This window comes from Acomys russatus, chromosome 20 (assembly GCF_903995435.1).
Source record: "Acomys russatus chromosome 20, mAcoRus1.1, whole genome shotgun sequence".
Lineage (NCBI taxonomy): Eukaryota > Metazoa > Chordata > Mammalia > Rodentia > Muridae > Acomys > Acomys russatus.
The window spans coordinates 73,997,669-74,125,698 of NC_067156.1; the positions used below are offsets into that span (position 1 = coordinate 73,997,669).

General features: G+C 38.1%; 1 protein-coding gene across 1 annotated transcript; it reads left to right on the top strand.

Moving 5' to 3' along the window:
* Positions 1-13,939: 13,939 nt before the first annotated feature.
* On the top strand, positions 13,940-102,225 carry Cd226 (CD226 molecule). Its single transcript, XM_051163893.1, has 7 exons — positions 13,940-14,113; positions 24,921-24,992; positions 25,242-25,580; positions 76,793-77,137; positions 95,239-95,335; positions 99,036-99,093; positions 101,395-102,225. Exons 2-7 carry the CDS (start codon positions 24,947-24,949, stop codon positions 101,506-101,508), a joined length of 999 nt encoding a protein of 332 aa, XP_051019850.1. The 5' UTR covers positions 13,940-14,113; positions 24,921-24,946; the 3' UTR covers positions 101,509-102,225.
* The last annotated feature ends 25,805 nt before the right edge of the window (positions 102,226-128,030 follow it).

A 128,030-nucleotide genomic window follows, 5' to 3' on the forward strand; every position in this document is an offset into this window, starting at 1 on the left:
TACAAGTTTATATGGCATTTTCTTTTTCTTCCTCTAGCCAAGCATTACATAACTTTGTGGAAGGTGTTTGAAGAAGTCTGCTTTCCCAAAAAGTTGTGGAGGGCACTGTGAGGTTTAGTAATGCCCATGCTGTTTTATATAAATCTGAGTCAGAGTCAATTTTAGGCAAGAGAGAGCAAAACACAAGTCCCTTCAGACCAAGTTAATGTCCTCTGGTCTTGCTGAAGAGGCAACTGAATCTCCACCCCAGCTCTTGGCAGGAGCCATCTGGCAAAGGCCCCGGGGCAGCACCAAAGGACCATTAAAGTTATGATATTCCTTTCTCTTTTTGTAGTTGAGATACTTGCAGTTCACTTGTAGATGTAATAAATAAGCCAGAGACATTCCACAAACCATTTAGCAAGCGTCCCTCAGATGTTGACAACTTACAAGACATATAACAATGTCACACTAGGACACTCACATTAATACAATAGGCTTAACCTAGATTTTCCAACTTTTGCTTGTGCTCATTTGGGTGTGAATGCCTTTGAAACAGGAGGACACCCCAGAGGGAATGTTACCATAGAAAATCATTTATTTTCTCAATTTACATTGCTGACCTGGGGAGTATTATAGAGGAAAGGAACAACCTCTTAGGTTGCTTACCAAAAACCTCCAGAGGTTTTCTGATTTCTGTGATGCCCATTTATCTACAGAGTGGGCAAAAAGGTCTACACTGCTGTAGGTGGACAATGGACATTAAGGTTAAAAGTGTGGACTATGGAGGTAAGTATCTGGATTTGAATCCTGGCTTGGGTAAGTAGAAGATGTCAGGAAGGAGGAAAGATGTCAGGGGAAAAGGTAAACATTTCTTAGTAATATACTTCTAAGATTTAAAGAATGATTAAATGGATTTGCCTGGGACTCCACTGAAACTGGTGTGGACCTAGTTCTGCTTATTCACGTGGACACACTCCCATCCCTCCTTTTTATCCCGTTCCTACTCCTCTGTGACAGCTGAAAATGCCAAGTAACATTTTCTACCTGGGACCCCAGCTGAGACACTGTGCTGGGACCCATGTAGGTGGTTCACATTATCCCTTCCTGTTCTTTTTGATGAACTCTCCATTCTCATTCTTAGCCTTGTTGCAATCCGTTTGCAGGTAACCCTCCTCTGACTTCCACTCTATTCATTAGAGACACCAATTCCTGATACAAAACCAGGTCTCCCCACCCCTCCCGTCTCTGCCTCTCCACATGTGTTCTTTGTTCTGCTGCGACTTGCAGAAAACCCGCATCCCACCACCCCTTCAAGTCCTTGGGGACATTGCCTCTTGTGGATGGGATCCCATTGGCTCTTTCCCACAGCCTTCTCACATTTCTCTTAGGCCACTTCTATTTCTGTTTGTTCCTCACCAACTTATAGAAGCACTCTCTACCAGAGAAATATAGTCGCCACACTTTCCTAAGACCCAGAGAAGACAAATAAAGCAAGGAACCAATAGAGACAAGACAAGAGATCAACTTGTAGGGTCACCTTAGTCATCTTAACTCCAGGTGCCTGGACACCAGCACAAACACAAACGGTAATAGCCAATATAATAGGACTCAACTAAAACCCAGCAACACTTCTACAGTAGGCCCCATAAAAGGAAATTTAGCAGAAACATAAGAAGTTAGGGAATATGAATAAATTCCATAATGAAATGTGTGAAAGCACAAACAGTGGCATGAAATAATGCAAACCCTATAAGATATGAATGTAGAAATAGAATGGTGAAAGAAAACTCAATCTGAAATAAAACTGGAAACAAATATTTAAAAAATCAAACATAGTCTCAGAGATAAGACTCACCAACAGAATACAAGACATGGAAGAAATAATCTCAGGATCTGAAAACAAGGTAATTGAATACCTTAGTCAAAGAGAATGTTAAATAAAAAAAGAAATTCAGCCATAAACCACTCAGGAAATCAGCCACATTATGAAAATGCCAAATCTACACATAGTAGGAAAAGAAGAAGGAGAAGAAACTCAGGCCAAAGGCTCAGAAAAATATATTTGATCAATTCATTAAAGAAAATTACCCAAACTCAAAGAAGGAGATACCATCAAGCTACAAGAAGCATTCAGAATACCAATCCTACACATTTTTCTACCAAACACAACCACAGCCAATTTCATAAAGAAAACACTGCTGTAGCTAAAATCACATATCACAGTGTGACAAGGGTTGCAAGCTAACTACAATGACTCCATTTTGGTACCTCATGTGAACTTTGTCTTGCTGAGTAAAGAGCCAGTAATGGAAAGGGGAACTTAAAGGAAACAGTTCTGGGAAGAAAAGGAGCTCTCTGCAAAAGTTCGTGTGCCCTCTCTAGTTTTGCTAACCTCATATTTTTTCTTTTATAATATTTGCTTAGCTTACAGCTTTGGGAAGGAAAACTTGTGGACTTCCTGGGCAGAATGTGGTTTTCTTGCCTAAATATGGATCATGAAAAGTGTTTGGGGTTGTACTTGGGTCCCAGCTATACAGGTGTAGACAACAGCTGCCTAAAGGTTCCTGAGTCATCTTCTCTGGTGGGAGCCTCACAACACAGTAATAGTGTGCCACTACTACACCCTGTACTTGCTAATAGACAGGCCATCTAGACAAAAACTAAACAGACATATTATAGTTAAATAGACCTAGCAAATATTTTCAGAGCATTTCAACCAAACACAAAAGAATGAAACTTCTCATCACCTCATGGAACTTCCTCAAAAATTGAAAGCATAGTTGTACACAAAGCAAGTCTCAACAGATACAAGAGAGTTAAAATAACACCCTATGTTCTATCTGACCACCATAAATGAAAGCTGAACATCAACAACAACAGAAACAAAATAAAGTTTGCAAACTAACTGAACCTGAACAACTTACTACTGAGTGAAAAATGGGTCAAGAAAGAAATTAAGCAAGAATTTAATGAAAATGAAAACACAACATATCCAAATACCAATATGGGACTAAGAAGCAAGGCCATAGTATGGCCTACACACACACACACACACACACACACACAGAGAGAGAGAGAGAGAGAGAGAGAGTAGAGAGAGAGATAGAGATAGAGATAGAAAGAAAGAGAGAGAGAGAGAGAGAGAGAGAGAGAGAGAGAGAGAGAGATATCTCATCATATTAACAACTTGGTGGTACACCTGAAAGCTCTAGAACAAAATGAAGAAATAATGCTCAAAAGTAGATGTGTAAAAATAATCAAACACAGGGCTAATATCAATAAAATGGAAACAAACAGAAATTACAAAGAATCAATGAAATGAAAAATCAGTCTTTTGAGAAAAACCAATAAAATTGATGCAGTCCTAACTAGATTAACTAAATAATGGAAAGAGAAGATCCAAATTAATAAAGTTAGAGATGAAAAGAGGAACATGAGAACAGACACCGAGGAAATCCAGATGACCATAAGGGCATACTTTACAAATCTCAACATCACTGAACTAGAATACATAGAAATAAATAGATCATTTTTTGAAATATATAGCATACCAAAGTTAAATCAGGATCAGATAACCATTTAAGTAGACTCATAACCTGTTGTGAAATAGAACCAGTAATTAGAGGACTGCCAACAGCAACAACACAACAAAAATAAATGCTCAGACCAGAAGGTGGATTCAGGTTCATCACAGAATTCTATCAGACTTTCCAAGAAGAATCAATGCCAACACATCTCAAGTTATTAAAGTTATTACACAAAGTAGAAACAGAGGGTATATTTCAATGCTTAATTTTTTTATGAGGCCACAATTACCCTGATACCTAGACTACAAAACACCAATTAAGAAAGAAAATTACAAACCAATATCCTTATAAACATAGATGTAAAAATTCTCGATAAAGTGGTTGTACAGGTTTGCACTCCCACCAACAATGGCAGAGTGTTCCCCTTTCTCCACCTCCTCGCCAGCATGTGCTGTCACTTGAATAGTGCACAATGAGGGGCTGGAAGCCCCCTTTATAGTACTCACACAATTCACATATTAAGGGGATTATAAGGACAGCAAAGGTAGCAAACAGAGCTATGCTTCGTAACAGCATGAAGTCCTCAGGACACGCAGTTTTTGGGGTTATGCCTCGCTGAGACACACCCATCATGGGCATGTTAACTGGTGGGCCTTGAGTTCTAGGGCTGTTTTGCTGTTCCCCCTGCACAACCGCCAACAGGCAAATCTATAAAGAAAAAGATTAATGAAGACTGGGGAGCAGCCTAATGGGCATAGCTGTCTTTGGGGGTCAGTGAAATATTTGGGACTAGATAGTAGCGATAGTTGCACAGCTCTTTGATTGTGCTAAATGCCACTGGATTTTCACACTTTTTGGATGTGTGATTTTATGCTCTGCAAATCTTACCACAATGAAAAATTAAAATTTAAAATGTCTTTAAAAATCTTTTTAATGACCAGTAACTTTAGAAATTATTTTCTAGCTGAAGAGATCATGAGAAGAACATTGCGGTTTGAGCAACTTTCACCCATTCCTCTTGGACTCTAGTCACCGGAATGTAAGGGTTTGTTTTACCTGAGTTGGCTGTATTTAAATCATGTCCAACATTTAACATAATGAATACCCCTGTGATGTATTCACATGGCTGATGACATTGGGGAAATAATCAAGTTTTAAATAAAAGGGTTAGAAAAGAAAAAAATTTTCAATAAAGTACTCAACAAAAAGAATATCTACCATGATTAAGTAGGCTTTACCCATGAGATGTAGGGATGGATTAACATAAACATTTTGATGAGTACAATTTACAAAATAAACCAATTGAAATGCTGGAAAGGCCTTTGATAAACTCCAACATCTCTTCATGATAAAAGCTCTGGACCGACAAGGGAAACAAGGAATATGCCTCAACATAATAAAGGATTTACAGTAAGCCCATAGCTAACATCAACCTGAATGGAGAGAAACTCAAAGAATTCACACTAAAATCAGGAACAACAGAATGGTGTCTACTCTATCCATAACTATTCAATATAGTACTTGAAGTTTTAGGTAGACCAGTAAGACAACTGAAGGAGATCAAGGGGATAAGGACAGGAAAGGAAGAAGTCAAGGTGTCTTTATTTGCATATGATAAAATTTTATGCTTAAAAGACCCTAAAGCCTCCACCAGGAAACTTCTATAGCTGATCAACACTTTCAGCAAGGTAATAGGATACAAAACAGACACACAAAATCGATAGCCCTTCTATATACAAATAACAAACAGACTGAGAAAAAAAATAAGGGAAAAACACCATTTACAATTGCTTCAAATGAAAAGAAACTATTTTGGGATATCTCTAACCAGATGAGTGAAAGACTTGTATAATAAAAATGTTAAGATATCAGAGAAAGAAACTGAAGAAGACATCAGGAGGTGGAAAGATCTCCCATGCTCATTACTACAGTAAAAATGGTCATCCAACTAAAAGCAACCTACAAATTCAACACAGTCCTCACCAAAATTTTAACACAGTCTTTCACAGAAATTGAAAAGGCAGTTTTCAGTTTCATGTAGAAATGTGCACGTGTGCACATGTGCGTGTGCACATGTGCGTGTGTACAGGCACGCACATACATACACACACACCACACAAGAAAACATGGTAAGTAAAACAATCCTGAATAATAATAATAAAAAAACTGCAGGAGGTAGCACCACCCCCAATTTCAAGATGAACTACAGATCTACGCTAATAAAATGTATAAAAACATGGTATTGCCATAAAAACAAACACATTGATCAGTGGAATAATATTGAAGAACAAGACATAAGTTCACACACCTATGGACACCTGATATTTGACAAAGAAACAGAACATACATGCTGGGAAAATAGTGCGTCTTTAACCAATGATGCTGGTCCAGCTGGATGACTGCATGTACAAGAACGCAAATAGATCAGTTCTTACTTCCCCCTATAACACTCAACTCCAAATAGATCAAGCATCTTAACATAAAGTAAGTTACTTTGAGTCTAATAGAAGAGAAAGTGGAGAATAGTCTTGAGCTCAATGGCACAGGAAGACATTCTAAACAGGATACTAATAGCACAAGCACCAACACCATCGCCTGAAACTGAAAAGTGTCTGCACGGCAAAGGACACCATCATTTCAGACAAAGCTGCAAGCCACAGAATGGGAAAAGATCTTTACCGATCACACATACGATAGAGGGTTAATATCTAAAGTATTTAATGAACTAAAAAACTGGACATCAAGAGAAACATAACCCAATTAAAATATTTGGTACAGATCTAAACAGATAGCTCTCAAGACATGAAACACAAGTGGCTGAGAAAAATTAAGAAATGTTCCACATCCTGAGATTTCATCTTATACTAGTCAGAACGGGTAAGACCAATAAAGCAATTATCAGCTCATGCTCACTGGGATGTGGGGAAAGGGGAATGCTTATTCATTGCTGGTGGAAGTGCAAACTTGTGCAGCCTCTGTTGAAACCAGTGTGGCATTTCTGAGAAAAGATAGAAAGAGATCTATATCATAATCCACATCTGTATCACTGCATCACACTACAAAGGTACTTGTTCATCTATTTGTTCATTGCTGTTTTACTCATAAGAGCCAGGGATTTGGAACAGCCTAGATGTTCATCAACAAATGAGTGGATAATGAAACTGTGATGCATCTGCACAATGTATTAGATGCTAAAAAATAAAATTATAAACTTCACAGATAAATAGATGGAGCTAGAAAAAAATTGTCCCGTGTAAGGTAAACCCAAACAAGTATTGTATGTTTTCTCTTGTATGTGGATATTAGCTTTTAAACCTTCAACAAGTGTGCTACAATCTGTATATCTGTGGAGGATAGACACAGAGTAAGGGACTAGGGAGAGGGAAGGATCTTCCAAGGAATATATAGAATATATAGTTATGGAAAGACAGGAGGGAAACTGGAGTGGGAGGATTAAATGGGAAGACAGCTAGAAAGAGAGATAAAAGGAAATATAGGAAGGAACACAACACTAAAGGTCACTTGAGGGGTTATATGGAAACCTACTACTACAGAACATATGCATATACCAATAACATTTAAATGGAGTCCGCCTGGCAGTGGTGGCACACTCCTTTAATCCCAACACTTGGGAGGCAGAGGCAGGCAGATCCCTGTGAGTTCGAGGCCAGCCTGGTCTACAAAGTGAGTCCAGGACAGCCAAGGCTACACAGAGAGACCCTGTCTCAAAAAACAAAACAAAACAAAACATTTAAATGGAGTCACCAGATAATGGAGGAGGCAACACCTCAACTAGATATCTCTTGCCATAAGTGAAACTTCCTGTGTCAGGAATGTGTTACATCTAGTTGAGCTGTTGGGCAAATGGGGGTCTATTTAAATCCCCAAATAACTCATACTATTGCCAAGGCTATTTCTTGCTCTTCATAGATGGATGGTAAGGCCTATTCCTAAAGACAATGTTACATATCACCCTGACTATGAGATGTTGAGCTGGTGAATAACTCGAACCTTCATCCCTAATGACTAGTGCTCATGGTTCTGGAAGGTTCTCTGCATATTACCATAGGAGAAATGTAAAATCAGCCCAGGCACAAATGCTCTGATCTATGATGGCCTGCCTGCAAGATGTGCTGGCACAGTGGTGGCACAAGTACAAGACAGATGGGGTCTCAGTGCTTAGAGCAGGAAAAGGACATGGGCTCCATATGTGATTAAGAAGCCATATTGAATTGGCATTTTCTTGTAAAGGAAAATTAGTTTTGTGATGGAGTCTCACTGGTATGTTAACAACACTTTAGGGTAGGCCCAGGCCCAGCAGTAGTTGGCCGACACAAAACAAACTCAAGGGTAATTTTGTAGACTTGTCTCATATTGCTTGTTTGGGTATGTTTTTTTCTTATTGGTCTTTTGACTGTGTATTATTTTGTATTTTTATATGTTTTGTGTGTGTTTGTTCTGTGTCAGTATTTATTATTTATTTATTTATTCCTTCATTTTTTTCTTATTTCTTTCTAAAAAAACAAACAAACAAACAAACAAACTCTGGCTTCTTTGTTTTATGAAGAGAAAGAGAAAGAAAGGCATGAAGTTGGGTGCCAGGGAAGGTATAGATCTGGGAGGAGTTCGGGGAGGAGAAATTGTGGTCATGGTCTAAAAGAAATATTTTTCAATAATAGAATGTAAAAGGATTATGAGTAAGGTATATAATCAAGAAATAGAAGTGTTAGGGGCCATAAGGAGGGATCAGCAGGTAAAGAAAGGCGCATGCCAATAAATGTAATGACCTGACTTTGATCTAGGAACCACAAGTTGGAAGGATAAACAGCCTCCTGCTGGTTTTCTCTGACCTCAGTATAGATGCTGTGCTACAAGTGTGCCTCCAAAACACACACACGAACACACACACACACACACACACACACACACACATGCAAACACACAGACACATACATACACACTGTATGCACACACATATACACACATACAATGCACGTATACAGTGCACACACACACATGCACACATGCAAACACACAGACACATACATACACATTGTATGCACACACATATACACACATACAATGCATGTATACAGTGCACACACACACTTGCACACATGCAAACACACAGACACATACATACACATTGTATGCACACACATATACACACATATACAATGCATGCATACAATGCACACACACACTCATAAACAAACAAATAAATGTAATAAAAAAGAGAGAATGTTGGGCACATAACAATGATCCAATTACCACCAGCTGGCGTGTCTACAGTTTGACAACTAGGTGGGAGGGATAGCAAACCTCATGGTGATCCTGGGGGTGTAGACCAGAGGACCATGCACAATGCCTTGCTAATCATAGCTGCTGCTTTGAATCCTAGGATGGTGATGGTGGAAGTAGAAAGGACGAGGACAGATTAAAAGTATTTTTATGGACATGCTCTAGTATTTGGTGATGTAATAAAACATATTAACAGCAACAACTCAAAGATGGCACTGACGTTGGGGCTTGGCACCAGGACGGTGTGTTTGTAACTGTGATGACTGTGGTGTGTCCTAGACATCATTATATAACCCTGTAGGAACCCAACAGTCTAGGATAAAGGGTAAATGTTTCAAGTTTTGTCTTTATTGAAGGAATATGAAGTCATTTAGGCTCTTTATACAAAAGTCTGATGCTTGATCAATGTTGGTAATGAAATAGTTTTAGTACACAGTTGTACTACAAGGACAATTATGCCTGAGAGGCAACTTTGAACTTTGAGGACATCTCTGCTTTTTATTGAGGGCACTGAAGTGGGAGAATAGGTCCTCTGGGAGGGAATTAAAAGACAGAAAGGCATGCTGGTACTCACATTCTAGAGAAGAAACCATACAAGTGGGAAGAATTAAAATGGTCTCTAGTGAAACAAATATGCATAAATTAAAGCCAGAAAAGAAAGTGGAGTTAACAATAGCACAGGTTTGAGTAAATGGGAAACTTGGTAAAATGACTTGCTGTGCAAGATACATAAAATTCAACACCCTTTGCATATAGAGTAGTGGATTTTTACCTTGTGTTAGAATTTACCTGGATTTTTATCTTCATATTATTCTTTCACTTCCTTGTTTGTACTGTAGGATCCAAGCTATTAGGAACCACGAAACCTTCTAACACTGTTATCACAAAATAATGTATCTTGAGTTAGTGGGTAAAGACACTTGCCACCAAGCCTGACAACATGAGCTCAGTCCCTGGATCAATGTAGAGGAAAGGGAGAGCTGACTTGAGCTGTATGTTGCACATCATGCACTCACCACTGTGGCATACAGGTGTCCCTTCACTCCCTCACCCAAATACATAAATACATGTTTAAAAATTACATAAAATTACACACAGACAATGGTTTGAACAAGGAATCGTCAGTTACATGTGTGCATGGCTTACTACTTATTTGCATATATTTCTTCTCTCACCAACAACTTTATGATGTTTCCTTCCAGTTAGTTGTCTTCTCTTGAAACCTCCAGAAACTGACGCACAGAGATGAGGCCACTGCCTAGTGAACTCTTCAGGATTCTCCTTATCTCTGTACCAAGCACTGAGTCTTCGAATAAGCTAAAATCCATGCTTTGCAAAAAAAGAAAAAAATTAATTTGTATTTTATTTATAGGGAAGACATAATAATGACACCCTTTATATATATTTTATATATTAATTATATATTAAGATAATATATATGTGATATATATATATATATAATATATATATCTTAATATCTGGAATCTGTGAGAATAAGTTTTCTTGAAGGAAAAGAACTTCTCACAAGACAATGATCAAAGACCTTGAGGCAGGAATGTTATCTGGGATTTTGTGAATGGCTTAATGTTATTATAAGTGTCCTTAAAAGTGGAGGCAGAGTGACAGACTGGGGCATGTGATTGGACAGATGCCACAATGCTGACCTGGAAGACTGAGAAAGAACCTTCAGGAAGCCTCTGCCTCTAGGAGCTGGCATGCCTTTGCCTTGAGCCTGTGCTTCCAGAGGAGGGAGCACAGTTCTGTGCATACCTGGGGTTCTGTTCAGACTTGTGTTTCATTTTACACTACTAAATTTATGAATTTGTTAAGGTTGCAAGTGGAGAAAAATGAAGAGGTTAGGAAGACACAAATTATTTCCTTTGTGGAGAGATGATGATCAAGAGAAAGAGGGAGGGAGAGGGAGACAGAGGACACAGAGAGAACCCCCAAACCACCAGGTAAGGTGACTAGACATGAGACACTAGAGCAGTAACCTCCACATGTAGTTAATCCACAAAATTGTGAGAACTTTCCACAGAGAGCTAAGCTTTGGGACTAGTTGTGATTTCATAATACATAAGATGATAGATGAGTCCTGATTCTGCTCAGTGTGAGAAGAGGACTCTGCTGTGCAAGATTTCCTCTCTCGGGAAGGAGATGCTGTGCTCCAAAACTGTGTCTTCTACACAGTTTCCTAAGGATGCTGTACCAGCATTATGGCCTCTGTCCCAGAGAAGTGTGAAGATAAACATCTGAGGGCTGGGACCCTAGAGCAACATTTACAGTTATGAAGTTTCCCTTTTACCAGGCATCTAACATTTCTGCTGCTTGAGATGATGTCTTAATTTACTAGATCTAAATTATTAGGGAGGGGCCAAGCAGAACAAGGGAAGTAAATATGTTCATCTGAGAAGGAAGAGATTGAAGATGGAATATTAGAGAGCTGCATCAAGTCCTAAGACACCAGCTTGATGGAGTCATATGAGCTTTGGTAGCAGCCAAGTATTCAAGAATTAGAAGTTTTGGCTCTCTAAGAGCACACTGCTCCATCACCAGCTGCCAGCGCCACAGGTGCAAGGAATTTCCAGGAAGTTTTGGAAGGACAATACTTCAAGCCTCATCTGTGCAAAACCCTGAACCTGCCCACCAAAGTTAAAGATAGCAGCAGTACAAATTTCCCATTTGAAAGCATGCAATGTTTATATACAGTTGAACTTAAATCCGGACTTCCAGGTCACATGCAAATGCCTTTTGCTCCAAGGATTTAACTTGAAATCTTGCTTCCAGGAATATTGGGGCACACACTTTCCAAGATTTCACCTTCTGAAATGCAAGGAAGAATACATAGAGAATTGGGCTGCTTGGCAGGGAGCATGCTGCTACACAGGCCACCACTGCCTTTTATCTTCTCCTAGGATGGAAAGTCCTGAAGCAGTGAACTTAGATTCTCTGCAGAGCTCATATTTATATTTGAAGCTCCCACTAGGCATTCTGATGCAGCTCCTCCTTTATTGATTTCAAGAACACACCTGTGGAATAAGAGTTAAGCTCATAGGATACAACTGCTTATAAATACCTGCAAGATATTGGATGACGCTCCTGGCATTGGGGCACAAGCTTGGCAATCAACACCTAGATTGTCCTGAGACTATCCTGAACTGAAGCCTATGTGCTTCCAGGTCAACCTAGACAATGGACGGTATTTGATACAGCAGTGAAGATGGCAGGTTTCGCACACTTGAAGTGTTCATCCTTAAGTTGATGGCTCAGAGACAGAACACACACAGACACACAGACACACAGACACACACACACACACACACACACACACACACACACACACCAGCAATGGTCAGTTTTACATACATAGCAAACAATAAAAAATAAATTAAAACATGTATGCTGGCTCATACCTTTATTTTGTAATGGAAGCTGGCTCCTTCTGTGTGTAGAATGAAGGAGATAGTCCTCTAAAGAGATAGCTGTGTTTTCTGAAGGGCTCCTGCTTTCTTCCTGAATGGATACATGTAAAGAAAGTCTGATCTCACTGTCTACAGTTACTGTGGGCTTGTTTAATCTGACTTCATTCCATACCCTGGTATCCCATGTCCTTGGGACATGTAACTCACTTTTTTACTTGAGTATCAAGAAGAAACCCTCTGGTCCAACTTCTATAGCTGGCAGTAGTAGCAGATTTTATCTCTAAAGCCAGAACCATCTTGACTGAGGGATGAGTAGAGGACCATCATCTCCCATGTGAGCTGACAAAGAGAAAGGCTGGCTATCTCCAAGTAGTCTTGGTCACTGTGATAGCCAGAGTTACTACCTGCCTAGTCTGTACAAGATCATGAGTTTCCTGGGATATTGCTCTTTGGCTCTAAAGTCCTCTAAGTAGCTTTTTGGTGACTGTAAACTTTTTTATCCAAATAAAGACATTTTTAAGATTGAAAGGCAATATAGAATTGATAAGGAAGGAAGGAAGGAGGGAGGGAGGGAGGGAGGGAGGCAAAGAAGGACATATCTTTTTTTTTTTTAAGTGATTTTTTTTATTAATTTATTCTTGTTACATCTCAATGTTTATCCCATCCCTTGTATCCTCCCATTCCTCCCCCCCCCCATTTTCCCATTATTCCCCTCCCCTATGACTGTTCCTGAGGGGGATTACCTCCCCCTATATATTCTCATAGGGTATCAAGTCTCTTCTTGGCTACTTGCTGTCCATCCTCTGAGTGCCACCAGGTCTCCCCCTCCAGGGGACATGGTCAAATGTGAGGCACCAGAGTACGTGAGAAAGTCGTATCACACTCTCCACTCAACTGTGGAGAATATTCTGACCATTGGCTAGATCTGGGAAGGGGTTTAAAGTTTACCTCCTGTATTGTCCTTGGCTGGTGCCTTAGTTTGAGCGGGACCCCTGGGCCCAAATCTGCCTATCATATTGTTCTACTTGTAGATTTCTAGGACCCTCTGGATCCTTTTATTTTGCTGTTCTCCCATGCATCTCTCATTTAGAGTCCCAATAGGATGCCTTCTCCTCTGTCCCAGTTAGAAGGACATATCTTAAGTACATAGTTTTTTGGCATTGTAGGCAGCAAATATTTCTTCCAACAACCTAGGTACAGTAGTATTGAAAGTATAGGAGGCAAAGTAACTTTTGCAGCATTTAAGATGTTAAAAGGTCCCCACTGGATTCTGCCAAGGGTAGAAAACATCTGCTCTAAAGTTTAAGTATGGGGTCTGCCTTCCTGGAAGCTTCCGTCTCCCTGGAAGAGAGTGCCATTGTAGTTGGCCAAGGATCTAGTCCTTCTCAGTGGGTGTAAGACTGAAGTGCCATGGCTGGTTACATAGGGATGAAGGTTTGAACCCAAGTCACTGTACAGCACATAGTCTTGTTTCTAGGATGACACTTGACTTTCTCTTTCTTGTAACCACAATGGAGACACAACATTATCAAATGGTGGCAGCACAGAGCGATGTGGAATAGAGGATGACAGAGAAAAGTGCCAGCAGACGGCACTGAGGGGAAGAGATACCAGGTATCAGAAAGCTCCCATCTGTCAGTACAGCTGAGTGAGCGGATTACTGCTTCCTGTTTCTCAGGAAAGTATTCTCCCAAACCCCAGAATGCGCCTAGGTCTCACACTTACAGTCTTCATTCCCTTTAATGTACTGGCAAGAATACATTTCCTGAAAACCTTAAGACCACCAGGAAAACAAAGGTGAAAGTCAGAAGAGGAAGAAAAGACCAGTGGCTAGGGCAGTGTGGTTGCAGAGACCTAGGCCCTCGGGGACGTGGAAGGCAGGTGAGCAGGAAGGCATGGATTCTCAGCTGCTTTTTATGGTGGTCTGTGTCTTGTCTGTGGGACTATATGAGCTGCACAAAACTCTTCACTCAGCATTTTGCAGCAGCCTTATGCATCTAAATATAGATTTGTGTAATCATTGTAGAACAAAACAGTCTCCTGTATGCATTTATCCAGTCCACTGGAGATGGGCACACAGTTATTTCCAGTTCTTATTACCAGAACCCACTGTAATAAATATTACACATTTTAAATAAATATCTGTGCTAACTTTGCTAAGCTTACCTGTTTTAGGATATACATTTTGAGTTGGTTTTGCTGGGTCTGAAGGTTTCTGTTACAAGTCTGTTTTTCATAAAGCCTGTTTAACTCTATAAACACAGAAAATTTAGGGTGTTTATCACTCAACTCTACCATAGAAATGTTTGCTCTTGTCAGTAGAGATGATAGCCATTGTTTTGTGTCTGTTTACACACTTTTTAAAAAAAAGTTAGATCATTATTGTTTTAATTTTATTGTTTACAGCTGATGAGAGTAAGATCTTGGATGTTCTGCATCCTTTTCATGTTTGCTTTAATTGGGAGTATTTATGTAATTTTGTAACCTATAGTTAAAATGTTATTCTTCCCTCTCATAAATTGTATTTATCTCTCTCCGGATTTTCTTGTTGTGTACTTGACATGCTAGGGTTCTAAGTTATTAGATAGGAAAAGGAGCTGTTACATTTCCTCTAACTTTTGAGCTTTGGTGATGTATGTTGACAGCAGTTTAGACAAGATGCAAGTTACAGTCTGGAGAGATTAATGTACGGCCATACATACATACATTCATGTATGGCCATGTGTGTGTGTGTGTGGGGGGGGAGAGAGTGAGGAGAGAGAGAGAGAGAGAGAGAGAGAGAGAGAGAGAGAGAGAGAGAGAGAGAGAGAGAGAGAGAACCAGAAGTATGTTTAGATAAAGCCTGAGATAACAAAGCTTCCTGAATTATAGATACTACTGAAGCTACCTTTCTTTGATTGGTAGGGAGAAATGGAAAGAGAGAAATGAACATCAAGTTTTAAAAATTGCATTAGTTTCAGTTTGGAGTTAGAATGGCGTATGAAAAGTACATAGAGGCTCGGAACTCTCGGAGTTTGCAATGAGTGTGAGTAAATGAAACAGTAAAATTGCTTCTAGATGCAGAAGACTTCTTGACTTCAGGAGATCCTGCTTCATGAAGCAGTGCTTGGTATCAGTGGCTACTTGAAGAAGCTGTGGTGGAAAGAAAAACTCAACTGCTAGGAAGCGTCGGGTCCCAGAAAGAGGGAAGCTCCCTGTGCTGGCCGGTGTCTAGGGAGCTCTGACAACACCATCTCTCTGCAACAAAAATTACACCCAAGGAGCATTGCTTGCACCAAGGTAAGTAGTTGTTTTAAAGAAAGAAAACTGGACCCTGGAGTTTATGTAGAGCTATAAATTTATGTCTGTATGTGTGACATGAAATTAGAACCAATACTTTCTAGGAGGAAGCTAAAGTGTTTAGTGGAAGCAGAGGTAAGAGAAAGTGCTGGAAGGGTGAGAAGTGAGGGAACACAGTGAAAATGCACAGCATACTTGTATAGAAAAAGTTCTATGAATCCCAGCATTGTAATTATATATATATATTTATATATATATATATATATATATATGCCAGTAAAACACTGGGTGTGGCTGAGCTGACTCTTGACACAATTAGAGTGTGGTACAAGTATATAACGCAGTGCAGGAGAAACATAGGAAACTGCTGTCACTGCTTGACTGTCATGTAAGTTGTGATTTAAGTGATGGTTATAGTTTTGGTAAATGGTGTCATTTAAATACTTTTCTGTATCTTCATAGAAATTTTTTTTAACCATAATGCAATTCCTAAGATAAGAAAATTGACATGACCATAAGTATCTGAGCTATCACACTTAGTCTTCCATGTCTTAAGAAAGGTTGGATGAGGTGAACGTAACAAGTGTCTGCCATTCAAAGACTTTTCTAGAGTGAAAAGGTTGGCAAACTTTTCCTGTGGAAGGCTATAGCACAAAAAATATCCACAGGCAAAAATTCAGCAGAGAAGAAGGGCTGTGATCCAGCTAGCGTTTATAGAAATCAAACAGTGGGCTGGATACAGCTTCTGGCCACTGGGTATAATTTTGTTCCAGAAAATTGCCTCTGAGTGCAAACAACGAATTCTGACTTGAGTGGAACATAAGTTGCTGAGATTCTCAGGGAGCCTTGGTGCAGAGGAGACCCCAACCTCCCCAGTTGATAAAGATTCCCTAGAGGTGACTCATTGGGGCTTGAGTAGAAAGCACAACTATGGTCTACTTAGAGTTCTAAGCACCCCCAAAAGCTATTATGGTATCCCAGCACACAGACATCCTCTGCATTTGAGAACAAGAACTGAAACAAAGATCTGATACCTGTGATCTTCCCAACAGCGGTCACCAGTTTTCAGAGAAGCAATGCCCTCTTCTCGGCCATTCTCTGTTCTCTTAAGGTTAGGATGAAAAAAGAGGGGCATCACAGGGTTTGCCAACATGAATTTGCGAGGAAAAGGTGCCATGAGAATAGTCAAGCGATGTGAGAATCCTCCCAGTGTTCAGACGCAGCAGAAACACCTAGGAATCAGCATGTATCACAGATTCTAGAAGGAATGAAATCAAAGGGACGGAGAGGGGCCTGTCCGTGTGGCCAGAACGAATGTGTCTAAAGATGCTCACCAGAGCCACCTGAGAAAGCTCTGCAGACAGACCCCTGCACATGTGCACTGCTGTGATGTTTTAAATGGTGGGAAAAAGAATCCAGAATGTGTTGATTAATGGCTTTCTTGAGGACAAAGCTCCTCTGTACAGACAACTCTATTAGAAAAAAGCCAAACCCCTCCATAAATCACGTGAAAAAAATGATTTTCGTCATCACATAAATAGTTCAGTTGCAATCTCCATCTGTTTTTAGTTAGATGTTGATAAATAAGGCTTGTCCCCAGCAAAGTGGCCAAACTTCTATCTTCAATTGCAACTCCACCCATAGCATTCCAAATGCATGTGTGACCTCTAGGTACTTTGATTTCTGAATGTGAGTGCACCTGAGCTCTATTCTCTGATGAACTGGCATTGGATGACTTGGGAATGAGCCACACATTATTATTGATACATTAATATCATGGTTACTCTCACAAACCTAGTCTCTTACTTCTAGAGAGAGGAAATTTCTTTCGATTCAGCAAGTCACTCAGAGTGGAGGAAATCACATCACACCCAATTTCATTTAGGTCTGTAGGAATACACGGTCACACTATCTGTTTGTTTTTCTATATTTTACCACATTACAGAATCCTGAGCCCATTCTTTTCCTGAGCATGCATGTGCACGTGCACACACACACACACACACACACACACACACACACACACACACACACACTCACACACTCACACACGTGAACACATTCATTTAGCAAGCATTTGAGTTTTAATCTCTCAGATCCTTAATTGACAACCTGGACTATCTTTTATATTATTCATTTCTAACTCTTATCACAAATGTGATGCAAAATTACAATGTTCTAGGAAGCATAATATATACTTATAAAACAGGTTAGTTGAGGAAGCAAATAATAATAAATGATCAACAGCAAACTGTACTGGCCTCTGCAGTGGGAAGTACAAAGATGTACTTGTAATCTTTATCAATACAGCAGTATTTGTTTTATTGCAGTGAAATTTGTATTACATAAAAGTAACCATTTTTAAGTGTCTGCTTAAGTTGTGTCTAGTAGATTCATAGGGCTCTATATTCACTGCTTCATTTTTTGGATATTTTACTTATTTTTATTTTATAAGTCTGAGTATTTAAATCTGTGTTTGTGCACCATGTATACAAGGCCTACAGAGTCCAGAAAATGCTGCCAGATCTCTTGGGATTAGAGTTGCAAATGGTTGTGGGCTTCCATATTGGTGCTGGGAATTGAACCTTGGTCCTCCAGAAGAACAACCATTGCTCTTAGTCACTGATCTATTTATGCTCCCCAATTGCCACTTCTTATCCACCCCAAAAACATCTTTATCATCCCGGAAGAAAACTTATTAGTTAAGTAGTCACTCCCCATCCCATTACTCTACCAGCCTTTGCAAACACCAGTGTGTTTTGTAGGTTTTACAGATTTGCCCATTTGGTGGACCATTTGTGCCTTACACCGTTTTATTTATTCTCTATATCCATTTATATCATGGCATGAATCAATGTTTATATCTTAATGTGGCAGAATCATATCTTCTGCTATGGTTACACTGAACTGTTTACCCCATGAATATGATGGATATTCATGTTATTTTCACCTTATAGTTCTTGTGAGCAATGCTGCTATGAACGATGATGTGTGAATGAGTATTTAGCATCTGTTTTAGTACCATGGGGTATACTTCTAGGAGTGAAATTGTTACAACCTGTGATCCTATTTGAGGAACTGAAAACTATTTTCCACAGAAGCGTCAACCTTTAATATCTCTGTTAGTGATCCGCAAAAGTTTCAATTTATTCACAGCATGTGTGCATCATCTCTTTTTATTATAGCCACTTAACAGTCTATAAACTGATTTTTCAATGTGTTTTTATCTGCATTTACCTCATAAATAATGATGTTGAGCACCTTTTAATGTGTTTGTTGGCCATTTATGGCTCTTCTTTGGAAAAAAAATGCCTCTTGAAGTACTTTGCCAATCTTTAAGCTGAGTAATATATTTAGTAACTTGCCAGTCAGATATTTGATTCACAAGTGTTTCGTCCATTCTATTGGCTGGCTTTTCATTTTCTTGACATTGATTTTGATATACACTTATTAATATTAATGAGCCCAAATTTACTCATGCTTTCGGTATCACATCTAATAATCCACAGTCAACTTCAAGCTCCTGTAGCTCTCATATTAAGGTCAATTCATTTAATATAATTCTTGTGTGATGAGAAGTATGAATTTAACTTCATGTAGCCATCCAATTGTTGCATCACCACTTTTTCAAAACTGTAACGCCTCCCACTGATTTGTATTGATTCATTTATGAACACCAGTTGACTCTAGATGTATTGTTTTAGTTGTTTCAAAGTTCTCAATTTTAATTTTTTTTTATTAAATATTTTTTACATATACATTTACATGATTACACATATATACAATAAACTACCTACAGCAAGAAAAACCACAAAACAATCAGGAATTATATAAATGTTACATTCCTAGTGTTTTGGCTATTTGTATTAGGCAGCCTTGAAGAAAACATCTTTCCTATCTTGGTGAGTCTAAAATTCTGCATGTAGATCATTATCCTATCTTATAATTACCAATTTAAAACATCTATCTAGACCTAAAAGCATTTTAACCCCCAAACAACTAAGTTTAATTGTAAAACTAAACTATTTGGTCTTCAAAGCCATCAGAGACTTGAGGAGGAATAAAATTAATTACTTGACTGAATACTGCCTAAAAATAGGCAAGCTTGGCAGTAGGCAGTGTCGACGACCAAACTCTGCCAAGAAAGGGTAAGCAAGTCCTCAGTTGTTCCTGGCTCACAAATATGTCTTTCAGATATATTGGGAATAAGGCTGAAGATGATGATCCAAGGTTATAGTGAGTATTGGGTGACTGTTCAGGCAGCAAACTGTCTCTGTCGTCTTCTCATTTTGGAAGCTGCTAACCTGCACTTCCTGTATACTCAGTTCTCAATTTTTATAACAAAATAAAATAGGATAGGATACAAAAGAGTCTGAGATCCACTTGTTTATATACTCAGGGCTCTCATGAAAATGTTAAACTGAAATAGATAATATATACACTGAGGACTTGGTATAGACCCATGTTGGTCCTGTGCTTAATGCTTCAGTCTCTGTGAGTTCATTTGAGCTTTGTTCAGTTAGAAGGCTTTGTTCTCTTGGTGTCCTTTGGTCCCTATAGTTCTTGCACTCTCTCTCCACAGGGTTCCTGTAGCTCTGAGGGGAGAGATTTCAAGAAGACATCCCAATTTAGATAAGTGTTTCCGCGTCTCTTGTCTCTTGTCCTCCAACTCTCTGTCTCTCTGTCTCTGTGTGTGTCTCTGTCTCTCTGTTCCTGTCTCTGTCTCTGTCTGTCTGTCTGTCTGTCTGTCTGTCTGTCTGTCTGTCTCTCTGTGTGTGTGTGTGATCTGCAGAAGGAAGTTTCTCTGAATAAGGCACTGATCTATGAGTATTGCAGAATATCACTAGGAATCATTTTATTGTTACTTTAAAAATGATAGTATTTGGTTTTACCGTAGGTCTCTGGGCTATCTGGTCTCTGGTTCTTGGTCATTAAAGCAGTGTTGGGCATTGGTTCAATCTCATCAAGTAGGTCATAAGTCAAATCAGACATTGATTGGTTACTACACCAAGCTACGAAACAATCGTTATCCTATCACACTTTGCATGCAGGGCAGATTGTAGTGCAAAGTCTTTGGGACTGATTTGGTGTTTATGTTTCTTTACTTTTCTTAGTCTGCAGAGAACCTTTCCACACCAAAGACACTAGCAGTATGGGTGTGGATGTTCTTTGTAGGCTCCAGCTCAACAGCTTCATATTCAAGGGTTGTGCGGGTGTGGTCGTCAGCAATGGGGCACTTGTTTGTGCAGAGAGACTGATTATCTTGGCAGCTGACTGAGTTGTTTAGGAAACCCCATTGCACTCCTTTGGCCATTAACTCGATTGGATATAACTCAGTCCGAGTACTGGAAGTTTCAATTGGTGACAAGACATGGCCAATTGGGACTCCATATCCGTCATTATTTTGAGATTCATTAAGATTGCCTTCATATGAAGTTTCTAGTGCACTATATTTCCATATATCCTTCAAATGTTCATTTTTGGATTATCACTTGTATGCCATTTGTTTGTGTATTATCCCAATATCAAGGTTTTGACTAACTTTGTGCTAAGTTTTAAAATGGGATGCAGGAATTTTCTTTTCAAGTGTTGGCTATTCAGGGCTCCTTACAATGCTTTGTGAATTTCAGAATAGATTTTTCCATTTTTTAAAGTAAAAAGCCACTTAAAATTTACCAGGGTTACTTGGGCTACAGATTTAATTGAGAAATGTTCTCTTTGTAACATTATTAAAACTTCTATTTTTTGAACATTGATATAATATAGATACATTTCTTAAACATCCCTTTTCATTTTTAGTCCTTTTTAAAACTAGCAATATTTTTCATTTTCAATATAAAGTATTGATTCATATATTTGGTTAAATTTATCAGATGTGTCTTATTTTCTGGATTATAAATGTAATTGTTTTTAATTTTTTCTTTTAAAATGATTTATAGTTAATATGTGGAGATACACCATATTTTCATATGTTAATTTGCTATCATGCAATATTTCTTTGTTATCTAGATAGTTTTGGGTAGACATGTCATCTGCTAACAGACAAAATCATGCCATCATTGTTCAGGGCCAGGGTTACTTTTTTCTTGGCAGTGTAGGCGTCTTTTATTTCCTCTTTCTCATTTTCCCTGGGTGAAGCCTGGAGAGCAATAGGAAAAGCAGTGGTGGAAGCCAACATCTTTGTCTTGCTCCTAACCCTGAGGGACTTCCCCCTCCGAGTACGGAGCTACATGTGGGCGTCTCCTAAGCATCTTTCACTAGTGGCAGTTTAAATTCTCAGAGCAGGAGTTTCCTTATCTGTACTTCACGTTTTTCCCCTGATTGACTCATTCCTTGGCCTTTTCCGATATCTCTAGATGAGCTGCCGCTCCTTCAATGTCCCAGCTTTAACCAGAAACCTCCATAGTGGGCAGTCCTCTTCCTTGGACCCTTTAATGCTCATCACAGGAATGGACCCTTCTATTGAATCTTTAGGTATATTTTCCTGACTGGATGGAGCCTAGATCACATGGAGTTAAGGATGCCTGTTACTGCCGTATATCTGAGATAACAGGGCATATCTTGGCAGCCAGCTAATTTATCTCATCTTCAGGGAAATAATCCAGATCCAAGCCAGCATTTTATCTTGTTTAGATGATAGTGAGGATGTTATAAAAGTTGAATGTCTGTGTTTGTTTATTCACAGTCTTATCTCTACAACACAGCCAGAAAACAGTGCACCACTTTAGATATACGTGCGCAGAAGTAACAAGGACTTATAAGAAGATGTAATGTGTCTCACCGTATGCTCTGATGTCACAGTTGGCAGATTCAGTGGTTCAGTGATTCTTGATGCAAGTTTGTTCCCATATTCTGACAATTTTCCTCAGACTGATCTTCAAGATAATTATCTAGGGTAGTGTAGTAACCACATGGCATTCTTCCTTGCTCACATTAAGTGAGAGAGAGGAGGAAAGAGAAGACCTTTCTTCTAGTATAGAATATAAATAATCTTGTGCGCTCCAATTGGGCCATCTCAGGCTTTAGATCTCTTTTTCAAACCCTCAGATCAACCAAGTAGAATAGTTTAGATTCATCATGTTGTGGTTTAGAGAAAGGAGTGGATACTCAAAGAAATCCAGTTTCCAAAAGAATCATGAAAAGAGAAGTGGGTGACAGTTACTTAGCCGTCTATTAACTTAGAGCAGCCATCCAAAGTCTACAAGAGCAAACATAACCTTACTCAACTCTCTATAAAGTGTCACCTCCCATTATTTCCTGTGTCTGTTTCCCCTTTACTATCCATAGCTACAACAACACTGAAAATCATCAGCTGCTGGCTTGGTGCACCTGCTTTCCTGTCTGCCTGGATTGCTCATTCCTGCTCCTGGCCTCGGTGCTCACCTAGCTGGTGCTCCTGGCCTCAGTGCTCACCTAGCTGGTGCTCCTGGCCACAATGCTCACCTAGCTGGCGCTCCTGGCCACATTCCTGCTCCTGGCCACAATGCTCACCTAGCTGGTGCTGCTTCTGGCTTCAGTGCTCACCTGGCTGGTGCTCCTGGCCTCAGTGCTCACCTGGCTGGTGCTCCTGGCCTCGGTGCTCACCTAGCTGGTGCTCCTGGCCTCAGTGCTCACCTAGTTGGTGCTCCTGGTTCTACAGGTTTCCTCTCACAGGTGGGCGGATCTTTTCTCAGGACCCGCCCCACAGGAGGCCTCTGCTGGGCTGCTAGTCCTGGATATGTGATCTTCTGAACATGCCCATGAACTTCTTTCTTTTTAATATTGAAGGCATTTTGCAAATAAGTATTTGTTTGTATGTTTGTTCAGTGTATTTCTACATGGATCAGAGATACCTTAGAATATAAATACTGCTTTATTATAGTCACATACACTTCCTGGTCACATGATCACCCCATCTATTTCCTGAACATGCCCCATGTGGGTACATCTTTATTTCTTCCCATTTATATAAAATATTCTCCAAATCTATTAGAATGAACTGCTTGCTCTCTTTATTGTCACAAACTCAAATAGAATAATTCACATTGTTGAAATAAATGGTGAAAGGCAACTTTGCCTTTTCAACTTTATATGTAATTCAATATAAAATATTATCAGTGTGTATCAACTACTAAACATGAGTGTCTAATGGGGAGATGTTTTCAGAGAACATGAAGTTCACATGGAGAATGAGAACCGACCTCATTTATAATGTTCACATTGTGTCCTGGCTCTGCTAATGGGGCCAAGTGTAATATAATTCTTCGTTTTTATAAAGGTGTAATTTAGATTTTTGATGTTATCATGTTGAAATGCTCCTCACAAAATTTTAAGAATTAGAATTACTGCTTTATTTTAATTGTATTAGTTATTCATATTATAGTACGTGTGTGTGTGTGTGTGTGTGTATGTCTGTGTGTGATATGTGTGTAGATTCATGTGCCATGGTACACCCGTGTTGGTCCAAGCATAACCCTGGGGAGTTAGTTCTACACTCACACCTTTATGTGGCTTCTGGGGAATCTAACTGAAGTCATCAGGCTTGTGTAGCTAGCACCTTTGTTGGATAACTCATCTTGCCATACCCCTGAATTGCTGTTTTTATAAGATAAGAAACAGAAATGACGATTCTTAGAAATCAATTCCATTTTAATAGTGTACCATAGTTATATAAGGTGTAGCCTCCAAAATGATTTGGCTGGGATATCTAATATCTCAGTACTTTATACCTATTTTAAAATAAAGAGTGGGAAAAATCATCATATATAATGGTTTATTTGTATGTGTCCTGGGCAGCCATTCTTTTGTAGCTGGAGGTCCAATCCTTTTTATGTTTATACTTAAATCTAGCCAGAAGGTGCTGCTGGAAGGCCACATCCGAGTGAGTGGCTGTCTGCTCTGTAGCCTCCTCCCATCAACTCCAGTCTCCATCCCCATTTTGCTCTCTCAGTGAGGAGTTCCTGGACCTGCCCATACCAAAAGAGCTTGACTCTCCTGCTTTGCTTCACATCTCCTCAGATATTTACCACCCTCAACTCTCTATACCTAGTACAACTTTAGCCTTGCACCAGTCTCTTCCTAATAAAAGGGTACATACAGGATTTTATTTTTAAGATGCATTTTTGTATATTCTTGTTGCACAGAGCTGAGTCAGGCACAGAGGACACACTCAATAAACATTTTTTTCAAATGAAAGAATTTTTCTTGAAAATTAGTTCTTGAAAGTAAACTGATTGTCTGACAGAGAAATAACTGCAGTTTATCCATTCCTGTATGAGAGCAAAGCTGCCTTTGAAGCTGAAACTTCTTTCCTGTGCGTATACTTCAGAGAAAAAGATGCAGCTGATAACATCTGAGAGGAAGGAAGCTGTGCTTCATGCTGAGTTGTGAATATAACATCACTCTTTTTTTTTTTTTTTTTTAAATACAGACCAGCCTCCTGAATTGCTTCCAGAGATGGCTTATCTTACTTTGCTTTTGGCTATTCTGCATGTGCACAAAGGTAAAGAGAACCCTATGTCTTCATCTGTAAGTTTTGCTTTGGTTTTGGTGTTTGAGTGTAACATGTACAGGATCTCTTAGGTAATTTCTTAGATGTTCAGAAATACTAAAATTACAAAAGCCAATTTTGTAGTTGAAACTGTCAGTCTTCACCACGAACTTACCATACTACTTGTTAAGTCTTATAAAATTTACATGTTTGTTTTTGTTGCCATTGGATCTGACTCAATTCATGTTATGTATATTTCAGCACTGTGTGAAGAGACATTTTGGGACACAACTGTTTGGCTTTCTGGGACTATGACTCTGGAATGTGTGTATCCATTGATGGATAACTTAACCCAGGTGGAGTGGACCAAGATCAGTGGCAAAGAAGCTGTGACCATAGCTGTTTACAACCCTAACCATAGTATGTATGTAGAGACTAACTACCTCGGCAGAGTGCACTTTCCAAACTCAACGCAGGGGTTCCACAACATGAGTCTTTCCTTTTACGATGCCTCTGAAGCAGATGTTGGCACCTACTCCTGCTTGTTTCATTCTTTCCCGGGTGGACGTTGGGAAAAGAAGATAAAGGTGGTCCAGTCAGGTAAGGAAAAAAACTTTATTTTCCTTTTGTCTACATAAAATGTTTAATTATAAGAAACCCAACTAATGTTTGGAGAAAGTAGTCGAAAAGAAAGAAGTGGAAAAAAGAAAAGAAAGAAGGGGGAATATAGAAATGTATAGGGAAGATAGAACAGAAAGTAGATTAGTGAATCTACTCCTCAACTTAATGCCTCAATTGTCACTCACAAGATAGTTGTAATTCACTGATATAGAATTTTGTATATAGACACAAACAAGTTATAGATACCGTGGTATAGAATTCAAATGTTAGATTATTCTTCACACACACACTATATATATATACATATATATATTTCTACTCTAATATGAGTTATGGTACCCATATAACTCAATTATAATACAAGACTTACTTCCAATGCTTTGAAAGTGCTATCAAGCTGCGTAAGAGAAATAAATTATATAAATTAAATGTTAGTAGATTAAATCATGGTCATGTCAGTTGCTAGTCTACTTTTATCGCAAGAATGTATATCTTAGGTACAGCAGATAGATATGACTCTATAGAAAGACAAGGTCTTCAAAAAACCCCAGAGATATGCAGGATATGGCATTTAAAAATGTTTTTATTACTTTAAAGAGTCATTAACAATGAGACAGGTTAACTTCTGGCAACCCCCAGCCTACCTCAAAGAAGATGATGAGCATCAAAGAACCTCCTTATGGAGATGGCTTCAAATGTAGCAAATGAGCTGTGGGGCAAAAGGTCCTCATTTCTACCACAGACAGAATTCTGCCTAAAAAAGGGGCAAGTTGGATTCAGGCAGAGTCAATGGTCAAACTCTGTCAAGACAGGGTAAGCAAGTGCTCAATAGTTCCTGCCTCACAAATATGTCTGTCAGATATATTGGACCAGAAGGCTGAAGATGATGCTCCAACATTATAGAGAGTTTTGGGTGACTGTTCAGGTAGAAAACTGTCTCTGTCATCTTTTCATTTGGAAAGCTACTAACCTGCACTCCTGGTGCAGTAATCAAGTTTACTCCTTCTCGAGTCTCTGAGAGAATTGAAGACCAGGTAGCTTAGTTTTACAATGAAGCTTAATTGTTTAAGGGCTAAGGTGTTTTTAGGTCTAGATAGGTGTTCTAAGTTGATAATGACAATATGTGATGGAGATTGATTTACATTCAGAAATCCAGATGCACCAAGATAGGAAAGATGTCTTCTTCAAGGCTGTCAAGTACAAATAGCCCAAACACTAAGAATGTTTTACAGAAAACATTCTGATTGTGCCATGGTTCTTCTTGCCATAAGTAATCTATTGTATATATGTGTAATAATATAAATGTATATGTACAAAATAAAATAATTTTAAAAATTAAAAAAAAAGAAACCCAACTAAGAGTTTAAAACACTACTCTGTTCTTTTTTCAATTCCATTTCAAGATTATTTGATGTTATTTTTCCTTGAAGAGTAATGTTGTAAACCAATTCCACTTTTCTTAATTGCTGCCATTTCTGAGTGGAAGTGTCTTGTGGGTTTCAGTGATGTAGGAGGAAACGCAGATTTACATAGTCTTTATGATGACATGAGGCTAGATCCACACAAGTTGTCAATATGTAGTTTCAGAGCCAGTCCCTTCTGTCAAAACTTATCTCAGCAATGATTGATACCATGTCCTCTTGAGGAACATTTTATCACCAGTTTAGATCTGCATATGTAGGAATCTCTTCTACATAACTTAATCTGAATTTATTAGCAAATTGTGAGTAAAGTTTAGACAGAGTTCATCTTCAGTCCATCTACTTCCTTTGAAAATTATATATGTTGTGTTGGCAAGAGAAAAATGGTTTATGTTAAGTGTACCAGTGTATCCTTCAGTTCTTCTCATATGGTCATATGGACTAGGAATATTTCATAAAAATACGGGTTTTACAGCCATTGTTTTCTGTAAAACATTGTGTTGCTGGCTCACTCCCACTTACTGAAGTAATGTAACAACACACCAAGTTATAAAAAATAATTTTCTTGTTGAATTGTTTAGAGAAAATAAATTTACAGAGCTTGGCCCATGATCGTTGGAGAATTGGATAGCATATTATCAGCATTGAATTTTTAGATATCAGTAAAAAGGAAAGGGTTTGGAATTGTAGTTTCTTGTCCCTTGGCCCTCAAGTCATGTCCCATGAACACATAAAGGAGAGTATTCTGTGCCATCTAATGTAGAGCCTTCTCTTAAAGGGATACATATTCTGAAAGAACAGTGACCATGGTACAAAAGGAATATGAAATAGTTAGGATGAAATGAGACTTTGCACGTGCAGGTTTTCCTTTCTATTGGGAATAGCTAAACTTGACAAATTGTGTTATGTTGTGTTGTTAGCTAAATATCTATGAACACTTATTTGTTAAACAATTCCTCACTAGTAGCTTCGCTAAAGAACTGGCTTTTTTAATCATGCCACAGACACCTATTAGTGCTTTCTGCTGGTTTTAAGTGTGAAGCTGACTTTGACCCATATTTTCAGAAAAGCATAGAAGTGATATGTGCTTTGAAATAGGGCAACATATTTCACATGTGGCCCAAGCCTTTATGGCTGGAAGGAAAGGGGTGCCCCTTTTCGGCTTATGGTGTCAGGTGTCATTTGTAGCTTTTCATCACAAATCACGTATTTTGATGTGTGTCACAGAAAAGAAGATATGTGCTATATTCATAAAAGTCATCTCTGAATGCTTAACGTGGAGCTAAACTGTCAAGCATTGTTGCACCAGTGGAGGATTTTAGCATCAGTTTTGGAAGAGTTTGGGGAGTTTCCCTCATTATGCCTCTCAGATTTGCTACCCCCTTTAATTTCCTAGGCCAATAAAGGAGAGCCTCTTGTGACTTTGAAAACTGAATGGTGAGACTATTGATTTCCAGAGGAAGGGCTACTGAGTGCTTCGTCCTCATATAGAGAGACCATGGTGGAATCCTGAAACATGTTTTGTTGATTTAAGAAATAATGATTTTTGTCTTAGAAGAACATATTAATATAATTGCTTAGAGCATATGATCTATAAGGTAAATTTTAAAATACAACAAATATGTTTAATTTTACCATTATCATTAAAAAGAAACTACCACTCCAAAGATTTTGAGATTTGGAAGGGTAGATTTTTTTAAAAGAATAATTGTGAAATTAAACATACTTTTTACATTTGAATTTTATTTTTATGCTTTATTCAGAACTTAACAAGATATATAATTACTTTATTTTATATAATATAAAGATGGAGTTAATCTATTTAATACTAAAAATCAATGTTAAAATGCAGAAGTCCTAATGTGCATAATATATTGTCATAATTATAATATAAACTAAGAGTTGATCCGTTTATTATTAAAAGAAAAACAAACTTAAAAATCAGAAATCCTAATGTGTCTAACATTGTCAGAATTTCGCAGGAAGTTATAAAACCACATGCTTGTCATGCACACTGACTTCTGTTCTTCACCAGTGACTATGGCTGAGGAATTTTCCTTGGAAGGATTTCCTCTGAATACTTGGACATGAGCATTATCTCCACAATATCCCCATATGGGAATGCTGTGTCTAGTGATGCCTTCTGGCCTTGCCAAGCTCTATATACGTCCCATGCGGTAACAGCATAGTTGGAAGTTAAGTAATATCTGTGGAGACATGAGCCTCTCGGCCTTACAAGGATGAGGCATGACCATGTCATATGTAGCTATAGAGCTCCTCCGTGTTTTATTTCTTCTTTCTTCCCTTAGTCTTTCAATAGAGAATTAAACTAGTTAGAGATCTTATTCTGCGTGAATGATATTATTAGTGGAAAGAACTTTAAAATGTTGTTATCTTTAAAACATGGATTCTTAATTATTAATAAAATTAAATAGGTAAACTGGCTGCATTATTTTTCCAATTCATGGTAAAATATACTGAGGTGACTTAGGTGATAACATTTTAAAGCAGTTTTTTGATAGCAGAGTCTGTGGTAGAAGTCTTGGGGAAACACATTGCTCACCTTGTACCTATGGCCTCAGTAGTCAGTGAAATAAAATATATTTCTAGGTAAATAGCCCCTACCTGCCAGAGAATAACTCACTCCAAATCCTACCCAACTTTTACTAGATTCCCCCTTTGTATTAAGTGATCAAATGTCTCTTGTAGTATGTTTGAATACTCAACTACAGAGGGAAAAAAAGCATTTTCTTGTGCCCAACAGAAGAGGAGTTGGGGGAAGAAGAGATAGAGAAACCATCACCAACAGAGATGATTCTTACAACTATTTTGGAATATGATACATTAGCTGGCTAAAGAATTACATTCTATGCTATAATTCTTCTTTGTTTGATATTTTAGAGATTGTTCACATGCATTAGAAAACCCCAACCATGTGTAAGCATGCAAGACTGAGCAAAACATAATTGACTGACATATAAACAACAAAAATAATAACAAAATAAGGCTACAAGGATCAAGGAGTTATAAAGCCTGACCATGAACACATAATCAGAAGCAGCCACTAGAGTCTTTCATGTTCACTGTCATGGTCATACATAGATGCTTCATTTACTATTTGTCAAAAATCACATTATAACATCTACCGGAAACTTGGTGAAATGGTGAAAATACTTCTTGCAATTTCTTGAGCAATCCAAAGACACCTACTTAAGTTAAGCGTTAAATTTCCACTTTTATTTGGCCTGAAGGCTAGAGAGGAGGAAGCTTCAAGAATGCACCCACATTTTTATGATCTAACAACTGGAAGATATTAGCTGTAGTTTAAAATGATAAAATAATTAGGAGACCAGATTGGGTTTATAAGAAAGGAAGTGTTTCCGGTGCCCTGAGTCATAACATAGCACCAGAGCACCTATCACTCAGTGTTATGGAACAGTGAAGCAGACGAGCATTTCAGGATTGAGTATAGGAGCTCTGGAGTTATTTTATCTCCCAGAATATGTAGAAAAAGATAGTTAACAAAATATCAACGAGTAGAAGCAAATACTAAGGCCATAGTTTGGAGAAGGATCATATTGAAGTGTGTGAGGACATTTATATAAAAACATGGAAGTCATAGGGAAAGGAAGGAAAGAGGCAGCTATAGAGAGAAGGATGAAGAAGAAAAGATGTATCACTGGTGTGAGAGCAGTGGACAGTGTGACCCACAGTTACAGCGTTATGTTCCTTGCTCCTGAGTAGAAGCAGTGGACAGTGTGACCCACAGTTATAGCGTTATGTTCCTTGCTCCTGAGTAGAAGCAGTGGACAGTGTGACCCACAGTTATAGCGTTATCTTCATTTTGGTGTGTGTGTGTGTGTGTGTGTGTGTGTGTGTGTGTGTGTGTGTGTTTTGTTTGGTTGTGTCATGCGGCTGTGATGCTCATACTCTAGTGTGTACTTATCTCAGGTGGAACTTTGAGTTGCTTCTCACTGTGTCCCTTTGAAATGTTTCATTCTTAGGTTGGACAAGGATATCCACGCCGTCTGCACTTCTTCCCCTGGTCTCTTATTCCTACTCCCTGCAAGTCTAGCACTCTTTGCTCTGGTGCCAGCAGTTGACACATCAGCTAAATTGCGCATGGATGCTTACTGCTGTTAGCAATGCTCAGAGACTCTTTTAATACTGGGGGCTCCAGAGTTGGTAGCAGTTCCAAGGAATTCCATGGTAGAATATCTTCTAATGTTGACCTCAATATCAAGTGGAGGTAGCATGGTTTTCTCCCCCTTAGTGTTAGTGTGATGTCAGGATTCAAGGGTGGGAAGAGAAGCATGTCCTAGATCCAGTTTCTACAAATAGGTTTGCTGATATGGGAAAGTGAAGTTATCCATTAACTCATCCACCTAATCTTTATTAAGAATCTAAAATATTCTAGGTAATGTTCAATGATTTAGAGGCTAGAAAGCCATGAACTTTAACTCTCCATGTAGTTTATCCTGGTTTACAATTCTCAGCATGGCTTATTTCAATAGGTGGGCTTTTAGCTGTCTTTTTAATCTATCTTAATTTATCAGCACACTTTTATTTCATTTTTTTTTTGTTTATCCAGAATTAACAAAGAAGGAAAATGCCTAAGATTATTCTACCTTGTATAGTACTGATAGATACAAAGTGTTAAAGGTGAGGATTGGTCTGAAAGGCCAAGGCATTCTGAATGTCAAAGGACATTCTAAAGCTGGTTAGAGAGCCACTAAGAAAAAATCTCCCACAGACTCTTGCTACAAATGTTACTGGAAATTGTTCAGACCAGATCTTTATCTGTATTCTTTTAACTCTCAAAGGTCGAGTAAATCCACAGTTCTTCCACTAGTCCTTACTACAGCTACTCTTTACCCAGTTTGAAAGAAGCAGCCAACCACAAAATCTGAAACACATTTCCTCTACACAGCAGGTGTTCGGGTGTTGGGTTGTGTGGGTGCTGATATGTGGTGGGAGAAAAGACCTCATGCATGAGTATGGGTGCCAACTGTTCAGCCTTTGGTACCCATCAGCATCATCACGGAACACATAAAGGGCTACATAAGACTGTCTAGGCTTTATTGTTGTTTAAAGCTTTTCTCATCAAAGGTCAAAAGATACAGAAAGCAAGCATTGATCTCTGTAGGATTAGTGCATAGATTATAAATGACCCTTACAGGAATTTACCCATAGACTAGTCACAGTGCTGACTGAAAGCAAAATTGTATTTTGCATTATGTAGTTGCACATTGAATTTTTAATGTGCAAACAAGAAAATAAGTAATTGAAGGAAGTGAGGGAAAAACAAGACTCTTGGCTCCAGGGCTAGCTTGAGAGAGTCCTCTGTGAACTTTCCCTGAGCTAATTCTACCCATCGGGGATAAGATTTAGAACTGTTAAGAAACAACTTGATTTGTAAACTGTATTTTTGGTGTTGGCCTTTGTTTTTGTTTAGCTTTATAGGAAGTGGTGGTTAGATATAGAACGGCTTTTCCCTTCCTTCATGAAAATGGTGGGAGACTTTCTGAAGACAGTAACGGTTTTGAGGCTGCTAACATTCAAGACCATCAAGTCAGTTCTTCTGGGATGAATGAGAAGTGACTCCCTGGAGCAGCAGCTCCTGAACTTACTTTAGAATAGTTTTAATTAAATGGCTTAGCGGATGGAGCTGCTGCTACTTCTCTAGAAAGACCTATTCAAAATTCAATAAATCTTAATGTGAGAATTTTCCCGATTTCAGCAATTTAGCCAACTTACATACTTAAAGTCATAGGCTTTTTCATAATCTTCCCAGAGAGAAATGTTCATGTTCCACAGGATGAGAGCATAGGACAGTGTGTAGAGCAAGGCCTATCACCCATAGGATAAAGGTATAGAAAGATCATGTCCTGTAAGAGAGCGTCAAGGGAAAGGCCCATGTTCAATAGAAGAGGGATATAGAAAGGCATCTAGGCAAAGAACAATAACATTCCATTTTATATTTACTAACACTTTAAATATATCTGAGTGACATGCCTGTGGAACACATCAGGGGCGAGGATGGTGGTTAGCAAGAATAAAATATTGGCATGAGCTCTGTGTTCAAATGTTCACCTTAACTATAAGACCGTGTTCAGAAGTTCACTTTCTCGTTTAGCTGACTGCTTCCCAATGCAAACTTGTGCTATTTCTTGGGTGCAGAATGAAATTCATTCTGCTACCAAAATTAGTATCTCAGACTACCTTAGTGAAGGCGTGTGTATGCGTGTGTGTCTTATATGAATATGGTGTAATTTTCTTTTTTTTAAATTGAAACTAGGTTCTTCTCTCAGATACTACATTCCAAACACAATTTTCTTTTTCCCCACTCCTCCCAGCTTCTCCCCACTTCACCTATAGCTCAGATTCATCCTTCCTCCATTTCCCACCAGAAGGAGCAGGACTCCAAGAGACAACAATCAAAGATAATAAAACAAGACCAATGTCTGCATATATATATATGTATATATATGTATACACACACACACACACACACACACACACACACACACATACACACACACACATACATCAGAAGAGTCCCAAGAGCATGAAAACGTGGTGTCAGAGACATACCAGTTCCTGCTGTTAGGAATCCCACAAAACCATCAAATTTATAGCTGTAACATTTACGCAGAGGACCTGGTGCAGACCCAGGCAAGCCTGGTGGTTACTGCTTCAGTCTCTTGTGAGCCCACATGAGGCCTGCTAAGTGGGCTGTGTTCTCCTGGTGTCCTCCATGCCCTCTGACTCATACAATCTTTCTTTTCCCTCTTCTGTGGGGTTCCCTAAGCTCCCGGGGAAGGGACCCAGTGAATACCTATTTAGATTTTCCACATGATGTCTGCCTGTGGGTCTCTGAACTCACTCCATTGCCACCTGCCACCAGAGGAAACCTCTCTGATGATAACTGGACAAAGCCCTGATGCATTAGTATAGTAGAATATCATTAGGAATCATTTCATTGAGGTTTTGAGGGGTGGGGGAAGTCATATTTGGTCCTACCTACGTCTCTGGGCCACCGAGTCTCTGTCTTGTGGCCATCCAGGCATTATAGGGCATGTGCTTTCTCTCATGGTATGGGCCTCAAGTTAAACCAGACATTAGCTGGCCATCCCCACATGCTCTGAAACACCACTGCCTCAGCACATTTTGCAAGCAGGACAGGTGTTTTTGTTTGTTTGTTTGTTTGATTTTGGCTGGGTTGGTGTCCAAGTTTCTATTCAATTAAATAAGCTATGTGGATACTGTCCTCAGCAATAGGACTCCACTGTCAGTTTCTAGAGTGTCCCTCTGTCCTAGCATCAGTCTGTATTGTTTGGGAATCTCCATCAAACCCTCTCGGCCAGCTACTCAACTGAATATAAACCCATTCCACCACTGGAAGACTTCCTGGTTATGGAAGATGGCCAGTTCAGACTCTGTATCCTCCATTACTAGGAGTCCTCACTAGGGTCACCCTCAGAGGTTCCAGGAAGGCTCCACTACACTGTTTTTCCACACTGCCTCAGAACCCCAGATTATAGAATATTAAATCATTTCCAATTAATATCATGAGTGGGTAGAGTAAATTTACTTTTCTTTACAAAGTATATGCTATAACTGAACATACCATTTTTTCACACAAGAAACATCCAAGGAATTCCATTATTATTTCTGATGTAGGGCTTGATAATGTTAGCATATTTACCATGAGACAGTTTGTCTGTTCCACTAGCTCATAACATCAGATTTCTCAGTGAAATTATTCATTATTTATTTCAATGTATGTGGTGCTGGAGATCAACATCAGGGCTCTTCTGTACTATCTTTTGAAATACATAGCTATGGATAGTTAAAGAAATAATTTTTATAAATAGAACCTCTATTTCTCATATGTTAGAACTGTTTTGTAAAATAAGAATTTAATAGATAGTACTATGTCCAACCACTAGTACTGCATTTTTTTGAACTGACCTAATAGTTGTATTCTCATTTTTAATGTAGTCTGTCTATTACATTTTTAGTAAAAATAGAAGAATTAAAAGAATTAAACCAGTTAGACCAGCACCATTTGTTGAAGATGCTATCTTTTTTCCATTGTATGGTTTTGGCTTCTTTGTCAAAAATCAGGTGTCTGTAGGTGTGTGAGTTTATTTCTAGGTCTTTTATTTGTTTCTATTAATCTACTTATCTGTTTTTATGCCAATACCATGTAGTTTTTAAAAATTACTATTGCTCTGCAGAAGCACTTAAAGAAATGCTCAATATCCTCAGTCATCATGGAAGTGTAAATCAATACAATGCTGAGATTCCATTTTATACCCATTGGAATGGCAAAGGTAAAAACCTCAAGTGACAAGGCATGCTGGTGCAGATATGGAACAAGGGAAACACTCTTACATTGCTGGTGAGAGTCCACACTTGTAGAACTACTTGGAAATCAAGTTAGAGGTTTCTTAGAAAATTGGGAATAGATATACCCCATGATCCAGCTATACTACTCCTGAGTATATGCCCAAAAGGCGCTCTATCTTAACACAAGGACACTTGCTCAACTATGTTCATTGTAGCCCTTTTTTGTAATAGCCAGAAACTGGAAAAAATCTGGATGTCCCTCAACTGAAGAATGGATTAAGAAACTGTGGGACATTTATATGATGGAATACTACTTAGTTAATAAAAGCAAGGAATTCATGAAATTTGCAGGCAAATGGATGGAACTAAAAGAGGTCATCTTGAGTGAGGTAACCCAGACACAGAAAGACACACTTGGTATGTACTTGCTTATAAGTGGATGTTAGTCATATAGTACAGGATAAACAAACTACAATCCATAGACCTAAGGAAGCCAAGGAGTGTCCAAGAGAAGATGCTTGAATCTCACTCAGAACAGGAAATACAATAGACATCCAAAGTAGATGGAGGGGGGGAACTGGATGGGAGAGGATAAAAGGGGTGGGGATCATGTGGGAGGAGACAGGAGAAGTGGGTGTGAGGGGAAGAACTGGAAGAGAGTATAGAAATTGGTGGGGGCATCTCTGGTGCAGGAGAGATTTCTGGGAGTCTATGGTAGGGACCCTAGTTGAGACTCCAAGCAAGGGGTGTTAAGGAGCATGAAGTTGGCACCTCCTATAGGCAGGAGGGACTCCCAGCAGAGAGAGGGGGATACCAACACACAAATAAAACTTTTGGCCCACAAATGTGTCTGTCTTTAAGAAGTGTGGAGTCAAAAATGGAACAGAGATTGAGGCAATGGCAAACCAGTGACTGGACCAGCCTAAGACCCACCCCTCTTGAGAAGGCTGACCATTATCACTATTAATGACACTCTGCTATGCTTGCAGATAGGAATCTAGCATAACTGTCTTCTGAGAAGCTTCAGCCAGCAACTGGTGGAGACAAATGCAGAGACCCAACGCCAAGCAATGGGCCAAAGTCAGGGAGTGCTGTGGAAGAGTAAGAGAAAGGCTAGAGGGAGTCAGAAGGGTCAAGGACACCACAAGAAGGCCTACAGGGTAAACTAACCTGGACACATGGGGGCTCACAGAGACTGAACCACCAACCAAACAGCATGCATGGACCAAACCTAGACCCCCTACACATAGGTAGCAGATGTGCATCTTAGTCACCATGTGGATTCCTTAACAATAGGAGTAGGGCCTGTCTCTGAATCTGTTACTTGTAGCTGGGTCACATTCCTGTAGCTCAGCTGCCTTGTCATTCCCCAGTTGGCGAGGATGTTCTTAGTCCTTCTGTTATTTGAGATGCCAGGGTGGCTTGGTTCCAATTGAGGGCCTTTCCTTCTCTTGGAGGAAAGAGAGAAGGGAGTGGAAGACAGGGATGTGGGGTGGGACTGGAAGGAGACTAGAGAGGAGCTGGAATTGGGATGTAAATTGATTAAATAAAAATAAATAAATAAATAAAAATAAGTTGAGAGGAAAAAGAATTAAACAATAAGGAAAATTATAACCTTGTTGCCACATGACATAGAACTATAACTTATTGAATGTATAGAATGAATGATGGTAACAATGATTACTTATATAAATCCATTCTAAGCATATTGAAATTTGTGTGTGTGTGTGTGTGTGTGTGTGTGTAGAAAAAATTAAATGCCTCTATTGTGAATTATAAAATCAGGAAAGACCTATGTCTATGCAATTTGAAAGCAGAGCAGCTGGGTAAACATATTACAGAGGGGATTGTGCTAAGTAGCATTCAGCATGGTTTGGAGAAATAGGAGCCAACTAAGACTTCTTCTGGATTGGTGGGAAATGTTTGAGTTGTGCATGATGCACAGAACAGTTAAGGCTGGTTCTCTACTCTTTGTATGATCAGAAGGAAGACATTTGTAAATCTTCATTTATGCCATATGAAGAATGGCATCTAACAATAAATCACAAGGAATCTGTACCTAACAAGAAGCATTGTCTATGCATAGACATTCGTATCTCAGCCAGTCTCAGAACTACTCCCCTGTAGTGAGATTAGCAATATAAGTTACGTGCTTGTTCTGCAGTTTGAATTCTTCACATCCCAATTATAGCCCCCTCACAAATCACCTCCCAATCCCTCAACCCTCCCTCATCTCCTCTCTCTCCCTCCACTAATAATCAGGAATGGGGGAAGCCCTCCTCTCCTAAAATCTGACCTCAGCCTATCAAGTCTCATCTGTACTACCTGTACCTCTTCTCTGTGGCCTGGCAAGGCAACCATGGCAGGGGGAAATGATCAAAGTTGGGAGGCCAGAGTCCATGTAAGAAGTAGTCCCTACTCCTCAAATTGTGGGACCCACAACAAGACTGTTCTGCCTATCTACATATGAGCAGAGGGTCTAGGTCCACATCATACATGATCCTTGGTTGGTACATCAGTCTCTGTATTGTAGTGTAGTTATCCTGTATTATGTGGCTAATACCTGTTTATGAGTGAGTATATACCATGCATGTCTTTCTGGGTCTGAGCTACCTCACTCAGAATGATCTTTACTAGTTCCATCCATTTGTCTGCAAATGTCAAGGTTTCCTTGTTTTTAATAGCTAAGTAGTATTCCATTGTGTAAATGTACCACAGTTTCTTTATCCATTCTTTGGTTGAGGGACATCTAGGATATTTCCAGATTCTGGCTATTATAAATAAGGCTGCTATGAACATAGTTGAGCAAATGTTCCTGTTGTATGGTGGAGCATCTTTCAGGTATATGCCCATGAGTGGTATGGCTGGGTCTTGTGGTAGAATTATTCCCAGTTTTCTGAGAAAGTACCAGATTGATTTCCAAAGTGGTTATACAACTTTGTACTCCATCAGCAATGGAGGAGTGTTCCCTCTTCTCTACATCCTTGCCAGCATGTACTGTCCCTTGAGTTTTTGATCTTAGTTATTCGGATAGGTGTAAGATGGAATCTCAGAGTGGTTTTGATTTGCATTTCCTTGATGACTAGAGCTATTGAGTATTTCATTAAGTGTTTCTCTGCCATTCAATATTCCTCTGTTGAGGATTCTGTTTAGCTCTGTACCCCATTATTTAGTTTGGTGCTGTTTAATTTCTTGAGTTCTTTATATATTTTGGATAGTATCCCTTTGTTGGATGTAGGGTTGATGATGATCTTTCCCCAGTATGTAAGCTGTCATTTTTTTTCTGTTGACAGTGTCCTTTGCCTTACAGAAGCTTTTCAGTTTCGTAAGGTTCCCCTTATTAATTGTTGCTCTTAGAGCGAGAGCTGTTGACTTTCTGTTTAGGAAGTTGAATCCTTTGCCAATGAGCTCAAGGCTCTTCCCCAATTTTTTCTTCTAACAGATTTAGTGTCTCTGATTTTATGTTGAGTTCCTTAATTCTATTGGAATTTAGTTTTGTGCAGGGTGATAAATATGGATTTATTTTTATTTTTCTACATATAGCTATCCAGCTAAACCAGAACCATTTGTTGAAGATGCTATCTTTTTTCCATTATGTGGATTTGGCTTTTGTGTCAAAATTCAAGTGTCCAAAATGTATGGATTTATTTCTGGGTCTTTGATATCATTCCACTGATCAACTAGAATATTTCTATGCCACTACCATGCTGTTTTTAATTACTGTTACTCTATAGTACAGCTTGAGATCTAGGATGGAGATTTCTCTGGAAGATATTTTATTGTACAGGATTGTTTTAGCTATTCTGTTAGTTTTGTTTTTCCATATGAAGTTGAGAATTGAGCTTTCAAGGTCTGTAAAGAATTGTATAGGTATTTTGGTGGGAATTGCATTGAATCTGTAGATTGCTTTTGGTAAGATGGGCATTTTTACTATGTTGATTTCCCCCAACCCACAAGTGTGGGAGATCTTCCATCTTCTGAAATAATCTTCAATTTCTTTCTTCAGAGATTTGAAGTTTTTTTCATTCAAGTCTTTCACTTTCTTGGTTAGAGTTATACCTAGATACTTTATATTACCTGTGGATATTGTGAAGGGTGTAGTTTCCTTAACTTTTTTTCAGCCTTTTTGTCATTTGTATACAGGAAGGCTACTGATTTTTTTGAGTTGATTTTGTATCCAGCCACTTTGCTGAAGGTGTTTATCAGTTGTAAGGGGTCTCTGATGGAATCTTTGGGGTCACATATATACTATCATATCATCCATGAACAGTGACAGTTTGACTTCTTCCTTTCCAATTTGTATCTCTTTGATCTGCTTTAGTTGTCTAATCATTCTATCTAGGACTTCAAGCACTATATTCAAGAGATACAGAGAGAGTGGACAGCTTTGTCCTGTCCCTGATTTCAGTGGAATTGATTTAAGTTTCTCTCTGTTTAGTTTGATGTTGGCTAGGGCTTGCTGTATATTGCCTTTACTATGTATAGGTATGTACCTTGTATCCCTACTCTGTCCCGTACTTTTAACATGAATGGGTGTTGGATTTTGTCAAGTTTTTTTTTTTTTTTTTGGTATGTAAGGAGATGATAATGTGTTTTTTCCTTTCAGTTTACTATTATAATGATTTACATTGATGGATTTCCATATATTAAACCACACCTGCATGCCTGGGATGAAGCCTACTTGGTTATGGTGAATGCTATTTTTGGTGTGTTCTTAGATTTGGTTTGCAAGTATTTTAGCACCAATGTCCATAAGAGAAATTGGTCTAAAATTATCTTTCTTTGTAGAGTCTTTCTGTGGTTTAGGTATCAAGGTGACTGTGGCCTTATACAATGAGTTTAGTAATGTTCCTTCTGATCCTATTTTGTGGAATAGTTTGAAGAGAATTGGTATTTGCTCTTCTTGGAAGGTCTGGTAGAAGTCTGCACTGAATCCATCTTGCCCTGGGCTTTTTTTAGTTAGGAGATTTTTGATGGATACCTCTATTTTCTTAGGATATATAGAACTATTCAGTTTGTTTATCCTATCTTGATTCAATTTTGGTAATTTGTAGCTATCAAGAAAATTGTCCATTTCATTTAGGTTTTCAAATTTTGTGGCATGTAGGCTTTTGAAGTAAGACCTAATGATTCTTAGGATTTTCTTAGTGTGCCTTATTATGTCTCCTTTTTCATTTCTGATTTTTTTATTTGAGTCCTCTGTTGCTAGTATGGGATCTCTCTAGTTTCTTTATAAATGCATTTTTTGCTATATACTTTCCTCTTAACACTGGTTTCATTGTGTCCCATAAGTTTGGGTATATTGTGCTTTCAGTTTCATTTAATTTTAGCAAGTTTTCAATTTCTGTTTTTATTTTGTTTCTTACTCAGAGGTCATTGAGTAGGGAGTTGTTTAGTTTCCATGAATTTTCAGGCTTTCTGTTGTTGTTAAATTCCAGCTTTAATCCATGGTGGTCTGATAAGATGCTAGAGATTATTTTGATTTTACTGTATCTGTTGAGATTCACTTTGTCACCCAATATATTGTCAATTTTGGTGTAGGTTTCATGAGGTGATTAAAAAAAAGGGGTATTCTTTTGTGTTTGGATGAAATGTTCTGTAGATATCAGTTAGGTCCATTTGCTTCATGATGTCTATTAGTTTCAATGTTTCTCCATTTAGTTTCTGTCTTGATGATCTGTCTATTGGGGAGAGTGGGATGTTGAAGCTTCACACTATTAATGTGTGGTTTCTATGTGTGATTTAAGCTTTCATAATGTTTCTTTTACAAATGTGGGTGCTCCTACATTTGCGGTATGATGTTCAGAATTGAGACGTCATCTTGGTGTATTTTTCCTTTGATGAGCATGGAGTGTCCTTCTCCATCTCTTTTGATTAGTTTTGTTTGAAAGTCTATTTTATTAGATACTAGAATGGCTACTCCAGCTTGCTTCTTTGGTCCATTTGCTTGGAGTACAGTTTTCCAGCTCTTTACTCTGAAGTGATGTCTACATTTATTGTTGAGGTGTGCTTCTTGTATGAGGCAGAATGATGGGTCCTGTTTTCACATCCATTCTGTCAGCCTGTGTCTTTTTACTGTGGAGTTGAGGCCATTGATTTTGAGATATATTGATGACCAGTGGTTGTTAGTGTCTTTCATTTTGATATTGATGATGATGATGATGATGATGATGAGAGAGAGAAACAGAGAAAGAGAGAGAGAGAGAGAGAGAGAGAGAGAGAGAGAGAGAGAGAGAGAGAGGAATTTTCTTTTTTTTTGAATTTATGGGTGTGGGGTTATTTATTTCCCGTGTTTTCCTGGGTGTAGTTAGACCCCGTGGGTTGGAGTTTTCCTTTCAGTACCTTGTGTAGGGCTGGATTTGTGGTTAGGTACTATTTATACTTGGTTTTTGTCATGGAATATACTGTTCTCTTGATCTGGTGATCAAACGTTTTGCTGGGTATAGTAGTCTGTGTTGAATTCTGTGATCTCTCAATGTTTGCATAACATCTGTCCAGGCCCATCTCATTTTGATAGTCTCTGTTGAGAAGTCAAGTGTAATTCTGAGGGGTTTGTTTTTATATATGACTTGGCCTTTTTCTCTTGCAGCTTTTAATATTCTTTATTTGTGATGTATGTGTAATATTTTGATTATTATGTGGCAGGTGGATTTTCTTTTCTGGCACAATCTATTTGGAGTTCTGTAGGCTTCTTGTATGTTTATGGGTATTTCTTTGTTTGGGTTGGGGAAGTTTTCTCCTATGATTTTGTTTAAAATGTTTCTTGGGCCTTGGAGCTTGGAGTCTTCTCCTTCTTCTATTTCTATTACTCTTCGATTTATTACTCTTGATATAAAGTGTCCCAGATTTCTTGGGTGTTTTGTGTTAGGATCTTTTTAGTTTTTATGTTTTCTTTGATTATCAATAACTTCAATAGTATCTTCTACTCTTGAGATTTTCTCTTCCATATCTTGTATTTGGTTGGCATTGCTTGTATCTGTGGTTCCTATTCTCTACCGGAGAAACTCTAAGATTTGCCTCAGATGGCATTTTCTTTGTTGCTTCTAATTCCCTCTTCAGGTCTTGAATAGTTTTATTCATGTCTTTCATTTCTTTCTCTTGTTTGAATTTTCCTGTAATTCTTTATAGGAGTTATTCAATTCCTTCTTCTGTTTGAATGCATTTTCCTGTATTTTTTTTGAGTGATTAATTTCCCTCCTTCTAGGCTCACCTCAGATTTAAAGTCTTCTTCTTGTGTTTCATGGGTGTTCATATCTCCAGGGCTTGCTATGGTATGATCACTGGTTTCTGGTGGCATTATATTGCTCTGAGTTTTGTTGCTTATCTTCTTGTGCTGGCCTATAGGCATCTGATTGTCTCTGGCATGATCAGGCCTAGAGGTTCCTCCAATGGGGTTGCTGTCTGTGTCCCATGTGAGGCAAACAGGTTGGGAGCAAGCAACGAAAGCTCCAAGCCAAAGGTTGTTTGCTAGAGCTCCTCATAGGCCTCCTCAAGATGGTGGACAGTGGGTGTTGGAGCCTGCACCCAGTTCAGTTCTGCTGGGTACCCTGTCTATATTCTAGTTTGGTCAGTCAGGAGAGAAACAGCCTGATAGAGTTCCAAGCCAAAGCTGCTCAGATGTCCTTCAGTCCTTTTTGAGATGGCAGGACTCTGCCTGTCTGCCCTATGCTCCAGCTTGGCCAGACTGGTAAGCAGCTGGTGGGCTGAGAGAGATCCAGCTTAAATCTGCTCATGTACCTCATAGGCTTCTTTGAGATGGCAGGGCTCTGCCTATCTGCTCTGTGTCCCAGATGGGCTAGGCCAGTATACAGCTGCTGGGCAGAGAGATATCCAAGCCCAAAGCTGCTCAGTGCCCCATAGTCTTTCTTGAGATGGCGGATAATGTGGATTGTGGATGTGGACTGTGCAGGACTCAGCTTTTCCTCTGTGTCCTAGATGGGCCAGACCAGTAAGCTTCATGTGGGCAGAGAGAGAGATTCAAGCTCAAAGTTGTTCTTGGGATGGCAGTTAATGTGGATTGCAGCTGCCGCTGTGACCCAGCTCTGCCTGTCTGCTCTGTGTTCCAGATGAGATAGGCTAGTAAGCAGCAGTGGGGTGGAGACAGAGCCAAGCCCAAAGATGCACAGGTGTTTCACAGTCCTTCTCAAGATGGCAGCTAATGTGGGTTGTCCCCAGGTTATTTTCTGTGGGTTATGGGGATGGCCAGGGGTGAGACCCACCTATGCTCCACACAGTGTGGATCCTTCCCACCTGGGAATCAGCAGCACTGGTGTTTTGTAGCTCTCTCTAGGTTGCTGCACAGTCATGGCTGTCCTGCTGATCAGACTCTCTGCCATCTTGGATTTTCTTTTTTCATTTTTCTTTACCATATGATATTTCTCTCAAGAAATTTTAGCATGGAAGGTAGACATTATTTTAATTTTTTTAGATTTATTAATTTTATGTGTATCTTTGCTTTGCCTAGAACTACAGAGGGTTGTCATCTGCCGTGTGGGTACTGGTACTCAAACCCAGTTCTCTGAAAGAGTACCAAGTGTGTTTAGCTGATAAGCCATCTTTCCAGTCCCAAAGCAGAAATTTTTATCTTAACAAGACCAAGCTGCAGTTCTTACCTTGGTTTGCATTTGCACTAAGTATTAAAACATTTCCCCAATTTTATGGACTTAAGACTTATACTAATAGATTTTAATTTAATTACCCACACATCTTTAGACTAGTACCCCATGAAAATATGCGAGTGTTTTGAAACATGAAGGTTGTTGCCAATACTGATGAGACTGTCAGAGTTTGGCTGGTTGCATTTATTGGGAAAATTCAATGGGTGTGGAGTTATTCCTAGGGAGGTAATTTTTCACAGTATGTAAGTTCATCATTCCTTGGAGAAAACATGCTATCTATTGGTTCTAATAGATTTGGAATTCTCTAAAGGCTTCTCCTGCAAAGTTACTTTCTTTATCTACTGAAAAACATTTATCACCCATTTCAATGTTTCACTTACTCTCTTTCCTTGATGTTTTGAAATATTTTCTCCACTTAATTTTAGCGTTTTGGGTAGGTATTTTCAAACCTTCTTTTGTCCTTATTACTATTTGTACCTCTGGGCATTGTAATTCTTCCCAGTTGGGTGGTCTCTGCTTTTCTTTAGGTTTTACCTTCATGTGACTATGACACTTTGACTTTGCATTTTAGCCATAAGAGGTTTTCTGTTAGGTGCAGGGCCATTTATATCTGTTACAATATATTTCTCTTAGACTTTCAAACATGTTTTTCAGTATTCTTGGGGTTTCTTTAGTACTTTTGCCTTTTAAACTAGAACATATATATATATATATATATATATATGAAACCGGAATATTTGCATTTTACTATGGTTTCCATTTGTTAAATATGCAGTTTCCAGTGAACATTCTTTGACTTTGACTTTATATTCAGAATGGGTTTTAGTCATCTGAACAGGCAACTATTTCAAAGTGCATAATTTTTGTGTTTTTTCCATTCCACAGTACAATGTAAAATTCAATATGTTTTTAGTCTCATGTATTAAGTAATCATTTAGAAGAATAATCTGAGTGTACTAAGACTTTTCAGAGGAGAGATTCAAGAGATTCAGAAAGTGGACAATTTATTTATCTGATGGTCTCCCCATGTTTAATTCTACCTGGCTGGGTTTTTGTATAGTATAGGGAGCTGGTTTCTACAATATAAAATACTGAGTTCTGTAGCTGTTGCTATTTAGAACTGAGTTAAGATGTTCTCAGTAGGTGACACTGTATCTTATTTTTGTAGTCTTACTTTTATAATTTTTTCCCCATTTTGAGTCAGATGTGTCACTTTTGTTGGAGCAGTTCCTTGCTTCACAGTTTCTAGCTAATCCTTTTAGTATTTTAAAATTTGAGTATCTGTATTGGTGAGTTATGTTTTTCTACTGGTTCTCAGGTAGAATGATGGTTGAAGCTCCATTAAGGATCAGGAAAGTTTAAAAAAATTCAGAATGGTCAGATCTATGCAAGGAAATCAGAAAAAAATTGTTGGAAGCAAGTGACTTAAAACATCATGTGTTGAGGAAATATACTTGGTTTTGGTTGGTCCAGATTCCATCCCGCTGTATTGTGTCTGTCACCCTTCATGCTCCAGCCTATAAGCTTGTCATCTGCAGTGTTACCTTGCCCAGAACTTGCTATTTTTCTACTATTGTCTCTTCAAAACTGCTCTTATAAATTTATGTGAACTTAGCACTTTAAAGCTGTCTGGAGTGGAACTACCAGGACTGTATTTCCAGTAAAGGACCCTACTTCCAGGCATTTATTCTCATCATTGTGGGCCCCCGAACTGTGTCTTGAATCTTGGTTTCTTGACTTTATTTATTTAGTGAAGAGGTGATTCCTGGATTTTATTAAATTCATCAGTTCTAAATTACCTCTATGTAGTTCTTTAATAGTAATTATGCTATTGACTGTGCTTGATTTTTTTAAAAACATCTTTTATTTTTTACATATACATTTATATTATTACATGTATATACAGTAAACTACCTATAGCAAGAAGAACTATGACACAATCAGAAATTATACAAATGTTACATTCTAGGTGTTTTGGCTATTTGTATTTGACAGCCTTAAAGAAAACATCTAAAATTCTGAATGTAAACATTGTTGATGTTCAGGAAATACTCAAGGACTTTCTTCTCAGTGCTAAAATTACTTTTCATTTCTCATACTAGCTCTGTATTCAAATATAAAATAGTATATTCCTTTATTTAGAGAAAATTACATATCTTGCAATATATTTGAAGTATTTCCAGTTCTGTTGCAGATTCCTAGTGCACAATTTAGTAACTGATAGCTGGCTATTTATTGTGGGGGATTTCATATGTGTGAGGGAACTGCTAATGATGGATAATAAATGAGTGAGGATAACCATTAAGTATGGTTATCCAGAGATAACCAGAACATTCCAGAAAGTAAAAACAAGCCATTAGAGGAAGAAAAAAACTGAAACTCAAACCAAAATAGAGCAAAAATTCAGGAGGAAATAATTATTTAGGAAAATAGGAATAAGTAAAGATTATCATGGTGATAATTTATGTCAATTATCAAATGCAGTTTGAAAAATAAAAATGATGCCATTTGGGGTGAGTAGTACCCTTGTATGGGTCTGAATAAAATTGGGGAACATGGTTAATCGAGCCAGGAATAGCATTTATTGTCTAGTTTCCAATTGTTGAGAAATTCCAGGCTTAATAGAAGTCCTGTGTGAGACAGTCTAAAATACTGGACCAATTTGTATGGATGCTTTCTTTGAAGCTGTCCTGTTCTGATGAATAACAGTGACTGAAGTGCTTGGGGCTGGAACATGAAAGATGCAGGATGTCAGCGTCCAGCAGGCTGAGAGGAATGAATCCTGTCAGGTCTGATCCAACTTTCTGCCTAAAAATGGGCAAACTTGGATACAAGGCAGGGTCAACTGCCAAACTCTGCCAAGATAGGGTAAGCAAATCCTCAATAGTTCCTGCCTCACAAATATGTCTGTCAGATAAACTGGGCCAGAAGGCTGAAGATGATACTTCAACATTATAGTTTTGGGTGACAGCAAACTGTGCCTGCCATCTTTTTCTTTTTCTTCGCATTTTGGAAGCTGCTAACCTGAACTCTGGTTCACTCAAGTAAATACGTTTCATTCCTTCTCTAGTCTATGGTGGGGTTGAAGACAAGATAGTTTAGTCTTACAATTAATTTTAGCTGTTTAGGGGTTAAGATATTTTTAGGTCTAGAGAGAGGTTTTGAGTTGAAGAGATGAGATATGATAGTTATTGATTCTCATTTAGAATTTTAGATTCACCAAGACAGGAGAGATGTTTTCTACAAGAGTGCCAAATGCAATTAGCCAAAACACCTTGAATGTAACATACATATGGTCCCTGATTATTCGTGGTTCTTCTTGATGTATGTAATTTTTCTATTTAAGTGTAATAATATAAATGTATATGCCAAAAATAAAATAAATTTTAAATTAAAAAAGGATGTCAAAAAGATGCCATTTGATGTATAATTACTTTATTTGGCTAATAAGCAGACTACTTATTTAAGTTTACTTTAGAGATAATGAAAAAGACAATTATGGCAGAAGGACTTCTTCAGTGTTTTCACTTGGCACTTGGTGTCTGGCCCACTTCATTCCTGGAGTGTGTGATTGTTGGCCCATTAGTGGCATTGCCTGGGAGAGTTGAGAAGCTAGTTCCCTTTTATGAGTAAGAAGCTGTTAGCTATCTGGAGCTCTGAACATACAGCAAATCAACAGCATATGCCAAGTTCTGACAGAAATGCTGTAGTGGAAGAATGGGAAGTTAAAAGCTACAGCTTTGAATCCAGAGAAGGTTCACACATGATGCTACCAGGAAGTACATAAAATTCTAAGATTTCAGCAGAGAGAATTCTCTACATTAAGATATGAAGTGAATGAGGATTATGAACTCATGATGAGTTTAAGTACTATAACTGTGATTACAAACCTCAGACAAATGAGAGAAGAGATGGTGTGGAGAGGCGTGAGGCAGATCTCGCAGAACTCTATGATGTTAGAGATTTCAAAATTTCAGGTTTGCAAGCAGGTAGGGCTGAGATTAAATTCATGTTTGGAAAGGAATTTCCTCCTAGGAAAATTTGGTTGTAAATTATTCTTGCCCTTAGCACAAGAACTAGAGCAACTAAATTCTAGGCAGCAACAAGCTTTCATGTTGCTTGCTTTCATGTTGCTGGGTCCAAAGTACCTGGTAGAATCCATTTAAGGGAAGAAGAAATAGTTTTATTTTGTGCTTTCAAAATTTGGTCCTTTACAGTGAGGAAGTTGTGGTGGTTGTCATGCCGTCGTGGTAGCTGAAGGAACATAGCATGGAGGCCAGGAAGCAGAGACCTGCCGAAACCGGGGGATGTGTGTGCTCCAACCTGGAGAGGCCTCGCGGTAGTGCTCCAACCTGGCGAGGCCTCACCCTAGTGCTCCAACCTGGAAAGGCCTCGCCCTAGTGAACTAGTTTTACCAGGCAAAGGTTCCAAAGACTTAAAAAATGGTGCCACCAGCAGGGGAGCAATAATTTAAAACCCAACTCTGAGGGTGCTGTTTCTATTTAGAACACAAGAGTGCCTGTGCCCCACTGTCCACAAAGGTTTGTGGTCATCTAGTATTGCTATCTACTTTTAGATAGATTTCAACAGTCCTTGTAAGTCTTTCCAGTTATAAAGATTGTTCAGAAGTCCAAAGTGTAAGACAGCCTCTTAACTATAAGCCCCTCTACAGAGGAAAGTCACACACTTGCAGTACACAGTGGCATAGAGTAAACATTGCCTCTTCTAAAGGGAGGAAAGGAGACTAAAAAGCAAGACTTAAACCAAGTAGGCTAAACAGCAAATCTTGTAGCTCCTGGTCTGACATCTGGGGCACATGGTATCATGATGTATAGCTCCATTTAGAACCTGCAGCTTTCATCAGCGAATGTTTGATTTTCCTGGAATCGTGGGTTTCACCTTCACAGTTTCACCCATGGGTCTCACAACAGTCCTCTACAGAAGATGTGACTCAGCTACTTGCACTCCCAAGATTACCTTAAAAATCTTTGTGAAAGATACATAATACAAGCTAAATAATCCTGTAACCCCTGCATTCTTTATCCCTACAAAACCACATGGATGGTGCGAATTCCTTCTTCCACTTTGAGAAGTAACAGAGCACCCTTCCAGCATGGCTGTAGCAGTCTCTGAGAACCTACCTAGGTTGTTGAACGCACATAACCATAGGCCAGCCTTTCCCACCAGAAAGCACTTTCTTCACCCTCTTGTTCAAATAAAAACCTTTCAGATGAGTTTGTTATTTGATTCCCCAGAGTCTTCAGTGAGTGGGGATTCATCCTCAAAGTGTCCTTATAATATTCTAGTGTAAAGCCTGTAGGTCCTCTTTTGTAGTGTTAATCTTTATCAATAAAAGCAATTTCTTGAAGGTTCTTTGCCAAAATTATTACACATTCTCTTCTTCTGGTTAAATCAGACATTTGCCACATCTTTCTGTTCCGCTTTTTGCTAATAGCTTTCATTATAGTTCTTGCTAATGGTAGCCACTGACAACCATGCCCCAGCTGTTGTTGTGGTGTCTCAGAATTCCCTCCACCTAACTAAATTCATCAGCACATTACTCTTGAGTTTAGATTCACTCAAAATTTTAGGAAACAGACAAAACATAGATACATTCTTTGCCTGGTCGTGAAAGGAGTGTCCTCCTGCTCAGTTCAATAGAGTCTTTGTTCCCAACAGGAACCTTGTGAAAACCACATTTTCTGTCTGTGCTTCTTACAGTGCACTGGGCTTCTGAATTCTCACTAAAATTGTCCAGTGAACTCTGGTCATAGCATTCTAGGGATCCTCTAGTTCCCATTGCTAATATTTTTCAAATTCCTCCATGAATTTGGTGATAACACTTGATGAGTTGAGTGATTTTAACTTAAAAACAACACAGGCATCACTTTTAGCATCAAGATGTAGAGTATGTATTTTTGTGGGAAGTAGGTGGTTATAAATATGAAAAATAAACACATCACTGGCACTTATTGTAGCAGAATGATTGGAAAAAGTTGTGATATCTGTCTTGGAGTAAGTAAAGCAGATAATCTTCAGAGTTTTTTTCCCAAGTCTCATGTTTGGGTTTATGAAAAGAGTAAGAAACAAAGTAGATGGCAGTTGGGAAGTTCATGTGCCTTATAGCCTTATCGTAAGTAATCATCTCTATTTTAAAATAATTTTATTCAAAAAATTCTCATTCAACATTTGGAACAGTTCTACAAAATTCTTATTATTAATAGTATGAATCAGACTTGATAAACAATTTATTCTATTAGATTAAATCCTCTTCAGAATTCTTCAGCAAAGAACAATGAAAATAAAAATACATTCTGCTTGGTATTATTTATTTCACACAGAGATAATATTCATTCTCTTGCAGAATTTATTTATCCTTAAAACTTAGATAATCTTCTTGTGTTGAGCTCTTTCAAAAAAGAACTTATCAGTTCTTTTTTCTTTGATAGTAGCATTGTTTGAAAGCTTTTATCTACCTCCCCAATGATCCTGTAAGTGTTGTGGTGCAAATGAAAATGTTTTCTTATACAATAGTTCCTGGTTCAAGATATCTTTGAAATATTTTAGGACACACGTTTCCGTAGGATGGCAAAAGTTTTCCTTCTATGTTTGCGAACAGACTCTAGACAGCTTTATGGAGTATCTGAATTGCCCGGTTTCTTCATTATTCTTCCTCACCTTGAGCATAATTGAAAAACGGAGGCCAGAGCCACATTTTATCCTTAAGAAATGAACTGACAACTCAGTTGAGGTAATGTATAGCACCTAGCAGAGGAAGCCACAGCTGTCCAATATTTTCTGGATAATATTTTAAATTTTACCTGTATTTGAGCCCCTGCTCTCTTTCTCTCTCACTGCAGTTTTGTCCTTTAGACCTTACAGCAACTATATTATTTTTATGTCCTCCTTCATATGACTATTTGTATGACCCAGGCAGGAGTCCCATTATCTCTGGTCTCTCTGATTGCTTCCTACGTCAATCCATGCACAGGAATATTGAAAAGAGTCATCATCTTGTCCATAAATTCAATGTGAGAAGTGGCTCAACCCATATTTGTTGGTATCTGTTGTATCAGTTTTCTTCAGTCTTTCCAGTCAGTTCCTGTTCATCCTGCGTAGCTCTGAAACGCAGATAAAGGATGATAATCTCTAGCTTTGTTCCAAGACAAGACTCGCTTTTCTGCTTTGAGTAATTGCACTTGTATTGTTTTGTTTTATATACTCACATGGCACCTTATATGTTAATTCTCTGTTTAATTTTATGGTTACTTAGCAGTCAGTTTCTAGTCGCTGTGACAATGGGACCACATTTGTCTTATTATCCATTTCATCCTTTTATCCTGTTTAATCCCTGTCATATATCAGTCCTTTCTAAATAATCTATGCATTTATTGACATTTGTTGTATTGGGATTAAATTGATGCTAGGGTAAATATTCTAATAAGCTATAAGTCCATCTCCATTTTTAAATACTGAATTAGTGGTTGCAGTGACTCTTTGTCACTTATTCAGGGCGGAAGTAGCTCTTATTCATCTTAATAGTTCATAAGTCTTTCCTCCCAAACTTTTGTATTGTAGACCTTTAAAGGCTCCATTCCATCAGATTAACTTGCTGAAGTATTGATAACTAAATGGTATGTCATTTATGGGTCAGCCTTGGGTGACTAGTTATACACTTTGTACCTAGTTTGTTTAGACACAGGGTACATGTTAGCCACCATTGCCTTGGACTAGCAGTCTTGGAACCTGATTCAGTTTCAAGTTTTGAATCAGAAAGCTATTGGTTCTTAATTTTTATATTACTTAGTTTATCACAACTCTTTTCAAGATTTTTTGCAGTGACAATTTAAGAGAAGAAAGGTAAACAATTGGAACCTGTGGTGTTCATTTTTTGTTTGTGTATTTTTGAGATGGGCTTTCTCTGTTGCCACCTTGGCTGTCCCAGACACACTCTGTAAACAAGGCTGTCATCATGCCTGGCTATGTGGTGAGTTCTTAACATGGCTATATGCCAGGAGGCAAAAGAGAGCAGGCCAGAGCCAGGCTGGCATCACTTCCAAACCTCCTTGTGCCTAAAGATACCTACTTTTTCAAGCAGGTCCCATCTTCCAAAGATTCCACAGTCTTAATTTTACTAGTCCCTTGGGATCAGGTGATCTAATCATTATCTTGTTCAGGCATTTTAGATTTAAACCTTTGTCTGAGTGAGTTGAAGTTGCTCATGTCTTTTACCATCAATTCCCTGTTACTTCAAATCATTTGATGCTTTTCAGTGACTTTGGTCCCTATAAAGCGGTATAAGGAATTGAGGTTACATATACATATACACATACGTATACATATGTATACATATGAAAGTAACAATTTATAGAAGTTAACACTAATAAAAATATTGAGTAAGAAGGTATATACATCATTCTGCTTTGCAAAAAGTCACCAACAACTATATAAGAAGCATGCCGTACCAACATGAATTAAATAAATACATGTTAAAAAGTGAGGAATTGGTTGCTGGACAGCAAGGTTCGAGAAGCTCAATGGAAGAGGCAGCATCTGACTCCACAGCCAGAGGTGGAAGAAAGGTAGTGCTGTGGAGGGAACCTAACTTGTTTCAGAGGTGAAACAAGTATGTGTGCAATTCTTAAGACAATTTTAGTGTAAGCCCAAGACAGAGGTGGATGGTGTAGCCCAGCAGCCCTCAGAGCTCAAGCTCTCTCCATTAGGATGGATGGTGGTGCTAAGAGGTTTGGATTTATTTCTAAGTGTTCTAGTACCACTTAGAATTTTAAAGTAGAAAAACAGAAGCCTGAATCAGTGTTCAAGATGGTGCTTGTTGTTTTTCAGAGATGGATGGAAGTGAGGCCTGGGTAGAAAGAGTGGTGCTCACTGAAGGACCACGTAATTGAGAGTTGATAATAAGACTAATTCAATTGAGAAAGCAGAGCACTAGGCAGATGGAAAGCTACTAGATAACGAAGAGGAGTGATATAATTTGGAGACAAGTTAAATGACAACTGAGAATGGAGGGGAAGTCTGACTTCTGAATTGGGCAGCTGACATGTGAGGATATCATTTATAATAATGGATGGCATTAGAAGGATGCCACGCGCCAACGTACAGCAAGATGTAGTGGTCTGTCAATATTCCTTAAAGCAAAAGTAATGAGAGTGCAGTGAATGCTCATTGGGAACAGGTATTAAGTATAAAAACCTCCTAACTTCTGTTATATGTGGACAGTTCGTGGTATACACTCTAGTTGATAAATCATAGGTGCACTAGATAATGAAGCTAAAGTCTCTATTCCAGTGATTCATCAGAAAATATTATTTTGTGCTTGAATATTATTCTTTTTAAAAATTTTATTCATTTTACATCCTGGTCGTAGCCCCACTGCTCCTCACTTCCCAGTCCCACCCTCCCTTTCTTTTCCCCTCCCTGCTCCCCATTCCTCAGAAAATGGGAGCAACCTTTCCCATCCACCCCAGCTCATCAAGTTATATCAGGACTTAGCATGTGCTCTTCCCCTGTGGCCTGGCAAGGCTGTACCACCAAGGGGAAGTAATTGAAAAGCTGGCAAGAGAGTCTATGAAAGAGAGAGCCCCTGCTCCCCTTACTAGGGACCCTGAGCTGTCCATCAGTTACGTCTATTCTTACATTACCCTATAAATCAAACCTGTCATTTATGCTTGCTGAGTTGACAAGTGTTTTGAGTCATCTCTTCTTGGAAAACTTTTATTTAATATAGATTAGTCTCCTGGCCTATTATATTCTTTCTTTTTATTCTAAAGCGTTTTTGAAGGCATATTTCATTTCCTGGGTTCAAATTATATTCAAGAAAAGGAAACATGGAGATGAAGAAATTATCAGACCCACATAAATTATTAGCCAGCCCTGGAGTGGTCTTAGGTGTGATTACCTAACTTTTGTTTTATTTTATCTTATATAATTTTTAAGTACTTCTACATCCAATTAACACATTGCTATACTATTCAGCATAGTTTTCCATTTTGTCTGTGAATTTTCACTAAATACTCAGTGTCTTGTTAGTTTTCTGTGTTTGCTGAGGCTGTCAATGATTTATTTATATGCAATTTTACATGCCCAATTTAAGCCTGTGAATAAATTATTTTGGCCATTGCATAGAACTGAAAAGATACTTTGTTCTTCTATTAGTCTACAGCAATATGCTTCTGAAATGAAACAGCACACTGTGATAAACCTCACCTTGATCGAAGCACATTAGGATAGATTTGTAATTGCTGCTACTGGCTGGGGCACATCCTGTGATTAGGCTCAGATCCCCAAATTTTATAGCTTTTTGTTTTGTTTTGCTTTTAAAAGGCAAACCCATAAATGTGATAAATGTAATTCCAAGATAATAGAGCTAGGAAGCCATTACTGAAGGCAATTCTGGAGGAAAATGGAGAGTGTAAAATGATGACTTTAAAATATTTAAAGTTATGGAGGTAGAAATTAAACTGCAGACTTTGGAGGGAAGAGTGGTGCACCGTGCAGGGAAAAGGAAGGCCACACCCAATTTAGAAACAGAGCTCATAGTGAGAGTCAGAAAGAATGGAAAACACTAACTTTGAATATTCAAAAGGAACCATTGCCAGTTACTTTCTTCACTAAAAGCACAGCATGTGGCAACAGTATACAGAGATTCATATGTGGCATATTCATTAGAACTCTTTCTGACTGATCTGGAAACAGACCGGTTTGTTTTTCTAAAGCTCATTTCTGTTTTCAGTGCTTTTTTTTTTTTTTAACATGGTTCCTAGATGAATTCCAGCAAATGTAGAGCCACAGGATAACTAAAAAAAAAAAAAACTGTGAATTTTCAGATAGCTTCAAATCATTGGGTATGATTAAATACAGGCTCTTTGATAATTTACTAAAATGTCTACCTATTTCTGTTTATTTCCCATTTATCTGCCTACTAAACCAAAGCAAGTGGCAGCAATTCCCAAATCAGAAACAATATTGTCTCTCAAATTGAATATTTATTGGCAATTTTAACTGTTTTGGATTTATAGATAATAAAAAGAACTAACAAACATCATCTCAAAATAATACATGTGTACTCTGAGCAGGACATGAAGTAGTCAACGTGTTTACCCTCATTTAGAGTCTCTAAGATCTCACACAATGTAGACTTGGTTGCTCAGATGGCATCACCATCAAATGCTCTTTGTGAAATGAATAATTCCCTTGAAATTTCTTATATCTCAAACCAAAATCTTTCTTTACTTTAATATTGAGTAGAACGTCTAGAAAAGTAGCAATATGCTAATGTGGGTCAAAAGTATTTTGTGGACCTTTTTTCATGCCACCATTAATTCAGGTGAGGCAGCACCATTTGTATTATTAATTGTAATTCCTCGAAGGGTTAATAGGTTTGACCTAGAACTCAACCCATCTATATGATCAGTTCCCCATCTGATCATATAGGAGTTACCTTAAAAGAACAGGTATTGTGAGCAACAAGGTGACAGCTAAGTGTACCTGGGATGATTCTGATTGCCATTTTCAACTAAATAAAGGGCTAAATGGCTGCTCTATCATGCCTTTTCCTGTTTTCATGTTTCTTCCAGAAGAAATGCTTTTCTGAAAGAGCAATTTAAAGGACCTAGCACAAAGAATAAACTCTGACACTTTACTGAGCAAGTTAGAAACAAGCTGAACCACTGAAAGAAACTACCAAGCACAGGTTTAACTTGAAATCAGAAGACAAATATTCCTAGTCTAGTATATGAACACCATGGATTTACTGGAATAGGTTGTGGACTACAAGCTTGTTTTCTGGTGGTGCTAATGGGCTTGACTGGAGACTTCTGGTTCCTCACATCACCCATGGCACTAGTGCTTGGTGGGGTCAGCAAGTAATCAAAGAAGGCCTTGTCAAGCCCATGGGATGCACTTTGACTTCTAGAACTGTTTTCATATGCCATATGCAATATTTTACACAAACATGGAATGTGGGAATCAGGTTTTCTTTCTTACCGAAGCAGTATATACAAATTTTCTTAGGTAGATCTGAATCTTTTTTTTTTTTTAATTTCATTATGTGGAAATAAAGATAAGAAGATAATATCACCACGAGAGTTTCCAAGATTTTGGAAGAGTCCCTAATATAAATATTTGAATTCCCTCAACTCAAGTTGTTTCCAGGTATCTTATAAAGAACATTAGAGATAGTAGGGAAAGCTAGGCATGTTTCTCCAGAGTTCAGTATGAAGTATCTTTCCTTTTCTCGCTTTAATGTGTGGTGGTCTCTAGATCCTCCCTTGTCATAGACTGTAAGCTCTCCTATTTGTTTTGGGCTGGTCCTTTGCATAATTTTATAAAAGCAAAGTACTTGACTAGAATATCCAAGGCCTGCAGTAATTTTTCTCGCTATAGTAGCTAATCTCTGTCCATACAGTATTACTTGTAGAGGACGCCCCTGTAAACTGTTCTTCAGTTGTCATTGACAGAATTTAAATGACAGATGACAGAGGTTGCTACTTGAAAGGGCAAATGCATATGTGCTGAATTGTACCTTAAGTGATCTACTTTAATGTATAAAGATAGACTGAAGACTTTCAGGAATTGCCTTCATCAGTTTTCATAGAAGCCCTGCATGCTGCAGTTGACATGGAAGCTTCCTTCCTGAAGTATTGGATGGTGCTTGCAGCTGCCAAGAGAGAGGACTGCTCAGGGGTCCTACCCAGCTGTCAAGACTCTGAACCACAACAATCACTGGACTGATGGGAGGTTCAAATGATGAAATGGTGGCATTTTCCCCTTGGATGTAGCCAACAGCTAAACAGGAGGGCTACTTAAACATTTCTTGTACAGTAAGCCCAGAGATCTATGCAGGCTAAAGAGGCCTTAGACCCAAGGAGAAGCTATGACTGTCAGGTTCCTAAACCAACAGATTTTAACTGTCCTCACTATACTTATCCATGGATCCACAGGTAAGTGTATGTCTCACATCTCATCAAAGAAGTTTCATTTTGTGACAGAGAAAGACTATTGCAGAGATCTGAAACCAGCCAAAATGCAGAGAATGAGTGTGGGATGCTCAGCTCCAATGGTTCATCTAATGCTAAGGTTCAGGGAAAACGTCATGTTTTCTATCATGTGTAGAATTTAAAGAGAAAAAAATGAGCTTGAGAATAAAAGAATATTAAGGACATGGAAAGGGGTAATGGAGAGGAAGAATGAGAGACCGAGAAGTAGGGAGATCATATGAGCATATGCATTATAAAACGTCACAATGACCTCTGATACATTCTATGACTAATTCCTGATAAAAAAATAATATGACCATAAGAAATGAGGAACTTAAATTGCAAAATCATCCAATCTCCTGATCTGTAACAATCAGTAACAAACCCTTTATAAAAATCCACCTTCCCAGTTATTGGCTTGATTTGTTTTCAGACTCTATCAATGGATTTCCTAAAATGCTCTTGCATTCCTTTTTTTCAGACAGTATCAATATTTTCTACATGCCTTTTCTTCCTCTACTTGCTTTTAAACTGTCAGAAGAGGGATAGAAAAGATGCCTCAACAGGTACAGGGTACAGGGAAGAATCAGCTGCCAATGTAGGGTGAGGCTGTATTTTCTCTGGTGCTCCAGGGATTCTCCCGTCACTGTAGTCTTTCTTAGTCCCAACTCATAACTCACAGGTCCATATTTAGTCCAGAATTACTTATTCTGATTACAAGGAAATGGTGAATCAGATAATCTCCAGAAAGCAATCAAATACCACACCCTTGTGCTGCCCGAGACACCTATACTTGAGAAGGGTCAGAACAGATTTTATCTGTTATATGTGACCAGGTCAGAGACTGCCTCTCCTGTTACTCATTTGTCTGAGTTTCAAAATCTATAAACTGATATCATAATATGTACCTCATCGGATTGCTGTAAGTGCTTAAATGAAACAGAATATTTAAACCATTGTATTGTAACATGCAGACATTAAGTACTCAAGAAAGCATGACCACAATTAGGTCAGACTCTGAGGTTAGATTATTATCACACTTTTAGTGAGAATCAGGTTCCTTTGTCAAGTGTGAGAACTGAAACCCTTGATAAGAGGGGTGTCATGTTGTCACCTTAAGTGGGCAGAAATTCTACACCCAAAAGCTTAAAGAATTTTGTAGTTTAGAAGATATCTTGGTCACAGAATTTAAAGGATTCTAATTACCCTCTTGGTCTAGGAAAATAAAGGGCACAAACATGAACATAAACAAACAAGCATGAAGGATAGAATGGGCCCCATCTAAAAGCAGCAGGTAACTCACTTCTTGACTGCTTTGCTGAACCTGGGGCCTCTTGTGACTGAACAACAGCCTTCCCGTTTTATGGTGAAATAGAGCGACAATTCGATTAGGCATGAGAAAACAAGGTCTGTTTCATTCAGCTGAGCAAAAAAGATGTGACTAAAAGATGTGCTCTGGTGGGTAAAGTTTTTTTTTATAGCATATTTGTGTGTGTGTGTGTGTGTGTGTGTGTGTGTGTGTGTGTGTGTGTATAAAAAACAGAGAAAAGAGGATCCCCTCTATTTCACCCTCCTCCTCCTTCTTATTCATAGGCACATGTATATTTGGACTGTTAGTAAAGTATAGATAACATTGAATATATTTCCTGTTTTTATATGATAAATAGCCTCAGTCTTTCATAGCTTATTTGATCTCATTATGTTGCTGGTCATCTAGATTATTTCCACAACTGTCTGTTTCAGCAAGTGACTGATAACCATATTCACATGCAAACTTTTGTGAAAAATATGTTTTCTGGGGTTGATGTGCAGGCAGTTCCTCCGATGGACAAAGGGTACAGATTGAATACTGATCAAGAGTTGTTTCCTTTTGTTCTAATACCTTATCTATTTCCCCATTACAAATATATTTTAATATTTGACAATTACATTTCAAATGCTTTTACATTATGTATATGGCATGAATATTCTATGTTTCCCACTATTTCTGGATTTTCTTTCCTGAACTACTTGCATTTTGGGGCAGATCTGGTGACTGTAATGATTCCTTTTAATATCTGTACTCATTCTAATTTCTCATTATTGAGTTGTTTAACTCCATTATGGATTAAACTAAATAACTTCAGCCTTTCTCTCCTTAGAGCTTTTTGAGAAGCACTGTCATCTTTCTGTGGTTTGAAAAGTACCTGGAACCTTTGAAGCAACAGTATCAAAACCATACATTCTGAGGTCCTGGCTGCTGTGTGAACGTGGTACCAGGAGGTATAGCTCCTGGATGTATTTTCTTTGATAAATCTGGAAATCAAAACCACATCTTGTTTAGGACTTACTATTGTCCACTAAACTTATAACACCTTGAAAGATGGTTCATAACACACACTCCATAAAATTAATTAGGCAAACTAATGTGCTTGGCACTGAATTAAAATTACCAATTATTTTTAGTATAGTACCTTTGTGGACTCAATAGCTTTCTAGTGTAGGAGGAAAGACAGCAGATACAATACGGCATGGTACAACGTGTCGAGCTAAAACAGCACTCCTGGAGAGAGGTGTAAAGAATAGAAGACAGAATTAAGAAGATAGGGCTGATACAAGGACATAAAAGTGAATGTAGTTCTTGGGAAATTGATGCCTACTGTATGTTCTAGCAGGAGGTGAGACATCAGACCCGGGTAAGAGTAAAAGCATATAACCTTTTTTCTTTGAGCTTGAGTGACACTGGGGAACACAGAGCCTTTTAATCAGAGATGGAGTATGATCAGACCCATGCTTTGCCTTCATGGCTTAAGAACCCAAGGGTACTGAAGGGTAGAAGAGCTTGAGTTGTAGGGTCCACCTGGGCAACTATTCTTATGGCCCCATAGTAGACAAAGTGAAAAATTTGAAAACACCATCACATTTCTATCCTGCTTTGTTGAGAAGGCATCATTTCTGCTGTACAGTTTTCTCTGATACAGTTTTTAGCTTCTAAAGAAGTAAATGTTCTTAACATGTTTTTGGCCATTGCAAAGATATAAGGTTTAAAGCTTCCTACTGAGATTAAAATAAGTACAATACATGATACACTTACTTTGAAAACATTTGATTCACAGTAGAGAAACCAGCAACAAATAGGTATTTCAGAAATCATTTTCGTCTCTAAAGAGCCTAGCGCAACTTAGAAAAACAGAGGGGGCTATCAGTTTACCTTTTGCAGTACTTTATTTTACACATTTACAGAAAAAGTATGAAAAGAACACAAAGTCTCTACACTCTGGCTGCATGAGTATAGTTCATGCCAGAGAAGGATAGCTAGCCAGACTTTGGAGGCCAACAGAGGTTGACTGAGTCAAAGAGAAAGTTTTTAATTGACTCAAGCTATAGCACCACTGAGATGCTGGGAGGCCTTGTGTTGTCTCTTGTGCAGAGAGGATGGTGTAAGTCTAATGCTGAGCAAGTTTCATAAAGACTCAGTATCTCATATACCTCCAGTATTCTCCAAAGGCAGCTCGAGGGAGGATGATAAATGTCATCAGTCACATTACAGTGTTTCTAGGAAAATATTCCAGGATAGCCAGATCAAGAATGCAGACCAATGACCCATAAACAAGGTCCAGGGAGGTGACCTCCAACATGGTCTATCACAGAGTCCTGAGGGTGTTCAAAGCAGGGAGAAGAAAGTCCATCCCTCTTGTCAGGAATGAGCACACAGTTAGGGAATCTGGGTATCAGTGACCCAGGGTATGTACCCATGTCAGAGAGTTAAGAAGCTTGGGTGCCTGACAAGGATGAAGATTTCCCATAGGGATATCCATAGTGAAATTTTAAGGACTTCATAGTGTCCATTTCAAGCCAGGCCTCTTCCTGAGAGCCTCCCCATGATATAGAACTTTTGCCCAAGCTATAGTTCTGGTCTTTCAGATATTATTGACCATCACACATATGTAAGGTTTGGTGTTGGGTTCATAATTGTCTTTATTTCTTCATAGAATACAAACATTATAAAAATGTCCACTTTTAATTATGATTAATTATAACTAAGTGGACTCATATTGCAATATTCAGGGGATCGTTGTATGGGTCACTTGTAACTGGGTTTCCTCTAAGTACTGTTGATGTTACTGGCTGAAGACTTGTGTAATTCTGAGTAGGACTTTCATTTTCTTATCTTAGAGGAAATGACTTATTTTATAGAACATTTTTCCCACAAAAATTCTAAGCAATGATTTTCCATTTTTTCAGAGTTAGATTATTAGAAGAGTCACATTGATAAAAATGATTCACCCTTAAAAATAGTGTGTCTAAATCTTAATGTTATAATTCAACTTGTTTTAAAATTTCACTAAAACATTTATGTTTATAGAAATTGAAGTATGTACATCCACATCTATGTAAATGTGTTTATTACATCTTGGGGAAGGGCACATGCTATTTCTTGTTTTCATAATTCCAATATATCAGTTGCTTCTTTGTCATTACTAAAATGCAATTAGTAGGAAATGCCAATCAGAATTTCTGGAAAGCCACTTGGGAGTATAAAAGGAATACAATGCACTAGATAATAAAGAGGTGACACAGAAGACGTGGGAAAGGAAAGAGAAAACTGAACTTGGAAAAGAAAATTTACTTGTTGTAATGCAGTAAACATGAGCAAATTGAATATGTTGAGTTTGAGTCCTCTGGCAAAAATGTCTATTAACCTTTCACAGACATTGCTGAGCCCCAGTCAGTGGAGAGACACCTAACGGAACTCACAGGAGTTCCTGTAGATATTCAGGCCCCTATGGCAAATCTTTAAGGGCAACTACTGTCTTTGCTTAATGAATATGGGAGGGGACATTGGAGGGAGGCATGGAGGGAGTAAGAATGAAGAGAGAGAAGAGGGGAAGGAGAGAAAAGGGAAGAAGGAAAAAAGGAAGGAAGGAGGCAGGCGCACAGTCAATTCTGTTGCACCCTACCTGTACCCCTTCCTCCTGCGGGAGTCCCACAGTGTACTTACAGGTGCTCACTTTTCTGCACACACCCCTGGTAGCATTAGTGGGACAAGGCTGGCTCCTGGCCTTGCCGCTCCCCTTTGCTACAGTAAGTCTGTTCTGCGCCCTTGTCTGTGGGAACCTGCTTATTTACTTGTGCTTGAAAAAATATCTAACGGACAATTTCACACAGGCGCCTTCTGGGAACTGAAACTATCACACGCATTTTAATAAGGATAAGGACAGGTGTTGAGTCCTAATTATATCATTTAAGGCATCAGAAAGTAAGATATTTAGGATCTAAGGATATCTTAGGTCCTGTGTGTCTCTATGAAATTCATCCTCCATGCAGGGAGAAAGAAAACTCCAGATGTCCCTGTAAGTCTTTATTGTGATACAAGAAGCTAACGCTGGTTTCAGTGGTTCCCTGTGCCTCCACACCCTCCTACCAGGTGAGAAGGACTCTACCATGAACAGCTGGGTGGCTTTTCTGCAGAAACTCAGTATGTTAGCATATGCCATGCATTTAATGCTGTCATATAAGTAAAGGCTTATTCAAAGCTGATCATGTTACTTTAAAATGCCCTGCAAATCATAGCTGGAGGGATGGGTTTTCAGTAAAGTGATTCTGTGGAACCCATGTCTGTAATCCTAGCCATGGAGAGGTTGGGAAGGAGGCTCCCTTGTTGGTTATCCAGTCTAGCAGAACCATCAAGTGCCAGGTTCAGTTAGAGACAGAATATGTCTAAAAATATAAGCTGATCAATGAAGGCATATGATGTTAACCTCAGTTCTCTATACACATGGGCATGCACATGCATGCACACTTGTACACACATGTGAATATGTTCACATTCTACACATACATGTTTCCCGTTTTGTTAGCCTTAGATTCTTTTCTCCTATGATGATATTGTCTGAATACAATTTCCCCTCCCTCTGCTCCTTCCAGTTCCTCCTTTCACATCTAGATCCACATCCTTTCTGTTTCTCACTAGAAAAATACGAGGTTTCTAAAAGATAACAACAAAACACAGCAAAATAAATATGACAAGATAAAATGAAAGCCATCATAATGAAGTTGGACAGGCTAAGACAACAGAAAAATTTAAAAAGCCCAAGTGAAGGCACAAGAGTCAGGTACCCACTCATTCACACATTCAGGAATCTCATGAAAACACTAAACTGACACCTGCCTGCAGGATATATGCAGAGGACCTGGTGCAGACCCAGGTAGGCTCTGTGAATGCTGCTTCCAACTCTGTGAGTTCATATGGGCTTTGCACAGTTTTTTAGAGGGCCTTGTTCTCCTGGTATCTTCCATCCAGAGGTTCTCTGAACTCGGGGGGGGGGCAGATTTGAAGGAGACATCCTGTTATGAGCTGCACACATATGTTTTTAACTATATCAGATAAAATGCTTAGTGTATTCCAGTCTCTCTCTCTCTCTCTCTCTCTCTCTCTCTCTCTCTCTGAGGAAATGATTTAAGAGAAAATTAACATACCAATACCTTTTTTGTTTCTGTTAAAAAATTTCTTATACAGAAAGACAATATTTGATTCTTAAATGTTGGAGACTCTTGGTAATATTTTAGTAGAAAAACTGGAAGCTCTTGGACTGTAATATCTTTCTGTTTTAAAAGGCCTCAGAAATATACTGCTTAAAATTATTGTACCCCATTATTTGTTTTTCTGGATGGGATAAAGAAATGCAGACTTTTTGAAAAGTTGGACTTTTTTAATGTGCTTCAGCAAACTTTGTGCTACTGATATTAATAGCATTATGTCCAGGTTGCATGACAAGAGACTCAATGTTACCGTTAGAGTCTGAGTAGCAGTTACAACGTGCAGATCCTTGTTACCTTCAGACAAAGCTCTCTAGACAAAGGGGCTCCTTGACACTGCCAGGGGGAGCATCTTTGATACCTAAGGCTGGGGCTGAAGCCTGCATCACTTCTTAGACTCCTGGGAGGTGTGAATCAGCTCTGCCAAGCTGTTTTATGTCTGGGGCTTGGACAGGTGCAGTGCGTTCTGGCCTTAATGCAAATCTTCACTTTATTTGTGATTTCTGGTTGAGTCCCTGATTCATCATTCAGGAATGATCTCTTTTGCTCCAACGAGACAACTGTCCCTGTCTGACCTGCCTTTGGGATGACTCTGTCGGGCTAGATTTTATCTCTTGATAGTAGCTCCCATCCTCCCCCACTATCCTTGCTTCTCAGCACTCTTTTAGCTCATTTTAGTCTTGCTTGGTTCCTTTACCTTTTACCTGAACTGTAAATGGTATTTCATGGTGTAGCCTACAGAGACCGTTGCTTTTCTGAACAGTGTCCTGACTACTTCACACGAGGCTGGTGAAGCTCATATTACCCAAAGGTAGTCCCAAGTTACTGATACAGCAGCAGCGACTAGTGCTACGGAGAGTATTATGGTGTGGATGAAAAGCTGGAAGTGTGTGGTACCAATGTCAGCAGGCAGGTTCCAATGACAGCTGTGCTAGGCCTCTCCCCATCCCTCAATTGTTACTTGGCTTGTGGTACTCCACCCATAACTGCCTTCATCCTCTCGTGCATCCTTCCTCTGCACATCACTGTCCGCATTTCCCCAATATCCCAGTCATATTGGATAAAGGTTGATCAACTGCAGCATGACTTCATCTTAACTAATTGCATCAACAATGGCCCCCATTCTAAACCACTGTATGTGCTGGTGAAGGCTGAGCAAGAACTTTGCCATATGCATTTGGTGGAACACATTCAACTCACCCCTAACTTAGTTGTCGGGAGCACTGGAACATTTTAAAGGAAAAAGTGTCCAATCTACTCATCATTTTGCGCTTTTGAAATGAACACACTGCAGTGTTTTTACAGAAGCAATTGGGAGCTGGCTTGCTACAGCGCTGAGATATTGACATGTTTTAGGCCACAGGTTCCTGTTTGTTCCAAAAGTTGCTAAACTTCAGTTAGGGGTCTGCCACAACTCACTTTTTCAGGCCTTAGTCACAGGAAGAGGGAGGGAGGTGAAGCTACTTTGAGGGAAACTTAGTCTTTGGGGTCTGTCCTCCTTCCTGTACCCTGTCTGCATCCTCCCACACTTCACATTTGGTTAATCTTACAAACGTTTCATTTCTACTTTCTGGACACTCACTTCTGGGACCCTGCTTTTAATTAGAAATTGGTGTGTTTGCTTGTTTATTTATTGTGACTGCTTGTTTTGGCGCATTGTATTTCAGGTCACTGTACAGCACTTCCTTAGTCATCATGCAGTCAATGTTCGGTTTTAGAAAGGAGTACCATTGTGCGTCTTCACAGACTGGAAAAGCATGGGAATACATGAAGACACTAGTTTTAACTTCTAATTAGCTGGTGTAATAATAGCTACTACAGATGGCTTGGGGCAATTCTGGGCTGTTTAACAATTAGTCTATTTTAAGCATCTTAAGAACAAGTTATTGTCTTGTGCTTTGGAAACCAATGGAGACATCTGAGCAAGTGGGAAGATGTTGATTTATACCTTGCTTGCACAGGAGGGAGGGGGAGAAGTGAGGGAAGGAAAGAACACCTGAGGATGGTAAATACAGAATGACATTCAGAGAGAGAAAGATGAGAAAGAGGAGCAAGTTCTAAAGGAGATGGGAGGAAGTTCAGAGAGTGGAAGCAGGAAAATATAGACACCAGCTAGGTAGGGTGGGACTTTACAGAAGGCTGGGCCTCTAACATTTAGTGTCAAGGGCACAGGTGACATCTGTAGTACTGGTAGAAGTGGAGGCTAACTGCATGAAGTACTTTTGAACCATGAGAACACAGGGGAACCACACCTTGCAGAAATTTGAATAAATAAGGGAGAGTAAAAGCGGTTGGACCATTGGGAAGTAAAGCACAGGTCGCAGTTGGCTCTCAGTGGGGGAGAAGTTTCCACTCAGAGATGAGTGAAAGGAGTCTAGTTAGAAACAGGGGTGAAAAAGAAAGGAGACTGTTAGAAGTGGAAATATTTTGGCATAAAAATATGCAAGGACCCAAGAATAAAATGAAAATTGTGTGACTTGCATTCTGTCAGATACAAACATAGCGTTTTGTAAGTTAAGATGCTCCCATTTGTGAAACAACCTCATTATTTTATTACTCGATTACATTGTTACAACAAAAATGAAAGCTAGGGAATGTTATAGGCCTGTACAAATCAAATGCGTCCCACTAGCTTAGTTGTCTGGGTTTCTAAACTTTATTGAACATGTAGTTTTAGATCTTTATTTAAGAAAATTTCATTATAAATGGAATGATCCTTATAAGATAGTTATTGACAACCACACTAATCAAACAGATTAGAAGGTTTAAGTCCTTTTTACTAGTGGCCAGACCAAGAGCGGGCTTGTGCCTCTGAAAAATCTCTTAGCATCCAAACTCAGGGGTTCAGAATTTTTAAAGACAAAAACTACAAGGACCATATTTCACCCCAAAGTTAGATGAGGGTCGGAGTAACTATGTAATGTTCATTCCTTGCAGAGCAGAGTAACTATTTTAGATACAACATGCCATTTTTACTCATATTTTTCTAATTATTTTACTTTAATGATTTGGGTTAATACATCTGGACCATGGTTAAGGCCATGAAAATATCAAATGTGTTGCCAAGGCAGACATGGCTGTGGTGGGGAGCAGGGTAGCCTGCTAAGAACATCTGAGCAAACACAAAGTGGAGTCAAAACAGGATGGCATTTCCTTAGTCATTTCAGAAATAACTGTAAGATAACATCCCATGTACCTCTTTTAAGCTTGCCCAACTATCAAGCTTGACCTCATTATTATTATTCTATAGTTTCCATACTCTCTTTTATTAGATTTTATCTATTTTACATTTCTCTATTGTATCAATATTCTGCTTTTTAAACCACACATTTGGTCTTTTTGAACTTGTAAGTTCCTCCTCCATCATTTGTTTATTTCTATTTATTTATTTTGTTATTGTTGCCATAAGTTTGAGTTTTGTGTAGTCACATGCGTTGCCTTCCCAAGGTGTCACATAACACTTTTCTCAGTTCTTTGTAGCTTTGTAAAAAGCTCGGTTAGAATGAAGCCCCGTTGTTTTGGCCTCACTCTATTTCTTAGAAACATAAGTGTCTCTTTATGAATTTCAGATGTATCTTATCTTTGTGTAGAATTCTTTATTTTGGCATAAAATGTTATTTTGAATATTGTAAAAAAAAAAAACTCCAAAGCTTTTACATCCATAGGGGTCCAGGAATGCTGAGGAGGGACAGCAGAGTCAGCAAGAAAGAAGATCCAAAGGCTTTTGCTCTAGGCTATGAGCTGGTTGCTTTTAGCGTTTCTCTCTGTACTTTAACTCTTAAACTTTCAGGTTATTTGGGACACTTGTCACTACAAAAAAAAAAAAAAAAAAAAAAAAAAAAAAAAAAAAAGAAAGAAAAAGAAAAAGAAATACCATACTTTTACACAAACATAGGGAGGTCCCACAGATCATTCATAAAAATACATAAAGACATAGACAGACAGACATATCTGGTGGACAATGAATGTAGTAAATTTCCAATTAACCAACAACAACTTTATTTATGTCCTGGGTAACATGTTTGAAAAATTACCTTATTCAAGAATATATACAGGAGATCCAAGACGGCGGGGAGTAGTGTGGACCGTGTTTAGAAGCTCCAGTGAACAATTCAGGGAATTGCACAGATTTCTGAACCAGGAACACCAAGGTCCCCACACCACGGCAGCAGGAGTGCTCCGCGGTTTGGAGGGACCAGGGTGCGGAGGACCTGCATGCCTCTGCACACGGGAGGAGCACGGATTTTCTCAGATCTGAGCAGCAGCGGCAGAGGCAGCAGCAGCAGCAGCGGCACCAGCGGCAACCAAAATTATTCAAAAGGGAGGAGGAAGGACACTTCATACTCATCAAAGGTAAAGTCAACCAAGATGACATCACAATTCTGAACATCTATGCTCCCAATACAAGGGCACCCACATTTGTAAAAGATCTGCTAAAAAGGCTTAAACCACACATTGATTCCCACACAATAATAGTGGGAAACTTCAACACCCCACTCTCACTGAAGGATAAGTCATTGAAACAGAAACTAAGCCGAGAAATAACATCATTAACCAATGCCATGGGTCAAATAGATCTAAGAGATATCTATAGAACCTTTCACCCAAACGAGAAAGAATATACCTTCTTCTCTGCACCCCATGGAACCTTCTCCAAAATTGATCACATCGTAGGTCACAAAGCAAGCCTCAACAGATACAAGAGGATTGAAATAATACCTTGTATCCTATCAGATCACCATGCTCTTAGGCTGCAATTCAACAACAACAGAAATAACAAAAAGCCTACATGTACGTGGAAACTAAACAACTCTCTGCTAAATGACACCTGGGTCAGGGAAGAAATAAAGAAAGAAATCAAGGAGTTTCTGAAATTCAATGAAAATGAAGGAACAACATACCCAAATTTGTGGGATACATTGAAAGCAGTGCTAAGAGGAAAATTCATATCACTAAGTGCCTTTAAAAAGAAATTGGAAACATCGCACATAAGCATCTTAATGACACAACGGGAAGCCCTAGAAAAAAAAAAAAGAAGCAGAAACACCCAAAAGGAGTAGACGTCTGGAAATAATCAAACTCAAGGCTGAAATTAACAAATTAGAAACTAAGAAACAGTACAAAGAATCAACAAAACCAAGAGCTGGTTCTTTGAGAAAATCAGCAAGATAGACAGACCGTTAGCCAAACTAACTAAAAGGCAGAGAGACAGTATTGAAATCAACAAAATCAGAAATGAAAAGGGAGACATAACAACAGACACTGAAGAAATTCAAAGAATCATAAGATCCTACTTTGAAAAAATATACGCCAGGAAATTTGAAAATCTAAGAGAAATGGATGATTTTCTTGATCAGTTTCACGTGCCAAACTTGAGTGAAGAACAGATAAACAAGCTAAATAGTCCCATTTCCCCTACAGAAATAGAAGTAATCATTGATAGTCCCCCAACCAAAAAAAAAAAAAAGCCCAGGGCCAGATGGTTTCAGTGCAGAATTCTACCAGACCTTCAAGGGCGAGCTAATACCGATACTCTTCAAGCTACTCCAAAAGATAGAAATGGATGGAACATTACCAAATTCATTCTATGAGGCCATAGTCTCATTGATACCTAAACCTCACAAAGACTCAACAAAGAAAGAGAATTTCAGACGAATTTCTCTTATGAACATCGATGCGAAAATACTAAATAAAATACTTGCAAAACGAATACAGGAACACATCAAAGGTCTCATTCTTCATGACCAAGTAGGCTTCATTCCAGGCATGCAGGGATGGTTTAATATATGGAAATCCATCAATGTAATCCACCATATAAACAAACTGAAAATAAAAAACCACATGATCATCTCTTTAGATGCAGAGAAAGCATTTGATAAAATCCAACACTCATTTTAGAGAGATTGGTGATACAAGGCACTTTCCTCAACATAATAAAGGCTATATACAGCAAGCCAATAGCCAAAATCAAAGTAAATGGTGAGATACTCAAGGAAATTCCTCTAAAATCGGGAACAAGGCAAGGCTGCCAACTCTCTCCATATCTCTTCAATATAGGACTCGAAGTTCTAGCCAGAGCAATAAGACAACAAAAGGAGATCAAGGGTATCCAAATGGGAAAGGAGGAAGTCAAATTATCCCTATTTGCAGATGATATGATAGTGTACATAAGTGACCCTCAAAATTCCACCAGAGAACTCCTAAAGCTGATAAACACCTTCAGCAAATTGGCTGGATACAAAATTAACTCAAAAAAGTCTGTAGCCTTCCTATACACAAATGACAAGCTTGCAGAGGAAGAAATTAGAAAAACCACACCCTTCACATTAGCCACAAGCAATATAAAATATCTAGGAGTTATTCTAACTAAGCAAGTGAAGGACTTGCTTGAAAAAAAATTTCAAAACTCTGAAGAAAGAGATTGAAGATGACCTGAGAAGATGGAATGTTCTTCCTGCTCATGGATTGGGAGAATTAACATAGTAAAAATGGCCATCCTACCAAAAGCAATCTATGTTATGTGTTCAAAACAAGAGTTTTTTTTTTTTTTTTAATTAATTTATTCTTGTTACATCTCAATGTTTATCCCATCCCTTGTATCCTCCCATTCCTCCCCCCCCCCCATTTTCCCATTATTCCCCTCCCCTATGACTGTTCCTGAGCGGGATTACATCCCCCTATATATTCTCATAGGGTATCAAGTCTCTTCTTGGCAACCTGCTGTCCTTCCTCTGAGTGCCACCAGGTCTCCCCCTCCAGGGGACATGGTCAAATGTGAGGCACCAGAGTACGTGAGAAAGTCGTATCACACTCTCCACTCAACTGTGGAGAATATTCTGACCATTGGCTAGATCTGGGAAGGGGTTTAAAGTTTACCTCCTGTATTGTCCTTGGCTGGTGCCTTAGTTTGAGCGGGACCCCTGGGCCCAAATCTGCCTATCATATTGTTCTACTTGTAGATTTCTAGGACCCTCTGGATCCTTTTATTTTGCTGTTCTCCCATGCGTCTCTCATTTAGAGTCCCAATAGGATGCCTTCCCCTCTGTCCCAGTTTCCTGGTAAGTGAAGGCTTTCGTGGGACATGCCCCTTGGGCTAGTATGCAGATATAAGTGAGTATTTTTACATTATTAAAAAGAGAAATACAAGAGTCTATGAAACAACAATTTGCTTTTATCTATAAAAACTTAATGTTATGAAGTACAGAACTTAAAGGCTTTAGGTACATTCTGGGTTAAATGCATCGAAGACATCATATACAACAAGTCACATGTAATTGGGTTCTGAATGTGTATACAGTGCCATAATGGCTCTAAGGGATGCAGGTGGCTAAATATTTTTTTTTTTTGGTTTATTTTGTTTGGTTTAGTAGTAGACATTTCTCCTAATTACTTTTGTGTTGTATTGATCAAAATGCTCTCATGCAAACAATGATAAAGAGGGAAGGCTTACTTTCTAATTTGGTTCATGTTATTAGAAGGATTTCAGTTGATTATTTTATTGAAGACCTAACATGGTTCATTTATGTGGAAGTATGAGGCACAGACTTCTCTCCTGATAATAGGCCAGGAAGCAAGATACCACGCAATAACTGGAAATGGATACAGTTTTCAAAGGCCAACACATGCTTTAGCCAACCAGACCCATGAAGTCTTAAGATACCTGAAATCTTCATTATTCCAAGGGATAGGGAATAAAATAAATACTCAAAGTGTATGGGTACAATCAGATTCCAACTATGATTGTGTCAAATTCAGGGATATATATTTACAGCATAGTGCTGAGTTAAGCTTCCTTAGTTACTGAAACTGTTTTAGGATTACTTAATGTTATGGTATAAATATTAAATACTTTAGATATTATAAAAAAAAAGAGTTTTTATGTCAAGGTTTTTCTGAGAAACAGGTGTCTGTCTTGTCTTGTATAGATAACCATTGATTCTTTGTTTCTATAGTCATATGGTCTTTCTTACCATGGTATACACCTGGGCCTTATTCTTAGACTAAACCTAGAATGAATGTATTTCCTTGATATAATTTTTTTCAATATTGTTTTCCTTCTTTGAGCAATTCACATGGAGGTTCATAGAGGTCCTAACAGTTTTTTCGATATTGCAGGAGGGTTTAAAGTTATTTGAATCTATTTAAAAATCACTGACAGGAATTATAAAATTATCTGTAGGAAATCTGCCCAACAGAGAGAGTAGCACCTATGGATGAATATTATGATACTATAGGCAGTGAGGGTCTCCACCATGTCGGGTATATGAGACAAACATGGAAAGGCATTATAGCATTGATGAACAGTCCTGAGGAAAAAGCCTTGGGGCTTTTCCTAAACCAGGGATGCACCCATTTGTCAGCTGTGCAGAAACCAGCGGGATACTTTGCTCACTTGCTTGCTTTTGCCAATCCAGCATGTGATTGTTCACAGCAGAATGTATTTCTTTTTTTACTAATTAATTAATTTATTTATTCACCTTACATTTTGTTGTAGCCTCCTCCCTCCTCTCCTCCCAGTCCCCCATTCCCCCTCATCTTTCCTCCCCTATTCCTTGGAAAAAGGGGAGCCCATCCTACCCACGCATCCCAGGTATCAAGTCACATCAGGACTGAATATGTCTTCTTCCCCTGTGGCCTGGCAAGGCAGTCCCAATAGGGGGAAGTGATCAAAAAGCAAGCAACAGCGTCCATTTCAGAGACAGCCTCCACTCCCCTTACCCACATGAAGCAAGAGCTGCCCATCAGCTACATCTGTGTAGAGGACCAAGGTCCAGTCCATGCATGGTTCTTGGTTGGTGATTCAGACTCACAGGTTTTGGCTCTATTGGTCTTTTTGTGGACCTCTTGTCACATCTGGGTCCTTTTATCCTTCCCTCAACTTTTCCACTAGACTCTGTGTGCTTCGCCCAATGTTTGACTGAGTCTCAGCATCTGTTTCAAGCTGCTGCAGGGTGGAGCCTCTCAGAGGACAACTTTGCTAGGCTCCTGTCTACAGTCATAGCAGGGTATTGCTAATAGTGTCAGGGGTTGGCTCTTCCATGGGGTAGGTCTTGGTTTGGGCCAGGTGTTGGTTGAACAGTCCCTCAATCTCTGCTATATCTGTTCTATCTTTATCCCTGCACATCTTGTAGGCAGGGTAAGTTTCGATTGAAGTTCTTGCATTGAAGTTTTTCCTGAGAAAAGATAAACTTGGTGAGGGCATCTCTATTACAAACTAGAGACCTATGTCAGATTAGGCCTCTGGAAGAATATGAGGGGTGATTGTAGCTGAGACTCCCAGTTAGCAGGGGCCATGGAGACAGAAGAGGACACCCCGTAACTAAACAAGACTCCTAGTGGAAGAAGGAGAACACCAATCTGCCCACAAAATCTTAAATATATTTCTTCGAGTTCTAAGATTGTATCTTCAAGTCCCGAGATTTGTTCCTCTGTTTCTCGGATCCTGTTAGAGAGGGCACCTCTGTGTTGCTTGCTTTCTTCTTTAAGGCCTCTCGATCCCATTTTTCTTCTGTCTGTACCTTTATCACTGTTTCCATTTTCATCTTCAGATCTTGAACACTTTTATTGATTTCCTTCATCTGGCTGTTTGTATTTTCATGAATTTTTTCCAGTGCCTCTCTATTGACCCCTTTTATGTCTTCCACCTGTTTGGCTGCATCTTCCTGCATTTGATTACGGACTTTATTAGTTTCCTTCATTATCATCTTCATTACTAACGATTTGAGGTCATTTTCTTGTATTTCGATTGTGTTTGAGTTTTCAGGGTAGCTTTTTTTTCGAATAGCTGGGATCTGGAGATGCCGAGTTGTTTTGGTTTTTGTTGTTTGTGTTCTTACACTGTCCTTTAGTTATCTTGCTATCTCTGATGTTGACTGGTAGCTTTGGTGTCCTTCACTGGTCATTGAGAGTGGATAGTTGCTGAGTGATTATAGGTCACCTGGGGGTCAGGGAGTTCTTCCCTGGAACTGGCAGATGACCTGGTTTCTGCTCTGGGAGACTTTGCTCTACACCTTAAGCTGAATATATTTCTTAATATGAGAATTATTGCAGAAGTCAATGCTATCCAAAACAACCCAAAGGCAAAATATACTACAGCAATGTGGGATGCAAATTGATTTTGTACTAAAAAATAATATTGATTGCCCTCTTTCTGGCAAGGGTAGATCTTGGGGCTAAGGCAGAGTTGTATGGCTTGGGAAGTGAGTATGCAGATACCTCAGGTTCTGTGAAGTTACTGGGTGTTAAAGCAGTCTGTTTCTGGGTGACATGACACACCCATATCTATTCACCCCAAATAGGACTCTCATGATGGACTGACATCAAAATTGGTGAAGCAATGAGATTTTTTGAGGTAACCAACAGAAATATGGGTAAGGGATCATTTACAGGAACAGGGGTGACTCAAAGAAAGCTACCTCATCCAGCAGCTCAGCACCCAAACATCAGTGCCAACTCAAGAAAGCACTAACTCTAGAGCTCTCTGCTGATGCAGTAGTTGTTTTCCTGCCCTCTATAACCCCAGACCTCCTGTGCCTCCTCCTAGAGAGAGTGTTGCCATTCTGGTAGAAACTGCCATATATCACTGGGAGATGTTGACAAGCTGTCCAAGTGCAGAGTGTGGGATAGGCTTGTACAGCAGTGAAAGAGGTGGAGCAATACTTAGAAAATAGCATAAGGCACAGAATTAATTTTTAAATTAATGATCTATAATCATGACAGAAAGTCACTTTTAAAGTTGAGTGTATCAATAAATGTTATTGACAACAGTATTTAATGTTCATTTAAAAACTGCTTTGTGGATGAATTATAAGTATGGAATCAATGGGATTCTATTATTACTGTTTTTTTTTATGTGGGGACTCAAAATCAGACTCCCTTCCACCCCATTTTCCTCCCTCCACCAGATCCTGAACTGTGACAGCTTTGTCTCTGATTTCAATGGATTCACCTTTGACTGTGTGTCAGGGTGGTGGGCCCACTTCTTCATGTCAGGTGTTCTTGGTTGTTATCTTTAGTGTCACTTTAGACAGCCTTCCACTTGGATGAGCATAGCAGCTACAAGCAGCTGCCAAGTGTGGCTTAGTTTCCCCCTCATACTCTTTTCAGCATGAAGCTTGAACCTATGATTCTCATGCAGTAACCTGATTTTTTCTGCTGTTGTTTTCAGTCTTCAGATAGGGGCCCTGGTCCTTGTGTGGAGCCTGACCTGTAACACGTTGGCTCCCTCTGGTGCTTCATGAATTTGTCTTTCATATAAATTCAGGTAACTGAATCCAGCACTCTGTGCCTGAATTGACAAGGACATGGAGCTGTTCCTAGGAGCAGGTCAGAGTGAGAACAGCCTAAAGGCAGCTTCTGAGATGGAAGTAGAGAAGTCTCTAGAAAGACTGAGAAAAAGCAGTTGTGAAAATGAGTCCTGAGGACAAACACCAAACCCCGTCACCAGGGCTTTTACCTGTTTACTCCTGAAGGCCTGAACCACTTGTGTATAAACAGAAGGTGCTTTATCACAGACTGCTATTATCTAATTTAGCATTTTCCTTCTGTTTCCCACAGTTTCTTTTCTAGTTACTTCCCCCATCTTAACTTTAATTTCCCCCTTCTCTCCTATAACGTTTGAATTTCTTATTATTTTCATCTTCTGCATTCCCTCCCTTTCCTTTCCCCCTTCTGTTATGTTGATTTGTAGCCTAGAGATGAAACATTTTCTGGATGCCTCTTATGTGGGCAAAGTGTTACCTCTGCTGAACACTTTCATGGCCACACACTGAAACACTAGAGAGCTGCGGCTTTTCTGTGTGCAAGAATTTTAACATCAGGAACCACTTGTTGCAACCAGTTTTTGGTGGCAGGAGATACAAGGTCCTAATTTAACATGAACAACAAATCTTATTATACTTTGGACTTGAGCTCTTTTTCAAATTGCCATTTTGTTATTTTCCATTGCTCTCATTTCCTCCCTCCTCCCTCCACTCCCTCTTTTTCCTATTGATCTTTTATAAGCCCCAGCGTGGTTCTCTGACTGCACTGAGCATAGCTGATACAGATGAGTAGATACTCCTCTTTCCATCTCATAAGCTCTGTGATCTCATCACTGCTCAGGCTTCTTCTTTTCTTGAGAAGCAAATCGGAGTTCTCGGTTTCTGCCTATAAAGAATGAATGAACCAAGCTGGGTGTGGCGGCGCACGCCTTTAATCACAGCACTCGAGAGGCACAGGTAGGTGGATTGCTGTGAGTTCGAGGCCAGCCTAGTCTAGAAAGTGAGTCCAGGACAGTCAAGGCTACACAGAGAAATCCTGTCTCGAAAAACAAACAAACAAAAAAAGAATGAAAGAACCTGGTAGTTAGTTTCACTGCTATGGCTCTGGGCTATTCTGATCAGAGGAATAAAAGTTTGAGTTTAGTATCTGCATTAAGTTCACAAACTTTCTGGTCTCAGAATCAAAAGTGATGGAGAACCCTACAAGACATTTGTCCATGTGTGTTATGTCAAATCTATCATGTTCATAGCACTAGGGCTTAACACTGGATACAGTTTTAAACACAAAAATCTTTGAGCACCCAGTACACAAGATATCAGCTCATGTGACAATAGATGCTCTGCACCCAAGATAAACCACAAATGGAGAAGATCTATTATATTTTCCTGTTGCTTTGAAGATAAATTGAACCTTACAAACCTCCAGAAGGCACACAAAGGTCCCCAGAACATACAACAAGAGACTATTAAGACAGTTGATGATACTTACTTGTGCTGTAAATGGTGGAGTGAAGGTAGAAACGTGGGAGAGTATTTTTGGCACTAGATATTTATATACATGCAAGTCTCCACCTATGCACCCGATATTCCTGTACGACTGAATGTAGCTAATGAGAAATGATGTAGTGCCTTTTTAAAGAGTGGTTAAAACCTTAGTCTATCATCTCATATTATAATCTGGAATTGGAGTTACTGGTTCAGTCTTGTAAATTCAGACCCGGGTATGATCATTACTAAGAAAGTACAAAGGTTTCTGGTTACATTCTTTGTTGCCTGGTTAACAAAGAAACACTTAAAGGAGATGCTTGCATTGTATCCTTTTTCTGTCTGCAAGTCCTTAATGAAAAACATTTGTGTCTTACAAAAATGCAAAGTGAAGATAACACTTACTCTTGGAGCAACTGCATTGGGTAACAACACTAATCCGTTCAGGGTAGCTTTCTGAGCAGCTTTCTGTATGTGAACATCTGACCCACCTGCCTAAGCATGTGCTTCTTTTTGTTTTGTTTTGTTTTCCCTTAGGTAGTTTTGCAGCAGCAGTGTCCCCGAATAGCTACCTGTCTGCAGAACCTGGACAAAATGTCACACTTAGTTGCCAGCTTCAAAGGAGCCAGCCAGTGCAGCACGTCATATGGGAAAAAGTCCAGCCCCATCAAGTAGACATCTTAGCCTCCTGTGACCTATCTCAAAGGACAAGTTACATGTCAAAGTACCCAAGACAAACATGGAGCAACTGCAGCCACGGGAGCACGCAAAGTGTCCTCATCATCCGTGATGCCATAGCTGCTGACTCGGGACTTTACAGATGCCGCTCTGAGCCCAGCACAGGAGAAAAAACCGTTGTAATCAAGCTGATCATAACTGATGGTGAGTGGCAAGAGATGTTCCGAGTGTCAAAAACAAAGAACAAAACAAAACAAGCAAACCAGCTCCAACACTGCAGATCGGCGGCTTCCTTCTTTTCGTTTGCAGCATGCATGTCCTTAGTGGGACCCTGCTGTGTATCAGCATTTTTAATGCCCGCATATGAAGCTTCTAGAGTAGCATGCTGAACAGCACTACATTTTAGGATTTGGTATTTATTTATGTTGTTACCTCATCTACCATAGATTTACCAGTGGAAATATTTCATTTTTTATGGAAAGCGGTATGTGTGTGTGTGTGTGTGTGTGTGTGTGTGTGTGGTGTTCCTGTACCTGTGTATACACACTCAGAGGTGAATAATTGAAATCTGGAAACTTCCTCTATTGCTCTCTGTCTTTTTGTTTTTGTTTTTGGAGACAGGGTCTCTCATTGACCCAAACCCCAGAGTTTTGACAAGATTTTGTGGGTGGTCTGTCCCGGGTCTATCTGTCTCTGCTTCTGCCCTTGCTGGGGTAACAGGCACACAGTGTTATACCAAGAATTTTGTGGGTGATGGTGATCCTTGTGCTGGTGTGGCAAGTGCTTTATTCCTAAGGCCACTTCCCAACCCAAGCACTTCACTAGTTTGTTTTTTTTAACCTACTATATTTATGAACTACAATGCACACATGTGTATCTACACACATAGACACATGAACACACATGTGTGCACATATGCACGTATGTGCACACACACATGAACACACATGCGTGCACGCACACACACACACACACACACACACACACACACGGAAGATATTACCAGCCTGTATCTTCATTATCTAATTCCTCACTCCAAGTTATGTACGGGTTTGAGGGAGATACGTGGATACTGCATTCCCTGTGTGTCTCCTGCAGTAATAGAACGCTGCAACAATGGTTTCTAAATCTTGAGAGGGCAGAGCTTCCATAGATATTTGACCAGTTTGCCAGATGGGAGCCTTGTATCCATCAGAAACAGAAGACAGCTGCACTTGAGGTTTACAAAGCTGACCTTCACGGCCCGTGAGTAGTGCTCTTCTATGAGACTGCATTCTCTTGTATTCATAATCTGTCTCCTTTGTCATAATGAAGTTTGAATTGTGTAAACATCAGGCTAATCAAAAGCTGCATCTACTCTTGTATGAGAGCAATGAAAGCCATTTCTGTTTATAGAAGTGAAAACACAAAGGCCAGCACTAAGGTGTATGTAGAGGGCTGTGCTACTACTGAGTAGGAGGAAGGCAATCCCTAGCTTCCTACCCACTTGCCTTCTTCCTTCCTTCCCTCCATCCTATCCCCGGTCTCCCTCCTTCCTCTTCCTCCTCCCTCCCTCTCTTATCTCCTCCTTCTTTCTTGCCCCCTTCCTTAGTTTCAATTTAGAGGCAGCTCTTTCAGTCTGCAGATGCCCCTCCCATTTCTGCTCATAGTGAAGACTGGTCTTTTCTTCTGCATTGGAGTGAATAAGAGTCGGCTCTGTGTTACGGCAGCATCTGTCCTGTCCTGCAGCCACTGCAGCCTTATGTACCGAGGACAGTAGCTACTGGAGAACAGCAGGCTTCCATGTGTTAGTTATGATCATGCTCATCTTAACTCTTATCTGTTTGTCTCCGTGACAACAGGAACTGAAGGACAGACACACGTTTGATTTGAAACTTAGTATCAAAGAGTAGTGGGTTGATGCATCGTGCTCTTGTTTTACACGTTGACTATTCCTGTAGGCATGGACAGGAATTACTTCTTATCCAAAACGAAACAAAACAAAACAAAATGAAACAAAACAAAACCCTCATGCATTTTGGATATGGATAGAAAAAAAGATGCTAACCTTTTGTTAAAATAAAGAACAAGGACAGAAAATATTCTAATCAGAAGCAAAGCATTTTCACACATGTATGAAATAAGTTCTTACCTAGTAAATGCTGAGGAAGTGATTGTAAACTTCTCAGGTCACAGAGCAAGCAATGGGATGGGTTTTTAGGAGATATTGATGTTTAGCTTTTACCAATTAGTAAAAATGTCCTTCATATGCCCAACACGACTTTTTCACGAAGCGATTTCTCTGTACATAAATTATAGACACTGTCAAAAATCTGCCATCAAATGGAAGTGACAGTGCAATAGTAGGCATTGTTAGTGTCCACAAGCCCTGAGAGGACGCAAAATAATATTTTCACATCTAGTCGGCAGATTAAAAGAATAACAACTAGATTTTACATCCATTAGCAAAAATTATAGTTGATGGAAGATGACAACCATTGGTTGTATGTTTTGGATTAATTCTTTTTTTCAATTATTGTAAGTAAAGATAAAATCTAAAGCTACCAGGCAGTGAGCAAAGAGGATGATTTGTGTTTTCTCTGGTGTAATTTTATTATCTCAAGTCCTGAGGTTATTTGGTAAAAAAAAAAAAAAAAAATCAATGTGGAGATTGAAGCAGAGAGACAGGAATAAGATGTGAGGAGGATTTAATTCATCTAAACTGTCATGGTAAAGGTGATTTTGACACATGTTTTATAAACTGCTACACATCTCCTTTTAGTTCCTGCCCATTTCTTTTACAAGGTGATATTGTATGCATACAAATGATGTTTTTAGGGCCTCTCTCTCTCTCTCTCTCTGTCTCTCTCTCTCTCTCTCTCTCTCTCTCTCTCTGTCTCTCTCTCTCTCTCTCTCTCTCTCTCTCTCTCTCTCTCTCTCCTCTCTCATACACACACACACACACACACACACACACACACAAACACACAAACACACGCACACACACACCTCTGAATTTTACCATGACTTCTGCCTACCTACATTATTCTTCAGACAAAAGTCAACTAAAGGTCACCCAAGAGACTTGAAATACATGCATAATACACACACATATATATTATGTGTGTTTCTTGATATATTTTAAATAAAAGATGAAGGTAGCAGAAGCATGAGTTATTTGCCATTAAATTTCTTTGCTAAAAAAAGAAATGAAGCTTTGTGTAACTCTTGGAAGTACAATTTCAAAAAGTTCATCTATTAATTTGAGCAGTTGAGGAGTATCTGCATGTGTGGCTAAGCACTGCTCCTAGGGCTTTATGAGTGTGTGATAATGTCCAGTGGAAAAACTTGTCTTTTCCACTCCTAGGTGGACCTCTGAGTGGCATACTTGTTTTGTATTTATCTTAAAGGAAAAATTTCAGTTTTTCCCTGTTGAGTCTGATGTTTGCTATAGTTTTTCATATATGGTCTTTATCACATTAAGCTATATTCCTTCTATACCTAATATGCAGAGATGTTTTTGTAAAGGATGAAAGGATATTAACTTTCATCAAATGACTTTTTATGTCTTTTGATGTGCTCATGTAGTCTTTTCTATAAATGTTTTAAAATATAATGTGGTATTTTGTTTGGTTTTTATCCAATGAGATGTTTTAGTATCCCATTTGATTATGGTATACAATCCTATTTGTGTTCTATATTGAGCAATATTTAATTTGCTAGTATTTTACTGAAAAAAAATTGGCCTACCTATCTTTGTCATCATTAGAGACATTGGCCTTCTTCCTTTGTGGCTTGCTTATTTTGATATCAGAGCAATGTTTTTCTTATAGAGATGGAAATATTCCTTATTCATGCAGAGATTTTAAGAAAGGTTGGCATCAATCCTTTTTTAGATGTTTCATTTAATTATTCTGTGAAACTATCTTCTTTTGAGATTAGGGATAGGCCACATGTTCCAAATGGGCCTAGTCAAAAAGAGAGGGCTATGAGCAGAGAAAGAATCCCAACTGTGATTAAATAACATGGTAACTGCATCATTCGTGTGGTTCAGATTCCTAACAAATAACCTTTTCATTTTTCCTTGTATTTTTAGTTAAAATAAAGAAAACAACCCCACTGAATATTTGTGAGACTATTAAATACATATGCTCAATTATCTACTCCTTTGCTTTTAAAATAATGTTTGATGTAAATAATGATATTTTTATTAAATAATTATTTAATACCCATATTTAGTTAAAAAAGGTAAATTAAAGAATATTTTTAATGTATTCACTTTATCCAACTTGTACACAATAAATATATTTTGGGATAGTAGAAATATAAAAGTTATTTTTAAACTATGGTGTACACATATCACATTTACAATAAATATTTTGTAGTTAGAGAGATTATTAAATTCATTTAGATGTTATTACATTTACATTGAAAGTTATAAAAAATATCCTTTTAGGATATGCTCAGGAATATTTATTGAACATTTACTATATTAGCGTTTCCATCTTAGAAGGCATAATGTCCTCCTGAGTTTTATGTTTTCTTCATAGGTCATCTCAATACTCTCTTCACATGTCACAGCTCAAAGATTATGGGTCAAAGAAATGGAACTTTTGAAAATGAAGGAGAATGTCTGCAGAGGAAAATTTCATGAACTTTTGTTTTGCAACTGTCAGAAAGGTCTATTTCCTTTGTAAACTTGTATTATTTCGCCCTTTAAAACACAAATAGAGCCTAATGCCTGGCCTCTAGTATTAGAAAGTGAAGACTGAGAAGTGAAGTCACAGTACCATTTACCAGGAAACCACAACGTGTCAGCACCTACTCCTCCCCCACAATGTTCCTTGCGTGTTTCATCAGCAACACTCACGGTGAGCAGATAGCAAGAGTAGAGTGCTAACAATCCTAATATCCCTCATCCATGGCAAAGCTTGCTGATGTTCACTCCCTGTGCTCTTGAGCTATGATACTATGGAAGGAGACCTTGTGTGTATGTGTGTGCCCACGTTCATGTATGTACATACATGTGTTTATGTGTCTGTCTAATTCATGTCCTCATGTTTGTGAAGCATTCCAGCTCCAAAGAAGTAATAATTTTTAAATTAATTAATTATTTAATTAATTTGCTTTTTAGTTTTAGAGCTCTAAAACTCCTTTTTATAAGTTGTATTTGAGAAGGGTTCTGGGTCTAATTGTGGCTTACATTTTTGCTCACTTACAGTCTTGTTTCTCACACCTACAACATTGACTAGATGTTCTACACCGTCTGCACTGATGTTTTTATGACACGATTTGATGACCCTCAACACTGGAATATTTACACACATGGAAAATACAGTGCTCATGACCTTTCTTTCATATACTAGAACCACTTGGCTGGAATCCTTGAGTCCTGAGTACTTTGCTCACAAGTTAAAATAGTTTCCCCTGAAACAGGTTAGATACAATTTCCTCTCCAATTTAATTTCATTTTAAGAATTCTGGTTGCCAGCTGGGTACCCAGATGTAACACACAGCTAACTGCCTGTTATGTCATGGCCTCTTCACCTCACAGTTGCCTCTGCCCACATCAAAGTATTTTTTTCCCTTGTAGTGATATGGTGCATTTGAAAAGCACAAGTAGTCAGATGGTTTATTTTAAAAGTCCCACGTAGAGATGTACACATTTCCCCAAAGTAAAAAGCAAGAGAATGTTTGCTTGCATTTATTCTATACATTCCATACGTTACTATTGCACTCAGTAATAATGTAAAGTTAATATCACATACAACACACATCTGAAAACAGAAAAAAACCGTTGATCTTAGAAAATTTTACTTGGTAAGTCTTTGCTACCCGAGTGAGTATTAATTAAAAAAACACTTTTATTACATTTATCTATTAATATACTGTATGTATGTGTGAGTATGTGTGTGAGACTGAGCCGGGTGTAGTGACGCACGCCTTTAATCCCAGGATTCGGGAGGCAGCGGCAGGTGGATCACTGTGAGTTCGAGGCCAGGCTGGTCTACAAAGTGAGTCTGGGACAACCAAAGCTGCACAGAGAAACCCTGTCTCGAAAAACCAAGAAACAAAGGAACTCATTTCCAAATGCAGTATGTACGAGAATGTACGTATATGAGTTGATGTGAGTGTCTGTGTCTGTGTGTGTGTGAGTGTGTGGGCACATGTGTGTGTGAGTGTGTGGGTACATGTGTGTGTGTGAGTGTGTGGGTACATGTGTGTGTGAGTGTGTGGGTACATGTGTGTGTGTGTGAGTGTGTGGGTACATGTGTGTGTGTGTGAGTGTGTGGGTACATGTGTGTGTGTGTGAGTGTGTGGGTACATGTGTGTGTGAGTGTGTGGGTACATGTGTGTGTGAGTGTGTGGGTACAGTGTGTTGAGTGTGTGGGTACATGTGTGTGTGAGTGTGTGGGTACATGTGTGTGTGTGTGTGTGGGTACATGTGTGTGTGTGTGAGTGTGTGGGTACATGTGTGTGTGTGAGTGTGTGGGCACATGTGTGTGTGAGTGTGTCGGTACATATGTGTGTGTGAGTTTGTTGGTACATGTGTGTGTGAGTGTGTGGGTACATATGTGTGTGTGTGAGTGTGTGGGTACATGTGTGTGTGAGTGTGTGGGTACATGTATGTGTGTGAGTGTGTGTACATGTGTGTGTGAGCGTGTGGGTGTGAGTGTGTGGGTACATGTGTGTGTGTGAGTGTGTGGGTACGTGTGTGTGTGAGTGTGTGGGTACATGTGTGTGTGAGTGTATGGGTACATGTGTGTGTGAGTGTGTGGGTACATGTGTGTGTGTGAGTGTGTGGGTACATGTGTGTGTGAGTGTGTGGGTACATGTGTGTGTGAGTGTGTGGGTACATGTGTGTGTGAGTGTGTGGGTACATGTGTGTGTGAGTGTGTGGGTACATGTGTGTGTGAGTGTGTGGGTACATGTGTGTGTGAGTGTGTCGGTACATGTGTGTGTGTGTGTGGGTACATGTGTGTGTGAGTATGTGTGTGAGCATGTGGGTGTGGTGTGTGGGTACAGTGTGTGTGTGAGTTTGTTGGTACAGTGTGTGTGAGTGTGTGTGTGTGAGTGTGAGGGTACATGTGTGTGTGAGTGTGTGGGTACATGTGTGTGTGAGTGTGTGGGTACATGTGTGTGTGTGAGTGTGTGGGTACATGTGTGTGTGAGTGTGTGGGTACATGTGTATGTGAGTGTGTGGGTACATGTGTGTGTGAGTGTGTGGGTAGTGTGTGTGAGTGTGTGGGTACATGTGTGTGAGTGTGTGGGTACATGTGTGTGTGAGTGTGTGGGTACATGTGTGTGTGAGTGTGTCGGTACATGTGTGTGTGTGAGTGTGTGGGTACATGTGTGTGTGTGAGTATGTGTGTGAGCATGTGGGTGTGAGTGTGTGGGTACATGTGTGTGTGTGAGTTTGTTGGTACATGTGTGTGTGAGTGTGTGTGTGTGAGTGTGAGGGTACATGTGTGTGTGAGTGTGTGGGTACATGTGTGTGTGAGTGTGTGGGTACATGTGTGTGTGTGAGTGTGTGGGTACATGTGTGTGTGAGTGTGTGGGTACATATGTGTGTGTGTGAGTGTGTGGGTACATGTGTGTGTGAGTGTGTGGGTACATGTATGTGTGTGAGTGTGTGTACATGTGTGTGTGTGAGCGTGTGGGTGTGAGTGTGTGTACATGTGTGTGTGTGAGCGTGTGGGTGTGAGTGTGTGGGTACATATGTGTGTGTGAGTGTGTGGGTACATGTGTGTGTGAGTGTGTGGGTACATGTGTGTGTGAGTGTGTTGGTACATGTGTGTGTGAGTGTGTGGGTACATGTGTGTGTGTGAGTATGTGTGTGAGCATGTGGGTGTGAGTGTGTGGGTACATGTGTGTGTGTGAGTTTGTTGGTACATGTGTGTGTGAGTGTGTGTGTGTGTGAGTGTGAGGGTACATGTGTGTGTGAGTGTGTGGGTACATGTGTGTGTGTGTGAGTGTGTGGGTACATGTGTGTGTGTGAGTGTGTGGGCACATGTGTGTGTGAGTGTGTCGGTACATATGTGTGTGTGAGTTTGTTGGTACATGTGTGTGTGAGTGTGTGGGTACATATGTGTGTGTGTGAGTGTGTGGGTACATGTGTGTGTGAGTGTGTGGGTACATGTATGTGTGTGAGTGTGTGTACATGTGTGTGTGAGTGTGTCGGTACATGTGTGTGTGAGTGTGTGGGTACATGTGTGTGTGTGAGTATGTGTGTGAGCATGTGGGTGTGAGTGTGTGGGTACATGTGTGTGTGTGAGTTTGTTGGTACATGTGTGTGTGAGTGTGTGTGTGTGAGTGTGAGGGTACATGTGTGTGTGAGTGTGTGGTACATGTGTGTGTGAGTGTGTGGGTACATGGTGTGTGTGAGTGTGTGGGTACATGTGTGTGTGAGTGTGTGGGTACATATGTGTGTGTGTGAGTGTGGGGTACATGTGTGGTGAGTGTGTGGGTACATGTATGTGTGTGAGTGTGTGTACATGTGTGTGTGTGAGCGTGTGGGTGTGAGTGTGTGTACATGTGTGTGTGTGAGCGTGTGGGTGTGAGTGTGTGGGTACATATGTGTGTGTGAGTGTGTGGGTACATGTGTGTGTGAGTGTGTGGGTACATGTGTGGGTGTAAGTGTGTGTACATGTGTGTGTGTGTGAGTGTGTGGGTACATGTGTGTGTGTGAGTGTGTGGGTACATGTGTGTGTGAGTGTGTGGGTACATTGTGTGTGTGAGTGTGTGGGTACATGTGTGTGTGTGAGTGTGTGAGTACATGTGTGTGTGAGTGTGTGGGTACATTGTGTGTGTGTGAATGTGGGTACATGTGTGTGTGAGTGTGTGGGTACATGTGTGTGTGTGTGAGTGTGTGGGTACATGTGTGTGTGTGAGTGTGTGGGTACATGTGTGTGTGAGTGTGTGGGTACATTGTGTGTGTGAGTGTGTGGGTGCATGTGTGTGTGTGAGTGTGTGAGTACATGTGTGTGTGAGTGTGTGGGTACATTGTGTGTGTGTGGGGGGTACATGTGTGGGTGTGAGTGTGTGTACGGAATTCAGTGAATGACTGGCAGAAAACAACCCTCTTTTTACCATGTGGGTTTCAGGGATTGGATCGAGTTCAAGTTTGGTGACAAGCACCTTTGTTCACTGAGCTCTGTTGTAACTCTTTTTATTTTAAAAGTAAACCTTTCTTGTTCCTTGGAATTCAGACAGGTAAAATTCAAATTCAGATCTGTGTACTTAGCTGTCCCCCTTAAGAACCCATGCATGACCTCATTGACTGGGAAAAAAACTAACCTCCTAATACCTTTGACTTTGAAGTAACCATTTTTAGTCCATTCTTCTACTGAGGCACACTTAGGCTGTTTCCATGTTCTGGTTATTATGTATAAAGCAGCTATGAACATGGTTGAGCATAGGTCCCTGTTGTGTGGTAGGGCATTTTCTGGGTATATTCCAAGGAGTGGGATAGCTGGGTCTTGAGGAAGCCCTATTCCCATTTTTTTGAGAAAGCGCCAGATAACTTTTCAAAGTGGCTGTACTAGTTTGCATTCCCACTAGCAATGAAGGAGTGTTCCTCTCTCTCCACATCCTCGCCAACATGTGGTGTCATTTGAGTTTTTGATCTTAGCCATTCTGATGGGTGTAAGATGGAATCTCAGTGCCATTTTGATTTGCATTTCTCTGATGACTAACGAGGATGAGCATTTCTTTAAGTGTTTCTCGGCCATTTGATATTCCTCTGCTGAGAATTCTCTGTTAAGTTCCAAGCCCCATTTCGCAATTGGGTTGTTTGGTTTTGTGGTGTTTAATTTCTTGAGTTCTTTATATATTTTGTATATTAAACCTTTGTCAGATGAAGGGTTGGTGAAGATCTTTTCCCAGTCTGTAGGCTGTCGCTTAGTTCTACTGACAGTGTCTCTTGCCTTACAGAAGCTTCTCAGCCTCATGAGGTCCCATTTATTAATTGTTGACATTAAGGCCTGGGCTGTTGGTGTACTGTTCAGGAAGTTGTTTTCCTGTGCCTATGTGTCCCAGGCTCTTCCCCATTTTTTCCTCTAACTGAATTAATGTCTCTGGTACATTTACACGATGGAATACTACTCAGCTATTAAAAACAAGAAATTTCCGAAATTTGTGGACAAATGGATTGATCTAGAAATAATTATAATGAGTGAGTTCACCCAGAAGCAAAAAGAGACAAATGGTATATACTCACTTATATCAAAACACTAGTCCAAGGGATACGTACCATGAAAAACTTTACTTACCAAGAAAGTGGGTCAGAGGAGAGGACATCCTATTGAGACTTTAGGCAAGAGTAACATGGAAGAATAAGGAAATAGTAGGACCCACAGGGTCCTGGAAACCTACAAGAAGAAGTTTATGACAGGCAGATCTGGGTCCTGGGGTCCTCCTCAAACTAAGGCACCAGCCGAGGAGAATATAGGCAGTAGGCTTCGAACCCCTACCAAGACCTAGCCGACAAACAGGATATTCTCCACCGCTGAGTGGAGAGTGAGATCTGACTCTCACACGAACTCTGGTGCCCCTTTTCTGACCACGTCCCCTGGATGGGGAGGCCTGGTGGCACTCAGAGGAAGGATAGCTAGTTACCAAGAAGAGACTTGATATTCTAAGAGCATATATAGGGGGAGGAGGTCTCCCTTAATCATAGACATAGGGGAGGGGAGAAGGGGGGAAATGGGAGGGAGGAAAGAATGGGAGGAAACAGGGGAAGGGCTAACAATCGAGATGTAATATGAATAAAATAATAAAATGGAAAAAAATAAAGTAACCATTTTTTGCTGTTTTAGTCCTACATACAAATTTCTTCCTAAAAGCCCCTAGGAATTGTCAACAGCATGTGGTTATTCCTTATAGCCACACGAGACACTGCATAGACTCATAGGTAAAGTCTTTTCCAACGGCAGACACACAGTTACCATTGTAGGAAATGAGCTCTTGGTGTAGAATAGCAGTATTTTATGCTAAACAGAAATTCAAGTTTTAAGTATTCCAATGTAATTATCCAGATGATGATTTTACGTGAAATAATTCAAACATACTGCTTGATTATTGGCAATATTCAAAAGCAGAATGATGACTTTTTAGAGAGTGGTTTGCCTAAAAGATCAGGACATGAAGAAACAAGAGCTGTCACTCACAGAGATATATCTTCAAAGTCCAGTCCGCACCTTAAAGTCGTAATTTACACTGAAGCGATTCAGGAACCCTTAAAAGGTATTGACCCACTAGAGAAATACACATCTCCTTTTCAACATCTGTAGAGTGTAAAATAAATTTTTAGCAGACTACACTGACAATTGTTTCCAGAATGCATTTAGCACACTTCCTTTTTGCTGGAATTCAAAAGTCATCATGTTGCCATAGTGTTTTTGGATGGCACTGACATTTTATTTATGCATAGAACTGATTTTCCTATCCATAAATACCAATAAATATCAATGCTTCTAGTTGGGCTCGTAGAGATTAATAATAGTTTTAGTCATATTGAAAATTAGCAAAATAAAGGAAAAGATAATGATAATTTGTGCATGAATGCAAGAAGGAACAGGCACTAAGAGAAGATGACATTAGCAAAGATGTCAGCCAGTGTCTTCCAGTGGCTGAGCATTAAAGGTGTTCAAGGGTCATGATATGCAAAAGTTCCTCAATCCTGGACCAAATAGAAAGAAAGGGTTACAGATAGGAAAAAAATACAAGTTCATAGAATATAATTGTTTTGATATTAATGTCATCGGTCTTCATGTATTATTTGAAAAATTAGCACTAATTCTTCATTCTTATTTATGTGTGTGTATTTAAGAATATATGTCTGAACATTTGTGAAGGAGAGCAAAACAATTATTATTGACCTGCCGTATGGAAAACAGCTAATACACATGTCATTATGTATGTAGTTCTACATCTGTATTTAACATAGGCATATATGCCAAGTCTCAAATACTTTTATGAAAACAATTAACTTTGCTTTTATGTTGGTGATTGTTTTCTCCTTTTGACTCCAAAAAAAGAAAGGCATTATTTTTGAAATCTAGTCATGCAATCAAAACCATTGGATTTTTAAGAGATGAGAAATTGGGTGGATGATTAAATTCTAATAGGCATGCCCAACTGTTGCCTACAACCAGGATGTCTATGATTGCAGCCCAGTACAAAATCACAAACTACTTAAAATATTGGGAAGTTTGTTATCAGTTTCTATTGTGACCCTGAGTTGGTTAAGTTTTGACTGTGAACTTTACAGACAGTGTCATGTCACAATGTCAAAAACTAGATGTGCCTGTGTCTACAGTTTAAACCTACAGCTTTTATACAGTGTTGTTGTTTTAATAATTATGTTTGTTTTATACTTGAAAAGCATGAAGAGAAGTGGTTTGTTCAGATAGTTGTTTAAAATGGAATTCATGTGTTAGATTTTAAACCCAGAACTTGTGTTCTGTGTCATATGCTGACAAACATAACATGCACAGCACATTTATATGTAGGTCTTATTTAATGGCATTGCTTTAGTGCAAATCTTGAATGTCCCAAAGACCATTGTGTTAAAGATTTGGTCCCTTGGTAGTGCCATTGAGAGGTGGTGGGATGTTAAGGAGATGGGGCACAGTGAGAGAAAGGTCTTTTGGTCACTGATGTGTGCCCTTGAATGAGATGTTGTGACTCTTGCTGCCTTGCTCTGTGTAGGGAGGAGGTGATTGATTTTCTTACCTCATGAGTGGTTTTCCCATAGGATGCCTTCCTACAAGGCCCAAAGCAACAAGGCAACTTGACCCTGGACTGGAAACTATAAAATAAAACCCTTTCTCTTTCTATGTTGATTGCTCTTGGTATTTGTCATAGTAGTGCACAGCTGACTAACATACTCTATTGTCTGAATCTTGAATGCACATGGCTTTGTGTTGATCTGCTTTTAATAAACACAGGTCATGCTTCTCTGTGTGCTTCTGGCTGGCCTAAGAATTTATGAAGAATTACTCATTTATTCCTCTCCACAGTTTTATTTCACTTATACTTTACAAATGAGAAAAGTGAAGCATGACTAGGTTAATCAATTTATTCAAAACCTCTTAGCTAATGCATATATAAGCTGTCTGCAGAGGCAGGTACCTTGCTTCAGAGTTTCTGTTCTTAGCCACAGCTCCTCAGGCCTCTCTGCTCATCTCAGACCAGGTATAAGTGAGATCACAGAGCCCTGCTTTTCCCCTTTAGATATTTACTCCCAAGGCAGGCTCTACACTGTGTGAAACAAGTGAAGGCTCACCAGTGGGGTCTGGTCTCTCACTGTTTCGTTCCAGCAGTTAGTGAAGGCTTAACTTCCAAAATCCCCCCAAGAGCAACAGAAGCTTATTTCCTACACTAGCATGTGCCGTGTCTTGTGTTTCTGTGACCTTTCATACTACACTGTGACATATACACTTATGTAAAATATGTGTACATATAGCATGGTAACCTATCGTGTGTCTTATTGCAACCCGCAGACAGAAGGCTTCTGCCTTCACCCCAGCCAATGGGACATCAGATTCCTATTGTGTCTTCAAGGATGAGCACAGTAGGTACAGAAGGCACAAAGTCACACCTGGTCAGACAACAGTAACAGAAGCAATGTTCTGGGGAAATATAATTAAAAACAAATTGTCCTTACCTAGAAAACTTCTTTAAATGGAAGAGAAACAAAACAATTTTAATTATGAATGAACATAAATTTAGAATGCGCTGTGAATCACACACGCTCTACTAAAAGATTGCAAATGAAGTAAATATTATTTTTTAAAAAAATGTAGAGAAGTGAGATTCATTATATACAGGTTTCCAAGATGAACTATAACCAGTCTTCAAGTATATGGGCTTTATGTAGATATTGCAGAACATGCCAGGTTCACCTGGGAGGCTTGTGTAGTTAATCCTAACTTGTATTGTGTGTATAATTTGTGCAGTTTAATAACATTATATAGTGTTTAAGATACTTAAAGAATCTTTTTATGTTTGATTTACATACCAAAGACATGCTTGGCGTTGTTTCTATGATTATTTTACTACTTACAAAAGTAAGAGATTAAATCTCCCTCTATGGGATCTTTAAGTGAAATGAAGCAGATGCCAGAACTCGGCTCCTCGTCTGTCTTCAACATTTGTGTGTTTAGTTTCCTAGTGTTTTAATTTAAAATTATATATATATATATATATATATATATATTTTTTTTTTTCATACCAATACTTGAAATGTGAACGACTTGATATGGGTGAATCAGTGAGCTCACATATATTGTTGCATGCGAACTCACTGGGTATATATTCCACCTGTCTACAGAACAAGTCTAACATTTGTGCTTATCTTTTCAATGAGCCAAGAAAGGAGTACATTTACCTGATAATTGATGGATATGTGATTCTTATACACATATTTTTGTCTAGGAGTTTAGGTTCATTAGTTGTTGGTTTCTAAAATGGTGTCAAGCAGCCCAGGCTGGCCTCAAGCTCAGTATGTATCCCAGGCTACACTTACACTCTTGATAATGCTGCTTTCTAACTCCCAAATGCTAGGATCAAAAGCATGAGCTGTCGTACTTGGCTCAGTATCCAAGTTCTACATTATTTGGTGCCTTCACCCTCGACTCCACTCCCATCTCCAGGGAGGACAAACAGTGGGCAAGGCTGATGGCTCTGCCTCTTGCCTAGTTCTGCAGGAAAGATCTAGTGGCATTTCCAGCATAAGTCTTCTCTGGAAGTTTTATAACTCAGCCATAAATACTTGGCATTGGCAGAAACTTGCCCTGGAGGGTCATGAGCCTAGAGAAATTATTCATTTATAAATTTCACTGACTTGCTTTAAATTGTTTTAAGTGCATTTATTCTTTGTGATAGGAAAGAAAAATAATGGCTTCATAGTTCAAGATAGTTTTGTCCTCCTATGAATCAATACAGCATTGGGATACATGAAAAAAAAAAAAAGCCATCAGAAAAAAGGCTGCTGAGAACAGACAATAATTTGTTCCTTAAGAGAAGGGCTTGAGGGCTGGCATTATTCAAGCACAGACCTATTAGCAGAACTTAGGGGAAAAAGTGAATATTATGAGCTATTGATTAGCTCTCCAAAGCATCTTGTTTGCTTTCTGGTTTTCCATGCACATAGGTCCCAGGCAGGTGCATGCTTGCAGTGCTCTGGCCATTCCCACAGCAGCTTCCTAAAGATGGCAGGGTAGGGAGGGAGAACATGGAAGCTCTAAGCTGTGCTGGCCCACTGAAGCATTTCTCTACACTCAATTCTGGGGGAAAATTCTTGTTTCATGCTGATTTAAAAACATGCGGGGCTTTTCAAAGTAGCATAAGGTCCTTTAAATTAGATATAAATATGAGTTTATCTATTGCCTTCCATAATGACAGCTCCCCAATACACTGTGAAATTGTATGCATTTTAGGCACCAAACCGAAGGACCTGACTTAATAGAAGAGGTTGGTCTTCGGAAACAGTTCAAATGGAAGAATTTGAAACCAGAACTTGTAATTGAGGACTTTGATGAAAATATTCTAAAGTCACACAACTGAATGCCACAAAAATGTGGTCTTAACTCTTAACAATTCAGAGTCTACTTTAAAAAGAAGTCCCACACATTTTGTTCTTTAAATGTAACCACTGAAATTCAATTTTAAAAATTCTGTTTTAAGAGTACAGACATATGCTGTTTATTGTTTTTCTTATTACAAATCAACACACAATTTAGAAAATTTGAAAAAATATATTCTAAATGTATGTGTACATGCTCCTGTGTGCATGTGTGTGCAAATGCACTTGTATACATGTGCATGTAAGGATCACAGATTAAACTTAAGTGCTGTTCCTCAGTGGTTATTCATCTTGGTTTTGGAGACTGGGCCTCTCACTGGCCTGGGGTTTGCCAATTCAGCCCAGGGACTGGCTCACTTTCGAACTGAAATATAGTGTGTGACACCACAGCAGACTTTATATGCGGATAGAAGTCTGGTCCTTGTGATCGTAAGGCAGGCACTTTGCCAACTGACCCACCTTCTAGCTCTCTCTCTCTCTCTCTCTCTCATATATATATATATATATATATATATATATATATATTCAAATGTTAAATACATTCAAGGTATACAATATGAAGATTTGATACATGTAAAAGTGAGCAATGATTACCACAACCAAATTAATTAACATATCTCTCGCTTAACTATACTATAATTTATATCCTCGAACATTTTCTTCATATACTAAAAGCATGTACCCTTGGTCATGTTTTATTTACCTCCTGTTCTATTCCAGAGATTGGCATTCCACTCTCTGCTTCTATGCATTCAGCATTTTTAGATTTCAGCTATAATTAGAATCATAGTATTTGCTTCTACGTGTCTGCCTTATTACACTTGGAATATTAGTCTACAAGTTCATCTATGCTGTCACAAGTCTCAGGATTTCTTTAGAAATATATTGCAAATAATACAATTAAAAATATGAGCAATAGACCTCAACTGAGGTTTTATAAACCAAGTGTAAAGCTTCCCAGGAAGAATGGGGAAAGATGGTCACTAGTCACCAGAGGAGTGCAAAACCACTAAGCATGCACACTCATGTTTGTACAAGTGCACCTACATGCATCATGCCTTATATAATCCTTATGTAAAAATATAAAGATATGATGAATGTTAGTGAAGATGTACTTAAAAAGAATGCAGGGATGCTAGTAGTGGGGTGTAAATTAGTGTACTCACCTTGAAAAGCAAAATAGAGGTGCCCCCAAGGGACTGAAGGCAGAACTACTACACAATCTAGGAATTCCTCTGTTGGGTGTGTATCCAAGGGACTAGGGATCGGTTCCTTGAATAGATTATTCCATCCCTGTGTTCGCACAGAACTATTCACAGCATTCAACATATGGAAACAACCAAAATGTCTATCAGTAGTGGGATGAATAAAGAACATGATATATAGAAACAGAGTGAGGTAACTGTCACATGTGCTGTCATTTGTGACTCCCAGATGAATCTCGTGACATTTTGTTAAGTGCCATAAGCCAGACTCAGAAAAAGAGCCACTGTGTGGCTGGCCATACTTATGCTTACAATAAGTATTAAGCAAATTAAAAACTTAAACACATATTTTGTTTGTCTTTGTTTCTTTTGAATAAAGTTGGTCTAGACTTTGAGTTTTTATGAGAAAAGGTTCTGTGAAACTGTTACTTAGAAAGTATGGGACAATCTAAAGAAATATGAGGTAGAATGTGCTGAAAAATCTTGCTTCTCAAGTTGCCATTGGATTCCAGACTGCAGTGGCAACTGCACTGACCCAGGAAACAGCAATAAAGATAGCAGGCAAACCTCACTTCAAGTCCACCCCTACTAGGGACCAATAGTGACAAGAGCTCACCTCAGAAGGTGCTCTGTGAGTGGAAATAGGTGAGCAGCAGCCATAGGCATGAGGACATAAAGAAAAACACTAGTCTCTCACCTCCTTTTTGCACCTCCAGAGGTGAGACTTTTCCAAGTAGTAGTTTACCAGTCTTTCAAATATTGACTCATCAGTTCACTTGAGAGATGTAAGAACTCTGAGCCGAGAAAGATGGTGCTAAAGGCTGATCCTCTAAAACAGCGATCAACTGAGGGGAGAATTTCAGAATCTCAGGCAAGACCAAGTTTGAGTAACATGCCTATCTTCAATACTATTTTAACATTCATTCAAATGTAGTATAAAGCATATTTTTAAAACTACTGATCCACATTCCAGTTATGATACAATCCTGTTAATATATTATTCTAGCATGACATTTTTTTCTCTGCAAAGGATTTTGTATATGATAATTTAAATAGCATCTGTGTTCAGTGGGTGCTGTTAACATTACTGTCTTTCAAGAATTATTTTATTACTTTTAATTATGTGCATATCTGTATAATGTATGTGGATGTGAACAGAAGTGCTTTTGGAAGCCAGAGGTGTCAGATTCTCAGGAGCTGCTATTATAGGCAATTGTGAGCTAGCCTGTGGGGCTGGGCATCAAACACAGGTCCTCTGCAAGAGAAGTAGCCATTTTTTTCAGCCCCATATTATTGCTCTTGTTACCGAACCCAATTTAATGAAGGACATAATAAAAGCCTGTGATAGTCATAAGTATTAAGAAGTCTTTCATGAGAAAATACTTTTTCCCCTTAACACATCTTATAGTTACTAGATTCATTGAGTTTGGTTGCTATCCTGTCATGACTAATGGATCCTTTCTTCACTTTCCCACCACTCTTTGGTGACCTTAATTCAATTTCTAATTCATATTATAACTTTTTTCTTGTAGGTGGAGCTAGTAAACATTTTGTCCTTCTCATTGCTGGAGGGTCAGTTTCACTGTTCCTTGTCATCCTAATTATCATCGTTATCATTTTTTATAACAGGTGAGTAATGCAACCTACTCTGAGTCTTATTTATCTTGAATAATTCTGATATGTAAGGTTTTCTATGAATGATACAACTATTTACCAGGCTGACTCAGGATGTGTGTGTGTGTGTGTGTGTGTGTGTGTACAGTTCTATGTAATTACTACTTTTAAACCAAGGACGGGAAGCAAGAGGAGTACTATCATAGTGTCATAGACAACCCTGGGACCATTCCCTTAAGAATTAGTAGAGTTGGCAGAGTGCCCTCACATTCTTGCGAATTTCTCTGTTCCATGTCCACCTTTCCTTCCTCCTCCTCCATGGGAACAGCTGTGAATTGATAAGAGGGGTGTGTGTGTGTGTGTGTGTGTGTGTGTGTGTGTGTGTGTGTGTGTGTGTGTGTGCGTGTGTGTTGGGGGAGGGGTGAACTAGAGAGGGCAACAGAAAGAAGGGGAAAAAGGAAGAGGAGCAATGTTTTATATTCATTTATCAGTTTTTGTACTGCAATGTAGTAAATGAGAGCTTCTTCTGAATGAAGTTTCTTACTTTTTACTATATTTTGGCCTAGAGGAAAGTTCTAGAGTTTTCTTAGTTGGCTTTTTCTTTGCCTTCTAGATCTCCCATGAGCACTACTGATTTGTCTAGTTTTTCCTCATACTTCTCAATTTTAGTTTATTGGATAACTTTTTATCCTATGTTCCAGCTGGAAGAAAGGACCACTCTTTAAAGATTGATATTTTGCATGTCTGGATAGCCATGGACGTGTAATATGTTTTTTTTTCTAAATTAATAAATAAATACAATTTATATTTTTCTTCCCTTACTGATAATATAACACACACACACACACACACACACACACACACACATCCACACACACACACACACACACACAGCTTATTACTATTGCTCTCCAGCAGGTTAATACATCCTGTCTCCAAATGTTATCCCTGACCTCTACCTTGTTTACTGTGATCTGATTTTAATAACTCTTTTCACCCCTTACTTTGCTCTCAGATCAAATTTCTCCTTCTAACCTATTGATATTTACCTACTTTTTCTTTTGAAAATAGGATTGGTGATGCCATTCTCTTTATTGGCATTGTGTTATCTTTCCCCAGACACTAGATTAATCTTAGAACTCATTAACCTAGCCATGGAAAGGTGCCTTGCTTCCTGGCTTCAACATAATCTTCACTTATATTTTCTGCATTACTATTCTCCTCTTGCTGATTAAGTTCACTAAAACTGGAACCATTTCATTTTTTTTAACATGTCCAACAGTCTTCTCCAAAGAAAAGAGTTTTGCTATGGTTTCTCTAATTTGTGCTCATTCAGCATGCGAACCACTTGCCTCCTTTCCCCTGCCAGAGGTTTGTCCTCTTTTGATATTCAAATAGACATGTTGTCACTATTATGTCTTTTTTAACTTGCCCTTTTAAATTGCTTTTCCTTGCATCTTGCTTTGTATTTTAATTCTTCTAGTGACTGTCATCCCTTCCTTTACATGTATGATAATCTTAATGGCGGGTTTTGTGTTTTTCATTTTTAATGTTCAATTGCACTAATATGTCTAAATAGTGCATCTTCAATAGGCGTGTGTACAAGTGCATTGAAATAGAGATGTCCTACCTCTTCTCCCATAATGGGTGGCCTTGAGTTTTTTCCTGATCAGAAATTACCAAGTTGAGGTAAAACCCCTCAAGTGTTAGTATTACAGAAAATTATATACTATTTCACCTTGGTTTATAAAAATTGCAGAGACCACAGGAGCATTACACAGGGATAGACAGCACAGCTGAAACAGTGAGTGGCAGAAGGGTTCTCTTGAGGGTCATAGATATTGGTCATGATAAGTTTTGTTTCATAAAAATGCATTATTTTTACCTGAACAACTAAATGGAACCAGATAGTAGATAGTCTCATTTGATTAAATGTTATAATGATCATCCCACTTGACTGCATAATCATAGGAGAAAAGAACAAAAGAAAAGATACTTGTTCTTTCTACCTTGTCACTGTCCTGTTTTGGTTATTAATTCAAATGGAAATGCTTTGAAAATTGACCCAAGGGTTATAGCAATGACCCGGAGACCTGTGTCCTACCATTTAGAATAATGCTGCAGCTTCAGGTGTGCCGAGTTGTAGAGAAGCCTAAGTAAGTTTGGACTTTACTCTTGGCATCTACCTGTGATTCTGATGCCTTTGGAAGCAAGTCCTCCACTTCTGGTTTGTACTTCTTTCATGTTGAGATGAGAACTGTGGCAACAGAGAGTGTGAAAATGACCGGGGAAAGGAGACAAAACTTATTCTTGACATGAACATCTGTCTTTGTAAGGTGAAATTTAATATTTAGTGAGAAAACTGTTGCTTATTTGTACATTTGGAATAAATGTGCAAATTATATTTTTAGCAAATACAATGTCTCGATATGCTGGGAACTGTCCTGTTTTCAGCACTGAAAAAAGTCTCACATTGTGGAAGCATCTTACAATTAAGCAAACCAGGACAAATACAACTGTTCAACACAGAACAAACTTTTGTATATATACCAACTATATTGTAAACATAAGAGAGCTGATTATGAGAGATATTGATAACTTATCTAACAAATAGCACAGCACAAGTTACATAGAGAAAGCTTTAGGTATAAGCCAAGTTTTCTTTTATTCACCATGGTATGTACTCTAGTCTTATAAACATAGACAAACACACACAAGGACAGACACATATAGGCACACACATGCACACATATAGACAAACATACAGGGAGAGACACACAGATACCTATAGACACACAGACACACATACACACACACACACACACACACACACACACACACACACACACGTTGGAGTCAGGTGTGAGGGCTGTGGCTTTAATTCCAACACCACTATTAACAAACCATGAGATGCCAGGCAAGATGCTTCCCCTCTGAACACTTTCCTAATCTATTAGAGCTTTGATGAACTCTAAATAAAATAATGCACCAAGGTAACTTATAATAAGACCTGGAAAATTTTATGAAACTCAAGTCAATTGTCATTGTTATCCAATACATTACAGAAGTTTTCATATAATAAAACCTCTAAGTCCAAAAGCTGTAGGCTATTTTAATACTAGTCTACTGTATAGCAAAGCCACTGTGATTAATTACTAATACTCTCTGCTTAGAGAGCTGTGTAGCTGTTCTTTCCATCTGTAATCACATCAGAGTACGTAAGTATGGTGTTCTAGTCATTGTTGTGACCAAACACATGGAAAAGCAGCCTTTAGGAAGAACAGATTTATTTTGATTCACAGTTTGGAAGCACAGTCCATCATGACAAAGAAATCATGGAAGCAAGAGTATGGGTCATCTGGTCATGTTTTATCCAATCAGGAAACAGAAGAAAGTGATTCCTGATGTATTTTCTTCTTGTTATTGAGCCTTAGACACAGCCCAGGAGATGGTAATGTCATATACAGAATGAGTCATCTTTCTTCAGGTAAAAATTTCTGGAAACAAACATCAAACCCAGAAATACATTTCCATAATGACTTTAAATCTAGTCAAGCTGGCAATCAGAACTATATACACAAAGCAACTATTTGTAGCCACAACTACTTATTCACTAAGAACACACTGGCTGGAGACACAGCAAGAATTTGTATAGTAGGGATAACTATTGCTTGAGTGCAGCGTCTTAATTTTCTGTGATGGATTTGTATTCTAGAAGGAGAAAAAGACAGGTGAGAATACCACTTAAAGAGCCCAGGGATAAACAAAATAAGGTAAGATGATTGTCATTTTTCCCATTTGTTTAAAAATCTCCCGTAAAAGGTCTTTTATTTTCTGTTATCAACCTTCTTGCTTATTTTCCTTTCAATGACCTTTCAAAGCCATTGCTTGCAATTCAAGTGTTAACTAGGTGAGGAAATAGCTACCCTACACTTGTTAATAATTGTGAAGTCAAGGCCTAAAAACATATTAGTATAACAATACTACATGCCTATATTTGTAGCTCTTGAAAAGCTGAGGCAGGAGAACTGTGAGAAAAATGGACAAAATTACACTTATATAATTACAGTCAGCACTACATATCCCCCCAATCCTGCATTATGTGGTTTTCTACCACACATTGTATAAACTTTGTAGTTTTAAACAGCAGACATCTATTCTTTCATAATTTTGAGGGCTGAAGTAAAAAGCAAACAAAAAAGAAACACGAGAAGGGTAGTTATTTCTTGGGTAAAGCTGGTCTTGTACTTTTGCCCAGCTCCTGGTAGTTGCCTGAATTTCTCTACAACCATTGGCGTGCAGATATGCCTTTTAATCTCCCCCATGCTCACATGATTCCTTGATTGTGTTTGTCTCCTTGGCTCTAATGAAGGTGTTGCTCATACTGAACTAAAGGTTGATGCTCCCACTTCAGTATAAAACAGCATCAACCTTCTCCTTTTAAAACTTTTATATGCATATGCAAATATAAAGGTATGCTTTCTTGACAATATGTGCATGTGGAAGGGCATGGTTTATGCCTTCTATCTTCCTCTATAGTGCTCCACATTACTTTTGAGACAGTGTCTCATTAACCAAGAGCTTGCTACTTTGGTTAGACTGGCTGGCTGTTGATCCTCCAAGAACTTCCTGTCTCAGTCTCCTAGTACTTGGGTTACAGAGACCTGTGCTCAGCTAGCGGATCGGTGCTGGAATTCTGAACTCATATTCTATGTTTGTCCACTAGGCACTTTAGTCACTAACCCACCCTCCCATACCCTTGTAACTAATTTATCTGCAAAGATCTTACTTTCAAAACATGTTAAATAATGAAGTTTTTTGTAAAGACAGTTTAAACAGGCAACTATTCGACTCAATACATAACAAAACATTGTTTTGTGTCATAGGTTATTATGATGGGTAAATTAAATTAAATTAAATTAAATTAAATTAAATTACATAAATGACTCAAAAGCATAACCCACATAAGAGATATATAATCATGACATTCATTGATGCTATTATTCTTGAATAATTTTTAATTAATAAATTCTAAATTAGGTTATAAAACTAGAGAATTTTCTTACATGTTGTAGGACTGTAACAAACTATAATTTTTCTTTCTTACTTTACTTTGCTCTTGTCCCTACTGTTTAATTCAAAGGATGCAGATAAGTTTGCAGATAAAAGGGATGCTTTTTTCCATACCTATTGTCTCTATTTTTATTTAGATATCTCTATTTTAATAGCAAATTACTACATTTATTATTGTTTTACTATAAAGCATTATTAGGAGCTGAATGCTTGTATGTCTCCTAAGTTCAAATATTGAAGTCATCAAACCCAAGGGCAATGGTATTTGGAGGTGGGGCCTTGCAGAGGGTGAAACCTTCATTAATGGAATTAGTTTCCTATAAGAAGAGATGGGAAGAGTTTTGAAAGCCAGACTCCTTTGTTTGTTTGTTTATAAAAAAAAAGATTTGGCATAAGAAGAAGGAAGATGATCACCTGTAATGCAAGGATCAAGCCCTCATATGATATTTGACCACAAACTTTATATTCATTAGAATTGTGAAAAATAAATGATTGTTGTTTAACCAAGCCACTTAATCTATGGCATTGATAAATACTCAACAGCTATGGTTGCCTACATAAGATCTGTTCAAGATTAACCCAGTCAGTATTCCACCCTTCGGGAAAGATGGGCTTCGAAGACCCAATCCCTAGATGAGGAGCTATTGAGAGTTGATGGTTTCTGTGGAAGTGAGACTCAGTTTTCTCTAAGGACATGCCCTCTAGTAGGTCAATATTGTTCCAGTGGATGGCTCCACACCTATTTATATAATGGCAGAACAAATTGGAACCAGTGAGTTATTTGCCGTAACTTTATCTACCATCTATTCCAGTCATGTAAATTGATAATGTAATTTCTAAAATGTTTTAGGAATAAGTTTTGTATAATAAGGGGGATATTTTACCAAATTATTTGTAATGGAAATTTGGCCTATATTAGTATATTTGGAGGGCTCCATAGAATGCCTTCAGTGAATGCTGAAATTCAGTGGGTCACTCATGTTCTGCTATTTATTTTGTAGGTAGCCACCAATTGCAGAAGTCCCACTTCTCCCATCCAGTCTGTAGATGATGAAACAGAGGACATTTATGTGAACTATCCAACCTTCTCTCGAAGACCAAAGCCAAGATTATAAGGTGTTCTGCCTGAGCAAAGTAGTGACGACTTCTATGGCTTGGATTTGCACCAATGCTCTTTTCACCACCAGTATCTATCTCGATAAAAAGATTGATTGCCTTTATTTCATTTCATATAAAGAAATAATTTATCTTGGAACATCCTTAGTATAGATGCATTAGAAAGCCCAAACTAATTAGCTCACAAGTACAAGGCAATGTCCATTAAGTAACAGAAAAAACCTAGAGAAGACCAAGCACCTCATGGCTTTCTTGTTGAGCCTGAAATTAATGGTGGGCATAAGGTTGATTCTGGATCATCCTGATGGTGTTGGTTTCACTTACATACTTCTGGTCCTACTCTCATGCTGCCTCCCTCAGATGCTCTCATGATTGTTGCCAAGGTGGAAAGCTTACTGATCAAACATTAGAAACAAAGTTGCATCATCAGCTTAATTCAAAAGAGTACATGTAAAGGAATGGCCAGGGATGAGATATGTATGTAATCATTTCTTCCCTTTCTAGTTTCAAGTAAATTCATCTCTAATTCTGTAGAGAATTCTTGCTATCCATGCAGTCTTAGCCTTCTATATAATGAGATGGTCCAATAAGAAATAATGCTTTTAATAATGGTTTATCTACTTTTGAGAATTATTTTAATATGTAAGTTTTTAAGTTAAAAAACTTGCAAAATGAACATATGAAAAGATCTTGGTGGAATACAGTACAGGAATTTGAGAGTACAATGTATGGAAAATGAGTCACGGAACAGTGATATGTGAAAGAAAATCTGTGCTTTAGAGTTTGAACAAAAACATCTCTCCCAGGATGGCTGGCATTGAGATAATACACTTGATTCTGTCACCATTCTAGATAGAGGAAAAAATAAGAAGTACTTGTGAAACTAAATAAAACTATAGTTATCTCCAAACTATGGTGGTCATTATCAAATAGAATGGTATTTAGTATCTAAAAGACCCATTTCATAATAAAGATTATAATCTTTATTTATTTTTATATTATTATTATAATTTATTCACATTTCATCTGTTTGTAGTCCCCTCACTCTTGTTCTTATCTTCCTGTTCCCACCTCCCTCCTTTTCTTGTTCTATTCCCCTCACCTAGATTGTGGCGTCCTCCTCCCCCACAGTCTGACCACAGCCTATCAGGTCTCATCTGCTAGCCTGAATCCCTTTCCTCTGTGTGCCCACAGGGCCTTTCCCGTAGGGGCCAATGATCAATCTAGGACATCAGCTTCTTCTCAGAGACAGCCCGGCCCACACACCACCATTCCCTCCACCCCCAGCTCCACCTGCCCTGTGAAGAATGAGCTGTCCCTTGGCTACATCTGAACAGGGGCTCTAGGTCCTCGTCCTGCAATGTGCTTGGTTGGTGCATCCTTTTGTGCAGGCACTTCTGGGTCCAGATCTTCCAGCCTTGATAGTCTCCTTGTAGAGGTCCTGACAACTCCCCGAACCTCCCACCCCTGCCTTCCCACCCGCCAGCTCTTCCAAACAATTCTACAATTTGCAGCTCCTTACCCAGAGTCCCTCTGCATGTCCCAGTATCTGTCCCAATCCCCCACTGGGTGGAATCTCTCAGAGGACATCTATGTTGGGCTAATATCCACTTATAAGTGAGTATATACCATGCATATCTTTCTGGGTCTGGGTTGGACCATAATCCTTAAATCATCATTGTACAAAGTTTCAATTAATTTTTTGGTGTGTAGATTTTGTTACAAACTTAAGTGAAACAAAACCAAGGGACAATGCTGTTACACAAATGCTAAAATGTATTTCATAGTTTTAAGGTAGTTTGTGAATATTTCATAACTTTAACTTTATTACACATGACAGTCCAATAATTTTGCCAATTTCAGAAATTCAGAAGATAATAAATGAAAAATGACTGTTTCTAGCAGTGTTTACATATTTACTCAAAAATGGTTAGCTCAGATTTTATTGATTGCTTGTAGATGTTTGTGTCTCAATTTGTGAACTCTTTCCACAAATATGCAAGTGTAGGGAAGTTGGAAGGACAATTAGAAAAAAAAAAAAAGCCAACATTCGGAAGCATCAGAGATTATATGGCTACATCTCCCAGTTTGCATGGTGAAACAAATTAGTACTATTCATAAAATAAACTATTTACTTTCCATAAATGTCAAAGACAATCAAAATACTTACTTTTAGTAGTATTTTGGATTTCTAGTAGAATATTTGGATGACCGATTTTGCAATGGCTAAGTTAGGAATAGGGAATACTTTTATAATTGCACTATAAGGAGATATAGTTACCTGGTAATCAGTGATTTGTCTGAAGAGTCACCTAAGTAGATCAAGAAAGTCTCCAAAACGCTGGGAACTTCTTTTGCTGTGAGAATCCTTATGCTTTCTTGAAAGAAAAAATAAGTCACAGCGCACACTTCCTTTCTGTATGTGTCCCTTGTAGAATTTAGTCTTTATCAGGAACACTTACTGCAACCTCTGACTCCATCCCCCATGTCTCTGTTACACTGAGGAGACAGCAATTTTACTCAAGAAAGCACTTTTGTTGAAATCTCTGTATCCTACACAATTTGCCAGATTTCTGGAATATGACCCCTTGAAAGATGTTTGTGCCTATTGTTCTGAGTAATCAAAATTGAACCAAAAAGAAAAGATCAAAGTCAGAAATGAAATACACTTTTTTTGCATTGTAATCTATATTTGGTGCTGCTTTGGAGGCCAGATGCTTTTTAGAGGTGCTTTATGTCCATAATTTTTATCAGTATATAATGCAACCTTAAGTGAAATATGTGTACTTCACATTAGATGCTAGTATCTTAATATTTACAATAAAGTAAACAATGAAAGGAAGTTAGGTTTGATTAGGGATAGAACACTTTCTTAGGCACTTACAATAACTGTATTCACTACAATATTATCAGATTGATGTTGAATTTTATTTAAATGATTTTATGTTAATGTTAAGAAAATGAAATATAAGTCTCTGCTTTCTCTTTTATACTTTCCCATTTTTCCATTACTGAAGATTAGACTCAGGGCTTCTAAATGTCAGGCAAGTGCTCTACCACTGAGCTACAACTCCAGTTCACAATATAATTCTAAAATTTAAATATTCAACTTATTGTGGAGATAATTTATATTAAATATCAATTTGAAAAGATAAGGTAGAATAAAAACTAAGAAGTTGCTTTTTATTTTAAACATGTAAGTTTTATTAATTTACATATATAATTCTATTAAATAAAAATAATATTGTAGAGATTTTTAACCCAGCAACATGCTTCCTCTGTCAGGAATGCAGACACACCCTCAGCACATGCCTCTGATCCCTTTGGCTGGATTATAGACATGTCCTTGGTACACACTTTTAGTCCTAAACAATGAAGTTAAAGTTCGTTGTAGAAGAAAGCACCCATGTTTGAGAGTGACATCTAATTGAGAGGTAGACAAAGTGATGAATCCGCGATAGCTTTGACAGAATGAGTCAGAGATAGGATACTCTCAACTCTCAATAGAAAAAAAAAAAAAAAAAAAAAAAAGAGGAAAGAGATGGGACTTAGCAGAAGAGAGGGATAGGAGGATCAGCCAGTTTTACCAGGAGAGTTTTACAGAGAAAAAAATTAAAGAGAGAGTGGGCTAGAGGATGAGAAAGAGCCAGAAGATTAGTACATATTAACACAGTTAGTATGAGGTCAAGTAGCGCAATTCAGTCAGAAGCCTAGAGAAGCCAGTTGGAATCAGCAAGGAGAGGAGTTTGACCTAGAACAGCTGAGCTGAAGCAGCCAGCCAGACTTTAGAAAGAGCTAGAAAGGGTGAGCTTATTCAGAAGTAAGCCTCAGATCCTAGGCCTAGTTGAGATTGTACAGAGGCTAGAAGCTTCCAGGACTAGGCCTAGGTTAGTAGATAGAGGCAGTAAGCCTTTGGGATGACAATTATGTATGGAGAATAAAAGTTACTTTTACATAATATCCTCATTACAATTATCTTTTAAATTAGAAAAATCCCACAATTAGAGATCAGCTTACATAGTTTAGTTTTCTGTGTTGAAAGCACTAAAAATGTTATAAGTTGACGTTAGAAAGTACTTTATTTGGGGCTATGGACAATAACCTTCTGATTCTGACTTGTTTATTATCTCTGTTATAATTGTAAGTTCTATAGCTATCTTACCTAGAATGTCTCCAGTTGGACTTTGCATTACCCGAGGCTGAGTTTGTAGGGATAAGTAGTCCTTTCCTTCGATGAACTGTAACCTATTGTTCTGAATGAATAAAACATAGTTATCAATGATCACTAACTTCATTTGCTACCAGAGGCAAAATAAACGGAAAGAAATCAACATGTAGAGAGAAATACATGGAAACTTTGTAACTTTTATATCAAAGCAATGTTTGTACATTTTATAAATATGTGTATTTCAAAGAGCTATGTAAGAGCTTTCTTTTTGAAAAAGTAGCTGTGACCCTTTAACAGGATTCTTCAGGTTGTGGTGACACTCAGTCATAAAATTATTTTCATTACTATTGCATAACTGTAATTTTTAAAAAAATAGCATTTTATTTTTTATGTATGCAATTGTCAAATAACAAAATTAATCAGTAAAATATAATTTTACAAGTCTCTTTGATTGTCTTTTCAAAAACTAGTAATAGCTAGCTCTTATAAAGTTGGGTAATTGACAAATGTATATATTTCTATTATGTGGTATAATTTTAAAGCTATTTCTTATATTCTTTTATTAGAGTTTTATAAATATTCAATATAGTGACAAGAGAAATAGTATTATTATAATTGAGAAATTAGTACATATAGATACAGATATGTCTGTATCTGCTGTCAACTTGATTAAGGTGAGACCATTGAGTCCTATAGGAAACATATTTTTCTTTAATTTTCCCTTAATAATATGAGAAGTTGAACACTATTCTTTGGTCATTTTAGTCATTGTGATGAAGGGCTGACTTAAAAGGCCTAGAAAGTTCCAGCTCTTCCTTCTCTGTTATGTGCCCAGTGTCAGCTGAAGGAATACCATGTTGGCCACGTGTAGCCTAACTTGCCAGTTCATGTTGGGTGCAAAACCACCCATGGCAATAGCTACCCAATGGCAATGGCTTCATGGAGATCTCTTCCAAGCTTCCCTTCACATGTCTGAAAAGATACAAAGTTATTCATTACAAAAGTACTAATACATTTACCAGACCCCCCAACATCATCTGATTTCCTGTAAATTCCGGGAACTACTGATTAGATTCTGAAATTTAAAAATTAGTGCTATTTATCAAAGCACTCAAACAAGTGAAGAATTTACATCCAGCCAAATACATATAGGACCTATGTGATTACATTCTTTTATTTTGGTCTTATTTATGCATACCAGGAATTTTTCATACATTCTTTTGAATTTTTCACATAGGCAAACACATCTCTGTGTGAATAAATTAGTTTATTTCCTTTTAAAACTTTATGTGTTTTATTTTATTTTGCCTTAGTGAAGAAGTTTCGAATTATTGAAATCAAAACCTTAAGTATTTCATTTCTGCTTTGTTCCTGATCGTAGAAAATATGTAGTCATTCACCATAAAGCACAGTGCTAACTACAGACAATTGTAGATTTTCTTTATCATCTCGAGGACAATTTCTGTTCTTATTTGGATGTAATAAAATTTTTTAATGAGCAAATGTTGGGTTTTGTCAAGTGTATTTCTGATTCAAGTGGTTTAATTGTATGACCTTTTAAAAATCATGTTGATATGGGGGATTATATTTGTGATTATTTTAAATGTTGAATCAGCCTGCGCATCTGGAATTAATCACACTTGGGCATTATCTAAAGAATTATTACATATATTGTTGGATTTAGTTTATAATATTTGTTGAAAAATCTTTTTCGATATTATGAAATATACTTGTGTTTTGCTATTTGAGTTTTCTTTTTTTTAACCATTCAAAATAACTATGCTGCTGATACATTTGTACTTTTTGTTATTGTTCAAGAATTTCATTATTATAGAATATAATGTGATTTGAAAAAGCCCATGATCCATTCCATCCCCTTTGGCTTCTCCTTGCTCTTTTTCTCTTTCTTTCATATTTACCTTCTGAGTTCATGTGCTTTTTGTTTAAACATACTGAGCTCAGTTAGTACTGCCTGTGTGTTCATGGGTAGAAGACCATCTTCTGGAGTGTTGACAGAATCCCAGAACCTGCATCCCTGAAGAACACGCACTCTTCCTCTATCACATTCGTCTTTTAATTACTAATACCTCCTCAGGTAAGGGTAGCGCTAATGAGCTCATTCTCCATCCATGCTGGAATTTTGGCCAGTTTGATCCTGTGTAGGTCTTTCACATATCACAGCTACTATGAATTCATGTGTGCAAGGCTTCTGTTGTCTGGCAAATATTTCCCCTGTGAATGTTCTCTCACAGTCATTTCACCCCCTCCTCTTTCTTCATGGTCCCAGAGTCTTGTGATGTAAACGTACTATTTACAGCTGAGCACTCCAGTTTCTTGTTCTCTGAAAACTGACTAGCTGTGTGTCTCTGCATAGGTGTATTTTTAAATCTTATTTTTATTTTAGTTTCTTTTGTATCTCTTTTTCCTTTTTCACCCAATTCCTTCCAACACTCCAATACCAGGTAAAAGAGAAGGAAAGTTAGTGTGGAGAAGAGGTGAAGTGCTCCTTGGCTGCTTCTTGCTGTTTAGGGTCGTCATGTTCCTTGGGGCACATCTAATACTCATTTCAGGACATCTTCAGCTTCTCATCAGTTGCATCAAGCGCAACAAGGAGCATCAGGGCGGCACCAGTAGCCTTCCTCTTTCCTAGACATCCCAGTCTCTCTGGGTCTGGCATTTATTCCCACTGGCAAAGACCAGGCCCCCTCGTGAGGCAGTTTCCATCTGACAAAGATCACACACCCTGTAATGAGGTGGTTAGCAGCTGTGGATAAAACAGAGCAGTCTCCATATCCCACACCTGAGATTAAAACAAAAACATGTTTACATATCACAAACCAAAACTTCCACAACATCTCTGCATTAATTTCTATCTCTTGCAAAAAGAAATTTCTGTGGCTGATACATGCACTGTGTCGTGAGTACATGGTAACAATTTGGGGAGTCTGTTATTACGTCCATGCAGCACAACAGTAGTATTAGTTCCCCTATGCCCTAAGCCAGCCTATGCCCTAGCCAGCCTTAAATTCTCACCCAGTTAATGGTATCAGGAATGAGTTCTATCTTATGCAGCATGATTTAAATACAATCAGAAACTAGTCGGTTAACACCCATAACTCACATGCCACTATTGCTCCCATGAACATATCTTACTGGGTTATCATTGTTGTTGCTTCCAGTATTGCTGGGTAATACTGTTGATTACTTGTCTCTGCCAGGTGCATGCAGCACATCTTCTAGTACTATGAAAGGTGCTAAGCGTGATGCTTTTGGGTTGGCACCAGCTTGATTTCCTCATGCACTGTGCCTCAAGTGTGGGTGTTGCAGCAGCTCTGAAGAGTAATTAAGAGTAGTGACAAGAGCCTATAATGTTTAGGTGGAGGGCTGTCTACAGAAACCCATTAATCAACATCTGGAAAAGAGGTAACTCACACCTGGAGATGGATTTTTTATTTCATATGCTATGGTGTCTGGGAGAGGCATTGTCAGCCTCTCATATGTACATACATATATGTATATACACACATATATATGTATATATGTTAGGAAACTTCTATGGTATGTTTCTGCATAGCATTTTCAAGATACTTTAGTGTTAGTTGTTCCTTCCTAGTCTCTTTCCTCTATCCTTTCATCCTGTTACACTCCTTACTGAACCATTGCAGTGCCATTATTGCATCCCTCTTCATACCACCTGAGTCTATCATCCTTTCCTGCTGCCAGTGACACTTACTAGGTTCCTCCTCCTACGATTACTACAATTTAAACACACATGTCTAAACATTCACAGCTACCATTCATATATAAGACAGGACATGTGATGTTTGTCTTTCTGGGTCTGAGTTACTTAATGGAGAATAATTATTTACTGCTCCATCTATTTATTTTGGAATTAAATGATTTAATGTTATTTAGAGCTGAATAATATTTCATTGTATATACACACATTTTCACAGTACATTCAGGCATCTAGGCTGTTTCTTTTCCTCAACAATTGTGGATTAAGCAGACTGAAAACAGAAGCGCAGTAGAAATATATAAAGAGCTTTGGAATATATCCTGCAGCAGTACAACCGGATCGTGTGGTAGATGTACCAGTTGACACATCCACCAACAATGGGTAAGTTTTGTCCTTTCAGCACATTCATGGAAGCATTTGTTATCATTTGTTTTGTTGTTGTTGCTGTTGTTTTTAAATCTTCGCTATTCTAACTTAGGGAAGATGAAAGTAATTTTATTTTACATTTCCATGAAGGATAATGATTTTGATCACTATAAAAATATTTCTCAGACATTTGTATTTCTTCTTTTGCAAACTCTCATTTGAGTTCTATGTTTCAAATTTTAATTGGGTTGATTCTTTTTCTTGGCATATTTTCAGTGCTTTGTATATCCCTTACACTAACACATTGTCAGATGTGTAACTAGTAAAGACTTTCATCTTTGTAAGCTGTACAGAAGCTTTTTAGTTTCACAAACTCCCACTTGTCAACTGTTGTTCTTTATTACTGGGTTTACATTCAGAAAATTCTTCTTGTGCCTGTCATTGGAGTATTTCTCCTACTTTCTCTTCAGATATGTTCAGGGCATTACATCTAATGTGGATGTGTTGATACATTTGTAGTTGACCTTTGAGGAGGGTAAGGGAATATAGTTCCATCCTTCTACATGAAGGTGTTCAGTTTGACTAGGAACCTGTGTTTGCTGAGAGAATATCGTGTGTATTTTATGGATGCATTGACTGTCAATTAAAAACCTTTGCCCTATAGGAAAGTGTAGCACAGAGGTGGGACATCAGGCATACAGAAAGGATTCTGGCACAGAGCCAGGAACAAGCGCATTTGCATGGGAAGATGAGAAAGAGGACTGAAGCATGGTACCTGAGCACAGGTAGCCAGCCATATGGAAGAATGCAGATTAATATTAGTGAGTTATAGTAAGCTACAAGCTAGTCAAAGAAGAGCCTATTTATATGTCCTAGGCATTTGTAAATAATATTTTGAGTCTCATAAATCGTTTATGAGCATAGGGAGCATAGGGATGGGAAGAAAAACAGATTACAACATATGGTGTACCACGTGTGGAGCATACAATCCAAACTAACCTGAGAAAAGTTCTGGGTAGAGGCACAAACCCTCTCCCAAAAAACCAAAACCCCTTCAAAGCTCTGAATCTTTAAGAAAAGAAGCCTGGTCTCTTTAAAAGAGAGCAAAAGCAGACGAGACTGGTGCCTTAGGCATACCCTGAAGGGGAAAAGCTGCTCAGAACAGCAAAAATTAGCCTGGGAAATGGGAAAACTGGCTGGGAAGAACAGGATGAGGTGTGGGCCATACGCACAGCTGGCTCAGTGGTTAAGGGCCTGAGGTGCTCAGCAGTCTTTCCAGCAAGTGCAAACACTCTTAGCCATCAGAGACCAGTTCTGGGCCAGCCACTGTAGCAGCAGCTCTGGTTACCACTGAGAAGCCAGGAAACCGCTTATAACATGGCAGGACCACCCATTCCTGTCAGGTGAGTCATGGTAGAAGGCTTAGCCCTTTAAGGCTTTATTTGTGTTTCCCTGCAAAAGACAAGAACAGTGGCTTGGGCAAATACAGCACAGCTCTCTTGATGCAGGAGCCAAGCACAGAATCACACACACGCACGCACATGTGCACACGCGCGCGCGTGGGCACACACACACACACACACACACACACCCTTGCATAAACCCAAACTCAATGAACTAGGTAAAAAAACATTTAAATTATTTTTAATGCTAGAGAGAGAGAGATTGTGAAACATCATAGATATAAATAGTTTGTTCGAGAAAATAAACCCTTCAAGACAGAATTAGGTAAATTGAAGGAATAAGCCACGTAAATATGGGAAAGAGTTTAGATAAAGTTAAATACTGAAAAAGAAATTAACTTATATGATGATAAAAAGATAAATAAAGGAACATAGAAAATAAATTTCCAAAGAAAGGAAACAGAAAGAAAATCAGGTAAAAATGTTTTCAAGGATATACAGATGCTTACAAACAAACAAACAAACAAACTGACTATAGACAGTAAAAAAATACAGAATTTAAATAATAAAATAAGTCTCTGTATAGAGACTTAGAGAAATTAAAAAATAAATATCTTCTATGTTAAAAATCACTATAGAGGACAAAAATTAGACCCCATGGAGTATGTTTTGATTATCAACTTGAAAATGGTTGTATTTTCAACAATGATGGTAATTTTATGCATCCTTTTTGAGAGAGGTCAGAATGGAACAGACCTAGATAAAAAGGGGATTGCTAAATTCAATCATCCCATACTATAACTTCAGCAGGAAAAGAAATATTATGAATTTCATCCAAACTGATAAAAACCAGATTTGACAGAGGGAGACCCCTCTGGAGATCTTTATTACCCATAAGAAGAAGAAAATCAAGACTAAAGAAGGTAACATAAATTCTGATTCCTATTATTGAGAATAGTTCTTAAAATGGCTTAGACATAAACATCTATGCATAGTCAATAAATCTTGTTGAATGCAAAGTCCTTAAGACTTGATATTACATGTCACTTTTTCATATGGCATGGATGGAGACTTATATTGCAGTTTTTGGCAGTAGAGTCCAAACTAGCTTATGAAGAAAACCAGATGTCTTTTACCTGCTTAAAGAAAGAACAAAGAATCATCTTTAACTGATTTGTGTATATCACATGAATATGTAATTGCAAAACTGTATATTACTTGTGAGAGCTTATATGTTTACAGAACAAAAGGACCAGACACCAGTGGAGTGAACTTTACAGGATTCATCCTGGAGGATGCTGAGACACTGACCCATTTATTCCAGTATGATACAGCCTCAGACTGCTGTTCCATCAAAGTTTGCTTCCAGGACAGCTTCAAATAAAGCTGCTGATCCCAACTGGTCTACCCTTTTAGATTGTTCCAAACAGGACTTCATTTAAGCCTGCACATTCACAGCATTTAGAGACTGGACAATAATTGTTTTCTAGTGTTCTTAACAATTTTACCAATTTTGTTGGGCCCTCAAAAGGAATACCATGCCCCAGATTAGTTGGAAGATCCTAAGATAGTGACATCCTATTCCCATAAGGCATGGTGGGTAGTTTTGTTGTTTGTTTGTTTTGTTGTGTTTTGAGACAGGGTTTCTCTTTCTCAGCCTTGGCTGTCCTGGATGTGCTTTGTAGACCAGTTGGTCTCAAACTCACAGAGATCTACCTGTCTGCCTCCTTGAGTTCTGAGATTACAGGTGTGTGCTACCCAGTCTGCTGGGTGGGTAGGCTTTGGTCCTTCTATTGAATGATGGATACTTGTGGTTAAAAGGAGTTGGTTACAAGTTATAAAAGGGGCTTGTTCAGGGAGAAAACTATATGTAGAACTTTAGACTCAAGAAGTTTCTCCATCTTCTTCCTTTTTTAGTTAAGGTGGAAGGGCTTGAGAGGAAGAAGGAATATAGGAATACCATATAGTAATAATATAGAAATACTTGGGGAAGGGTATATCATTGAATCTACTCTTAGGCCAAAGAGCATTTTTAAGTTAATAATTTAACATTGATTTAGATTTGTACTGATAGAAAATTAAGGTTATTTTTGATATATTGGTATAGATTTTTGTATGTTGATACAAATTTAAAGTTATTTTTGATATGCATATACATGTATATGTGTTTTAACTCTTGTATAAGGTATTAGACCTATACAACTCATTTTACAAATACAAGGTTTAGTACCAGTCCTTTTAAAACTGTTTAGGATGATTTAAAATTCATGGTAATAGTTACTCAATCAAACCCATGGTCATGTCTGATTTATTACTAAAATATATATATACTAAGTTGAACAGGTAGTGAATAGCTAGAAATGAACAATGTTTGCCTATCCAGATTTACTATAGATAGATAACTAGATAGATAATAATTATATACTGTGATAATATATATACATATATATATATATATGGAGAGAGAGAGAGAGAGAGAGAGAGAGAGAGAGAGAGAGGGAGGGGAGTCTTCAAAACCTCAGAGACCTACAGAAGATGGCATTTAAAGATGTTTTATTATTTTAAGGCTTTTCTGGCAATGAGACATGCTAGCTTCTGGCAGAACCCAATTCAACTTGGAAGAAGATATTGAGTATCAAAGAACCCCCATTAGGAGATGGCTTCAAATGTGGCAAGCTAGCTATTGGAAAGAAAAATGTCCTTTCTGCAACTGCAAACAGAATGGTATCTGAAATGGGCAGAATTTGTACTCAGGAAAAGTTGAATGCCAAGACAAGACAGAGTAAGCATGTTTACCCTAATTCCTACTTCAAAAATATGTCTGTCAGATATTCTGGGCCAGAAGGCTGAAGATGATGCTCCAACGTTATACAGAAATATTGGGTGATTGCCCAGGAAGCCAGTAGTCTATCAATTCTCCATTTTGGAAGCTGCTTGCTTGTGTTGCCTACATACTCAGGTAATATTTATTCCTTCTCAATTCTCTGATGGGGTTGAAGACTAAGTGGTTATAGTCTTATAATTAAGCTTAAGTTGTTTAGAATTTAAGAAATTGGTTTTAGATCTATAAGACATTTTTTACATTGGTAATACAAATTATGATAGAAATGACTTAAATACGGAACTCTGAACTCATCAAGATAGAATAGCTAATATAATATTTTCTCCAAAGTTGCTAGGTGCATATGGACTGGACATTGTGAATATAAATTTTACCTAATGGTTTTCATTATTGTTTCTTCTTCTCCTTCTCCTTCTTCTCTTCTTCTTCTTCTTCTTCTTTTCTTCTTCTTCTTCTTCTTCTTCTTCTTCTCCTTCTTCTTCTTCTTCTTCTTCTTCTTCTTCTCCTTCTTCTTCTTCTTCTCCTTCATTATTATTATTAGTTATCATCATCATCATCATCATCATCATCATCATCATCATCATCATTTGTTGCAGGATATTTGCTCTCATTGTGATGCATGAGATTGTGAACTGTAAAAAGCTATCTTTGATCCCATTGTGATTCCTGAGATTGAACTATAAATTTTTGTTTCTTGTGCTTGAGCTCAAACACACCTTTAATCCAAGAACTTTGTTTATCATAAACAGGTGATTAAGGTGTGGTCTCAGTCAGCCTTACACACACCTTTAATACATTGATGGCTATCTAGATTACTAGGATTTAATAAAGTTAACCCTAGGTCAAGAGGTGAGCAAGAAACCAGCTGACAGGGATTAATGAGTAGGAGGGACTTTAAGTTGTTGAGGGGTATTTAAGGCAGCATAGAAGGAAGGGGTCTTCAGTATTCGGCACTTTAGCTTTAGCTTGGCTCTTAGATCTCTAGATCTTGAGCTTCTCAGCTCCTTGCCCTTTGGATTTTTGGACTTTGAGATATTAAGCCATTGGCCTTGGGCTTTTTAGCCTTCTCCTACTGGGCTGGCAGCTGAGCTAGTGAACCTTTTTGGACCTTTTCTATTGGGACTAAGCTGAGTAGGAAGTTCAGATGAGTGCTTTCTCTGCCTCTCTGAGCTAGCAGGTTTTTCACCATGCCATCTGGCTCCTGAGTCTTTATTGGTAAAATAGAACAATCAGAGATTTTTCAATTAAAACAACAACTACTTTTATTATATCATTTACTATTGTAAGAAAAAAGAGCCTTTTATTGGACTTAAAGGGGGAATGCTGAGAGAGTAGCTTGTGTATTTTGGATAAATTGCCTGTCAATTAAAAAAACCTATGGCCTATAGGAGAGGCAAATATAGGTTAGAATAAATAGATTATATTAAGTTACGGGCTAATCAGAGAAGAGCTAAATACCTTGCTATATGGCCAAGGTATTTGGAAATATATTTTGAATCTCATGAATCATTATTCTGGGAACTTGTGGTTGTGTTGAAAACGGTATATTTTTTCCAGTTTGTGCTGGCTTATTAGTAAACATAGACAAACAGCAGCAACAACAACAACAACAACAACAACACAGGTGGCTGTAGGAGTGTCGAGTTTATACGTGAGATTTCAATTCTATTTAATTATTGATGTGTTGGTTTCATGCCAGTACCACACTATTTTTATTATTATAGCACAGCAATATAACTTGAGCCCTAGGATAGTGATATCTGTAGCAGTGTTTTGAGATTTTTTTTTTTAATTCTGCAAAGAACTGTGTTGGAGTTTTGATGTGTATTGCATTGAATCTGTGGATTGCTTTTAATTAAATAGCTATTTCCACAATATTAACCCTTCCAGTTCATGAACATGGGAGGACTTTCTATTTTCTGGAGTCTTCATCAGTTGCTTTCTTTAGTACCTTAATGTTTTTCATTGTACAAGTCTTTCCCTCTTTGATTTTACTTATTCCAAAATTTATTTATGTATGTATTTATTTAGAGGCTATTGTGAATGGGGCAATTTCCATCTGTAGTTTGTTTATCAGTAGTACATAAGAAAGACCAATAGTTGATTTTGTACTTTGCTAATTTGTGGAATGTGTTTAGCAGAAGTAGTTTTTTTTGTTTTTGTTTTTATTTTATTTTATTTTTTGTGGAGTGTTTTGAGTTTTTTAATGTATAGAATCATATTATATACAAGGATGTTTTGACTTCTTTCTTTCCAATTTATTGTTCCTTTTTCTCTAAAACTTCAAGCACTATATTAAACAAGAGTGGAGAGAATAGCCATCCTTGCTTAATTCTTGAGTTTAGTGGAAATGCTTTGGATTTTTCTCCACTTAACATGATGTTGTAGGCCTGTTGTATTGTGTCTTTATTATGTTGACATAATAAAGACTCACTAGGACTTTTCATGATAATATGTTGGATTGTGAAATCAGAACATTTCTGCATCTAATAAGATGATAACATCTTTTAAATGTAATGAGCTACTCCAATTGACATAGTGTTATTGAGCTATCCCTAAGGCTCTGGGATGCAGAATTATTTGTCATAGAATATTTTTAAAGTTCAATTAAAAGTATTTTATTGAAAAAATTATGTCTGTGTTCATTATGGAGATTGAACTATAATTTTTATTATTCTGCTGTTGTTGAGTCTTTATTCTCTTGGTTTCAGGGTAATATTGCCTTTATAGAAACAATTTGGAAGTGCTCTTTTATCTTCTATTTTATAAAATGGTTTGAAAAGTATTAGTGTTAGTTTTTTTTTTTTTTTTTAAATTCTGTATTGAATTTTCCTTGTCCTGAGCTTTTGTTCCTAGGGGAGATTTTAATTGCTGTTTCTATCTTGTTTTCTTTCCTGTGTCTGTTTAAAATATTCAGTCCATATTGGTTTAATTTTTGTATGCAAAATAAATCTAGAAAATTTTTTTTAGAATCTTCAGGTTAGAATAATATAAAGTTTTAAGGTACGTTCTCAAGATTCTCTGAATTTTCTCAGTGCCTATTGTAATGCTTTCACTTTAGCTTTAATTTTATTAATTTGGCTCTCATATCTCTTATCATTAATTTGGCTAAACATCTACCAAACTTGTTAACCTTTTTGCTTTGTTTTTGAAATGTTGTTTGAGGCCTTTTGTATTGTTTTTTAACAGTTTTGAAATTTTTATTTAAAATTTTTTCAATATTTATGGGTATTTTGCCTGCACAGATGTTTATGCATTGGGCACATGCAGTGCCAGTGGAGGCTGGATGAACGTGTTAGATCATATGAGACTGGCATTGTAAACAGCTGTGAGCAGCCATGTCCTGGGCATCAAACCTGAGTCCTTTGGAAGAACAGCCAAGTGCCCTTAGCCACTGAGACATTCCTTTAGTCTCAAACTTGTTGATATTTCCAAATCACCAAATTTTTGTTTTGATTCTCTGTATTATTTCATTGGCTTCCTCTTATCTTTATTAGTTTTCCTCTCTACAGTTTTGTGTTTGTTCTTCTTTTTCCAAGGCCTTAAGGCATATCATTAAGACCTGTCTTCCTTTTGTCCAGTGGATTTTGATCAGTTGTATTTTGTTTTCATTCAGATCTAGGACTTTTACAAATCTTTTCTTGAATTCTTCCTTTACCCAATTGTCATTCAGGAGTTTGCTCTTTAGTCTCTATGAGTTTCTAATACTGTCTCTAGTTTCTATTATTATTTATTATTATTATTTATAATTTTACAAGTTCCCTATATTTGTTGAGGCTTCCTTTTTATTCAAATACAGATCAAGTGGCAGATTTTGGGAGTGAGCCCTGTGCCTACTCCATTTTTAAATTATGAGAAATATCTGAATTCTTTAGTGTGGGAAGTAATCTAGATGTCTGTTTACACTGACATGATTCATGGTGTTACTAACTCTAGTATTTCTCTGTTTAGTGTTTGTGCAAATGACTTGTCTACTGCAACAGTACAGTAATCAAGTTTCCTACTATCATTCTATTGAGGTTTATCTTTTAAATATGATAGCATTTATTTTGTGAAATAGCATGTCTCTGTGTTTAATATTGTGATCTCTCTTTAGTATATTACTCATTTGGTGAATTCACAGTGTACTTCTTTATCCCTTTTGCTTAGTTTTTGTGTATAGTCTATTCTTTTAGATATCAGAATAGCTAGGCTTGCTTGTTTGCTAGAAATGGGTTTTCTATCCTTTTAGCATGGTGTTTATTATTGATGGTGATGTGTATTTCTTGGAGTCAGAAATAAGATATATCCCATTTTCTAATCCCATGTGTTAGTCTGTGTCTTTTCATTAGAGAATTGCATCCACTAATATTGTTATATAATATTATTGAATGATGTATATTAATTCCTACAGCTTGTTTTTTTGTGATGCTTTCTTTGATCTTTTTAAAAACTAACTTCTCTTTAATTGTTTATTTTTTTTCCTGTGACCCATTGTGTATATTTCTCTTCAGATTAAAGAATTCCTTCTAGTATCTTCTGTAGAGTGATACTGAATTCATGAGTACAAATTCATTTAATCTTGTTTTTATCAGGCAAAGTTTGTTGTTTCTTCTTAAATTTTAATACATAGTTTTTTTTTTTTTTCTGGACTCAACACTCTGTGTTGACTATTGTGGTCTTTCAGAACTTGTAACACATCTTTTCTGGGTATTCTGGCTTCAAAGTTTCTGCTGAGTAATCAGATAGTATTCCAGTGTGCCTGCTTATCTTATTAGAGTGTTCACCCATGCTGCTATCTGTAACTTTTCTATATTCTTTGTTTGTAAAGTCTTAATGATAATATTATGTGGGAATTTCTTTTCTAGTTCCGTCTATTTAAAATGCTGAGGACTTCTGGTACCTGAATTAGGTGGTATCTCTTTTTATAGGTTTGGGTATTTTTAATTCTATAATTTCATTTAAAACATTCTCTATGCCTGTGATATGCTGTTTTCTACCTTTTTGTGACTACAGTGTCAATGGCAGGACTTTTCAGGTTGTCTCTAAGCTTTCTTATGTTCCATTCATATAATTATTTAAAAATTTCTCATTGACTTTTACTGAGTGATCTAGATCTTATCTGTCTTCTGGCCCTGAGCTTCTCACGTGCTCCAATCTGCCATGGGGTTTCCAAATCAAGTTATTATTTGGCTTATTGGGTTTGTCTTTCCTACATCCTTTCAGATGGGCTTTTCTGCAGCAATCCTAGGTCTCTATTGAGTTGTGCTCTCATGTGCTGGATAGACTCTCTCATTTAATTTACCTGTCTGCTTTTGGTCTCTTAGAGTACGTAGCTATCTCCACTGAATTGAGTGAACATAGTTGTAATCATTCCTCTGAATTAGTCTGGAAGAGCATCCTTGTCATTCTCATTGGGCTTCACTGCCAATGGATTGGTAATTTTTTTGTGGGGAGATTTTGCTTTGTTCCATTGCTTTTATTTCTGTTCTGGGATTTGCACATCTATGTGTGTTAGTTTTTCTTTACTTTATGTTCTAATCACCTTTTTTTCAAGTATAGGCATGGACGCTATCAGAAAAAGATAAGATTTAAGAAGGTTGAGTCATATAAATGGCTCTTTTGTGGAATTGATAGTGGAGGTTGTAGATTCTAGCCTCAGTCTTCTCTTGAGAGTCCATCACCATCAGCACAAATACCACCTATGGCTCAGCACAGTCTTTGCCCATCTTTTCCGTTTTTGCTTTCTGCTGTGACTACCCAAGTCTGGTTGCTGTATCTTGAGTAAATTCTGATCAACAGTCAATTGGAGACATGAGATTTTGGGGAGCCAAGTGTGTGTCAAGAGGCTAGCGGAGCATGCATGGAATGGGAAGACGAAGCAGAGCCTTAATGATTAGCTAGCGGGAGGCCAGGACCCTGAGGAACCAAAAGGCCAATTGTGTAGAGAAGCACAGAGCCTACTTGCCAAAGCAGGGGAGTGAAGTTCTGAAGTGTTTGGGTGTGCTTTGAAGTGAGCAAGAGAGGATGTAGCTGGTCATGGAGGGGAGGAAAGTTCTTGAAAAATAGTCAGGCCTGTGGCCTTGGTTGCACAAGTAAGTCTCTGGAAGAACCAAAAGGCTTTGGGGGTATGAACCTGGAAGGCAGAAAGGAAGCTTCTCTAGGAGCCAAGTGGGTCTACTGGATAGAAAGGTGCTCATCTAGCTGGCAGTACAGGTGGGGGAGCCCCAGACAGGTGAGCGGGCTTATTTTGATAATATTTTTATCTAGCTTGACTATTAGGGCAATGCTGACCTCACAGAATAAGGAAGCGTTCCTTCTATTTTCTGGAAGGAATGATAATTGGTATTATTTCTTCTCTAACCATTATGCAATGGAATTTTTCTGAATGTTATCAAGCATAGATTAATTTCTTGCATCTATATAAGCCAATTCATCTTATCTCATATTTATTTGAATTCATATCTTTCAAAGAACTGGCCAATTTCATCCAAGTTATCAAACATATTTTCAGAAACTTGTACCTACTACTCCATTTTTGCCCACATTTAACATATATTAAATCACAACTCCTGGCTTTTCTTTCATTTATAGAATTTGTGTTCTAAGAACTTATTAGTGACTTCTCACAATTTTGGCAAATTCATGATACTTATATTTCAAACATTCTTTTGCTTTATTCTCTCTTTATTCTTCTTTAGAGCTACAGATTATATATGTTTTGCACATGTTGAACTCATTCCACTGTTCTTAATGTTTTGTGTTTTTCTTCCTTACTTTAAGAATTTTATATGCATGACTAACATTCAAATTCACTCCTTCTCACTTGTGTCAAATTCTGAATATCCCATAAAAGACAGTCTTCATTTCTGTTTTTTTTTTTTTTTTTTTTTTTTTTTGTTAACAGGTTACAGATTTGAAGATTAAGCCCAATATAACTCGGGATTTGACTGTGCTAAATTCTCTGATTGGCAGCTCTCTCTCTCTCTCTCTCTCTCTCTCTCTCTCTCTCTCTCTCTCTCTCTCTTGTAACTACAATTTTGTTATTTCTTCATTGTACATTGTTAAGGTGTACAGACAGGAAGAGGAGTGTTCTATAATATTACAGTTAATTAAGCATTAGGCTTTCAGTGGGCCTGTGTGGAAAGTTAATGAGATCACCAGTAGTATAACATAGTACCACGTCTACCCCACCATGCTTTCTTCAATTACCATGCCTGAAGCATTTCCAGCTGATTGCCTTAAGGGCCTGACACCTACGATCTGAAAGCAAGATCTGGGGAGTGTTTCACAAAGTTGTTCCCCGGTGGCAGGCTCCTGTACTGACAAGGCTCTCAGCTTACTTTTCAATGGGTACCCTTTATATCCTTCGTAGCTGCAACTACAAAGCGATTATTCCTAGATTCTCACAATGAGAACATGATCGTCCTGTCTCTGCATCCTTAGTGCTTGAATTACACAGGTTTACACCATGTTTGACTAGTTTGTACAGTGACAAGAATCAAACTCAGGGATTTGTCCATGAGAAGCAAGCGCTCTACCAATGGACTCAAATCCCCTAGATTGTTTCCCAACTTGCATGCTAGGTAAGACTGAGCTATATTCACTTCCTGCCTTGTAACTTTCTCATGCCTCCACCATTAGGAAGGCCTGATACTGGCATTTGTCCTACCTGACATTGTTTAGTCTATGCTGCATTTTAACTAATTTTAGTGAATAACGTAAAACTTAGGGTATCATAAATTGAATATGTACTTATCTTAAAGAATAACTATAAAATCAAATATGAGAGAAAATCTGAAGGTCAAGTTAATTCATACTTTTCAGGTTTCCTGATTATGCTTAAGTCAGTTTTAAGATTCATAAAACTTTCTAAATCCAAAAGAAGAACAATGTTACAGGAATATTTTGTGTCAAGGTACACAAAGATTGTATGACAAGTCTACCCAATTAGTTAATACCAGAGCAGAGGAACTGTCAGTCATACTGATTCATCACTGAGGTCAGTCTGAGACACGACATTTTGAGACCTCTTTTTTTTTTTTTAACTGCCAAAATAAAACAAAATTTAAATGTCAGAAAGTGGTTTTCAAGATTAGTTTTGCTTGGTTGTATAAAAATTTAAAGTTGCAAAAATGTAAATGGGAAATAGGTTTTATGCCGAGAAAAGACAAGAAAGACAAAGCTTGCTCAAGAGTCTTGCATGTATGTATCTACTAGTTTTCTAAGGAAAAATCAGGGACGGTAACGGAAAAAGAAAGAAGGTAGAGGGCTTTTGTGTCCATTGTGAATTGTTTGTTAGTAGAACTTTCTTTCTATGAGTATGAAAATAATTTTAGCCTAAGATATGGACAGAAGCCTGTTGACCTGGCAGGCATGTTTCACTATACATAGCCATGTTTAAGAATACTGCAGAAATTTAGTACGTAGGTCACCGAAGAATTATTTCTTAGGCTGTAGCCTACATAGCAGAAGCAACATTCAAAGTTCTGCAACTGCCTATCACATGTTACTCTGTTTTCCAGGCTAGGAAATAGCATTACTAATAGTCAAGGAATAAGAATCACATGTCATCAGGGGAAACACTGTAGGAATACAAGCAGACAAGAATTCTCTACTTCGTAGCAATGATCTGAACTACTTGAGAATGTGCAGTGTTTTGATATACTAGAAATTGTGCTGCAACTCTTAAAATTCCCACTTCACTTATAAACATAGCAAACACTATAAGATGCAGGTTCATGGGTACAGAATATCTTAGGTATCATAAAGACAATGTCACATGAAGGGTAAAGTTACAGTCGGTTCACAAATGAAATGAATATTTCATATTGTATGCAATGCAATGAAACCTTTTCCTGATTTTTAAAATATTACCAAAAACAATTTAATGTCTGAACATATCAAAAAGTAGCAATGGAATTTTTTTTTGATTCAACATTATTTATCCAGTTGCTGTTATAAGTCCCAGAAAATTTGAATTTAGATACCTTCTCCTTCTACTATTGAGAAAGTACTTCAGATATGAAAAGAGGAGTTAAGGAAAAAAGCTGAGAAAACATCCAAAATGCACTCAAATGTAGCATCTTATTTCATTACAGCACTGAAATTGAGGCTATTTCCTTAGAGTGAATGAATATGTTACTTCTAGGTAATGGCCTTAATATCCTATATTTAGCTCTCTTAAATGTAATTAGATTTGTTAAAAAGAATTACAAACTAAAGAAGCACCAGGATACCCCAAAATAACACTTAATATATATTGGAACCAAGAAGGAATGTGTAAAGTCAATGGTACTCCAGGGACAGTAGTGAATAAGACCACACTAACTGCCTGCCTCCTCACCTCTAGGTGATGTGTTCTGGAAACATACTTCCAGTCACATTGTGCTTCTAAAGTCCAGCTGTGAGAAGACTCAATTGAGACTTTTAAAATTAAGATTTGAAGCACCTGTTTTTCTCAATTGATTACCTTAAAACTAGATTTACATGTATTCAGATGAATTTTGAATATACAGTGTAGGTCTCTGAAAATTGACACACATATATGGAGTGATGGATGATCTTCATGAACACATTTATGATTTTGTCAAAGGAAAAGTTGAAGATTTAAAAATATGTACAAAATATAATTCCAATAGTGAGAGATGATTCTGTGTTATTATTTGAAATTGTTCCCCGACAATTACGTGTTACTAGAAAAAAGCAGTCTGTGTAGTGAAAGAGAGGAGGCAGAGGAAAAGGAAGCAAAGGAAGAAGAAAAGAAGAAACAGGAAGAGGAGGAAGGAAGAAGAAAGTAAGGAGGAGAAAGGGGGAGGAGTGGGAGGAGGAGGAAGAGTTGGAGAAAAGAGCGTTAGAGATGGCTTTGAGAAAGACGACTTTTAGGAATCTTGTCAGGATGATCTCTTGTTTTTCCTTATTCCCTTCTTTCTAGCCATTTTGTGATCAGAGTACCACTTTGTCATCAGAATCACTCCCTAAGATTAGCACATACCAAAAGGAATTAAAAGGAGAAAAGAACAAAGGTCAGAAGACATTGCATGTCCTTTATTTGTGTTTTGGAGGTAGCAGGAACTCAGTAAGCATTTAGTGGTTGACTAGACTTGGAGATCATTGAGGCTCAGGGTCAATCAACACCCAGATATCCTAAAACACCTAAATAGTAGGACAGTTCACATTTCCACGAATGTTAGATATTCTAGCCAGTTCTTGCTCAAACATTTATTTTAATAAGTCACCATATGAATACCAAAATTAGATCAATTTGTCTAACATATTTTTTTGAATAACTTGGAAACAGAGATATCTGGTTTGTTTGTATGTTACAAAAATAGTGGAGTAATTGCTTTGGGGCTGTGCCCTGTGGCATGTATTTATTAAATATTGTCTTTGATGTCAGCTCTAAGCTTATAGAAACCATTACATTAGTCATAAAGATACTTTCCCCAGCAAAAATATTCCCCCATGATCTTAACTCTGACAAAGGGAAAGAAACGCCACCAAATCCACATTGTTAATATCTTATGAAAATGGCACAAAATTGATATTCATAATAACTTGTATTTCATTCACAATTTAGGAAGAATGAATATTTTCATTATCACTCTACTCTGGAACATTTTCCCAAACTGTACAGCATCAAAAGGCCCTAGGCATTTTTCATTTTTTAAAACAAGTTTGTGTGGCTCTACCTCCTCATCAAGAAAACCATTACACTATGACTGTGTGATCTGGGTCTGTGATCAAGCTTGGTTTCTCCAGGATTGAGAAGTTTTACCCTTTCTTTAGAGGCATGCATTCTTAAGAAAGGAAATTATTTGTTAAATTATTTGGTAAACAGACCAGAAAGGCTCAGTTAATATTTAACCATCAAGTTTTGAGAAACAGCCTCTGCAACTGTTTATCTAGACAAATCTACATTCAAATGACAAATGCAATAAATTCTCAATAACCTTACAATTAATAAAGGGCTCTCTTTCACTTTATTTTGAAAATCACAAGCTTGTAGATGATGGGAGAAGTTAACATTTATAGGTTAGCAAGATATGATTGTCAAAATTCTGGTTAATTACAAAGTTACATTCATCACATGACAAAAATGTAACAAAATCACCTACTATTACAGTGCTAGGATAGTAAAATAACTGAGTAAAGCCATGAATTAGTTCAAAATTTTATTCATGCAGAGTTGTGGTGTAGAGTAATATTTCAGTTGTTTTTGCCCTTCCTAAAGTGACAAAGGAAGTTTTATGTTACACAACTGTTATCCTCGCTGTAGCCATTCCACTTTGAATTTCTTGGAATTATAAGAAACCAGTAACAGTAGATTAGGTATATTTCTTAAAGACTGAAATATGTATAAAACAATAAATTTATGGGAAACAAATTCTTCAATTATGTCTTTTTACTGAAGGGCAAAGATCACACATAGAGATTTAAAGATAAAGACACCTAAATTTTTGATTTGATTATTGCCTTATTATTATTTTATACTCTGTCAGAAATTCACATTTACTTTCCATGGACAATATTTCACTTTGCATTTCATTCAAAGATTGTGTTTCAACTATTATTTACCTTGGATGTCTCCAGACTCTTATTAATTTGTAATATACTGTAACTATGAATAAGATGAGGTGTGTCATATGTTTTCAAACTGAAGCAAATTTGTAATAGGTGTTTCATTTCTTAGTTAGGGCTCAATGTCCTGTTAATCTTATCAAAATTATCATAAGCATTATATTTGATCAACGACAAATGCTATCCCTTTAAAATGCACAGTAGAGGACTTCATAAAGTATATATAAATTAATTAAGTAAAGATTTACAGGAAGCAAACATATAATGTATAATTTAGTGTATCTTTGAGATTCATAGAGATAAATATTATACAACACATGAGTTTCTAAGATAACAAGTGTTAATATTACTGAAAATATATAGAGTGTGCCAAAAGCCAAAGGTAAGAGTGTCTGTGAATGTGAGAGTGTGTGTTGGCTGGAGTACATGAGAAGTGGCAAGGAAACCATTGTTTTTTGTCACCTGCAGTGAACATGACATTGGCCTTCGTGCCAGGAAAGAATGGATTTGGTGGTGTGGTTCGTGTACTGCCTCTGATAACTAAAGTAACTGTGTCTAAGAAAAGGAAATAAGCAAACTATGTCATGACAGCTCATCTCTACCATGTGGCTTTCCATTCTCCTCATGTAGCCTTTAATAGACCTTTGTTTCCATATCAAGCACGATTTCTTGAGCGATACAGTAGATTTGAAGATCTGGATCTGACTGATCAAATTTCTAGCTCATAATAATTGTGTTCTGTTCTGATTGAAATAAAGGTACTAACACTGCTATGTTCTGCATTTTGTCATAGGTCTGCCAGTTTCTCACATAGCCTGTGGTTTGTAGCAGCCAGGAACCTCTCAAGATGGTTCTTCTGAGAGAAATCCTAAAATTAAATCACATCTTTTTCCCTTGAGATTTGTGTTTATAAAATTGAAATACCTGATATTTTTTGAGACACAGTACTTTGAGAGACTTCAAACAGTGACTGAATTTCAGTTTCTGCACTATGGCTAGCAGCTAGGTAGCTTCCTCCAGGGATAGACAGGTTGTTTTTTGTTTTTTATTTTTTGTTTTTGTACAGAGAGGGTCAGTTTTATGTGCTCAGTCTAAAACCATTCTGAGAGTAATACATTTGTAAGTTATTTATATTAAGCACTAAGATTGGTCCAGTATAGTAACAAAGTTTTAAAAATTAATTATTTTTCTGATAATCAACACGAGGGCTTCAAATTAGTGATGTCACCAGAGAAAATTAAATAATTTAAAATAAAGCTTATTGTATATGTGAAATTACTACAGGGGATATTTCTATTACAAGTGAATTGTTCTTTAAGAATATTTACAAGATCATACTACATTAACCTCAAGGAAAGTATTTGAAAATTACAAGTAAAAGGTGATTTCAACTTTTTTTATTCATCTAAATTTCAAATAATTTAATAAGTGTGTACTTAAGTTCATAAGAAAAAACATGATGGATAAAATATTTGAATATAAAACTCCACTCTTTATCTTTTTTGAGAATGGAAATTGTGTGTTTTCCATGAAAGAATGTAGCCCTAACGTCATCACCTATCTAATCCAGTTGTGACAAATGTTATTGATGATGGCACCATAATGTCCTTTGGAGGGATAAAGACCCCCAAATTAAACATCTTGGTTACCATATGAGTTTTTAGTGGGCAAAAAGTACAACAGCAGAAACAAACAAGCAACAACAACAATAAGAAAACCATCTCCTTAAGTTTAGTTTGTTTATTATTTGAGGTAATAAGGTACTGGATGAAAATCTAAAAATTAAAAAGTTTATAGCAATCAACGGAGTGAGCTGCTCACAAAGAAGCTTTTTGGGATATGAGTTCAAGAGGAAGAAAAACGTGTGAAAAGGAAAGAAGAGCATTTCAAGGTACAAGGGCTTAGGTACTCTGAACCACACACTATTTCTCAGTTCCCACCACTTCCCACTGAGAGACAGGTGGAGCCAGAGAAATTCATGGAATCTGGGACAGGAGGAAAACAGTCCCAGTTACTTATTGCCTGAACAAATTACAACTGTAGGTTTCAGCTTTCTTCTGGGGGAGCATAAAGTGAACCCTTCACTATGGATGACCTTTAATTGCTGTCAGGGCTTAATCCCATCTCAAAAATGTGTCCTGTTTTTAACGATTTTTGCACAAAATTTGTTAAACTATTTAAGCCTTCTTCTCTGAAAATAATTGTAGAAATGCTCCAAGGTTTACGTTCTTGAGTAAGAAAGTATGGGTGTTATAGTAGATCCACACATAAAAAGGCAGACAATCTTTCTCATCCACTTACAGAGTAGACATGTATGGGGATGGTGATATCTGCTCATCTTCACACACTCAGCAACTAGTCATTCTCACACATAACACCAAAGAGGATTCCCCCACCAAAACAATTCCTGCATTGCTAAAACTGTAGTTTGCACACTTTCCTTT

Excerpts from the sequence above, each read along its gene's own strand:
- Cd226 (XM_051163893.1), top strand. The coding sequence starts at position 24,947 with ATGGCTTATCTTACTTTGCTTTTGGCTATTCTGCATGTGCACAAAG. Across the intron at positions 25,581-76,792 it reads GATAAAGGTGGTCCAGTCAG|GTAGTTTTGCAGCAGCAGTG; the intron begins GTAAGGAAAAAA and ends GTTTTCCCTTAG. Across the intron at positions 77,138-95,238 it reads CAAGCTGATCATAACTGATG|GTGGAGCTAGTAAACATTTT; the intron begins GTGAGTGGCAAG and ends TTTTTCTTGTAG.